The following is a 121896-nucleotide window of genomic DNA, read 5'->3' on the forward strand; positions in this document are numbered from 1 at the left end:
CCCGAGCTCCGAAGCCCACCCGGCGGAGGGGGGTCGGAGCTCACCCAGTCCCTGGACTTTGGTACTAACCTGCGCTCTGCGCCTCCCGGATTCAGCTCCCTGCCGGGCTCCCAACGGTCGCTGTGGGCTGCCCACGTGGGTGTGGCTTCCACTAGGGGCTGGCCGCCTTGGTGCAGCTTGGGGTTGGAAAGTGGGCCAAGACGGTGGAGCTGGGCTGGCTCAAGTCAGGCTTCCCTAGATGTGGACCGCCCCGGCAGCATCCCCCGCCCAGGACTGCTGGAGGTGGAGAATCCATCTGGTCGCTACGCTCCTGTGAGGCAATGCCTATTTAAACCCCCTCAGTTCGGGGAGCGCTGACCATACTCTCCGAGTTGTGTTCTGCTGATACTTGAGGAGCACCTTGGAGAGGACGCAGTGCCTCATCACAACCTTTAGGGATTTACTGGAATGCCATCAGGGAAATCATTCCCCTTCAATAAGAGGGGACTGGATTCTATGAATTTCAAAATCTATTCCCAAGATACCCATTAAAAAAATAAATAAATGGGCCAGGCCTTTAATCCCAGCACTTGGGAGGCAGAGGCAGGCGGATCTTTGTGAGTTCGAGGCCAGCCTGGTCTACAGAGCGAGATCCAGGAAGGGCACAAAGCTACACAGAGAAACCCTGTCACGACCCCCCCGCCCCCCCAAAAAAAGGGTCCTTTCCTGGTTGGTACAAATGTTTTAACTACCGGGTAGAGTTTTCTCAACATTTTTCTGCTGTATGATTCTTGTTGATGCTAGATTGAGATCCTGTGCAAGGTGCTATAGCATTAAAAAGTATTTAGCTCGTTTTAGTCTTAAATGGCAACCAGCCCAGAGTGAAATCAGCAGGACTGGATGCTTTCTCAACAGTTCTTTTTTTTTTTTTTCCCAGAGCTGGTTTTTCAAGACAGGGTTTCTCTGTATAGCTTGGAGCCTGTCCTGGAACTCACTCTGTAGCCCAGGCTGGCCTCAAACTCACAAAGATCCAACTGCCTCTGAGTGCTGGGATAAAGGCGCGCACCACCATCCAGCAGGAATATGTACTCTTGAGATAAAGCATAGAAACCCTCCTGTACGACTCCTTCAAAATTCTTTTCAAAGGTTTGAGGGGGTGGCAAAGACTTAGAGGACCACAAGTGTCTCAGGCTGGTGGGTTATTTTCTTCTTTGTCTATTCCGTCTCAAACTTGTGGGCTCAAGTGATCGTTCTGTCTCAGCCTCCTAAATAGCAGACTACAGATGTGAGCCCCCAAGTTAGGACCACCTCGTCTGTTTAGTGAAGAAGCACCAAATGCACTCGGTATGGGCAGAATATTAGAACTACATGTGCCAACTGAGCATCTGAGGTGTGAGTAATCTAAACTGAACTACGCTGTAATCATATACTGTGTTTCAGAGTCAGCATGAGAAAAACGTAAAAAATGCCTTTATTTTAAAACACTGATTAAAGTTGGAGCTGGAGAGATGTCCCAGCAGTTGTGAGCACTTGCTGCTCTCGCAGAGGACTGAGGTTTGGTTTCCAGCACCCCCATGGCAGCTCACAACCTTCTGTAACTCCAGCTGGAGGGATTGGTTCCTCTTTTCTGTTCTCCAGTGGCTGGTCGTGCTGTGGTGCACATTCATACATACTGGCAAAACACTCATACACATAAAATAAACATTTTAAATAATGATTAACATTTAAATATTTTGGATATATTGGATTAAAATAATTATTAAATTTTACTTTAAAAAAACTCAATATGGCTACTTGAAAATGTTTTGTTCTAGAATGCAGAATGTGGCAGCCATTAATGGAGTGTAACTGACCATAGACTGGAGGTTTAGTTTAAGGTCAAAAGAACAGCGATTGGGCGAAGCTCGTACAGGTGTAGCTTAGGGCTTGGAAGAAGTGTATCTGCCAAAAGTAAATGTAAATTTCAGCTAACTTTAACAGAAGTGGAAGGCCCGGCTCCCCTTGCTCTGTGCTGCTTATACATGTATGACTCTTTCATGTACGTCAGGGATCTTTAATGCCAGAAAGCCTTCCTTGAACGTGTACATATCTGATTTTGCAGATCTCTTTCCTAACTTACTTCATTATTGTAAAATTGTGTTTTCATATATGGCTTTGTGCTCCCACCCACTACCAAAATCTTGTGGGCCCTTTGAGCATAGGAACCTTTGTCTTAGTATCCTTGGATCTGGAGACTGAGATCTAAGCATTAATATGGGGACCAGGGGAAGAGAAAAGAGGAGGGAAGGGAATTCCTTTAGTTGTCACAGGGATAGCAGGTACTTCCTCGAGTCCTTGTTTGATTTCTTTCTGATGCTGAGAGATGAGTGAGGTGTCCAAAGTGCAAATGGCAAAACCTGGGGAACTGAGGTAGATGAGGAAAGACCTCGACCAGGATCACTTTAGAGCGTTCTGTTAATACTCATGTGAACACCCGTCCTCCTCCCTGCCCTCTGCCTGCATTTCCTGTAAGGAGGTTTTCCTACTTCCTTTGTTATTTCTTTTGTCATGCTAGGGATGGAGCCCAGAATCTCACACATGCTAGGCAAGTCCTTTCCTACTGAGCTGCATCCCAAGCCCCCACTCCATTCCCCTTGATTAAGAGGGCCAGGGTACTCTACAAGATCTGAGTTCTTACTTCTTAGTAAAGCCTAAAAAATTCTCTGTGGGCAATGATTAGGAAGGCTGGAGGAACCGGCTCCAGACTTAGAGTCAGAATTAAAAAGCCCAAGTGATGATTTTATCATGTGCCCCTGTCGGCTTGCCCTTATTAGTCTCCTGAAACACGTCAAGTGTGCCTTACCATACGTGTTACCACTGACTGGTGCCCTTCGGTACCAGTCATCATGGGGCCAGAACGTCACTTCTGGCCGTGGAGCTGCTGATGCCACGATGGCTGATGGCTGCTAAATTCTTGGATTCCTAAAATACCCCAACAGTTGTAACTGGTGCCAATGCTCTTAACCACTAAGCCATCTCTCTGGTCCCCCAGCCTTTGTCATCTTGAAATCAGAGCAGCTGTGACTATCTGTTCCCGACCTTCCCAAGAAAACCTCACAGAGTCTAGCCAGAGGCACAAATCCTGTCCCAGATGTGGTTTTGGGGGTGGAGTGCTTGGAGAATATAGGTAGTGGAAAGACGACCTGGGTTGGGACACCAGTGACAGCTTTTGTGAGTTGTCACTACCCTGGGACCGGGAACTTCAGATACAGCTGCCCAAAGACATCCATGCTTCTCTGGGTCCCCACCATAAGCTCACTGGTTGGCCAGCTGGACTTGAGTTTGTTTCTTTGTGCTGCTGGTGTCCTCTCTGGGGGTCAAGAGGGGTTTTTGAGAGTTTTCCAGGAGAAGTTGCACAACATTAATTTTTATTCATGTAGTGTCACAAGACTTATAATGAAGAGCAGCAGGGTCTGCTCTAGCCCTCTACACTCAATTTCTCATCTCCAAATCTCTTTATATTTTTGTCATCTCTGAGATTTAGCCCCATATTTCTGAACAGCATGGTTTTTGTTGTTTGTGATGCTGAGAGTTGGGTTGAACCTAGGGTCTTGTTCATATTAGTGCAGGGCTCTACCAACCCTCTCTTAGTAGATGAGTCCTACTAATAGTCTGGGTTAGCCTTAACTTACTCTGTAGCCCAGATATACCTTAAATTTGAAATCCTCCTGCCTCAGCCTCTCCTGAGTAGCTGGGATTACAGGCTAGTACTAGTACTTCGTACTTTGTTGGTTTGGGGGCATTATTTCATTATTTTACATTTTTATTATCTAGCTAGCTAGCTATCTGAGATAAGGTTTCTCTGTGTAGCCCTGGCTGTCCTGGAACTCTCTCTGTAGACCAGGCTGGCTTCAAACCCAGAGATCCACCTGCCTCTGCCTCCCAAGTGCTGGGATTACAGGCACTTCATACTATAGCAAGTAAGACACACTTATACTCTAAGTCTCAAACCTTTTTGAAAACATGACTTCTGCGTCTATATCATACTATTCAAGTAAGTATTTTATTATAAAGGCATATATACCACTCATCATTGATCTAATTAGCACGTGATTGCATTCTCTTGGGAATAAAGTTAGCTATAACCTCTTTCTCCATGAAAGCTGACATACCTGGCATTCAAGTATTGATAATTTATCCCCTAGGCTCAGAACATTCAAACACATGAGACAGTCTGCCCTTTTTCTTCCCAAGTGTTGCTCTCAGGGCTTCGTGTGTTCTATTTATGACTTTAACTAGGGGATCTTCCCAGAATCCCTCATTGACCTTCACACTGATGACATTTCTCCATGCCTACTGCACAACTTTTGTTCTGGGATAACTTTACCTTCCCTTCCCTGTGCCCCCTTTTTATTTCTCTGTAGCGCTGGTGATCAAACCCAGGGTTTTATCCATGCTAGTCACTCCACCATTGGTTACATCCCCAGCTCTAGTCTTCTCCCCATTAAAAAATTTCTCTCTCTCTCTCTCCCTCCCTCCATCTCTGTGTGTGTGTGTGTGTGTGTGTGTGTGTGTGTGTGTGTGTGTGTGTGTGCGCGCGCGCAGGTTTCCATAAAAACCAGAAAAGAGCATCAGATCTGGAATGGAGTTACGAGCTGTTGTAAACTGAGTGATGTGGGTGCTGGGAACCAAACTCTGGTTCTCTGCAGGAGCTCTTAACTGCTGAACCATCTCTCCAGCTTCTCCAGTCTCCCCTTTCTGAGACAGTCTTCCTATGATGCTCATGCTGGCTTTGAATTCACAATCCTCCTGCCTTGGCCTCCTAAACCCTGGAATTTGCAACACCACACCTGGCTTTCTAACCCTAGTGTTCTAGTCTTTTATAACACACCACACCCTAAATAAAAAGTCTCTGAGAAAACAGATAAGATTATTTAAATAATTGTGTAGGTTTCTGGAGGTTAATTGGTAGTTATGACTATTGGTTTTGTCATTCATTGTTAAAGAGCCTGGCCTGGTAAACTTTTGACATTTTTCATAATTAGGATAATTTTAAAAGCATAAGAAATTCTTTGAGGTGGAGTGGCAATGCCTCCTGAGCAGCAGAGCATAGTTCTAGAGTGTGAGAGCCACTGTCAGAGTTGAAACACCCTGCTTGCTGGCTTCTTAACCTTATGTTTAAGTGTTAAAGATACACACAAAATAAATAAATGCAGAAAAAAATGAAAAAGATATGTATCCTTAAAAGGTAAGTTTCTATCATCTGTAAAATGTATTTATTTGGAATACCAACTAATGACACAATTATATAGTAAGATTAATTCAACCCTTTCCCTTCCAAACCGCTCTCATTTGTTATCCAAATAAACACTTCCGTTTCTAGAAGTGACTGTTCTCTCATACACTGCCGATTGGTTCAACATAACAGATTGTTCTTGTACTTGACTTTGGATATTCTCACTTTGCACTATGAGTTCAGTCCTTTTTCTACTTGTTTTATAGACACAAAGCCAGGCTCAGTGAGATTCACTAGTCTGTCCACAGACTTTAAGAAGGAGCTGAAGGAGCAGCAGCAGTTGAGCTGGAACCCACAAAGCCTTGCGTTCAGAAGGCCCTAAAGCAGAAAGCCGATGCAGCCAGGCTGTGCCCTGGCTCCTCCACCTTCCAGGTCGGGACCCTGGCACAGAGACCATCAGACAAGCACACAGAGGGCAAGGTCCCAGTTTATTGATATATTAGTGTCACAAAGAAGCCCAGTACAGCCAGAAACACTGAGCAGATAAAGTGCTAATGCAGAGACCTGGCAACAGAAGGAGAAGGAATCCAGTTCATCTCCTCCATGTCCCCAGCCCGAAAAGGTATTTCTACTACACAAGAGTAAGGGTAGCTAGGTAATCCAATCTATAGATGCTGTGAGCTAAGGAACAGAAAATCCAACTAGTGGGCTGTGTGCAGAGCAAGGAAAAGGGAAAGTCAGAAAATAATCCTTCCTCAAATTAGATAAAGAAATGCCAAAAGTAATGTTTTTCAACTTCTTGGATGCATCATCTATTTAGAAATGAGACAGGTCTGCGACCACTTTCCAGGAACTCAGAACTATGATGTGGTAGGCACTTTCTTATACCCTTAGAAACACTAAATTTCTGACAGGAAAACTCATTTACCTCCTTGCTTTGCTAGCTCCCCAAAGCAGAGCCAGTATCCCCTTGTGAACATTGGGGAGACAGAAGCTATAAGAGTAATTCATTTGGCAGCATTTAAAAAGCATTAAACACAGGAGGCAGAGACAGGTGGATTTATGAGTTTTAGGCCAGCCTCATCTACATACTGAGTTCCAGGCCAGCCAAGGATACATAATGAGATCCTGTCTCAAAAAAACAAAACAAGTATTAATGAATCTCAAGACTTATAATTATCTTGAAGCATTTTAGGTATCTCTATTATGCCTGGGGATTAAAATAATTTGGTTAAAGAATTCAGACAATTTGAATGAGCTGAGTGAACTATGAGATGGAGTCCAGTTCACCCCTGCTGTTTCTATTTCCAAATTAAAGAATCAGACTGATTTTCAGAGACCAGAAGGAACACTGAAGGCCATCTAATCATCCTAGTGCCACACAGTGCTGAACTCAAAAGGGCCAGGATCAGTTGCATCTTTCAAGAACCTGAGAATTCCTGGCCTCACTGGGTCCTCAGGGAATCCAAAGAAGAAGACACTAGAAGGAGCCTGCAGTATGCTTCCCTTGCAGCCAAGCATCGAGGCCTGGGGTAGAACTCTCAAGTAGGTGCAAGGGGCGACATCTTCAGCTCTGTCCTGTGAGAAGCAGGCTGATCTGACACTGTGATAAACAGAAGTGCTGGGAGGCCTCAGTGAAGGGGCACATTCCTCCCACATAAGGAGAGCTGCTCATAGACAGGCTGACGGCTGGGACACTGGGCAAGACACAAAGTCTGAGAACTGCTATGAGCCAAGGGTAGACTTAGGAATGTCTTGAAGGGATACTCATGGTTGGTTAGTTTTCTGACTTAGTCAAATGCTTCTGTAACTGAACTGAAGATGCCTGAGATGACACACGAGCAAAAACAAAAAAAAAAAAAAAAAAAAAAAAAAAACAACCATCCCATGATTTCCCCAATCCACTGAGATGGGTCAGGAAATACTGGGCAGTTATAAAGGTTGTTCTGTTTTGTTTATTTGTCTTTTGAGACTGTTTATCTCTGACTGGTCTGGAACTCACTTTGTAGACCAGGCTGGTCTCATACTCAGAGATCTGCCTGCCTCTGCCTCTGCCTCTGCCTCTGCCTCCTTAGTGCTGGGATTAAAGGCATGCAATACACCCAGCTCTTAATGGTTCTTAACACCTTTCCTTGTACTGAGGGTTTCCCAGTCTTCAATTCCCTGCCTGGAGGTTTCACTCCCTATTTCAATGCCAGGCAAGTTTTCCAGGTAGGCTTTCCCACTGACTGAGTGTACTCAGTCTCCTCCCTGCTATTCTGGCCCCACTTTGGATCTTATTCTTCCTTTCTACCTCTCTTTCCAGATACTTGAATCATTGTGACATGTAACCAGACAGACAGAAATTCTTGCTGGTTCTTAGGGGTAATCAGTATCTGACAGTGACAATTAGATTATCTATGGTATGTCCAGAACTAATATTCCTTCCTCTCTGTGGTTTCTTTTTTCTCTTGTTAAGTTCCCTGTTTTTCTTTGCAGCCTGTTGTTTCTCCCCAACTCTCCTTTTCTTCTGTGCTGTGTCTATGAGAGGGTGTGTGCAGGAATTTGTACGAGTGTATGTGGAGCTGTGCACCTGTGCACACTCACATTGGGTATCCTCTATTCCTCTATCACTCTCTACCTTGTTCCTTTGAGACGGGTCTCTGGAGATAGAGCTCTACCTCTCTCTTCCTCGCTTTCTCTCCCTCTCTGGGTCGGACCGGCAGCTAGAAAGTCCCATCAGTCATCCTGTCATCAGCCCCCTCAGTTCTGGGGTCACAGGTGTGTGTAGGACTATGCCCAGCCTTTGGGTACTGGGGTCCAAACGGCAGTCTTCGTGCCTATGCAGCAAGCACTCCTAATCACCAAGCCATCTCTCTTTATCTCTAGTGCTGGGATTGAACCCAGGACCTCGTGCACATTAGGCAAGCACTCCACCACTAACCCACATCCAGGACCCTTCCTTTTTTTTGCACTCTAACCTTGCTGCCTTCCTCGTAAGGCTTGGGAAAAACGAAGCAGCACAAGAGCCTTGGTTTGGATGTCAGGCCGGATTCTGGCTGGCTTCTGCTACTGACTTAATATGTAAATTTAGACAATTCACTTGACTGTCTGTGTGTTTAAGTGAAATGTCTGGACCAGATGATCTCTCTGAGACATCTCTCAGATCAGTTCACATTGGAAAAATCAATTACTCCATTAGAAGAGGTTCTAACTTTAAGACATGTTTATGTAACTCCTTGAAACAGCTAAAAAGAGAATCCTATTTACTATATATTTTACTATTAAAAAAGCAAGTTTTATCTGTGGAGAAACATGGCAGCCCCTACACTGGACTAATAAAAGCAAATTCTTGGAATAAGCAGAGAAATAGGCCACAAATAAGACCTGGCAGTGTCCAAAGGGTCTATAAATTAAATATTCAAAGAAGTAAAAAACAATGGCTGTTTAACCTTTAAGCCATTAACTAGACAAGATCTCTAAGCACAGACTATAGTCTAGAAAGGTCTGAGTGGGAAGAAGCCCCTGCAGGATGTACTGGAGGGAAGGACTTGGTCCATAGCAAGTTGCTACTGCATTTCGTTCAAACCCAGTTTTCTCAGTCTGTCAGCCTGGTGTGTGCACATGCAGACACTCTCCAGGCTGCAATTATGCTTCTGAAGTGCTGAAATGAGAAAGAAACAAAGAACTGATAGCAAATTCAAAGAAGTTAGTCTGAAGGCAAATAAACTGGCTTAAAAACTTCTCATGCATACACTTATAATTCCAGCACTTAGGGGCTGAGGCAGGAAGCTCATGAATTCAAAGCCAGCCTGGGCTATACACAAAAACCCCATCTCAATGCCCCCACTTCCACTTCACACCCCATTCCATGCCTGGGCTACATACTGAAAGTTTGTTTCACATGCTCATACTCTACCTTTAAAAAGCTGTTGATTTCTTCCGCCATTCTGTGTGCTATCATTTTTTATTATAACATGTAAACTATAGAGTTTTGTGGGACAATGAACTCTGGTCTGGGGAAAGGCAGATTTGGGCTAGGAACCCATGCACTGTCTGAGAACCCCCCCACTCAAGACAGATGGATTTGACTTCCCTGACTAATTTCGGTACTCACTTGGCTTCATTTGAAGACACTGTCTCCACAAAAGGGATTTCTTCTTTGTCTGTCTTCCCAATGATCAGCCGGTGCTTGTCCAAATTTATGATACACTGAAACAAAGGAGGACCACTGGTCACTGTCAGTGATGCTACTCTCAGTTCCCTGCCTGTGAGAGGAAGCATCAAAGGAAAAGTATCAAAGGCCTACCTTCAGGGATCTAAGAGTCTGAAGCCCAAGTGACAAGTTTCTTTCATTATCATCTAATAAAAGCAAAACAGTAAGATTGAGACATTTCCATGCTGGCTTGGATGTCAGCCTAATCACCATTAGGTTCATTTGTCCCACCTATCCATCATCTATCCATCCATCCATCCATCCAACAAACCAGCCAGATAACTAGCCAATAAATATCGGTTGAACATCTTTTATTGAGTACTTTTTCAGATCATTATAGTTAAAAGAAGGTAAGAGCCAAAATTCAAACCAGTCTTTTTCACTCTAGAGGACAGAGGCCTTCAGCAAAAAATAGGCAGATAGTCTAACATAGAACATATGAGAAGCAGAGGGAGAGCAGGCAATTAATGGCAGAGGAGGAAGAGGATCAGTGCCCTCACCAAATGAAAAGTGCCCTTGGGGACATTTTAATATCTGTCTTCAGGCAGGTAAGATTGCTCGGTGGGCAAGGTGCTTACTGCCAAGTCTGAAGACCTGATTCAATCCTTGGAATCCACATGGTGGAGGGAAAGACCTGACCTCTGACCTCTATACAAGTGTCATGTCACATGAGCATACCCCCTCCCTAAATAAGTAAATGTAGATAAAAATCTGTTCCATTGTGGCCGATATGCACAATGGATTTTTTTTTATCCATAAAGAAGAATGAAGCTATATCATTGATAGGAAAATAATGCAACTGGAGATAATCACTGGAAGTAAATTAAGTCAGTCCCCAGAAGACAAATACTTCATGTTTTCTCTCATTTGCTTGTCTTAGATTTCATATGGACACATACAATCATATATAAACAGATAACATAAAATAGTGGTGAAGCTGTCTACGGAAACAATGGGGACTAACTAGATAGAGAAGAGTAAGAAAGGGAAATGGGATATGCTCAAAGTACATTTATATATTTGTGTGAAAATAGCCTTATATAATCAAGTATAATTTTATTATCAAAACATCTAGTTACATGTATTTATTTGGGTGGGAACACCTGTGCCATGGGTCACATGTAGAAGTCAAAGGATAATTTGCAAAAGTCAGTTTTCTCCTTCTACTTTGTAGGTTCTGGGGATCAAACTCAGGCTGTCAGCCTTCATGACAAGCATCTTAATCCACTGAGCAATTCCACTAGCTCCATTCTATTTCTAAAAATTTATTTACTTAGTGTTTATGTGTATGTATGTACACCACATATGTGTACAGGAGCCTGAGGATGTCAGAAGAAGGTGTCAGATCCCTTGGAACTGGAGTCACAAGTGGTTGTGAGCCATCCTATATAGGTACCCCAACCTGAGGCTTCTGCAAGAGCAGGAAATACTCTAAACCATTGAGTCATCTCTCCAGCCCCCAGTAAATACATATTTAAAAATTTTAAAAAGTAATGTGCTGGGCTGATCGTAGTGCTACATGCTTTTGATCTCAGCACTAGGGAGGAGGGACAGGAGAATCTCTGAGTTCAAGGCCAGCCTGGTTTGTATAGTGAGCTCTAGGATAGACAGCACTATATAGAGAGATCCTGTCTCAAAAAAAAAAAAAAAAAAAATGTGCCGGGTATGGTGGCACTGTAATTACAGCATTTGGAAGGGTAAAATTAGCACAAAGGTATACAGCACAAGGAAATATGAACCTTGGATTTTGAAGAAGTCAGTATTACAGGCATGAGACCTCAGGAAGGTTTATGTTAGGTCCATAGATCTAGTCCCCAATTTAACTCACCAACCACAGCTGCTGGGCAATCCAGACGGAGAGAGCCCACTGTAATCAGTAGGTGCTCAATCTGGCCTACTACTTTGAGATGCCGTGGCAGAGAAAGCTTTTCTCCTTCATGCTTGTGAGATTTAACATGGTCCTTTAGTCTGAAACACAGGAAGATATAATCTCATTGGCAAAGGTTTCTGATTGACAATAGGGATTCTCTCGGGACTTCCTGGGCTAGCCAGCCTGTACTTGCTTCAACCCTTTTTCCTAAACATGCCAGGGGAAGACAAAAGAAACCACGAGACTTGTTTCCTATTTTTAAGAGGCTTACATCACTACCCACATTTGTTAAGAGAGGAGTTGACACATCCAGAGAATTCTGCTTACATCCTAACATCCCCATATGTGTGTGAGATAGTTTAATTAATGTGTCTCTTACCCATCTGTGGATAACAGATATCAGAGGACAAATTAATCCTAATTTAGAAAAGGCTTTATTCAAGGTCCCATTTCCCCCTCCTTTCTATTTCAGTTTATTCCCATCAGATTGTCTTAGGCCATAAGGTTAATAGGAACAGGCATCTATTTGGTAAGTGCATAGACATTGCTATCAGCAGAGAATATTACGGAGGAAGTTCTCACTAATTTGACTTGCCTTTGCCGGGAAGGAAAGAAAGGAATAGCACCAAGTGCTCGCACAGTTACATAAGCTGGTTGGAATAGCTAGCACCCAAGCTATTATGGGTTGGTGGATAAATACTTAATTATGGACTTTCTATGCCAATACTTCGGCTCTCCTCCATTTCCTCTCTTTTGGTGTTACAGCCTATCCAAAAGAAAACTAATTGCAGTTTTACAGATGGTTATTAATTCCTCCAGAATCATGGCAGTCTGCTGCCTAATTATGCATCAGGACATTATTAGTCTTTCTGGAACAATCAAATTGTACATACCTCATCTCTTTACCACATTTTTAAAAAAATTTAAGATTCATCGCACTTGAATCCTGGAATCTACTTTACCCCAACCCTTAACTGTAATGTGCAAAATCCACAGCGCTAACTTCAGGGAGTCACAGCAGTGATGAGTGAGAACAAGGTAGATGTAGAAGATACACAATGCTGTCATTAAGAACCCAAATGAAGCCCTGGGTAAGCCCATTTGAGAATTTGCATGTCTTGGATGAAGTTCAAAACAGGCCACTTGGTCTGTCTCAATAACTGTTTAATTGCAGAGATTTGGTCTGAGGAATGATTTACTGTCTGCAGGGAAATATGGAAAACAATACTAGGTTGATTCTACTCATTTTAGGCTGGATACCTCAGGGGCCATCCGGCACTTTAGAAGAAAGAGTAGGAAGAAGGGAAGAAGAACAGGGAAGGCTGAGTGAAACAGCAGTAAGACAGAACGGCTTTCTCTGACCAGGAGAGGGAGGACCCTGGGTTCTCTCTCTCTCACCCCACAGTCTAGAAGTCTGCTCAAAATGTAGAAAGTGGGAGGGAGTTAGCAGAAGGCCCGAGGTGTCCTGGATCTCTTCCGCTGTCTGACAACTGCCACATGTTCCCTCTGTTAAGGAAATGGTTCTGGCCAAGATAAAACCTTTGCATGTTTCTCTGTGCTTCTGTGGGTACATTCAAGCATCTATAACCTTAAACCAGATTCAAACAAGGAGTACAATTACATCTGACACGCACCCGGCACAAGTGGCTGCTTACCCCAATCTGTCCACACAGACCGAAGAGATGAGATTGTACTGACAGCCGGTGTCAACCAGAGCTTTCACATCCTTTCCAGCACACTATGGGAAGGAAAGATTCTCTTTAGTAGGCTCTAGAGAAGCAAAGAGCAAGAAGCAGCAAAGGAAAGGCATGGTTGAGAGCAACCTTCCAGCTGGTCTGTCGGTCAGTCGGTGCTGTCCCATTGTCCTTCACTGCTAAATCTGTCTTTGGTTGGCTCTTTTCCTGCTAAGTCTAAGGCTGATAGAATACCCATAGGGAACTTTGGAGGTTTCATTCTATATACTAAATATTACATTCACAATATTCTAAAAAAAAAAAATCATCCTGGGGGTCAAATACAGGGCCTTGAGCATGCTAGATGAGCTTTCTACCACTGAACTACATCCCAGGTCTTTAAAAAGATCACATATTCTTTTGTAAATCTGACAAAAGCGTTAGTACTTATTGCCACTCAAATGTGCACACATATAAAATATTGTATGCTTTTCTAATATAGAGAACTTTAAAACCCATTTATTAATTCCATGTGAAGAACCATTGTCTATAAAGTTTTGAGGAGAGGGTCTACTATTGGGATTATAAAGGGCACCCAAATCCTACTTTCTAAAAACTTCTAGAAAAGCTGTTCCTTGAACATTACCTGGCAAGACACTAAAATCATGTCATCATCTTCACACTTTTTTAGCCCTTCAGACTTTGTCTGATTGAATTTGTTGGTCTTGGAGGCCCAAGGGACTCGACTGCTCCGGAGCTTGGACAGGTTGGTTTCCATGAGGCGCCTCTGCAGAATGTTATGAGGTTGCTTGAGGGATAGAAAGCAGAGGCTTCTTACTGTCAGGCCACTCCCTCCTCCCCCAACACCCCCATCCCGGCTCCACAAAAGTAATGAAGGAACCTCATGTAAGAGCTCCAACTTTGCCTCATATTCTTCCCCCAGTGAGGATGTCACTGGTACTGTCAGCACAGGTATTATAAATCAACATGTAATAGACTACTCTGGAGTGTGCTTCTTAGTTTTTTGTCAACCTGACACAAGCTCATATTATCTGAGAAGATGGCCTCTCAGTTGAGAAAATGCCCCCATCAAGTTGGCCATAGGAAAGCCTGTTGTGCGTTTTCTTGACTGACAGTTGATGTGGAAGGGCCCAGCCCACTGCAGGTAGTGCTGTGCCTGGGAAGGTGGTCCTGGAGTATATAAGAAAGCAGGCTGGGGGGGGGGTGCACACCTTTAATCCCAGCACTTGGGAGGCAGAGCCAGGCGGATCTCTGTGAGATCGAGCCCAGCTTGGTCTACAGAGCGAGTTCCAGGGCAGGCTCCAAAAGCTACACAGAAAAACTCTGTCTTGAAAAAAAGAAAGAAAGGAGAGAGAGAGAGAGAGAGAGAGAGAGAGAGAGAGAGAGAGGAAGGAAGGAAGGAAGGAAGGAAGGAAGGAAGGAAGGAAGGAAGAAAGAAAGAAAGAAAGAAAGAAAGAAAGAAAGAAAGAAAGAAAGAAAGAAAGAAAGAAAGAAAGAAAGAAAGAAAGAGAAAAAACAAGCAAGCAGGCTGAATAAGCCATCCAGAACAAGCTATGAGGAGTAAGCTGCTGTGGGATGGTCTGTATGTCAAATTGCTCTAATTGGTCAATAAATAAAACACTGATTGGCCAGTGGCCAGTCAGGAAGTAGGTGGGACAAGGAGAGAGGAGAATTCTGGGAAGCAGAAGGCTGAGGCAGAGAGACACTGCCAGCCACCGCCATGACGAGCAGCATGTGAAGACGCCGGTAAGCCACCAGCCACGTGGCAAGGTATAGATTTATGGGAATGGATTAATTTAAGCTATAAGAACAGTTAGCAAGAAGCCTGCCACGGCCATACAGTTTGTATGCAATATAAGTCCCTGTGTTTACTTGGTTGGGTCTGAGTGGCTGTGGAACTGGCGGGTGACAGAGATTTGTCCTGACTGTGGGCAAGGCAGGAAAACTCTAGCTACAGTAAGCCTTTAAGCAGAATTCACCCATAGCCTGTGCTTCAGTTCCTGCCTCCAGGGGTGTGTTCTTGTGGGAGGAAGTATATCACGAGGGGAGGCTTTGAGGATTTCAAAGCCCTGCTATATCCCCACTGTGTCCTCTCTGCTTCCTATTTGTGGGTCAAGATGTGAACTCTCAACTTCCATCTCCAATCACCATGCCTGCCTGTCACCACACTTGCCCATTGTGATGGTGATGGACTCTATCCCTCTGGAACCCTAAGTTCAAATAAACCCTTCCTTCAATAAATTGCCTTAGCCATGGTGATTTATCACAGTAATAGAGAAGTAACTAGTACATGGAGATAGGACCACTATGCTTAAGAGAACTGAAGTGCCCCGGTGATGTGGACTTGTGCCTTCCTCCCTTTACAAGGGCAGGTCAGGAGAAAGAAGCTTTATTTTACAATAAATGATCTCTGTTTTCCTGAACAACTGTAAGTCAGCTTACAGAAAGGGCAGCTCATTGTCATAGGTACTTAGAAGCTCTGCTAATTGCTATGTTAAATGTCACACCTATATAGTCTTACTTTTCAAATCTATTTTGCAGGTGCCTTGTGGACCTGGCTCTTCTGAAGGTGAAGTTACCAGTTTGGCTGATAGACTAGGAAGACAGTAATTCATGGCTGAGTAAACTTAACATGGACATTTTGGAACCAGGCAAACCCCACAGGAATCATCCTCACTGACAACTTGAAAATACTGGGCCTATCACGTTATTCACTTATCTACTTTTTTTCTCTTATTCCTCCTCCTCTTTCCTGTCTTCTGTCCCTCAACATCCTCTTTCCACAGTATTGAGGATTTAACTTAGGGTATGCTAGTATTTGCATACTAGTCAAACACTCTACAACTATGTGTAGTGAACAGGAAAGTGGGGACTTAAAACAGACACTGGCCAAGAAGAGAATTTAACAGACTTTATGTATGTGTCAGGAACCAAATGTTAGGAAACAGAATGGCAGGTCTGAGTTTTGCTAGAACTTGGTAGAGTTTCTAGATAATGTTCCTCTATTCCTGCTCAAAGTGGCTTCCAGACCATTTAGAACTAACTCACTCACTCACTCTCTCTCTCTCTCTCTCTCTCTCTCTCTCTCTCTCTCTCTCTCTCTCTCTCTCTCTCTCTCTCTCAAGTCATTTGACCTGAGAAATTTTCTATGCACATGTATCTTGTGCCCACTTTACAATAATGTTTCAAAACTCTCAAATGATGGCACTTAGTCCCAAGATTCTAACCTACCACATTCTTCCTCTGATTCAAAGAGTAAGAAGTTACTCTTAGAAGTCTAGAACCAGAAGTTCCTGGGGAAGGATAGCAGGGGAAAGTCTTTATTATAAGCTGTCTTACAGATTTCAAAGGAAGAAGGGAGTCAGAGCTGTGACTCGCTGTCACTCTAGTAAGGAGAAGAAATAGATTCCCAAATCCACTGGTCCTTGGCAAAACAGGATATAGATTAACATCCCTGAGGAAAGGAGAGGAAGAGCACTGGTGAAGGCAGTGCATGTTTCTTACTTAGTGAGGATGGCTAGGAAAGTGCTGGCTCCAGCGGATTTTGTGATGCAACACTGAGAGAACACTGTTCTCAGTAGAAAGCAATTCCTCACTTTAATCTCGGTCGGTAAGAAGATGGATCCCAGTTTGAGCCATACTAAAGCAGAGTGGTGGTTTCTGCCAAGTCCCACTTAGCAGGACCTACCCAGACAAACTGAATTTGCAGATGGGACTTTAAGGGCCACCTAATCAAAGCCTCATCAAAAGCTTCTTCCTTCTATACTGTCTTGCCGAACACAACAGTGTCTGCTTCTTCTTAATCTTGCAGAGAAACCTAATCATTAACATTCTGAATTCATTCTTAGTACAGCCATCCTTCTGTATTTTCCTCTTTCTCCTGGAGTCTTCTTCCTCTGTAAGCTAAAGAGCATCCTCAACATTCCTAGATCCTGGGAAGAAGACATCCTCACAAAACTCAAAAACATACAGTGAATACTTATTGTTTTTCTTTTGGTTTTCTGAGACAGTGTTTCTCTGTATAGTCTTAGCTGTCTTGGAATTCATTCTGTAGACCAAGCTAGCCTCGAATTCAGAGATCTGCCTTCCTCTGCCTGCCAAGTACTGGGATTAAAGGCAAGTGCCACCAACGCCTGGCTCTATCAGTTGTTTTTTTAAGTCAAATATAATATGGCTCATAAATCTGGTTTCAGTTCTTAATTTAATATAGAAATCCCAATACAATGAAATGATAAAATAAGGGAGCCAGACATAAGAAATATGATTAATTTCCACAGCAGATTTGTAGCAGCCAGCTAACCCATATTAAACTTAGATATTTGATCATTTTATTATGTCCACATAATTTTTTACAATTTATTTTTATTTCATGTGCATTTGTGTTTTGCCTACATGTATATCTGTATGAAGGTGTTAGATCCCCTGAAACTGAAGTCACAGGCAGTTATATAAGCTGCCATGTGGGTGCTGGGAATTGAACCCAGGTCCTCTGGAAGAGCAGTCAGTGCTCTTAACTACTGAGCCATCTCTCCAGCCCCATGTGTACATATTTTAAAATTTTATGTATTTATTCATTTTTATGTGTTTGAGTGTTTTGCTTGCATGTATGTATGTGTACCATGTGCATGCCTGGGACACTCAGAGGCCAGAAAAGGACATCAAATCCTCTGAAACTAGAGTTACAGATGGTTGTGAACCACCATGTGAGTGCTGAAAATTCAGCCTGGGTCCTCTGCAAGAACAGTCAATTCACTTCATCATTGAGCCATCATTTCAGCCTCATGCCTACATATTTTAGGAGGCTGCACAGCTGACATTTACCTTACTCTCAATCAAAAATTTCCTAACATTATAGTAAAGGAAAAAGAAAGGCCTAAATCCCACAAGAACAAAAAAAAAATAGTAAGAGAAAAAGAAAATAGATTTTGACAAAAATTTGACAACTGAACAGCATATGGCTAAACAACAACTGGCTTGGACTAGAGAAAATTTGAGTGCTTCACACTATTTTACGTCACAGACCACAGGAATGGCAGCGGCTGATAGATGCTCCTTAAAATCCTAGTTGCTTCCATCTCAGGCAGTTAAGTAGATTATGCTTTCTTCCCTCCTTTTGGCAAAGCCCTGTGACTGCGTTCTAGAGGATAGAGTGTGGGTAGAAGTGATATGCACACCTTTAAGACTGGCCCACAAAAAGCTCCTGAACATACTGCTTCAGGAATTCTTTTAATTCTGAATGACTAGCAGAGTTGACTGCCACAGCAACCTTTTCAGAGGTCACTGCCAACTTGGGTCTCTGGAAATACATGCAAAGTTATCTTGCTAACTTTTCCACTAGTACATTCACCCTCAGAATTTATCCCAGGACCCTCTGCAGATATCAAAATGCATGGATACTTGGCCCTTATATAAAATGATGGCATTATTTGCATATAACCTGCTCATATCCTCCCCTATATTTTAATTATCTCAGGATTGCTTACAATACATAAGACAATGTAAATAGTTGTTATACTATATTGTTTAGTGAATAAGGACCAAGGAAAAAGTCAGTCATGTTAGTACAAAAGCAGAGCTTTTTAAAATTTTATTTATTTATTTGGTTTTTCGAGACAGGGTTTCTCTGTGTACTTTTAGTGTATGTTCTGGATCTCGCTCTGTAGACCAGGCCGGCCTTGAGCTTAAAGAGATCCACCTGGCTCTGCCTCCCAAGTGCTAGGATTAAAGGCATGTGCTACCACCACCCAGCAGTTTTTTTACTTTTAAATAGAGATCATTATGTAGCTCTGGCTAGCCTGGAACTCACAGAGATCTGCCTGCCTATGGCTGAGATTACAGGTATGCAATACCACTTACAGCTTAGAGGTTTTGTTTTTGAAAATATTTATTTTATTTTATTTTTTAAATAATTATTTAATTTTAATTGTGTGTGTATGTACATGTGAGCATGTGTGTACATACACACACATGAGGTCAGAAAAAGGTGTCAAATCCCCTGAAGCTGAAGTTATTAGGCAGTTGTGGGCTGGCCAAAATAGGTACTGGGAACCTAACTTGTGCCCTCTGGAGAGCAAGTGCTCTTAACTGCTAAGCCATTTCTCCAGTCCCTATAAACAGTTTTGTTGTATTTTGTTTTTTACTCTTTTGGGGGGGCCCACCACCCAGCTCCCAAATAAATTCACACACGGAGGCTTATTCTTAATTATGAAAACCCAGGCTTAACTTGGCTTAGTTTCCAGACAGCTTTTCTCAACTTAAATTATCCTGTCTCCCTTTTACCTCTGGGCTTTTCCCATTCTCTTACTTCTGTAAATCTTACTCTTACTCCGTGGCTTGCTGTGTAGCTAGGTGGCTGGCCCCAGGAGTCCTCTTCCTTCTCTGGCTACTTCTTCCTTTTCTTCTACCTCTTCCCAGATTCCTCCCTCTATATACTCTCTCTGCCTGCCAGCCCTGCCTATCCTTTCTCCTGCCTTGCTATTGGCCAGTTCTTTATTAGATCATCAGGTGTTTTAGACAGGCACAGTAACACAGCTTCATAGTGTTAACAAAAGGAACACACCTTAAAATAATATTCCCCAACATTTTTTATATATATTTTCATCGTACAGTTGGGTGAATCTGTGGATACAAAACCCACAAATACCAAAGGCCATTGTACAATTACTTAAGAGAATTATGTTTGAGCTATTACATGTATAGTGGTGTCTAGCTGTAAAAGTAGTTTTCTCAATCCACCTAAAATCCTGGCAAAACTGAGAAGTTAGAGGTATTGTAACTTCTACCCTCAGAGGTGTGAGTAGGGATGGAAACACAATAGTTTAAAGCAGTGGTTCTCAACATGTGGGTCGTGACCACTTTAGGGGTCGAATGACCCTTTCACAGGGGGAGGATGCATATCAAATACTTACATTGCAGTTCATAACAGTAGCAAAATTACAGTTATGAAATAGCAATGAAATGATCTTATGGTCACCACAGCATGAGGAACTGTATTAAAGGGTTGGAGCATTAGGAAGGCTGAGAACCACTGGTTTAAAGTCTGCATTTGACTCCCACTTGACCCAAACAGTTGGGAAGAATGCTAAAAGTTTACTCTTTGTAAGAACAACTTAAAAGACTCTGACTGGTTAATAGTTTGGCTTTCCAGATGTATATAACAGCTTTAGAATAGTACTGAGTACCACACTAAGAAGAACTGAAGGCTGTGGAATTAAAGATTCAGAGGGCACACCCTAGCGTGATGAAGGAAAAAAAATCTACCTCAAGATATTACATCCTTAGAAAAGAAGAGGCAAAAAGATATCACATCACCGTGGAATATCATAAATGACACGAATTCCAAAAGCTTCCAAATGGCCCAAATACAAAGGATTGGGAGCCAGAATAATAAAGATTCTTCAACAATAAAAAACAGATGCTAAAAAACAATGGAATAATACCTTCAAAAATCTAACAGTGGGGCTGGAGAGATGGCTCAGTGGTTAAGAGCATGGGCTGCTCTTCCAGAAGACACAGGTTCATTTCCAATACCCACATGGAGGCTCACAATCTCCTATCAGTCCAGTTCCAGGGATACCTTCATCCAGGACTTTGATGCCTTTTTCTCTATTGGCACAGACACATGCAGATAAAACACCCATATACATAAAATAAAAACAAATATTTATTTATTTATTTATTTATTTATTTATTTATTTATTTATTTATTTATTATGTATACAGCATGTATAACTGCAGGCCAGACCAGATGTCATTACAGATGGTTGTGAGCCATGTGGTTGCTGGGAATTGAACTCATGACCTCTGGAAGAGCAGTCAGTGCTCTTAACCTCTGAGCCATCTCTCCAGCCCTAAAAAACAAATATTTAAAAAAAATCTAAAAGTAAACCATTTCATACCTAGCCATGCTATCAATTGGCTTTTAAGGAGTTATTTACCACATAACCATAAGAAGCTACTGGAAGATACTCAACCAAAAAGAGGAAGACAAAAGGCAAAAAGCATGGGATCCAAGAAATAAAGGATCCAGTAGAGGGGGTCTGGAGAGCTGGCTCAATGGAAAGAGCATTTGGCTGCTCTTTCAGAGGGCCTGGGATCAATTCCTAGCACCCATATGGTGGCTCACAACCTTCTGTAATTCAAGTCCAGGGGATCTAACGCCAGCTTCTGGCCTCAGCTGGAACCAGGCATGCACACAGTACACAGACATATATGCAGGCAAAACACTCACAGGCCAAAAAAAAAAAAAATACACATAAAATAAATAAAACTTTAAAAAGGATCCAGTTAAGAAGGACAGCAAAGGAAATTGAGAGCAGCATTAGAAAAAAAAACGTTTGCCTATAAAACGAACAGCAGCCAGCCCAAAATGAAATGAGAAGATGGGAAGAACGTCTTTAAGAGGGAAAAAAAGGACCAAGCATGGTGTCACATGCCTGTAGTCCCACACTTAAGAGGAGGAGACAGGAAGATCAAGTGTTCACGGTTAGCCTTAGCTACATAGTAGTTAGCACAGGCTAAGCCTGGGCTGCATGAGACTCTGCCTCAAAAATAAAAATGAGTACATCCTGTGCCAGAATCCAGCCACATATCTCACCCCTCATCACAGAACCTTCTTTTTGCAACAGACAGAGAGCATTACAGAAAACCACAACCCTTCAAAATGCAAAAAAACAAGTGATCATATGATGCTCAGCTCTAATTGATACATCTATAACACAACTTCTGCCCCTCAGGAGCAGGGAATCTGCTGTGAGATTGCATCTTCTAGGAGTGTCAGGGAAGCTATACCTGTGAAATCTCAACATAGCTGCCTAAACAAGACCTGAACAAGAACAACACCAACAGACATGCTAACATGGAAGGGGGAGATCTCATGGAGCCCCAACCTAAACAAAAATCTATATGCAAATAAGGAAAATTGTGAATGGGAGAAATAGTCTTCTCTGGAAAGAACTCCCCTCAAAACCAATACCAACTAGTGAATATAACATTATACAAACTGAGAAGGTTGTATTTATATATGTATTAAGGAAAAAGAAGACATGAATTTGAGAGAGAAAAAGGGAGTACATGGGAATGGTTAAAAGGAAGGAAGGGAAGGGAGAAATGAGAAATATATAATTATATTTTAGTTTCAAAAAATTTTAATGAACTTGTAATCATCTATAGTTTTAAAGCATTTTTACATTGAAAATTAAGTAAAGAAAAAACTTCAAGGAATTAATTTTGGAAAAATACATGATAAAGAAAAAAACATAGTACATTTGTCTCAGATATGAACAATATGAACATAGTCATAAGAGTAAATACTGATTTGTTCCAAAATGATAATTCAGCAGAATATTAATATAACAGGAGAGAGGATATGGTGTGAAGGTATAAGAGAATGGAACTCTTACCCATTGAAAGAGAACTTTTTATTTTTCTTTTTTGAGACAAGTTTTCTCTGTGTAGCCCTGGCTGTCCTGCAACTCACTCTGTAGATCAGGGTAACCTGGAATTCAGAAATCCACCTGACTCTGTCTCCTGAATGCTAGGATTAAAGGCATGCACAACCACTGCCCAGACGTTGTAACCATGTTTTGCACCATACATATTGGGGCCAGGGACAAATCTCAGGAGTGTGTTCTCTCCTTCCCCCATGTGGATTCCAAGAATAGAACTCAGGTCATCAGATTCAGTTGTAAGTGCTTTTACTTGCTGAACCATATTGCTGCTCCATCTTAATCCTTTCAACAAAACCAATTTAGTAGTATGTACTAGTAAAATCAAAAAATCAGGAAGCTGGGCAAGGTGGTATATGCCTATAATCCCAGCAAATCAGGAGGCTGGAGCAGAAGGATCACAAGTTCAAGGTCAGCCTAGACAATATAGTGAGAAAAAAGTTGGCACATTACCATTCATTTAGAAATATGGATGACAGGTAGAAGAGCTGGCCCTGTCCCTCACCAGCTGCTGTACTTGTAAGAGTACCTCACCTAGGCAGTACAGTAGAGCTGGCCCTGGTGGTTTAGGTGTGGGAGAGCCCACCCAGAGGGTAGAAAGGCAGAAGAACTGACTCTGACTCTCGCTCATTGTTGCAAAGAGTAAAATTAGCTGGGGCAGTGCTGGAGAGTTCACCCTGGTGGTGAGGACAGGGGAAAAGTGGTAGATTGACCAACCCTGCAGCTGCCCAGGCCCAAAACCAGGGTTATGACTTGGTCTGCCCTAGCATCCACCCCATCTATGATCTGCTAGAGCACATGAAGGGGCCTGACACTCAAACACAAAGCTGCAGGATCTTCACAACACAGGGCAACAACAGGATACCCAAGAGGAGTCCCAGTGAGCGCCCAGTAGTAGAAACCAGAGCCTCGAACCAGACCAATGATTCTTTGCAATGAACACTTGCAAGTAAAGATATATGGACAAAGGGGGTTAAAAAAACAAAGAAATCATAGGAAATAATGAAGCCACAAGAAAGGCCAGCTTACAGAGGTTTAAGTGGAGTGTTATTTTTCTAAAGCAACAAGAGATTTGAAGGTAGACATTGCCTACATTAACTCAGCAGATGAGCAATTTCATTTCTCTTGCACATGCCCACATGGTAATAAGCAAGGTGCCCTAGATCCAGGCATTACGTCCATATTCAGAAGAAGAGGGAAGAGGGTGGGAACCATGCTGATGCCATCCATCCCTTTTGTCATGAAAGCAAAGATTTTTCTAGAAGTTTCCTTAGCAGGTTTCTTTTCCTTATCTTATTGATGAAATTCAACAACCATCTTCACTGCAAGAAATCTTGGAACAGAATTTAGCTTTCTAATCTCTATAGAGTCAAATAGAAAAGGACTGAAAAATGGAAAACCAATTAGACAACTAAAGCATCTGCTAGAACATGCAAAAACTAAATATGTTTTGTATGCATATACAACACTATTTTTTCAAGATTTAATTTCTAAGAGTATGTATATGCATGCATCCGTGTGTGTGTGTGTGTGTGTGTGTGTGTGTGTGTGTGTGTGTCTGTCTGTTTCTTGACTGCAACACAATGGACCAAGGGCCTCAGGTTCTTACTGCCATACCTTACCTGCCATGAAGGACTGTCCCTTCAACCCATGAGCCAAAATAAATCATTATTTCCTAAAGTTCCTTTAGTCAGGCATTTTGTCACAGTAACAACAACAACAAATAACCAATACACTTGCTTAACATCTTTTCCCTCATAGTCGTCCTACTTGGTTTATTAAAAATTGCTTTATTTTCTTATTTATAAGTCTGTGTCAGGGCAGGGAATACGTGCACATGAGTGCGTGTTCCCTCAGAGAACAGAAGAGAGCACTGGATCCACTGGATCTGGAGTTACAGGAGGTTGTAACTTCCCAATGTAGTCACTGCTAAATAAATTCAGGTCTACTGGAAGAGCAGTGTGTGTTCATAAACTCTGAGCCTTCTCCCCAACCCATACTTGGAGATATCATCTACAGGTACTTGAGTTTATTATACAAATATATGTCTATTTAGCTACTTAGTAATGGATTTCTTCCATATATTTGTCATCAGAAATTCTGCAATAAGCTCAACATTTTTTTTTTCTTGAATGTCTCTTTCAACTAGCTTCTAAAGCCATCCTTCTGTTTACTTTTTGCCTTGTCTACTGGTTCCTTTACCTCTGTTCCATTTTAAAATGTCAGTGTTCTTCAGTGCTCTATATTTGGCCTTTTTCTCACTCTACATATTTGCTATTGGCAATTTTATCTGTTTTCATTGCATAAATCACTACCTTTATAAGGACTTTATCTCAAGCACAGCTCTCACTCGAGTTTCAGGCCTATAGCCCCAACTGTGCCCCCCTATTTGAAAATTCCACAGGCTTCAGACTGAACTTGTCCTACCCATATTTCCCATAAAGGATGTTTTTTTTCTTCTCTATCCCCTCCCTGTCTTGGTGAATGAAATTCTGCCTCCTCATATATTACTCTGTATTTCTACTGCTAAATCTAAGCATCTGTAATCCTAAAACATTACCTTCATGATCTCTTCCCCTTACAATGGTTCTCTTGACAGCTGGGTTAAACAAAAATTCTCGCTTTAGAATTCAAGATTTACTAACTGCCACTCATCCTCCTTCCCAGTCTCATCTAGTTAACTGTCCCTGCACCAAGGTTTCCTACCTTCAGCAAACTACCACCTGTTGCATATTACCTTGGGCAAATCACTAATCTCACTAAGCCTTGCTTTCTTTTTTCTTTTCCTTTTAAGATTTATTTATTTTTATTTTACATGCATTGGTGTTTTACCTGCATGAATGTCTGTGTGAGGGTGTCTGATTCCCTGGATACAGTTATGAGCTGCCATGTGGGTGCCGGGAATTGAACCTGGGTCCTCTGGAATAGTAGCCAGTGCTTTTAACTGATGAGCCATCTCTCCAGCCCCAAATTTTGCTTCCTTTAACAGTAATAAAGGATATTTGAGCTCCACATTCAGTTAGTTACTTCTTCCTGCCAACCTTAGCAAATGGCACTACCATCTACTTGTTTTGGTTTTGTTTGATTAAGTTTTGAGATAGGTCTCACTATGCTGCCCAGTCTAGTCTTAAGTAGCTTGGAACTATAGGCAGTATACCCAACTCATACACATTCTTTCCTTTTTCTATTTTATTTTATGTGCATAGGCGTTGTGCTTGCATGAATGTCTTCGCACCCAGGAAGGTCAAAAGATGTAAAGAGTTGGATCCCCTGGAAATGGAGTTACAGAAGGTTATGAGCCACCATGTGGGTGCTGGGAATTGAACCCCAGTCAGCTGCAAATGCTTTTAAGCACTGAGTCATCTCTCTGGCGTCATACACATTCTTGATTCTTTTCTTAGTCCCCCTTTCTAAGTGCTGTTGCTCCTGCCTCTAAACCACATCATTTTCTCATCTCTACTACCTCCAATCTAACCAAGCTACCATCTTTTCTATCTGTAATGCAACAGTTTCCTAACTTGTCTTCTGATTTTTATGCTTCCATTCATTCTCTGCATCGTGACCACAGTGAGGTTTTGTTTGTTTGTTTTAATGCATGCCAGTGGCTGGAGATGTAGCTGGAGTGGCAGGATCCTTACCTAACAACATGGAAAAAACAGATCTAGCTTCCATTGTTTGTCTGTTCCTATTCCCTATCACCACACTCCTTGCTCATTTTGCTCTGGCCATGCTGGCCCTCTCTCAATCCTCTAATTATATGAAGCATCCTGATGGCCAGACTATTGCACCTGCTGTATCTTTTGCTCAGAACATTCTTTCCTGACATTTTTTACTCCCTCATTTCCTTCACTATCTCCATAAAAGTAATTCCTTTAAAATGGCAATTTATTTATTGATAATTGCATACATGTATACAATGTCTCTTGACCATATCCACTCCCAACTTCCACTCCTTCTCTCCCCCATCCTTTCACAATCCCCTTCCAGAGGCTGGTATTATACTACATTTAACTCCTTTTCTAAGGCTACCAAGTTCTCTAGTCCTAGACCTTTGGCATTATAGGTAGCTAATCTATAGGGCAGCAGGCTGAGCTGCTCTAATTGACAGAGAACTGTTCTACTCAGGAATTTAATAGTCAGTTTCCTGCACTATGTTCTACTGTCTCTCCCCTGGCCTGAATTATAGCTAGTTTGGATGAAGTTTTTGGTTATATGCAGACTCAAACACAGAAAGAAAATTTCTCCCTCTGCTACTAGGCCAGGAAGGATATAGCCAAGCAGGTCAATAATAACATCATATAAGAAATTCAGCATATCATCACATGACATAACTGCTTTAAAAAAGTAAAGTCTGTAGTACAACAAGAAGAACTTTCCTGGTTGCCAAAACAAGAAAAATTACAATAGGCAAAACTCCAAGAATAAGGATGCTTTTGTCTAGCTCTGTCAGGTTTTTTTGTTTTTGTTTGTTTGGTTTGGCTTGGTTTGGTTTTTCCAAACAGGATTTCTCTGTATAGCCCTGGCTGTCCTGGAACTTGCTTTGTAGACCAGGCTGGCCTTGAACTCACAGAGATCCACCTGCTTCTGCCTCCCAAGTATTGGGATTAAAGGCATGCACCACCAACGCCTGGCTCTATCATTTTTTTAAGTCAAATATAATATGGCACATAACTCTGCCTTTAGTTCTTAATTTAATACAAAAATCTCAATACAATGAAATGATAAAAATAAGTGAGCCAGACATAAGAAATATGATTAATTTCCACAGCAGACTTTGTAGCAGCCAACTCCACACACAAAGCAATTGGGTAAAGGCACTATCCTGGGGCCAAGAGAACATGACCATATTTGATTGCCTTACAGGTGCCATCTGCCAAACCAAAAATGTTAATTTCAAACTGCAAACATTACAGAAAGAGCACAGTACAAGGTACTAGATAATTCAGGAAAGCTAGAAGTATCATTAGAACATGGGATACTTTGCTGTGGGATGGTCTATATGTCAAATTGCTCTGATTGGTCAATAAATAAGACACTGATTGGTCAGTGGCTAGGCAGGAAGTATAGGTAGGACTAAGAGAGAGGAGAAAAGGAAGAACAGGAAGGCGGAAGGAGTCACTTCCAGCCGCCACCATGACCAGCAGCATGTGAAGACACCAGTAAGCCACGCGCCATGTGGCAAGGTATAGATTTATGGTAATGGATTAATTTAAGCTGTAGGAACAGTTATCAAGAAGCCTGCCACGGCCATACAGTCTGTAAGCAATATAAGTCTCTGTGTTTACGTGGTTGGGTCTGAGCGGCTGTGGGACTGGCGGGTGACAGAGATTTGTCCTGACTGTGGGCAAGGCAGGAAAATCTAGCTACAATACTTGTGTGATGAAAAATAATCCACAGACTTAACATTGCTCAAGCTCCAGAGTCAATAAAAGCTGAATTTATATTCTCCTCTCACAGCCCTTTTTTGCCCCCTTTCTACTGGGGTTGTTGGTCAAAACTACTGTTCAATTTTAATGCCCTCCAAATTCCACGTCATGGAAGAAAATGGAGTCGGCATGGTCTATCTTGTCTGTAGAGTGAGTTGATAAGACTGTGTTTCTAAAGCCCTTTCTGAGATGGTACTGAGGCTGCCACATCAGTTCCAAGTGCTGCTTCACCCCAGCACTTGCGCTCTGCCTGCCCTCCTCAGTCAGCCTTGGTTTCTGTGATGCGCTCTGGTTCCTCCCTTCAATAACTTGCACATTAAAGGTGTGAGAACAGTGAGGGAGGGAAATTAACTCTCTGAAAATGGGGTACAGAAAGTGTGAAACATGGTTCAGGGTTTGTTTCACAGTCAACTGCCGCCTTGTGTCATACCCATGGCTGTCCCCTGGAAGCCCTCTCTGTGGCCCTCAGCTGTGCCCTGTGCTGTCCACTCCCTGTGGTTCAGCTGTGACAGAGGGAGTCAGAACAGAATTATCCTACATAGTTCATAGGAATCTTAGGAAGAAGGATGTGGTAATTCTCATCAGGGAACTCCATAGCCACCCACGGAAACCAAACATCTATGCCTTAAATCCAGCGTTTTAAAAGTCCACATTTTAATTCTTCCCATACTACCTCCCACCTTGTTGAATAGGATTATTTGGTCTGAAGGAGAGAGGATTTGGACTGAGTTTGCCAAATGAATCATGAATGTTTTAAAGTGAAAGAAGGCAAGAGAGAGTTGTCTCTTTGATAGGAATACATTTTAATCACTCATCACTCTGAGCTAGCATGACTAGATCAACTATACCCAGGCTCAAGCCGAAAAACAGCTTTTAAAAAACAGAGTAAGTTACCTGGGTAGCTCTTTCCTTTCATGAGAGTATCTAATGGCAGGAAGGGAAAATCTTTGGTATTGATGAATCACTAGAACCATTAAAAAAAAAAAAAAAAACAGAAGCACTAGCCTCTATTGCCATACTGGGGCCAGAAATAGCAATTCCAGTGAACCAGGGCCAACAACCACATTCAAAATTAAGTATCAGAAGCTCAAAATATAAAAATACTAGAAAGATTATCTAGAGCATTTATTTCTGTTGTAAAAGACATTTAATTAATGTTCCATAATTTTCTCCACAAATAATAAGCAAATTATAGATACAAGAAAACAATCAAGCTGGGAGTGGTGGTGCATGCCTACATAATCTTAACAATCATGAGACTGAGACAGGAGGATCCAGAATTAGAGGCCAACTTGTACTGTGTACTGAGGGCCAAGCCAGACTAGGTTATATAGCAAGACCCTGATATCTCATTAAGAACAAAAAAAAAAAAAATCAAAGTACAAGCAAACTCCAGATGAAACTACAAAGTTAGATATAAATTTGTGAGAAAGGGATGAGAATTAAATATAGGTCACATCCCTCAGCCATTCACCCTTATTCAATAGCTGGAGGACAATATGGTTTTGGATTCTGGCCCACGTCCTGGACTTCTACTTAATACCAAGAATAATCCTGCCAGAAATAAAGAAGACTGCACCAACCCCAGCTCCATCTATGTACATGCATTAGCTGATCTGTGAGATGGAGCAGTCAGGGCTTCCTCCCTCCACTCACTCTTTAGAGGGAGGACTGAAGAAGAGGAAGAGATAAGAGGGATGAGATGTTTAGGTTCTGGGAATATTCAAGCTAGACCCCCTTTTCCCTTGCTCGCCCCACCCCACCCCACCCCACCCCCACTCAGGGTAGAAAATCAAAGGTAGATTAAGGCCAGAACTAAACTAAATAGATTTGGGGCGGCAGGGAGCCGGGCGCAGTAGAAACAACCAAAGTCATCTAGATTCAGCAACTGTCACGAAACCTCGCTGTCCACTGTTTCTCAATCCCCCACTACGAGTCACCTCTGTCTGGGACACAGGACTGGCCACGCAGCCTGTGAGGAGGCAGTGGGAGCTGAGACTTCGCTGCGAGGTTCCAGCCCCGGGAGCCAAATTTGAGATTCCGAATAAGCGGGAGGAAAGGAGATCTGAGAGCAATAGAGCGGGGCAGGGTCTCTTCCTTCCTTGTACTGGGGAGGAGAAAGCCGGGCTCCCGGCAGAAGGGTACGCCGAGGGAGAACAGGCAGCTACAAGGTCCCCAGGGATGTGAGACAGGGGGGATCTCTGTCGAGCACCCGCCAGGGAGCGGGCAGTGACAGGCCTGGCCGGTGACTCAGTGAAAGCGGCCCCGAGGGCCTGGGCAACAGCGGCGGCCCGGAGGCCGGAGGCAGGCGTGGCCGGGGATGGGGAACTCACCGTGTCCTTGGACGAGCCCAGCTTTTTGAGGCCGTCCAGGGGTAGCAGGTCGGCGGAGTCCTTGTGGATGAATTGCACCGCCTGCTTCATCCGGCGCTGCTGCCGCAGGGACGCCGCTTCCCGCATGTCGGTCTCCTTGCGGCCGCCCTCGGTGAGGAGTCCTGAGTAAAACATTGCTGAGGAGCCCGCGGCCCGGCGGCCGGGTCTCCCGGTCCCGAGCACCCTCAGCCTCGAGCTCCTTGACAGCGCCACGGGAGCCTTGCTCCCGCGTCTTTTATAGCCGAGCGTGACGTCACGGGGAGCAGCCAGTGCGCGCGGGAAGGGCGTGGCCGACACAGCGCCCCGCCCTCTGGCGCCCCAGTAGGGGGGGGCAGGGGGCGGGGTGTCTAGCGTCAATCACCTACCTCCGCTCCATCATCCACCCTGAGGAAAAAGCCAGCCAGGAGCAAGCAGCCCGCGGTGGCCCGACTGCCCCTGGGGCGCTGAGTGTCCCGCGGGGTCGCTTCGCACAATTGTCCCCTCTCCCGAGTGGGTTGCCCTGCATGCCCTGCATGCCCTGCATGGGATGGGCTGGACGGCCCTGTGCTCCAGCAGCCTCTTCCACCCCAGCCGCCGCCCGCCCTCCGATGCCCAGCTCACCTGTCCACGCCGCGGCCGATCCGGGAATCACTGACAGCTGAGCCATGCTTGGCTTCTCAGAGTCGTGCCTCGGTGCTCGAAGTTGGGAGAGCTCCGGATTCCTCCAACTTCAGGTCGGTCCCCACCCACAGGCCACGTGACTGAGGAGGGGGGCAGGAGGGCGGGCTGGATGGAGCCTTTCGAGGACCCTCCTCCCCCTGGCATCAGCACCAGAGGTGGGGAGGCAGGTCTGGTCTGGAAACTCCACCTGGCCGGGTGTACACCTGCTCTTAAGAACACCAAGAAAGCGCCTGCTTTTCTCTGCAGACGCTCGATTTTACGTTTGGGGATGGAAGTGGAAGTATCCTTATGGGAAAATTGAGAGCTGTTTTTCTTTGAGACTCATTCATGCTTTCTAGCCATTCTCAAAGGAGTGTTCTGTTCCTTCTGGGTTGGAGTCTTGACATAGGACTTAATACAAATCACATTTCTATGTTTGGGAATCACCACACCTCTCTCCACCTCACAGGAGCAGGCATGAATCAGAAAGATCTGCACCCTGAGAGCACCGTAAGTCACAATAATGACACTTACTGAGCTCTGATGGTTGTGAGCTAGATATTAGGATGAACACTTACAAGGCAGCGTCTTAGTGAAGGACAGCAGCTATGAGATAGCATCACCATTCTCTTTATATAGGCAAATACCCAAACCACCCAATCTGCCTCCGGAATGTCCCTCACCCCTTCCTTTCCATTGCTCATGGTGCTGTTAAAGTATTCCCCAAGTACCATTAGCACTCCAAAAGGCGTCTGCTCTTGACGGAAAGACCCTCTTCTGTGGTTGCGTTCTGCACTTCACCCCGTGAGTTTTCTTCTAGTGCTGTGGAGAAGTCTCTCTCCCTGCTGCCAAGGGGCTTGCCTTCGGAGGGCCCTCTGAGTGGGATGGATTCCCCTCTCACCCTCTTCAGTGGTCTGTGCTTCTTCTAGACAGATTTTTGCTTCTTTAGAGGATGTCTCTGACTTTGGTCCTTTCTCCTAATTGCTTAGCATCAAATCCCCAGTACCTGGAAGGCTACCAATAAACACTAGTATAGGCATGGCAAAACGTTAAGGTTATGTCTAAGGAAAACAAGAAACAAGAGCTACGAGGTCTATCCTTAGAACCTGTGCTGGCCTCCCAGACCTGGAATGGCTGGCCTTGACCTCCTGGGGCTGTTTATTTACCTCTGCCCTCCCTTCAACACCTGCCCTAGTTTTGGGAGCACACAGACTGTTTGCAGGAAAGCAAATCCAGAAAGCTGCTCACCTAGCTTTGAGGAAGCCCCAGGGCAGGGGGCTTTTTCTCACACAGAGAGCAGGTGGGGTTGTTCATCTTCCACTCCTCTGGCACACTTCCACAGCGGTTGCCCTGGTTCCTTTGTCCTGTTGTTTGGGTCCCTGCCTGGTTGCTCCTCCAGTGGGTCAGCTAGGGCACGGTGACAGACAACCCTGCCTTGTCTCTCTAGGACAGGTGCCTCTGAGCTTGGCAGGGTGTCAGCACAGCCCAGCATAGAGGGTCCATGTGGTTTGGATTGGGACGTCTTTCCTCAGGAAAGAAACCAGGCAGGTAGATGCTCTGGGGAAGGAGTTGGAATTCTTGAGGCAGTTCAGCTCAGTCTTGCAGCCTTTTATTGCTGAGGATGTTCTGACCGAAGAAAAGAGCTCTTGTCATAGCTAGACTCCCCCGGGAACACCAGGAAGCAGATTCTGTCTGTTAAACTGGAATTTGGCCATATCAAGTGTTGCTGAAAAATCAGTGGGCCCTGGCTGGAGCTGGGAGCCTTTGTGTGAATTCAGAGCTCATTGCTGTAGCGGGGTTTGTGCTATGCAATTAGATCTGTGGTACCCATTGGTCCCTTACCTCTTAAAGACCCTCCTTGGCAGACTGAGTCCATCACTGTTCTCATGCATGGTTGATGTGATGAGACTTGCTTCCTCTATGTCAGCACACACAGAGTTTCTGCAGACCACAGCCTGGCCCCTCAGGTGGAGAAGGCTCACCTCTGGGGGGTATATTCAGTTCCCAAATGACTGAGCAAGTCATTTTTCTACTTCTGAGTCTGTCTCCATGTGCACAAAAATGGTTTAGTGATATTGCATATTCAGTTTTGCATTATAAACTCTGAGGACTGCACCAATAGGAAAGGTTGATATTAACTCTTCATCTAGCCAAAGCCCTCTGCAGCTCTAGACCATGGATAACACATAGTAGTTAAAAGCACAGGTTTGGGTGTATAATGCACTGAGCTTAAAGCATTGCTCTGTCACTAATAAGCTACGTGACTTCCTGACTATGAGAATTTGGTTTCTTCAATGTATTGGAAAATTGTCATGTGCTTGAGCTCACCAAGAAGCTGGCTCAGGAAGCAGGTTGCCCCCCACACACACACACACACATACCACTCCTTCAGAACAAGTATATTAGTCTCAAAGTGTCCTTCAAGGACTCTTATCTGGAGATGATCTGCCCACCCCCAACTCCGTGACAAAGGGTGAGGGAGAACAGCTCAAGAATAAAAACACTGTGTCCTTGAAACAAGCTGGAAGGTAAATGATTTCCTGAAGATGCTCCTGTTGTTTATCCCGTGGCATATAAGAGCCAACACTGAGAAAGAGAAGCCAGTTCATCCACGGAAGGCTTGTTCACTGGCAAAACTCAGCTGGGAACTCCAGATGACTGCCTCAACATCCGCAGTCAATTTCTGCTAGGTGTTTTGAGCCTCAAGTTGGTGCTTTTTGTTACTTTTCTTGGAAACCTCATCCAAAAGGACTCATCCTGGACTCTATCAGGATCTCCAGCCAACTACCTCAACAGGCTTCCTGAAGTCCATTTCTGCTGGATGTTCTGAGTACACAATTCGGTAATGTTTTTCTGTCTGTCTGTCTGTCTGTCTGTCTCTGCCTGTCTGCTATGTGTCCTTTTATTTGACTCGCTCTAAACTTAATAAACTCATTCATTGAAAATTAGATCATTCTCTGGACTATATGGAAGAATTCCTAGAAAATGGTGCTAGGACCATCTCTACCTATCAGGGCTGCTGTGAGGATCACATGAAATTATCCAAATAACATATTGGCTTGTACCAAGAGCCCAGAAGGGTGCTATTATCATTAATTGGGACAACCTCAAGAAAACCCATAGGCTGCTATGATATGAATGGGTATGACTAATGCTCCTTATAAAACTCCAGGCACACAAATCAGACCTGAAAAATCTCCCTTGATCTTTGGGTTTGAGACCTCCTGAGGCAGAGATTGGCCAGCTCTCTTCTTCTCCCAGTGTCTCCGGATTCCGGATTGCCCATGTGTGCAGGCCAGTTTATGTCAGCTTGACACAAGCTAGAGTCACTGGAAAGGAGGTAACTTCAACTGAGAAAATGCCTCCATATTTCAGCTGTAAGGCATTTTCTTAGTGATTGATGGGGGAGGGTGCAGCCCATTGTGGGTGATTTCATCCCTGGGCTGTTGGTGGTCCTGGGTTCTATAAGAAAGTAGGCCGAGGAAGCCATGGGGAATAAGCCAGTAAGCAGCACCCCTTCGTGGCCTCTGCATCAGCTCCTGTCTTCTGGTTCCTGCCCTGCTTGAGCGTCTGTCCTGTCCTGACTTCCTTCAGAGATGGACTGTGATGTGGAAGTGTAAGCCAGATAAACCCTTCCTCCTCAACTTGCTTTTGATCATGGTGTTTCATCATAGCAATAGTACCCCCAACTAAGGCACCACGTGAGGTAGCTCCCATCTAAAGTTCTCCCCACCCTGCCTTGGCTGTTGTGGAGAATCTGTACCTAAAACTCATAGCAAACAGGCCAGTACTGTTTTGTAAGATGTTTTTAATGATCTTTCTCTTTAAAAAATTATTTTTATTTTGTGTGTATGGATGTTATGCCTGCGTGTATGTCTATGTAACATGTGCATGAAATACCTGAGGAGGCCAGAAAATAGGGTCAGGTCTTCTGGAACTGGAATTATAGATGATTGAACTGTCATGTGGGTGCCAGAAATTGGACCCAGGTCCTCTAGAAGAGCAGCCAGTGCTCTTAACCACTGAGTCATCTCTTCAGCCCCCCTTTTATGTTATTTTTATAGTGAAAAAAATTGTAACTTTGTTAAAACAAAAACTCAGACTTTCCTTTCATAGAGATGCCAGGGCCTCAGGCATGGCTGGATCTACGGCCACAGGGTATTATTCATTTCAGCCCTGCTTTCTCCTGAGCTGTTCTCTGGCCATTCGGGTGGCTCCTGTCTTAGTTGTCAGCAGTTCCTGGCTTACAGTCTCTTCTTCCAGAAATCCTGTTTGACTCTCCAGTCAACAAAGAAGCCTTTGAGAATGGAATACCGGAGGAGAGCTCAGGCTGGGAAGCCGCTTTCTCACTCCCTGGAGCGCTCTTAGATCCCCAGACCTATCCTTAGAGCTGGGAACAGAGCAAGCTCCCTCCTGGGTGTCCTTAACACTCTTGTGGCAGGCAGAATCCTCAAACATTTGTCCTCTGTAGGAACCAGGTGTGTGCCAGGATGTCTTGGCTCTAGCCTTGGAGACCTTTTCTACTTTGGCAGGTTAAAGCAGAAACGGTTTTTTTTTTTTTTTTTTTTTTTTTTTTTTTTGCCCCTTCAGAGACATTCTGAGCATCACCACAGACTCAAAATACAGAGCTGATGGCCGCCTTGCGGCTGCTTTCCAAAGTCTGCTGAGCCTTTTTGTATCTGTTCCTGTCAGCAATGGTTTGGTTTCATTTCCTGGGATGGGGGCAGATTTTGACCTCACATCAGACAGACAGCAAGAGGGGGGCAGAGAGACAGACAGACAGACAGATACCTCCGCATCAAAGCAGTGGTCCATTTTGAAGGTCAGGAAGGCAGGCATCTGGGCTTGGCTTTGAGTTCAGCTCCGCCCCCTGCCTGCTGTGGAACACGGGACGTGCTGCAGAAGGGTTTGAGCCTCCGTCCACCCATCTCGTGAGTCTGTGTAGTTCGGTAGAGCACAGAGGCCTGACACAGAGTGGACCTCAATAAATATGAGCCCCATTCCTTTTCCTGCCCACCTTCAACACACAGGGTCCAGACACAAATGAGTGACCTTCCTGAGGCAGGGGAAATAGCACAGGATGGAAGAGCTAGAAAGCCACAGACCTCTCAGAATCCAGTGAATCCTCGGCACGACCTGCCTGCTCACTGGTGGACAGCCGGAGTGTGCGGCTCACCCCGTAACCAGTGAATCCTCGGCACGACCCGCCTGCTCCCTGGTGGACAGCCCGAGTGTGCGGCTCACCCCGTAACCAGTGAATCCTCGGCATGACCCACCTGCTCACTGGTGGACAGCCCGAGTGTGCGGTTCACCCTGTAACCAGTGAATCCTCAGCATGACCTGCCTGCTCACTGGTGGACAGCCCGAGTGTGCGGCTCACCCTGTAACCAGTGAATCCTCGGCACGACCTGCCTGCTCACTGGTGGACAGCCCGAGTGTGCGGCTCACCCTGTAACCATACCCACCTCAGGTTCCACCTCCCTCTCTTAAGCATGATGTCAGGGAAAGATGGTGATGGGCCACCGGGCCTGGGGGCAAACAGCAGAAAGATGAGGGACTCTGTGCATCACAAGTAGACTCCCAGAAATGTCGATATGTACAGAGAGAGAGAGAGAGAGAGAGAGAGAGAGAGAGAGAGAGAGAGAGAGAGAGAGAGAGAGAGAGAGAGAATTCACTCTGACCTACTTTCATGCTCAGTTCTGCACTGTCCAGAGAGAAAAAGTCATTCCTAGCTAATCTCCCCTGCCCCTGTCCCCCCATCTTATTTTAGGGTCTGATCCCAGGGCTTTGAGCATGCTAGGCAAGTGAGTGCTCTACTACATTTCTAGACCCGTTCCTGGCTATTCAAAAAAACTTGTTTTATGAACAATTCCAAATTTTCAAGTCACAAGCATAAAATGCTACAAAGAATACTTGAATGTCCTTCCCCCAGGTTACCTGTTACTAAATTTTTATTATACATGCACCTTTTTTCTTGAAACATTGAAGGACAGAATACATAAAGTATGACCTTTTACTACTAACTTGACATTGCATATTTACCAAAAATACAAGTGTGGTGGTGTCCACCTATAATCTACCTCCTACTTGGGAGGCTAAACAGGAGGATTGAGAATTAGAGGCCAGCCCTGGCATGGTGGTGCATGTCTTTAATGCCAGCACTCAAGAAGCAAAGGCAGGTGGATTTCTGCGAGTTCACGCCAGCCTGGTCTACAGAGTGAATTCCAGGACAGGTAGAGCTATATAGTGAGTGAGGCCCTGTACAGAGAGAGAGGGAGAGGGAGAGAAAAAGAGAGAGAGGAGAGAGAGAGGATGTGTTAGGGGTCAACCTGGGCTACACAGACAGTTCAAGAGTAGTGAGGCTACATTTCTAAAATTAGAAATGATGGAGGAGGGACTTTTCTCTCATGTAACCACACTACAGACATAAACTTCATAAATTTACATTGATATAATATTTTTATCTAAATTATTCATGTTCCATTTTTGTCAGTGGATGTAGTAAAGTTCTTTATAACATTTTCCTCTAGTACAGGAGGTACCCAGGGTCATGTCTCCTCAGCTTATTTAATCCAGGATGTTTGCACAGCTTTCTCTGTCCTAAAGAATACAATCCCTACAGGGCAGTGGTGTGGTGATATTGTGTTCCCCAAAATATCGTGTACCTTAATAAACTTATCTGGGGTCAGAGAACAGAAAAGTCACTAGTTAGGCAGTGATAGCACATGCCTTTAATCCTAGCATTCCAGAGGTAGAAATCCATCTGGGAATCCTCTGAGTTCAAGGCCACATTGGAAACAGCCAGGCATGGTGACTCACGCCTTTAATCCCAGGAAGCAAGCCTTTAATCCTAGGGAGTGATGGTAGAAAGCAGAAAGGTATATAAGGCATGAGGACCAGAAACTAGAAGCATTTTGGCTGGTTAAGCTTCAGGCTTTCGAGCAGCACAGTTCAGCTGAGATTCATTCTGGATGAGGACACAGAAGCTTCCAGTCTGAGGAAACAAGACCAGCTGAGGATCTGGCCAGGTGAGGTTAGCTGTGGCTTGTTCTGTCTCTCTGATCTACCAGCATTGATCCCAATAACTGGCCTCGGGTTTGATTTTATTAATAAGATTCCTGCTACACAGTGGTGACGCACACCTTTAATCCCAGCACTCAAGAGGCATAGCCCAGCAGATCTCTGTGAGTTCGAGGCCAGCCTGGTCTATAGAGGGAGATCCAGGACAGGTACCAGAACTACACAGAGAAACCCTGTCTCGAAAAGACAACAACAACAAAAATACAATCCCCTGTGTTCATTGCTGTTTTCTGTGCTGTGACTAAATTCCCGGTGAAAGCCATTTAAGGAAGAAAGGTTTATTCTGGCTCATAGTTTATGGGGGTAGAGTCTACCTCGGCAGGGGAAACATGGCAGTTTGCAGGTCAGGAGCAGGCAGCAGGGCTCCTCACATCCTGGAAGCCCAGGAAGCAGAGAGGTGAGTGCTGGTGCTCAGCTCACTTTCTCCTGTTTTCCTTTTTATTCAGGACCCCAATCTATGGGATGGTGCCACCCACAATCAGGATAGGTGAATGTTTAACTCCTTGGTTAAACCTGTCTGGAAACATCCTCACAGATGCACATAGAGGTGTGTCCAATATATTATCAGAGCTGTATCACCATCACTCCCAAAGATACCCATTTTTGATCATTCCACATTTTCTCCCAAATTACCTGCCCTAGAAAACCTGTAATCTACTTCTGTCTTCATGGATTTACCTATTCTGGACATTTCATATACCAGGAACTACACAATGATTGGTCTCTTGTGACTAGCCTCTCTTAATTAGTATGAGATTTCCATAGTTCATCTATTTTGTAACACACCAGTGCTTTTTTGTGTGGCCAAATTATAAGCCATTGTATAGACATGTCTTGTTTTGTTTTGCTCTTCATGACTGATGAACATTTGAGTTGTTCCTACCTTTTGTGTGTAGTCTGTGTGTGTGTGTCTGTCTGTCTGTCTCTTGCTCCCCCCCCTGTGTATGTGTGTGTAGTCTGTGTGTGTGTCTCTGTGTCTCTGTCTCTTGCTCCCCCCTCCCCCATGTGTGTGTCTGTGTGTGTGTGTCTCTGTCTCTGCGTCTTGACCCCCCAACCCTGTGTGTGTGTGTCTGTGCGCGAGCATGCACACACCTGAGTAGACATGTGTGGAGGCCGGAAATTGATACTGGCTATCTTCCTCTCTTGTTTTCTCACTGAACCTGGAGCACACTGATTGGCTAGCCTGGCTGGCTATCAAGCTCCTGGAATCCCCCTGTCTCTGCCTCCCAGCTGTGGGATTATAGGCATAGTCTCCCAGCTCCCATGCCTAGCTTTTTAGATGGGGCTGGAGATCCACACTCAGGTCCCCATCTTGCTGACCTAAGTTGTTATAACTTGCATAAGGCCACACAGCTGATGAGTATAAGTGGACTAGCAATCCAGGAACATCAGCAGACAGAAGGGGAATTGAGGATGAACATGATGGAAGTTAAGCCTTGGAGAAAGAACGTTTCTGTGTGACCAGCAGACAGGACAGATTCTCAGAAAAGCACGCTAGGAGCACCAGGAGGGCTGCTGCCGGGTGACTGGTGCTCACTCCTTGAGTCAGTCCTGACTGAAGGTTTATTGGCTTCTTACTCTCATACCCACATGTGTGACGCAGCTGCTCAAAGCTGCCTTCCTCAAGCTAAGTCCCCTGGAACTACCACTCTGGTTGGCTCTCTGCCACCATCAGCATCTCACTGCATTGTCCTCAGTTTTGTGCCCTGTTCGGGCATTGCACACACCAGCTGTATCAGCATCTGTGCCTGTGGTAATTGGTCATCATAGATGAGGCCACGGAGACAGCAGTCGTGGCCAGGATCACCAAAGCTCTTCTTGGTAGCACCATGCTCTTTTGCTGTGTGTGGTTTGTCACACGTGACTGCCCTTCCTGTGGCATCAGTCCCAGTTTCTGCTCAGGAACTATTCAATTTTTCCACCTCCAGTCAGGTTACAGGGCAAAGTCAGCATCAAAGCTCAGCTTTGAGGCAGGTTTGTGTTTCTGCCTCAGGAATTTTGTAGGGAGTGTTAGTCAGACTTTTAATTGCTGGAACCAACTTCCCAAGGAAGGCAACTGTGTTAGTCAGAGTTCTAGAGGAATAGAACTCGTGTGTGTGTGAGTGTGTGTGTGTGAGTGTGTGTGGAGAGAGACAGAGACACAGACAGGGATTTATTAGAGTGGCTCACCCGCTGTGGTTCAACAATTGTTGTCTACCAATACAGGGTCCAAGGATCCAGTAGTTGTTCAGGTGTCTCTGCTGGCCTTGAGTACACGCTGGAATCCTGAAGAAGTCGGCTCTAATGCCGGAGAAGGGATGGACTTGCCAGCAAGAACAAGGGCAAGCAGGCAGAGAGCAAGCTTCCTTCTGCCATGTCCTTTATACAGGCTGCCAGCTGAAGGTGTGGCCCAGATTAAAGGAGGATCTTCCCACCTCAAAAAATTCAGATTAAAAGTGGATCTTCCCACTTCAAATGATTTAATTAAGAAAAAGTCCCTGGAAGATGTGTCCAGCTGCTTGGGTGTGGGGTGTTCTGTGTTGTATGGTTTTGGTTGGAGAAAGAGGACACTCCAAGATGAAATTTTAGGGCCTGTGTGGCAGCAGGAAGGTCCAGAATCTGATGAACTGACCTGAACTCCGAACAGCCATAGAAAGGTGTATTTATTGATTGTTATACAAAGTTGTTTGTTGGTTAAAGTATTTCCTCACAGCAAGGTCCTATCTAATCTATATGTGTCTCTAAAGGAAAGCATCACATGCCCTCATGACTTTAGTCCTTTATTGTATATCGTTTATAATACACAATAATCCAAGAGCTAAAGTGTACCAGAGGCTGCGACACCCCTTCAGAAAAACAATTCTATAAATCACGGGGGGTGGGGGAGGATCACTATATTCCACAAAGATTCTTTACTGTTTACCACAATGATTCTCCAGGTCAAAGTACTTCTAGAAAACAACTACTCATTCTAATGTCTCTGCTAAATTCCTACAACACTGGGTTTTAGTTCATTCCAGATGTGGTCAAGTTGACAGCCAAGAACAGCCATCACAGCAGCTCAAAGGAGGGAGGCATTGCTCTGCTCCTGGCCTGCAGGGGTCACATCCATAGTTACTTGGCTCTGTGTCTCTGGACCCATTGTAAGGCAGAACATCGTGGTGAAGGGCGTGTGTGTGTGTGTGTGTGTGTGTGTGTGTGTGTGTGTGTGTGTAGCAAGGAGGCTGTTCACCCGGGGACAGACAGGAATCAACACAAGGAAAGGACTGGAGAGACCCTCAAGGGCACATTCCTTGGAGGACCCACTTCCTCCAAGACTGTACTTCCTAAAATAGTGCCACCAGTTGGAGACCAACACTCAACACCCGAACCTGGGAAGATGTTTCAAATGTGAACCATAACACAGGGAAGAAACAGAAAACACCAGACTGTAGCTCAGAATTACCCTTCAGTCTCGGAAAATATTGTGAGATAAGAGAACAATCCAAGTTGGGGATGTCGTAGCATCTGGAGCCACAGATGCTTCACATTAGGCAAGATTACAAATTACTCTTTGTGGTTGTTTGAAAGAAAATGCACCCCCCAAAGGGAGTGGCACCATTAGGAGGTGTGGCCTTGTTGGAGGAAGTGTGGCCTTGTTCAGGCAGGCTTTGAGGTCTCTCTTCTCAAGCTTCACTCAGTGTGAAAGTCAGTCGACTTCCTGTTGCCTTCTGGTCAAGATGTAGCCAGCACCACATCTGCCTGCAGGGTGTCATGCTCCCCGTCATGATAATACACTGAACCTCTAAAACTGTAAGCCACTGGCTCAATTAAATGTTTTCTTTGTAAGAGTTGCTGTGGTCATGGTGTCTTTTCACAGTAATAAAACTCAAACTAAGACACTCTTCAATTTTTAAAAATTATTTAAATTATGCATAGATGTGTCTGTGTGAGTACATGCACCTGTGTGTGAGTATTGTTGGAAACCGGAAGAGGATATCAGAACCCCTGGAGTGAGCAGCCAGACATGGGTGTTGAGAGTTGAATTCTGGCCCTATGCAAGAGCAAGTGTTCTTAACCATGGAGCCATCTCTGTAGCCTCCTCTTTCAATTCCTTTTCCTCACCAACTAAGCAATATATATTCAGCCTACCCTAATGCCAACACCATAAAAAAGAACGAGTAGCGATGGTGTGGGTGGGTGGGGGGTTGACAGTGTTGTTGATAGCTTGAAATCACCTAAACCAATGACTAATTATTAGGCCAGGCAGAGTGGGGTTCTAAACCAATACTCTCTGTGGCCTATATCAATTCAGCATGTGGTCAGTCATTTCTCAAAGATCAGCCCTGACCTTCAGAGCCCCATTTGGTAGCATTTTATTTTGAATTTTAGGCATTTAAGTTCTCAGGCAAATAGCATGAGCAACTGAAACACAGGTCAACTCTTTTTCAACCACTAGGTGGCACCAGATCCAGGACTTGCTGGTTCACTTGGTGCTATGGTTAGCCCGGTGTGTCCACACAATGCTAAGTTCTTGCTGGGTGAGTAAGGGAGCTTGCCAGGGCAGTGCTGCCAGGTTTCGTTTGAGGAGCCAGGGCCCTTGGTGGGCCTGGACTCATGACTCCAATGATTAGCTTATCCTAATGAAAATAGCCATTGCAAACTCATTGCCCATCTCCAACACTTCCACCACTTGCCTGTATGTTTGCTTGGTTTCCGCCTTTCTCCACTGGACTCTCAGTTCACCAAGGACAGAGATTTATTTTGTTCAGTGCTGTACCCCTAGCTCCTACAATGCCTAGGACTTACTAAGCCCTCAGTAAATATACATTGCATAAATTAATGAATAAGCAAATATGCAACAGAGTAGTACAGTAACTAAGGATTGTAGTTGCATTTCCCAGGGAAACTGAAAACCAAGTAATACTGTGCTGTTATCATTGTGGTAACTGGGCTTAATTTGTATTGCTTTAATTCAACTAGAACAACTTGCCTGTAAATTAAAGTGGTTTCATTTTCTAAATCTATTTTGTTCCTACTGTACTGTTTGAGGAGATCCTTGAGAGATAATTGTGTCTTATTTTTCAGAGTCCTGCTCTGTAGCCTTGGCCGGTCTGGTGGTTGCTATGTGCCCAGGCAGACCTCCAAACGACAGCCACACGGCTGTCTTCCCAAGTGCTGGGATTACATGTGTGAGCTTCCATGTCAGCTTACTTACTTCTTTGTGGCTATATCCTCTGCCTTTAATCGTTGGAATAGCCCTGCTGGGCCACCAGTCTGTTTCCAGCAGGCTGATATGAATACCTAGAGAAAGGAGATGGGGTACCAGGAGTTCACACACCCCTGTGTGACAGGTCACAGAAAGGAGCACTAGTGGTGGCCTCCAATTCCTATGGATGAGTCCCTCTGGCCTCTTCCAGGGTCGTAGCTGGCCTGTTAGCTAGCCATGGGTAAGAAGGCTCCCTCTACTTAACAAGGAACCATTTAGCCTCAGTTGATCCATTTGCCTCTCAGATGCTCCTGAGAAATGGTGTAGACCTGGGCAAAGCTCTCAGAACCCACCTCGGTGTGGAGCAGGAAACAGATGCATACAGTCCTGTACAATGACATCCCTTTCGGGTTGAGAAGATTGTAGCTGGGCCTGGAGGAGGATCGCTGGGTGCACAGGCTGACCAGTCTGAGGCAGCCTGCAGCAGGGGACAGCCCTGGTCCATCTTCCTGCAAAGTTCCACCCAAGGGCAAGTGAAACCTTACTTCTTGCATTCAGCCTTTGCCTTTCTCAGGTTCCCACATGCCACGTGAGAATCACCTGCAAACTTAAATCCAGCAAATGCCTGTAGGCATTGCACTTAACAGCTTAGAGGATGATTCAGAGGAAGCAATTTCCCCAGGGGAAGGGAATCATCTGCTGGTGTGAAAAGGCAGGCTCTCATTAGCATTGGAAATGGAGGCGAATGCCGCTGGATCCACAGAGGCAGGACTGCAGTGTGTGGCTGCATTACAACAGCCACAGCTGGAAGGTGGGACTCCCAGACTCCCACGCCTACTCAGACCTCACCCACAGAACCAGCTCGAATGGCAGGAAGGTGGACACTCAACTTTGGAGCCCTCCCCCCTCCCACCCAGATGAGAGCCTGCTCCGTGGCACCAGCCTCCTATTCAGTTCCTGGGCCTGCTTCCCCAAAGCCATCTGCCCAGGAGTCCGTGGTACCTTTTAAAAACATAAGCCTGGGGTGCTGAGGAGGTGGGTCAGAGGGTGAAACATACTTGCTGTGTGAGCATGAGGGCCTGAGTTCCATCCCCAGAACCCTTGTAAGAAAAGATAAGCTGGGTGTAGTGGCGTGTGCTTGTCATCCCATGCCTGGCAGGCAGACGCCCTAGGCTCATGGGCCACCCTAGCATACTTGGTGAGCTTTAGGCTGGTGAGAGTCCTGGTCATAACAAACAAGGTAGACAGCTCCTGAAATGACATCAAATTGCCCTCTGACCACCACATACACACGTGTGTAAAACTGTGTGCATGAAGGCACACACACACGCACACACACGCACACACACACAAGTATAAGCCACCCCATTTCTCTGCTTAACTCCACCACAGACTTCAAAGGGTATTTGGAATTAAACCCAAAGCTCTCCTTCTGATCCCACAGCTGATGGAATCTGGCCCATCTGTGGTTCTCTGGCCTGGTCAAATGCCACTTGCCTTCTGACTAGACTTCATGCACACAGACATGTCCCTGCCTATATACCTCTGCCCTAGGGTGCCTCTCTCTGGAATGCTCTTCTCCCTAGTTTCACACATAGCTCTGGTATGGGGTCGGCTCCTGGAGAATATCAGATAAGGCTGGCTCCTTATCATGTAGTTTTCAGTTGAGAGGTCACATCCCCATATAGGCTAGTTCCCAAACCTAAAGTAGCCACAGAGCCATTGTTACATCAGTTTTAGTTTATAACCTAGCACTTACCACTAGCCAATTCAAGTTCATTCTCTTCCTTCTAGAATACAAGCTTTATGAGGGCTAAGACCCTATCTACCTTATTACTGAGCTCTTTGATTAATCTCTAGGGCCCAAAATAGTACCTGGCACAGACTGGATATGCAATGTGGGTTGACTTAGTAGGTAGCCAACTGCCTGGCTAGCCAGGCAGCTTTCCAGCAGGGCCACAGAATCTCTCAGGGCGGCTGATATGTCTAGAGTAGAAACTTGAAGAGTTTCTACTGAGAGGCTCACACTTGTACCAGAAACAGCTCTGGTGGGGGGTCTGCTCCTGGAGGATACTTCAAAGCCACTGGTGCCATGCAGCCTCCAGCCAACCCTCCAGTTATGCCCACCCCAGCCTTCTGGAACGGCAACACAACACACTGTCCTGAACACCAAGTCAGTAGGCTCAGCCCTCCTATCCTCCTGACCAGCTGGGTCACTAACTCAGGTGAACTCTGAATTTCCACTTTATGGTCAAACTCAGAAATACAGGTCAAACTGTAGTGTATCAAATTCATTTTAATGATTTTTTAAAAAAATTATTTTATATCCAGGTATGGTGGTGCACACTTTCAGTCCCAGCACTCAGGAGGCAGGAGCAGGTAAGTGAGTTCAAGGCCAACCAAATCTACACAGACAGTTCCAGGCCAGCCAGAAATACATGAGACCCTGTCTCAAAAAAATAAAATAAAATAAAAATGATTAAAGGCTGGAGAGCTGACAAACAGTTAAAAGCACGGATTGCTTTTCCAGAGGACCAGGGTTTGATTCCCAGCACCTACATATTGGCTGAAAGTCAGTCATCTGTAACTCCAGTCCCAGTGAACCCAAAACCCTCTTTTGGCTTCTTTGGGGCAGGTATGCATGTGGTACACAGACACACATGCAAACAAAATAACCATACACATAAAATAATTTGTTTTTGTTTTTGTTTTTTTTGAGACAGGGTTTCCCTGTGTAGTTTTGGAGCCTGTCCTAGATCTCGCTCTGTAGATCAGGCTGGCCTTGAACTCACAGAGTTTGGCTCTACCTCCTGAGTGATGGGATTAAAGGCGTGCACCACCACCACCTGGCCTAAAATTTTTAAACATTTAAAAACAAAGATTTATTATTTTTAAATTGCATCTGTATGTGTATGGGTATACGTGCACCACATGCATGCAGTGCCCAAAGAGGCCAGAAGAGGGTGACAGATCACCTGGAAATGGAGTTATAGGCAGTTGTAAGTTGCCTAGAGTGGATGCTAAGAACTGAACCTGGGCCCTCTGCAAGAGCAGCAAGTGCTCTTAACTGATGAGCCATCTCTCTAACCCCTTAATAATTTTTTTAACTGAATATGTTTGAAAACTTTTTTTTTTTTTTGATAAAAGGTCTCTTGTAGCCCAGACTGGCGTCAAACTCCCTATGTAGCTGAGGGTGAGCTTGAACTCCGAACCCTCCTGCTTGTACTTCCTGAGCGCTGGGATTACAGGTGTCACTGTGCCTAGCAAGATGTACAAATTCTTGAAGAGAAATTTCATCCAAATAAAAATTAAAAGTTCATTAGAGCTTTAAAAATGTCAATGTCTCTGGATATGGTGGCACATACCTTCAATCCCAGTACTTGGGAGGAGGTAGAGGCAGGTGAAGCTCTGTGAGTTTGAGGCTAGCTTGGTTTACCTATAGATTCCAGGTTAACCAGGGCTACATAGTAAGACACTGTCTCCCCCACAAAAAAGTCAATGTTATTAATAGATTAAAAACAACATTGAGGTGGAAAAACAAGTCTACTAATAATGAAATATTCTGTTTTCTTTTTAAAATGCTTATTAAACATTTTTTAGTACTTTGGTATACAGAATGATGTGCTATAATTGCCACAGAAAGAATAAAACCCTATGGCTATGTGTAGTCAGTCCATCCATTAGGGAGACAGCTTGATTGACAGGATTCTTTTGGAGGAGAAAGTGATATTGAGAGCCAAGCCCAGGGCCTTGTACATCTTAGGCAAGTACTCTACCACTGAGCTACATCTCTAGTGCAATAGGATCTTTCCTTCATCTGCTGTAAAGAGGTTTTTGCCTACCAGGGGTGGGGGTAGAGATTAAAATGCTTAAAAGCTCAGTAATATTGAAAAGTCAAGTTCATGCGGGAGGGGATCACTATACGGTCCCACTATGCAAACCAAAGTGACTTAACTGTGTGGCCTGTGAAGAGGTGTGTGGCCCACCATCAGAGAATGACAGTGTCCTGCATGATGCCACTTCATCTCAGACTGTTTCACTCTGGGAGAATGAAAAAGGAAGGCACTTGTGCCAGTCACTACTGGCACTGGGGGGAGCCTGGCAGTGCTGGCCTTGGACTGATGAAGTCTCCCTTCCATGATGATGGATAACTGTCATCCATCAAAATCGCCTCCAGGAGTTCTCCAAGCCCTAGCACAGTGCTCAGTGTGCCGGAAGGCATGAGGGATGCTACTACAGCCAGCCCCTCTGCATTTGCTGTGTATGCATGCACTACTGATGTCTCCAGAGGGGCTACACTCGCCTTTTGATTTCTAATTCTTTCTAGTCTTTTTTTAAAAATCATCACTTCTTAGAATTCAACACATTTGGGATTAAACTGGCATCACAGAGGCTGAGAGGATCAGGATCCTCCCACGACTCAGAGGACCTGGGTGGCTCCTGGAGTGCTTGCCTTTGCCTCCTGCGTGTCTGTTCGGCCTCTGCATGAGTACAGATGCTCCCTGGGAGAGGACTGGCCTGGAGGACATGGAACTGCAGCCAGAGTGGTCCTTCTGTGGCCTCCTTTCCGCTACAGACCATCAGAGGAGTGAGAACCCAAAAGGAGGCCAGTTCAGCCAGCCCTGGACACACCCAGGACACATGCCCACACAGTGAGAAGCTGGTGCTGCTCAAAGCCATTTGAAGCTGGGAAAGAAAACCCAAGTTCAGTTTACCAAGATGTCTGTATTATCTATAAAAACTGAACTGTAAGGAGTCACTGATACTGGGCATGATGATAATCCGATGGCTTGCTGGCATGTGGAGGGTAGACAGCTTCAGCCCACTGAGGCCACAGGAAGACACTGTTCTGAGTGGCACGTGGGAAGAGTCATTTGTAAGGCCTCAGAAACCTTGCCACTTTGGAGCGCAGCAATCGTATGAAAGATCTTGGAAACATCTCTCGGGACTCCTGGGCTGTGTACTTGAAATAGTTCTGGGGGTGTGCCAGGACATCAAACAGAGCCTTGATCAGTTTCTTATCCTGAAGAGAACAGAATTTTTGTTACCAGGCCAAAACACTCAAACCTTCTGGCACTTTGCCAATGGAATCATAATGACTCACTATCAACGGGAGGTTCACTAGCTAGAAAACACTTTGTGAAATTGTTTCCCCTGATTTTTATCTTCTTTCCAGTTTTAATTTTTCTTAATTGTTAATAATAAGGATGCATCACTTTATGCAAGAAAACTTAACATATGAAAACTGTTTTTTCTCAACCATATGAGCTACAACATAGAAATTTGGAAAACAGTTTAGGGGTAGTGATAAGCAAGTCTTTGCTATTAATTACTCACAAGTATCTGAAATGTGGTGGGCTTTGAGTTTATAAACTAGGAGGCAAAGGTCTTTCACTATTCAAGTTGAACATAAAAACACTATATGCCCGTGACTTGGATTTGTAAGCAAGCACCCCCCACACCTGCCCCCCCACAAATGCCCAGTGTAAGTAGAACCACTGCATGCCTGAACTCCTACAGCTGTGTTTGCCGGCAGAAGACCAGTACGAGAGGAAGCCAAAACCCCAGAGTGGGTGGGTGAAGAGCTCACAAAGCCCGCCCTTAACTGAGGAGCTATTGGCAGTTGATGGCTGCTGGAGGAGAGAGACAGTTCTCTCTAGAGGTGTGCTCCTTCACAGCTTGCCCATACTCAAGTGGCTGGACCTGCAACCGTGTGCATACACTAATTGTAAGTGCTACAATTGGACTAATAGGACTCAGTGGGTTATTTTAAAAAAAGAGAGAGAAAACATGAAATTGGGAAGGGAATACCTTGAGCAGGGTCTGGCAAGAGTTAGGGGGAAAGTATAGATAAGATCAAAATACATTGTATATATATATATATGAAATTCTCAAATATATGATATATATATAAACACTAATGGTTATATATATTTTAAAAAAAGTAAAGAAGCCAGGCAGTGGTGGTGCATGCCTTTAATCCCAGTATTCAGGAGGCAGAGGTAAGGAGAATCTCTGTGAGTTCAAGGCCAGCCTGGTCTACAGAGCTAGTTCCAGGACAGCTAGGGCTGTTACACAGAGAAACCCTGTCTTGAAAAATGAAAAACAAAACAAAACACTAAAGACAGGAAGGATGGAGAGGACCTTGGTCCCCATAGGCTCAGTGTCTGGAAGGTAGAGCTGTATGTGGCGAGTTCATGGCTACCTTCCTGTCTGCTGAGGCCGGTACTCACCTTCAGTATTTCCTGGTGGTTCTCAGACGCATAGAGCCTGCCATCTCGAACTATGTCTTCTATGAGTTCCTGGTAGTCTTCTGTGGAAACAAAGGACACGTTTTGCTTCTCACTGTTTAATTATTTCCAAACCCACACTTTTGTCTTATGTAAGCCCTGAGAAGTCCCCTCAGTGGCTGCTCTCAGAGAACTTTCCATTCTCAGCTGGCATCTGCCCTGCCTCCCTCCCCTCCCCTCCCCTCAGAGGAGCCTTCTGTGCCTCCAGGCAAGACCCATCGTCTGCCTCCCCCACCAGCTGCACCTTCCCTCCCCAAGTCAAGGACACTTCAGCCAGCAAGTCTACACTTTCCCCTCCACAGAAATCTTTCTACTAACTCCCATCAGCATGAAAACTGATCTTAAGGATGCTTCATTTAACTTCATCTTTTCAGCCAGTTTCCATCTCACATCACTCTTCCCTGTTGTGCCCAGAGCAGGGTCGGCTCTCAGTTTACAATTGGACTTTTCTTCTCCTAAACCCACTGTGCTCAGTTTTGTCCCAAGCACCCCTCCAAAACTGCCTACTGAGCTCAGCAATGAGCTTCATGCTGTGTGTCCCAAAGTCAAATGCTGGTCCTCACTTCCCTTCATGATTAGTAGCATTGACCTGGCTGGTCACCCTCTTCCTTCATCCAGTTCCTCTTTCATCATCTAGAAAACTCCGCACTTTGGTTTTCCTGCTGTTTCACTGGCTGCTTCCTGGGGAGTCTCAGCTCTCCTCTGTCCATGGCCTTTTCCTGTAGGAGGGTCTTGGGACTGCTCCTACCCATGCCCGCCCCCCAGCTCTGAGCTCATCCGGGCTTTTCTTTCCCTCTCTACACCTGCCCACCTTCACTATCTTCCTGTCCTTGCAATGTATACGGTGACCAAGCTTCTAAGCACCAAGAAAGATTTCTTTTTAGGTGGAATAGGGTTGGGGATGGAGAACTTGACTATCTGAGAAAGATGAACGGCCTTTTTGCTTCCTCATTAATCACTTCTTTGGTCCTGGCCTACACATTAAGTGCAGTGCACATGGTATTCCTTCTCCAAATGCAATCTCATCCCACTTTGAAGTCTAGCCTGCTTCCCATAATCATAACTCAAATAAGCATATGCAGAGCATAGTCTTCTCCAAAGCCAAGACACATCAAAAATTGCCTTTTTGTATGCATACCATGTGCTAAGAAGCCACATGAATTGTAAGAGCATCCGTGGAGGGATACTGGAAGCACTCCCAAGAAGTTTCTGCAGTCCAGAGATGGGAATGGAACACCATCACTGCACAATTATATTTGATACATGCAGTATCATTGCTACCACTGATGCAGCACCTTTATCCTCACTCTTATTCTAATGAATATATGATGTAAGTACACAAGTTCAAGGCCAGCTTGGCCTACAAGGTGACTTTGTGAGCTATAGGACCATGTTTCAAAACAAACACATCAACAACAAAGCCCAAATCAATAAACAAAATCAAGGGAATAAGTTTTATTTGTTTCTCTTAAAAAAAAAGGGGGGGTGTCTAATGTAGTCCAGGCTGGCCTTAAAATTGCTATGTAACCAAAGCTGACCCTCCTGCCTCTACCCATCAAGTGCTGGACTACAGGCATGTGCCACCATGCCCTGCTTATTTTAGTTTTAGTTTTGCACCCTTGTTCAGTGTCTGGACCTCAAAGGACTGGCTTCTTTCCATAAAAGGAATCTACTGTTAGGAATGCAGGTTATTGTTCACTATGGTGTAACAGAAAACTAGACTGTGCTTTGCCATTATGCCAAATGCTTCCAAAATGTTGTCTTTAACACACACACACACACACACACACACACACACACACACACACACACACACACACACACACACTGTTTCTAAGAGCTCCTGTGTTTCCTGTCTTCCTTCTGCCTTTCAAAACACAGAGAAGCTCATAGGTAAGAACTCAGGTTCTGAAGTCCCTAGACCTGGGTCATCCTAGTTCTGCAACTTTGCCATGTCATAATCTCAGGTCAATTATTTAACTCTCCAAGCCTGAGTGGCCTCATCTATAACATCAAAAGTGACTGGGTCCAATTCATGAGGTGGCCATGAGGAATGTGCCCCATAAGAGGCACTGTGGTGCATACCTGGTGCTCAGGAATGCCCAGTGCCTGTCACCATGACTCTTGGTTCCCCTTCTCCAGAATGTCATCTGTAGTTGTCACTGGCACCCCACCCATCCCCGCCATCTTCTGCTAGGATCTCAAGTGCCACCATACCTGGCTTATACAGTGCTGGGCAACTGAGTGAGGGCTTCATACATGTCATGCAAACAATCTACCAGCTGGCTACATCACCAGCCCTTGTTTTCATATTTGTTCAATTAAAAAAAGGGGGTGTTTGGGGGACTGGAGAGATGGCTCAGTGGTTAACAGCATTGGCTGCTCTTCCAGAGGACTTGGGTTGAATTCCCAGCACCCACATGGCAACTCAAAAGTGTCTGTAACTCCAGTTCCATGGCATCTGACATCCTTACCCCAATGCACATAAAAATAAATTTTCTAAAAAGGGACATTTAGAGGGCTGAAGAGATTGTTCATAGGTTAAGAGTAATTGCTGCTCTTCCAAAGGATCCAGGTTTAAATCCTAGCTCATAGCTGTCTATAATTCCACTTCCAGAGGATCCGACACCCTCACACAGTCATACATGCAGGCAAAACACCAATGTATATAAAATAAAATAGTTAATTATTTTTTAAAGGGGGACATTTAATATGTCACAAAGGCAGAATAAACTGTGACATGTGAAAATGTCTCAACACCTTGATAACATTTGCCCAAGCCTTAGTTAGAGTCTGCTTGCTTTCCTCCCTGACTTCAGACAGGAGAGCTTGTTGGACATCTGCTTCCAGGCAGGCACTAGACTCAGTGTCTCCTTCAGCAGAGTCCCAGGAGTAAGATCCCAAGAGCCTGGTCCTGGCCATTGCACATTTTTGAGGCAACTGCAGGGTAGGATAAGTCTAGTCTAGTCACTTGTTAGAAATAAACTATGGAAAGTGAGTTTAGGAAAGCCAAGGATGTTGTCTCTTTGCCTAAAATTCTTTAATCGCTCCCTATAAAATTAAGCCTACTCTCCCGAGCTTGTCATTCAAGGCCACTCACTGCCTAGCCCCACCCTCATGGATCTTCCTGTGTGCCCTACCCACTGGCCAAATCAGACCCTGGTTTTGCCAAGTGCTCTATCTTTGGCTTCTTCCTCTCTATGTCCCAGCCCAATTTACATATTCTTTCAAGCCCCGAACCTCTTAAAAGTGATTCTTCTCTCCAAGCCTATCCAGAATAGTTGCTGCCTTTTCCCTGTGCATCCACAGAGCTCTGTTCCTATGCGCCCTGTGAAAGCACCTATGACGAGATGCACACCTTTGTGTTTTGGGCACTAGAAATATTTGTTGACCAAGTCACAGTCTAAGTAGGTCTCCAGGGATCAGAGGATCCTGAAACATCACCTGACTTGCCCAAGATCACAGAGTCAAAAGCAGACCCAAGACCTGGAGTTAAACCTCTTCCCTTTCTCAGGAGCTGTCTAATAAATGTCACAACCTTAAAAACATTAATATACTTTTGAGCAATTACTGTCTTGCAGGAACTTTCCATGTTAAACTCTTAATGTTCATTCGAAGGATTTTCTTCATCACTCATTAAAAAAAAAATAATGGCTTGCAGGAGTGGTGGTGCATGCCTTTGATCCAGCACTCAGGAGGCAGAGGCAGACGGATCTCTGTGAGTTCAAGGCCAGCCTGGTCTACAGAGTGAGTTCTAGGACAGCCAGTGCTACACTGAGAAACCCTGTCTCAGAGAGAGAGAGAGAGAGAGAGAGAGAGAGAGAGAGAGAGAGAGAGAGAGAGAGAGAGAGAGAGAGAGAATCCGGTTTGACTAGAGGTATATCTTAGAAGCCCAGGGTTTGATCGCCAATGGAACTGAAGAAAATAACTCTTAGAGATGGTAAATCACCAACATAAAGTCCTGAAAGAGACCATGTTCTCACACCTGACTCCATTCACTTTTCCTGTATTTTCTAGACCATTCTTTTTCATTCCTACAGTGAGTGTCCCCAAATGTCTGTTTAAAATGTGGCCCCGGTGAGTCAGCCATGTCCTTTTGCCTCACCCTGGCTGGCTGGTTGGTTGAGTGGGTGTGCTTGTCAGCATCTGCCGGCTAGCCCAGAAGCCAGTTCCTTCAGTTCAAAGCAGAGCCACACCATGCCTGCCATGGGCTGCACTTGCTTACCATCGTATGTCACATAGGGGATCTGGAATCCTCGGGCACTGTTCCCTTCGTTGGACTTGAACTGAATCCAGAGCTTCTTTGACCTGGAGGTGAAGGCGATGGGGCGTTCGTAGGTCTGGCAGGTTTCATATGTGGTCACAGAGTTGGATGAAGCTGCCGAGGGAAGTTGGAGGGGGTGGGGTTCAAGAGGTGTCATGGAGCCAGCAGTCAGGAAATGCTTGCCTTTGAAAACACTTAGCCCACACAGTAAGTTCAGCTCAAGAACTCTTGGTCGGGGAGATGACGGCTCCCTTGGTAAAGCGCTTGCCTTGCAAACACGAGGACCTGAGTTTGATATCCAGAATCCGGCTTTGTTTTTGTTTTGTTTGTTTGTTTGTTTGTTTGTTTGTTTGTTTGTTTTGAAGCCAGATAAAGTAGTCATGAGATAGCTGAGACATGTAGACCCCTGAAGTTTGCTGCCCAGCCACTCTAGACTACTTGATAAGTACCAGGCTAATCAGAGAACCTGTCTCAAAAACCAAAATGGATGGCATCTGAGGAATGACAGCTGAGGTTATCCTCGAGCCTCCACAAGTACCTACACATGCATACATGCATTCTCTCTCTCTCTCTCTCTCTCTCTCTCTCTCTCTCACACACACACACACACACACACACACATACACACACACACACACACACACACACACACACACACACACACACACACACTCAGGCTCATCCTAACAGTAGAAAGCCCTGGAAATAGAGAAGTTTCCACTGGGGATTATACTTTACCCCAAGGAAAGGCTAAGCCCCACCTGCCCTCAGCAGACAAACGGCCACAGTCCAGGCTATCCCATCCATGGTAGGAGTGGAGAGATGGCCCCAGAGTCCAGACCCAGTTGCTGATACCCAGCAAGAGTCAGCCCTACTTATTGTAGCTTTCTGAGGGTACACTAGGCATTTTAAGGGCTTGATCTCATTGATTCCTCTGAAAACCATAGACGCTGACCGATTACTACCTCTGTTACAATAAGGACTTGTGGCCCAGGGCCACAGCCAGTATGTGGTGAGGACAGGATTCAAACCCTCATCTGACTTCAGGCATTTTAACCACTAATAATGGTCATTGCACTCTTGAACTCACAGCATCTGTATAAGACTGAGCTTATCAATATTCCGTTTTGGAGTGGGGACGAGCTTATGATTGTACCACCCCCCCCCAGTGCCCCTGCTCCATGATCTGTACAGTTATTGGTGGCATGGGAAAGAGAAATTTGTTTTAGGGCGTAGTCATTGGAAAGGTGCCCATGTTCCTGTAAATAACATCTTGTGGCCGGGTGGTGGTGACGCACGCCTTTAATCCCAGCACTCTGGAGGCAGAGGCAGACAGATCTCTGTGAGTTCGAGGCCAGCCTAGTCTACAAAGTGAATTTCAGAACAGGCTCCAAAGCTACACAGAGAAACCCTGTCACAAAAAAAAAAAAAAAACAACAAACAACAACAACAACAAAAAAAAATAACAACAAACAACTTCCTCTCCAAAGACAAACACAGAAGAAAGACTAATTGGGAAGAGGAAGGGAATTAGTTGGAGGGAGACACAAGAGGGTAATGGAGGGAGAATATGATCGAAATATATCATATACATGTGTGAAAATGTCATAATAAAACCCATTATTTTATAAAAGTAGTATATACCAGTAAATTTCAAAGAAGGAAGGAAGGAAGGAGAAGAAAGCACATGGCTTTTCCAAGCACTCTGCAACTTGAACTCTTTTAGTCCTAACAACCCTACAAGGCAGTGGATGCCGTTTCTCCAACACCCCCTCTCTGAGAAGACTACAATGAGAAGCTCCCAATGTCCACCCAAGATCACAGACCGAGTAGGAGGTGAATCTGGGATTGAGCCTGCTCTCAACTCTGTCATCAAGCTGCATTGATGGTAGCATCCCTTTACAGACACCAGAGACTGAGTCAGGATAACAGGAGGGACCTTCCTTTCTGGCTGGACCATGCCTTTGGCCTTGGCCAGTCCCTAAACTATATGTTGCTACCTAGAGTGAACAATGTCAAGTCAGTCCCACTTGGCTATAAACTCATGTCCCATCTCTGTTCTACTATGAAGGAAAGAATCTACTAGACCTGCTCCTCACATTTAAATCTGGGGGTGGTAGGGGGAGGCAATCAGGTTTCCTAGGCTGCCTTGGGAGGGGAGGGAAGCCCAGGGAGAGACGCACAGGTTTTCCGCATCACCAGGTAGTCACCACAGTCATCTTCTATGGGCAGGAAGATCTCGGGGACCACAATCAGGATACGACGTTTAGGGGGTGGGTTGATGGTCCAGGTGCACTCCGAGTTGGCGGGATAGTTCCCAGGGTAGTTTGGGGATTCGATATATCCTGTGAAGTCCCCCAGCTCTCCTCCACACTTCCTGTCTGGAAAGGAAGTGCCATGAGTTAGAAGGGCAAAACACTGGCATTGCTATTATAGACACCCCAAGGGTAGCTGAGATCCGTAGACCCCCTGTTGAAAGGAAGTGACGCCACCTAGAGAATGTGCATCCTGCCCCCTAGAGAATGTGCATCCTGCCCCCTAGAGAATGTGCATCCCGTAGTGCAGGTCTCTGTGGGAGCCAAGCAGCACAGATTCCCCAAAGCAGCCCACCTTGCTAGCCTGAAGACACCAAGGTTGACACTTTTAATCTTTGCTGTTTTGTTTACAATTCTATTTATCAAGGGGACATAACACTGAACTCAGAACACAGCTCACAGCTCAGTAGAGAATATTTAACCAAGACCTTTGATGAAGATAAAACAAACTTTTTTTCACTCTTCCTTCTGTTTAAAGCCACATTTTATTTTTCAGTGGAGAAGGAAGTTTCAGCTAACTATTGGATGCACTTGGACATGCAGTATGTTTACCCATGGCATCAGAGGAAAAGAGACATGGGTACATGCTCACTACCTCAGCTCTGCTGTCAGACACTGAATCCCCCACACGTCGCCCAGAGATCTGGGGCTCAGTACAGACATAGTCAGGAGTTCCTCAGGGGACTCACTGTTTAATTCTGTTAGGTAAACCTGTACAAGAGACTTGGGGGGGCGGTGATTTTCTTCTCTAACTATAACTTGTTGTTAGCAGTAGTAAAAAATAATAACTAGGCTTTTCTTCTGAGAGAAAAAAGAGAAGGGAGAGTCATGGAATCCAGGGTTGCCCGAGAAACTGACTTGGGGCTCCTGATGGACAGCCAAGGCCCAGGGAGTGGGGAGACTAGGAATCGAGTCATCTTAGTATGAGGAAGACTTCCCTAACACTATGAGTCTTCCCAAAGTCTAGTCTACCAACAGATGAGGCTCTCATGGACGGTAGTGAGAGCGCTGTTGAAGCATGTATTCAATACCACTGTCTATGGCTACAGCTACATTGAGACAGAGAGGACATTTGGGGCCAGGGCTGTAGCTCAGTGGTAAAATTCTTACCTCACATGCACAAGGCCCTCGGTTCAATCTCCTCTTCCGAAATGAAAACAAAACACAACAAACAAACAAACAAACAAAAAACCACCTAGGAGAGAAAGCTAGATAACCTTTTAACCATAAAACTCCCCTGGTCAATGCTCCTCTCAACCCCAAGCTTCTCCAGTTTGGGGAGGCTTCCTCACTAGGCTGGATGGCAGTCACTGTTAGATGAGCTCTACTTTGGACCTTTACTATAGAATTTCATATAGCAGGTAATGCAGGAAAAACCCACATTAGCAAGCCCTTAAACGGTTCAGTTCCCCATCGGTGAAACTACAAATCACACTCCTTAGCAGGGCATCTAAGGCCTCCTTTTACTGACCTGCCAGCTCTTCTATACTCAGATTCAGAAGTCTGCTCCCAGAAGGCTTTTTTTTTTTTTTTTTTTTGGTTTTTCGAGACAGGGTTTCTCTGTGTAGCTTTGTGCCTTTCCTGGAGCTCACTTGGTAGCCCAGGCTGGCCTCGAACTCACAGAGATCCGCCTGTCTCTGCCTCCCAAGTGCTGGGCTTAAAGGTGTGCGCCACCACCGCCTGGCTCCAGAAGGCTTTTCACTTGCCTAAGCCTTGGCTTCCCTGAGGGCTGTCTGGAACGTGAAGCTCTCCTATGTGCCCCATCCTCCTTCCATGCTCTCCAAAGACCTTTCCTCCAGACCAATCGCTTGCTCCTTCTGCAGCCCTACAGCCTGGCTCCCGGCAGCTTGGCCAGGCTGACCTAGCAGGATGCTGGGAATAGGGCCGGCCCTCAGACAATGCATGCTGAGCTAGGCTGACTTAAATTATCCTCCAGGGACAAGGACAGTTGTAAGTGTAGAGAAGGAGCTGAAGTGGGGCTCAGGGGGACAGGGTGCAGTGTTTTAAGCACTTGGTTCGATCCTCCACCCCACACTTATAAAAAAGGTGAGTACTTCTGGCTCATAGCTAGAACTCCCGTTTTAACAGCCAAGACACTGTGGCGTCTCTCTCCCATGGCACTGGTCCACTTAGCTGTGAGTGGGCCTAACATCACGCACATGATCCTGAATGAACCTGGAACCCCGGCTGCTCCCCACACCCCCTACCCAAGTCTAGTCTTGCCCTCTAGTCCAGCCTGTGAAACACCTTCGAGAAAAGCCTACTTTTACACTGCGTTATGTTGGTAGAGCCATCAAAGTCAGTGGTAGTATTGCCCGGGCAGGAAAGACAGTTATTTTTTCCAAATGCAGGCTGGTATGTCCCCAGTGGGCAACGGATACATCGGTGTGTGGTGGTGTTGTAGACGTGCCCAGGCGAACATTGAACTGTGAAGAAAAAGAGTTTTTAATCAAATGCTTCAAGGTTTATGAAATAAATTATGCCTAAATGAAATACTGCTTTCCGGGCAAGCTGGGATTAATTAACACTTGATTCCCTCAATAGCCAGAGTAAGAGGGATTCATAACCTCCAAATGCACTCAAATGCACGTGGCCAGCAGCAGTAGTCACCTCTTAAATCTTCGGGGTGGGAACACTGAGGGAGGATGCTGGCCAAGGCTGACTTAGACTTCCCTTGGGAGAAGCAGGGAAGTGGGGATCTGGAGGGGGCTGGCAGGACTGAATGGAGGTGCTGTGGGAGCAGCTAGGCCCCGATGCTAAGATAAAGGGGGTCTAGAGGGGTGGAGCTCAGGAGATCTGTTTGTCAAACCTGCTCGTTGCTGCCCAATCATCAGACCTAAGTGAGCTGCCTAAGTGGCTGGAGACATCTAAAGCCCTGCCATACGGGCAGCCCGGACTGGGTCACATCTTCACTGGATCCTGCGGAACTCAAGGAGAGAAGTGGAGTTCCAGAAAGGGCCAAGCAAGTACTCACCTCTGGTTTCACAATCCTGGAAGGAAGTGGCTCCTAGATGTTTAGTGGGAAGGCCTCCTCCACATGGGAGGCATGATGTACGGCCCTCATCAGGCTGAAAGGTGCCCAAGGCACAGAGTTGGCAAGGGGCAAATCCATCTGCTGAATATTCACCCGGTTGACACAGGCCTGCAGGAAGTCATGGCCCTGGGTGAGTGAGGCTCCCCAGGAAGGCCATTCCCCACCTCTCTGCAGAAGTGACGGCCTTCGTGAGGCCTTATATCCCATGCTGACTTCAGCTCACACATCAGTGAGAAGCACCCAGCCAGTCTTGCCGGGACCTTTTGGAGGTGGGCAAAGATGTGCCTGAGGTTTGCACATAGACCTACAGAGCCCAGTACAAAGATGGACACCAAGAGGCCATGCTATCTGCTTCTAGTATGAGAAAGACCTAATGTGTGCAGAGCCTGGCCTGCACACTACCTGGGGACCCCTTTAATGGGGTAGCCTTGGGGTGGGAACCGAGTAAGGGGCATGAAACAGTCTCTGCTGTGGAGTCAATCTGGTGATTAGACACAGAAGCCCAAACTCACTTAGAAACTGCATGAACTGATCAAGAGTCTCCCATTTCACCATTTATTCAGCTGCAGCTTCTTCACTGAGGTATGTCCTGGCCTACTTCACCCAGTCTACTAAACCCAACTAATTCACTCCACACGGGCAGAGGGACCCAGTGACACTGATTTTAAGCATGGCTCCTTTCTTCCTCTCAAGATTAGGAAAGGAGGCAGCCATTAATGAAAGACACAGAAGCTCTGTTCTTTAGGAAGCAGTGTGTCATTAGCAAGATGCTCTATAGAGTCTATGTCTCTCACGACCCTACCCACATTCTATTTTCTGTTTATTTGTGGGATTTTTGGTTTATTTTTGGATTTGATTTATTTTTATTTATATTTATTTATTTCATCTCTCTTGGGATTTTTCAATTATTTTTTATTAATTTTGTATCAGCATGTATCCAATGTATTCTAATTACTCTCTTCTGATCCATGTTTCTCTCTGTCTCACCCCTATTAATGCCCCCTCATCACTACCTGTCCCTTTTCTAGATTCATGTGTTTTGGTTTTGTTTTGTGACCCATTTCATTTAACCAGAGCCCTTTGGACCAAGAGATGGCTGAGGTCTCCAGTGTGCATGTTTACAGAGTGAAGAAAGCATGTAAGTGTAACATTTATATTGTTCTGCCAACATCATCCCCATCTTTTTGTTTTTATCTTTGAGACAGGGTCTCATGTAGCCCAGGCTGGCCTCAAACTCACTCTGTAGTCAAAGATAACCTTGAACTCCTGATCTTCCTGCCTCCACCTCCCAAGTACTAGGATTACAAATGTCCACTGCTATGCCCAGTTAATGCAGTACTGGAACTCCAACTCTACCAACTGAGCTGGGTCCCCATCTTCATTCATTTGCTCGTGTGGGCATCAGCCTGGTGTGTCAGGTGCCAACCCAAGCACTAGAGAACTAATAATGAACCCAACATGCTCTCTGCTTGTGGAAAGACCAAGGTCTAGTGTCCATTGTCCAGAGTCTTTGGGGGGCTACCAGCCTTAATCTGAACAATGACTCTAGGGATTGGAGGAGTAAGAAGGGACAGCAGAATCCTTACCTCCACATTCAGATGCATTCCAGGCTTCTGAGACTTTCAAGGCCCCAAGATTTTCTGGTCTTGGGCATGGCTCACAAGTGACTTGTCCTTCCTCATTTTGGAAGGTTCCATTTGGACATAAAATGCAGCGTTCCTGTGATCCATCGTAATACGTCCCAGCCCTGCAACTGACTAGCCAAAGGGGGAACAATCTGGTCAGTGTGAGACAGAGGCTGAGGAAGCACAATGTGAGCGCTGGAGATGAAAGTGTCAAGATGAAGATGGACCACACTCCTCATGTAAATCCCTTAAAGATAGAGTGGGCATTGTCTCTGGAATCCCCACTCCTGAGCCCTGTCTAAAGGGTCTGTATCTCCCTAGACCAGATAGCCGGGACCATAGGAACCTTACTTATTTTGTAGCAGAAGCACTTAATGAGGAAATGTTGTTTTGTTTGTTTGTTTGTTTTGCTTCGCTTTGCTTTGTTGCTTGCTTGTTTGTTTAACTTCTGGGTTGTCCTAGTTTACAGGGCTATCAAAGGAGTATAAAGGTGAAAGTTAACCAAAAAAAAAAAAAAAAAAAAAAACCAGCCGGGCAGTGGTGGCGCACGCCTTTAATCCCAGCACTCGGGAGGCAGAGCCAGGCGGATATCTGTGAGTTCGAGGCCAGCCTGAGCTACCAAGTGAGTTCCAGGAAAGGCGCAAAGCTACACAGAGAAACCCTGTCTCGAAAAAAACCAAAAAAAAAAAAAAAGGTGAAAGTTACTCATTGTGTGTGTGTGTGTGTGTGTGTGTGTGTGTGTGTGTGTGTGTGTGCGTGTGTGTGTGTGTGTGTGTGTATTTCCCCTGAAAGAATTAGGGGCCTACAGCTTCACACATGCTAGTCAACACTCTACCACTGAGCTCCATACAGATCCAGTCCTGAGGAAGGTATTCTGAATGCTGCCTGGCAGGATCCTGCAAGGCTTCCTAGAGGAAGTCACATGAGTCAGGCCTTGAAGGATGAAGAGGATCTCCCAGTAGAAATAGACCCTCCGGGAGGTTCTTGCATGACATATTGGAAGAAAAGGAAGGAGAGCTGGGGTTAGGTTAAAGGAGTTCCTGAATTCCAGACCTTGGGATTTTATTCTTGGGTGGGTGCGGGAGGCACTGGAAGGAGGAATCCCATCAGAAGCTGTGTTTTCTAAAGCTCCTCCTTCAGTCACTGTGTGGGTAAGATCTTGAGGGTCTCATAAAACAGCATACTTCAGATGCACAATAAAATGCATTCCAAAGCATAAACCGTTGTAAATGTTCCAGAAAGAATAAGCAATAAGAAAATTCACGACTGTGCTTCTGATTGCGAGTTAATTCAAGATTCTGATGGTGCTAGTTAAATCAGGATTTATGCCCTCTTCTACTGCATGAAAGTGAAGTAAATATACCCAATTTGGCTTCCTATTTCAACAGTTAAACATCATCTGTATAGCTCCCTAAATAGCCTTTCTATGTAGCTGACATTAAGTACCTACTGTGTACCCGACACCACACCAGACACCTGTAATATGCCTAATGTATTCCTTAGCATAACCCTGGAGAGCAGATGACATCACTGGCTCGGATTAACAGAAACAGAGCCTAGGAATGACTTGGTCCAAAGTCTCACAGCTACTGTGTGGAATACATCTTTGGTAAGGTTTAGAGCCTTGGCTCTAAGAGAGGGTATTTCTCTGGTGTAATGATTAGCACCCTGAACCCTGACTTGGGAGAGGAAAAGGTTAATTCGCACAAGAGGAGACAGAAGAAGCTCAGGCTTTGTTAAGCAGCTGAAGGTCTGACTAGAACAAAAACGTTCTTTTTAAAACTTAAACTTTCCAGGAAATAGAAGGACCACAGGACAAAGTTGACCACCCCACACCTCAGCTGTCTGAGGGGGTGTTATCTCCATCCTATCCTAGAAGTGCAGTTTGTGTGTGCAATCTTAGGGTTAAAAAAATCTATCATCAGTAATCAAAATGTTCAGTGCTTGATGTCCCAACTCTTGGGAGGCAGAGACAGACCCATCTCTGTGAGTTCAAGGCCAACCTGGTCTACACAGCAAGTTCAAGGCCTACGTAGTAAAACCTAGTCTCAAAAACAAACTAACAAAAAACAACAAAAATCGTTTATTACCCACTTTTCATTATTCTCTCAAAAATATTGTTTAAAATAAGGTTTTATTTTTATCAGAATGAGGCTATGTGATATTCCAGTTATCATTTCTACAGTACTCAACCAATAGAATCTACACTCATATTTAAATGCTAACATCTTTTGGCATTGTTTGCGTTTTTTGTCTTAAAATATTTGTGGGCTACTTTTATGAGTTTGTGATTTTTTTTCAAAAAGATTTATTTTTATTTTATGTATATGGATGTTTTGCCTTTATGTATATTTGTGCACCATGTGTGTGCCTCATGCTTATAGAAGCCAAAAGGGGGTATCAGGTCCCCTGAAACTGGAGTTACAAATGGTTGTTACTGCCATGTGGGTGCTATGAATCAAACCTGGGTCTCTGGAAGAGCAGCTAGTGCTCTTAACCACTGAGCCCTCTCTCCAGCCCCCAAGGAGTCTGTGATCTTGTTATCACTGAAATCTTAAATGCGATCCTCCCATGCTTCCTTGGCACTCAGCATTATAATGCACAGACAGGACGCATCTATCTGTGGCGGAGTCCCTATTTCAGACTTACCCTCTACACACGGCCTCATTGCATGATGGTTTCTACAACCACACTGCTTCTCACCCACATCGCATGAAAAGCTAGGCTGAGTTACAGACAAGACATTCAGGTGTCATGCTGTATCTCACCTGTCCATTCCAGTGTCTATGGTGGGCCAGTAAATAAGAAAATAACTTTTTTATGGATTTATCCAGCCAAGCTGTCATGGAGGCTAGCAGATAGCAATTAATGCTAGCCTGACTAGAGTGCCTCTGGCCTGAGCCATTTCCATTGGAGGAAGAGCTGTTGGCAGACGCCCAGGTTATAACTGTGACCCCAGCAGCACAGTCAATCCTCGCATAGAGACAGATCAACATGACTGTCACCATTGGCTCCTCTGGAGGAAAACACATGCCCATGTTCAGGCCTAGACCTGTGTCTCACGGAACAGGGTACCAGGATGGACACAGGGCTGTCCACCTTGGAGCTATTTACCCAACTCCAATTCCTGTCAAGGTTCCACTTGAAGAGGCCTCACATCATCCCCTATCAGCTGAGATTTCTTAACTGATCAAAGGGTTGCCCTGTGGTCAAGACGGTCTTGTTTCTTTCTCCCCACAGTGAGTGGCCTGCTTCACATAAACAGCCTCATCTAGTCAGTCAGTTTCCATACAGAAAGACCTTAGGGAAAGAATTCGTGCCACATACATTTGCTTCTTCCACGGGGTAAACAGAGTGAACCCCTGACTGTCTGGCTGCCTGGGAACAGCGCTGTGCCTGCGTGCCGGATGGGACCTCAATCCCAGGTCCCGGTTGCTTCTCTTCCCCTTGAGTGGCCTGCTTGTGTGGCTGCCCTCAGACAAAGGAGGCCATTGCCCCCAGAACACTTCGCCATCACAGGAGAGCTTTTGTGCGCTGTCAGTGACCATTAAAATCCCATTCTCAAATCCCACACAGCTGTTTCTCCTCCTCTTAAAAAAAGAAAGAAAAATACCAGAAAGCCTTTCTGATGCAAAAGGGTGGAAACCAGCAGGGACCAGGATTAATGGTGACAAAGAGGCCTAAAGGCTTGCCCCTCTTTTCAGCTCCCTGGCCTTTGAGTATTTCAGGCTATGGGCAAACACTATGGTCCCTCGGCAGCTAAGAGGGTGAACCTAATAAAAGAGGCCACTCTCCAGCATCTCACCGTTGTCTGAAGGATTGAGTCTTGACTTCTGAAGGAGGGCCACAAGCAGCCCATGCGGATTCCCAAGGTATCCTGGGGCGGCTGCTTTGTCCCAGCTCAGAGGCAAGTCCCAAGAGTCCCAAGGCAGTGCAGTGGCCTCAGGATCCTGGTTAGAGCCTCCTTTAAAAGAGTACCCCAGGATAACAGGGCACAGCAACTCCTTGGACTGAAGAATTGCTTCTTCATTGTCTTTGTAGGATTTTGAGGTACGGTCAGTTGCTGCCTGAAAACATAGTCATGGGTGAGGCCCAGAAATGAGCCCAGCTGGGTGCCTTCCTTGCTGGGGACCCAAGTGTGTGTTATGTTCTCTTCACGCCTAGTTAAGTGAAGCCAAAATTTTGCTTCCTTCAAAGTGACTTTTTGGCCCTCAATCTAAATTCCCCCCCCCCCCCACACACACACCAGAAAGCTAGGCTTGGTATACTGTCTTTGCATACTGTCACCTGTCCTTAGGGGTTCTTTCTTTCTTCTTAACTCCTTTTACATTTTACTTATTTTGTGTGTGTTTTAGGGGGCGGAGGGGGGGGGGATACATGCCAGAAGACTACTAGTGGGAATTAGTTCTCACCTGTGGGTTCCAGGGAGCGAACTTTAGTCAACGGGCACCCTCACCCTGAGTCATCTTGCCAGCCCTGTCCCTTGGCGGTGCTCATGAAGAATCGCTCGTGTCTTCATTTAACAAGGATACCAAACAAGAACTGTGTGTCTAGTGTTATTCTAGGAGCTGGAGATACAGCAGAGAGGCTGACAGATATAGCCTTACCCTAATACAGCCCTTGTTCTCATGGAGAGTATTAACAATAGGCAGAGGAATGCACAGTAGCATGCCCGACAGTGGCGTGGTACAAAGTAAGCAGGGTGCCGGGCCCCAGTGTCTGTGTGTGTCTGTTTCAGTAAGGTGACGAGGAAAGACCGCTCTGGGAGGGAAACAGTCTTGCTATGAGACTGTCCAGTAGAGAAGACCAGTGTCACAGGAAGAGGAGGAAAGGGGCAAGGTGAGTGGAGGTGTGTTTTAAGAGGCTGGACCAGGAGAATTTACAGGTTTGAGGCCAGCCTGTACTACACAGTGGGACCCTATCTCAAAAATAAAGAGCATACCTATAATCCTAACACTTGGGAGGCTGAGTCAGGGAGATCACTGGGAGTTCAAGGCCAGCCTGGGCTATATAGTGCAACACTGAAAAACAAACAAACAGACAGACAGACAGACAAACAAAAACAACCAAACAATACAAAACAAGCAAGGCAGGTTGTATGGGGTCTTAAAGGCCGTGATAAGGAAAGCAGGCTGACAGTGTGTAGAGGTCCTGAACTGCCAGGCGGTGTGACAGAATTTCTGTCTCTAAGCCATCTTTTGGCTGCTGCATGAGAACAGATGGAGGGCAGGAAGGGGAGGAGAACACTCAGAGCCTGTGAGGACAGACAGGGGAAAGGAGGTGGTTTGGAAGCCAGCCAGCCGTGCCAATGGGGAGGGTCACTAACTGGGCGCAGGAGCCTGCCTGCAGGCAGGGCTGACAGGATTTACCAAGGAGGGGTGAGGGGTAGAGCAGGGGAGATGCCAGGCAGACTCCAGCTTTGGGGTAGAGCCACTGCGTAAAGAGAAGGGCCATTTCCTGAGGGGAGGAAAGGCAGGTCTGTCTGGGAAGGAGGAGGAAACAGTGAGTGTTGATCCTCAGGGGTACTAGCTAAGCTCTCTGTGTTCTCTGAGGCACATACTGCACTTTGAGGGCTTTCTGGATGACTCAGAGGGGTAAGGAAAACATTCTCAGATCTCTATATACTCATCTCTCCCTATTAAATAAGAACAAGCCTCCACCGGTTAGGTATATGGTATAAGACTGGTCCCTCAGTCAATCCACCTGTCCAAAAACCTTGAGACAGACAGTTGTGGGGTTGATCTTCCATGTCTCTAAGAAAAGAGAATTGTGGGTATTCCACAACCCTGGGTATGTAGAAGGACTGATAGACTCACTTCTTGCCATACATTTTGAGGAATTATGGCTTAACTGTGCCTAGTCAAATAGACTTAATTGATTATAATATGTAGTTTCAAACAGAGTGATTGGCCACCATAAAGTCGCAGAAAGCAGCCATGGATGACTCCTTCGAGGCCATCCGCACTGAAGGTTTACAAATGGCACTCAGACAAGATAGGAACATGCGGGGTAGACACATCTTCTACCAATATCACTAGCTCTTGATCAAGCCATATCACAAGACAAAGAGTCATGAATCAATCAGATCTGACAAGTGTTCGCACAAAGCATTAACAAATGAAAAGTCTGCTTTAGAAATGGATTCACACCAGTACAATCAACAGTGAACCTTGCCAAGTTGGAAAGAGTATACCTGAAGAGGAAAGCCAGCTAAAATTTTGTTTATTTAATCTTTGCCTTATTCTGTCTTTTATCATTTATTGTTTATATTAGCTAGTAGCTAGTATACCAGAAAACAGTCATAAATTCAAATATATATTAAAGAGACAGAGAAAGATACACACTTAAACCATAGAAAGAGAGGAAGGGGGAGTATGAGAGCGAGAAAGACAGAAAGATAGACAGACCTATAGCTGGATAGGGCAGTTAGGGGGTTGCCACTATATAGTGTGTTTTTTTTTGTTTGTTTGTTTGTTTTTGTTTTTTTGATTTTTCGAGGCAGGGTTTCTCTGTGTAGCTTTGCGCCTTTCCTGGAACTCACTTGGTAGCCCAGGCTGGCCTCAAACTCACAGAGATCCACCTGCCTCTGCCTCCCGAGTGCTGGGATTAAAGGCATGCGCCACCACCGGCCCGGCATATAGTGGTATTTATTTATGTATCTATTTATTTATTGAGAGCATGATTGCACATTCATGTATGTGTACACACACATCTGTGCCCATACATGTGGAGGTCCGAGATGGATATCAGGTGTCTTCCTCTGGCATTCTCACCCTGTTTTTTGAGGCAGGGTCTCTCACTGAACCTGAAGCTTACTGCTTTGGCCACCCTGGCTGTCCAGTGAGCTCCTGCGCTCTGCATGGCTCTGCTTTCCAACACTAGGGCTACGTCATATGTAGCCATGCCCAGCTTCTACGTGGGTGCTAGGGATTTGAACTCAAGTCCTCTTGCTTTCAAAGCAAGTGCTCTTACCCATTGAGCCATCTGCCCAGTCTCTACAGTGGTATTTAAAGCAGAGGTCAGCTAAGAAAGCTTGACAGAATTTGGAATCACCTAGAGACAGACACACCTTTGAATATGTCATTGAGGTTGTTTCCTGGGATGTTAAGCCAAGAGGGAAGGCCCATCTTAGCTGTGGGTGGCACCATCCTCTGCACTGGGGTCCCAGAATAAGTAGAAGAAAGTGAGCTGAGTATCAGTGTTGATCCCTTTCTGCTCCCAACTGTAGACACGATACAACAGCTGCCTTACGTCCCTGCCACCATGATGGACTGCGTCCTCAGACTGAGCCAAAAGCAACTCTTCCTTTTGACAATTGTTTTCTGTCAAGTATTTTGTCACAACAGCAAGAAGAATTAATAATACAATACCTCTGCCTGGAAATTACACTGGTCCAGGGGCACGGGCTTTCTCTCTGAGGCCTCTGGCTTTCCTCTTTCAATAAGTGGCCTCTCCTCTCCCTGCTGTTAATACTCTAAACCACAGCTGTCCCTCACTCTACTGTCCACTCCACCACTCAGCAAGCCTTCTACTCCTCTCTAAAAGGACAGAATATGGACTTGTAGGGATTGTAGGCAAAGCACTTAGCATAATACTGAACACATTGTAAGTAATTGATAAATGCCAATAATTTACTAAATTCTGTTCTTGCTATTGTTGAGACAAAGTCTCTCTATATAGATCTAGCTGGCCTCAAACTTCTTAATCTTCCTGCCTCAGCCTCCTGAATTCTGGGGTTACAAGCATGTACCGCCATGTCTGTTTTATCAAACACATTTCTTTTTTTGAATATTACTTATTTATTTAATGTGTATGGGTATTTTGACTGCATGCGTGTCTGTGAACCATGTGCCCACCCTGGGACTGGAGTTGCAGACAGTCATGAGCCACTATGTGGTACTGGAATCAAATCCAGGTCCTCTGATAGATCAGGCAGTGCTCTTAACTGCTGAGCCACCTCTCCAGCCCCCCAAGATCCACCCCAGGGCCTCACACATGCTCAGCAAAAGACTCCGCCATGAGCTATAGCCTCCACCCAGGAATCTGTAGTTTGTAAAATAGAACTGCTTTCCTACTTATTTGTACTTATTTCTGTATGCTCGTCTGTGCACATGTTCATTGTGTACATGTATGTTGGGTGTTGTGTGTATCTTTGTCGATTGCTCTACACCTTAGTTTTTGGGAAGGGATTTCCCACTGAGATCCGGAGCTCACTCATTAAGCTAGACTGGCAGGCCAGTGCGCTCCGGTGACTCTCCTGATTCTGCTTTCCCAGCACAGGGATTACGGGCACAGACCACGCTTTCCACAGGGGTGCAGGGGATACAAACACATGTTCTCATTGTTGCACAGCACGCACTTCACTGACTCAGTCATGTCTCCAGCCCCAGAACTGCTTTTCTTTTCTGACATCTTGCTAAATTGATCACAGATGGTATAAAGGTTACTTAAAGAACAGGCTGTCCCCAAATGCCAAATTCACAAATTCATCACTATGTACAAATGACAATAAAAAAAGTTTTCCTATTTGATCAGAAGTGAATCTTTTCTTTGGTGTAACTTGTGACTTTAAATTTTATTTTTAAAAAAGTTTAAATTATTTTGTGTAAGTGTGTGCGCATGCACGAGCCCCAGCCTGTGTGGAAGACAGAGGACAACTTGTGGGAGCTGGTTCTATCCTTCCACCACATGGAACTTGGGGATTGAACTCAGGTCATGTTTAGTGGCAAATACCTTTACCCATTATGGTGGGGTGAACAGGAATGGCCCCCATAGACTCATGTGTTTGAATGCTTGGCCATAAGAAGTGACACTATTAGAAGATGTGGGCTTTGTTGGAGTAGGTGTGGCCTTGTTGAAGGAAGTGTGTCACTGGGGAGGCAGGATTTGAGGTCTCATGTATGCTCAAGCTACACCCAGCGTAAGACCTACTTCATTTTCTGTTGCCTGCAGATCAAGATGTAGAACTCTCAGCTCCCTCTCCAACACCATGTTTGCCTGCATGCTGCCATGAAAATAATGGACTAAACCTCTGAAACTGTAAGCCAGCCCCAATTAAATGTTTTTCTTTATAAGAGTTGCCATGGTCATGGTGTCTCTTCACTGACTTGGTCCCATGTTGAGTACAGGATTCATTTTCAGTGTTAGAGAAAGCTTTTGGGAAAACACACTGCCTCTTTAAGAAACAAACCCAAGTCGGGCAATGGCGGTGCACACCTTTAATCCCAGCACTCAGGAGGCAGAGGCAGGTGGATCTCTGAGTTCAAGGCCAGCCTGGTCTACAGAGACAGCCAGGAAAACAAACAAAAAAACCCAACCAAATTTAGCTCATAGACATGTCAGGGACACATTGCATAGCATAACAATTTAACTCTATTGGTGTCCACCATAGGCCTGTGTTAGGAAAGCTGTTCCTCTTCTCCGGTTTGCACAGCCAGCACTGCTCACATGATCCCTGAGGGTCTGCAGGCCTTGACACTAGTGTTTCTGAGACTTTTCACAAAGTCTCCTTGATGAACCCACAGTCCTTACCTCAACAGGCCTGGGAAGGGAGGGGCTGCAGTTCAGCTCCAAGAGACCAGAAAGAGGACCTGCCTGGCTGCTTGCCTGAGAGCTCATTCCACTCACCCTAGAAAGCAGGGCCACCACAGCCAGCTCTTGTCACTAATTTGGTATGGAGACTGGAACTCTGAGGAGTCCAAGTGAGAAGCCAGCCAGCTGGGTTTATTGCCCTCTTTTCTTTTTAAGAAAATCAGCTGGAGTAAGAGTCAAGACCATCTGGGAACTGGCCCCTTGTGAGCAATTACATTCAGTGTTCTCTAAGCTTTGGCAAAGCAGCAGTTTGGAGCTGTGATTCTCGGTGAAAGTTCTCCAGAACGCAGCTAGCTTCAGCCATGCCCATACAGAAACACCAACATCCTACCCCTATATCTAAGCTCCATTGCCTGGGCCTAAGAGTCTCCAGACCCTTTAGAATAGACACCTGCTTCTTCTTCTTGGGGGAATCTAGTCACTGAACTTCACCTTACACAAGAGTGAAAACAAGCTTTGCAATTAGACTGAAAATTCAATCTTCAGGAAAAAAACTATTATCATTATTATTTGGGGCATGCACAGGGTATATGTGGGGTGTATATGTGCATGTGTGCTTGTACATGCATGTGCATACATGTGGAGGTCAGAAGACAACCTAGAGCTTTCAAATTAGGCAAGGCTGGCTGGCCAGCAAGCTCCAGTGATTTCTGTCTCTGCCTCTCCAGCACTGGGATTACAAATATGCACCACCAAGCCTGGCTTTTAACATGAGTGCCAGGGATCAAATTCCGGTCCTTGTGTGCACATGGTAAGTGCTTTATTGGCCCGAGGTATCTCCCACCAATAAAATTTCCAGCAAGAGAACATAGACCTCATTTTATGACCTGTAGGAGATGCTGGTCCCTGCCCGGTAAGATTATCGATAGATCAAGGGAGCTGGGGCAAGGTTTCGTTCCTAGCAGATAAGAACCAAATCAATTACACTTATCACTATAAAGGGAGACCCCAACTTCCTTCTGTGAGGCTTCTCAGACAGTCTCTCTTGTAACTGCACAGAACAGATCTCACATCTGACCACCCTGGAGTCTCTTGCTGGATTTAGAACTGATATTTGCTCTGAAACACACACACACACACACACACACACACACACACACACACACACACACACACACACACACGCACAGACTTAAACCAACAACATGGCATGGACCTGACACTGCTTGAAGCCCCAGCACGAAGCCCAGGTGTCTCGAAGGCACCTACATGGCCTCTACTTTGTCTTCGCACAAAACCATGGACAGAAATGAGTCCATTCATTACCACCAGGGGCCAAGCCAAAGAGTAGTAACTACAGAGACTGTGACAACAGAGTTTGTGGAGGCTCACACTAGCCAGGCAGCAAGGCCAAACCTACATTTGCTTTTCTGTCCTTGAGTTCCACAAACACCGCCAGATATGAGGAAAAGACAGGTAAGTTACACCTCAGCTCCTGGGGAGCTCCAGGGCTGGTAAATACACAGCAGCTAACAGATGAGGGAAAAAAACCTCCCTGGTGTTCTCTGGAGTGAGCCCAGAGAGGAAGGACGGCCCAGGTCTCACTGGCTCCCTTGTTCACATGTCTAACCCTCCAGGCAGAGCTGTCAGTCATCACACTTTGGGCTACTCACCACACTGGTTTTCTTCCTGGCCCTGACCCACTCCACAGGTTTCCTCCTGCTGTTCGGATGCTCGGAGGGGCTTTTTAGCTATCTTGAGGTCCATGCCCGAGAGCTGCAAGTGAAACCGTTCCCTGTGGGCAGCCTTCTTGAGCGTGCGGATGGCTTTCCGGAGCCTCTTCTCCGTCCGCTTTACTATGCAGCTCAGATTGCAGGAAGCTGTGGGAACAGGGGTGACAGCTGCATGGGGACAGGTCCTCCTCAGGCTGCAGGAAGGATGTCCAGGCTAGACCCACCAACACCCCAAGTCCCCTGGAGCTGGGAACCCAGCAGGCTGGGCAGCATTTAATTCAAACACAAATTTTGGGGACCCAAATGGTAGCTTTGGGTTTTATGAAGTGGAGGGGGAAAAAAGACTCTCCATCGGGTTCTAAACCAATTTAGTGTAATTTGTGAGGGTGACATCAAACAGGAGATACTTGAGGGCTTACACTAATTTCTGCCCCCCAAGAATGATGGGAAATGACAGGCAAAGAGAGAAGGAATGGGTCCTGAGAAGTCCGGCCCTGCGGCTAGCTTTCAGACCAACCTGTCACCTCCTTTTTGTAAGTTTCCAGTCCAAACTCAACCGTGATAAATACTTCCTTAGGGGCGTTCAGTCGGCCAGGGGCTGCCGGGACTTGCTTGCCAGAGCTGCATGTAAGGTTTGCGTACTGGAAGCTCTCTTTTACTGAGCTGTGCCTCTCTGTATGAAGAAACAAAACGATCGGAAGCCAAGTCCTGGCAGAGCACTGAGCTGAGCATTCGCTAGGGCTCAGTAAACATTTCATTACAACCCTCTAGGGACCGTGTGATTCACTCCACATGCAGAGCCTTTGCCAGCCCCTAGCCTGGAGCCCCGGGACATTTTCATTACTATGTAACTTTACAGTCTAATTCTTGAACATTCTCTTCACGGGTACAGGCTGGGGGTCTCCCACTGGCCAGCCACATAAATGCAGAGAACAAGAACCAGGGGCCTTGGGGGGTGTTTTGTATTTTTGATGGTTAGCTAAGGTGGTGGGCATTCTCAAAGCTAGACTGGGATGGCCTGATGCTGAAGCTTCAAACAGGGAACGAAAGGAAACCAGCCCCTGCTTCCTGTCCATCTGACCTTCGTGCAGCTCTATCCCAAAGGGAGAGACAGAACGGACATCAACGATGATGTCTCGGTTTAAACAACCGCAAACAGTAAACGGCACAAAGACTCAACAGAACCAAACAGTGCCGTGAAACCACGTGGGGTGACAGTGGAAATGCTTACAGTGGACAGGCTTTGCAGCCAGGCAATGCTGCCCATGCCAGCAAAACCAGCACTCGGGAGGCAGAGGCAGGTGGATCTCTAGAGTTAGAGGCCAGCCTGGGCTACAGAGTGAGTTCTAGGACAGCCAGGGCTACCCAGAGAAACCCTGCCTTAAAAAACAAAACAAAACAAACAAACAAACAAACAAACAAAAAGAAGACAGGCTTTGTATATCCCTATTCTTGATTTTCGTGGTGTCCCCTCTGCCCAGAGCTTCTGATGAATCTGCACAATGACTCAATAGACAAAACTAAACCAAATCAAACTACAGAGCAGAACCACATAGCCACAAAATCTATTTGCATCTCTTTTAAAACTGACTGTATTGAACTAAAGGTTATCTGTGCTATATATAGTCTTTAATTACAAAGCAATAGAGACCATCAGGGCCAGAGGAGGAGACAAATTCATTTTCTACCTCTATTTTCCCCCAAACATATTTTTTATAGTTTTAAAAAATGTTTTTATTTTTATTTATGTGTGTCTATATGCCACATATGTGCAGGTGCCTAAGAAGAGGGCATCAGATGCCTTGGAGCTCAAGTTACAGGCAGTTGTGAGTTGCCCATCATGGGTGCTGGGAACTGAACCTGGGTCCTCTAGAAGCGCTGCCAGTGAGCATTCTGAATCTGAGCCATCTCTTCAGTCCTGTTCTACATTTTTAAAGAGCTAACCTCCAAGCTTAAATAGATGTTTAATTTGAACTTGTTTTCCTTTCAATTTGTGTGTGTGTGTGTGTGTGTGTGTGTGTTTTCATGACAGAGTTTCTCTGTGTAGCCCTCGCTGTCCTGGAACTTGCTTTGTAGACCAGGCTGGCCTCCAACTCAGAGATTTGCCTGCCTCTGTCTCCTGAGTGCTGGGATTAAAGGTGTGAGCCACCACCGCCCAGCTTCCCATATCTATATTAAAACTACTTTTACATTATTTATTTATGTTGTGGTTACATGTATGTGTAGTTGCACACGTCACAGCTCACATGTGCCATGGGGGAGGGGTGCGTGTGGAATTCAGAGGACAACTTGCAGGAGTCAGTTCTCTCCTTTTCCTGTATGTGTGGGTCCTGGGGATCGAACTCAGGCTGTGAGGCCTGGCAGCAGGCTCCTTCACTGCTGAGCCGTCTCACTGGCCCTAACACTATTTTTATCTATTTATTTTGTTTTTATACAAATTTTACTCTGTGTGTCAGGCTGACCTAGAATTTACTATGTACTGAGAGCTAACTTTGAACTCACAACAGTCTCCTGCCCCAGCCTCCCAAGTGCTGGGATTACAGGTATGAGTCACCATGTTTAGCTTAACACTTTGTATTTTGAAGTAAGTTTAGATTTACAGAAAAATTGATGAAAAGTAGACTTCTTGCACACCCTCCTCTCGGTTCCTCCTAGTAACATCTTACTTCACACTGGTCCAATCTATTAAGTAAACTCCAGACCAAATCTAGTTTTTTAACTAATACTTTTCTGGGCTGGAGAGATGGCTCCTACCACAGTATGGTTAAGAGCTCATGCTGTTCCTGCAGAGGCCCAGAGTTTGATTCTCAGCACCCACATTGGGTGGCTTTACAACATCTACAACTCCAGCTCCAGAGAGAGCTGGCCCATCTGGGCTTGGCAGGCACCATACTCACACACATGGACACATAATTAAAAATTAAAATAAATCTTTAAAGACAAGTAATACCACACTCCCTGGGTGGTGATGGCACACGCCTTTTAATCCCAGCACTCGGGAGGCAGAGGCAGGCGAATCTCTGTGAGTTTGAGGCCAGCCTGGGCTACAAAGTGAGTTCTAGGAAAGGCGCAAAGCTACACAGAGAAACCCTGTCTCGAAAAACCAAATAATAATAATAATAATAATAATAATAATAATAATAATAGTAATAGTAATAATAATAATAATAATAATAATAATAATAATAACAAAAACAAGTAATACCGGGGCTGGAGAGATGGCTTAGTGACTAAGAGCACTGGCTATTCTTTTAGAGGACCCAGGTTTGATTCCCAACACCCACAGGGTGGCTCAGAACTACTTGTAATTCCAGTTCCAAGAGATCAGACACCCTCTTCTGGCCTCCTTGGGCACTAGGCACACATGTGGCACAAAGATACACATGAAGCCAAAACACCTATACACATAAAATAAAATTTTAAAAAATAAAAAATAAATACTTTAAAAGTACAAAAAATTTGACTCAGCCCTAAATAGAACCACCCTTGTTAAGGCCCAAGGAACAGCTCAGAAAAGGGATAGAGTGAATGTAAGAACCGGAAGGCAGGGAGAAGGGCTGTGGAGGACTGTCTTCCGGCCATGACACAGCCATCACGATCTCACAGCAGCTGCAGCTACTCACAGTGAGCCCGCCAACAGCCAATCACGGATCTCAAAGGGTCTCATGGGGCCCTATCCCTCCCTCCCAAACTGTGTCCTGACAGATTCCGAGAGGGCAACAGCCATTCTCTGAGTGCCTGCTGATGGGCCCAACAGCTTCCAATGGTTAGCTCCAAACCCACTGGCAAACAAATGGCCCTGGTTAGACTCAGTTGGTCACAAAGCAAAACAGAAAGGCATGGATGTGGGAAACCGACTCACAGTGAAGGGGAATAAGGATAGGGTGGGAGGGAGGTGAAGGATGACGGAGGGGTATCAGTCATCAGGATGCACTATGTACATGTATGAGATTTTACAAGAACAAATTTAATAAAAGTTAGAAAAGTGTAACTATGAAAGGAGAATATGAAAAATACAGAAGAAAAAATCAAAATCACCATTCTCCTACTCAGACATAATGACTTATGATACAGTCAACTTTCTAGAGCTTTTTTTTTTCTTCAACTTTATTTATATACAATTTCAATTAGTTAGACATATAGAATTCTACTGTCCACCTTTCCATCTCTTTTTTTGTTGTTTGTTTGTTTGTTTTCGTTTTGGGAGACAGGATCTCTCTGTGTAGCCTTGGCTGTCCTGAAACTTGCTCTGTAGACCAGGCTAGCCTCAAACTCAGCGATCTGCCTGCCTCTGCCTCCTAACCCTGAGTGCTGGGGCTAAAGGTGTGCGCCACCACCCCTGACTACGATCTCAGCCACATAACAAGACACCTTCCTACTTCATTAACATTCTTTGAATACACATAGTTAATAGGTGTACACATTCCATTAATGGAGGCACCAAAATGTATCTCGACTATTCACCGTAGGCAGTCAGAATAGCCAGCATGAGCTTTAGGTTTATCTGTTTCAGGGTAGATGGGGGAGAGAAAACCTTCCTAATCTGTCTTGATTTATCTTAAACTCCAGAAGCATTCTCTGAGGTTCTGATGGAAAGGAAAGCTAGGGAAGAAATCAGCACAGTCAGTTTGCTTGTTTGAATAAACCCGGTCCTCCCCGGATGGCACGTGCTCTACTACCGCCCCGGGGGGCCACAGTTTTCAAACACCAGAGCAGCAAGCACTCTGGATAGTCTCTCTTTGTTCCCCGGTGTTATCATTTCCAAATCAGCCCCCTTTTTTCAGAACTCATGCTGCAACCAAACTCTAAGATTAGAAACTTGAACCCAGTGCAGGCACAAGTGGCTGATTCATCTCAAGCCCACGACTCTAGGAACTCCAGGTTTCCCTAGAGCATCAACGGTGACCTCACAAAGGACCTCCTGAGGCATAACCCCAGAACTGCACAGGTGGGGGTCACGGCAGGCTCTCCTCCTCCTGGAGAAGCAAGTCCCACAGATTCTGAACGGCTCAGTGCCATCTGCCACGTGCTTGCATCATCGGGACGGCCATTTCCAGCTCAGCTGGTCCCTCACCCAACATGCAGGCAAGCTCCCTGCACCAGCCTTCTGATTCCATACCTGGTAGTGCTGCTCGCAGGCCCTCGGGAGACAGCTTGACCTTTTGCAAACTACACTTGCTTTCATTTAGCTTAAAGGTTACACTTGTCCTGACGGTGACGACATCTTCAGAAAGAAATAAGTAAAAGAAATTACCTTCATAGGCAAAGGAAGAGAACACCCAGCGGGTGGTGGCAAGCTCCTGCTGGCCGGGTCTCGCCCCATGCTATAGTCGATGAAGCCCTCTAACCCTTGAGATGAACCAATAAAGGTTTGGATCACGAAGTGTCCGTTAGCATGCACGGGTTCTCCTGAAGCCTCCTCAGAGTTAAACTTATCTCAAGGGAAAGATGGATCCAATGTTCAAATGTAACAGAGGAAGGGCCCCCAACAGTCTCCACAGTCAGGTGAAAGATGAGGTCATTTTTGTGTCTTCCTGAGAAGGAGGGCAAGTATCCTCCCGCTCAAATCTGGATAAGATTGTTGAGGGAAGTCTCTTGTATGTGTGGCTTCCTGGAGAGGACAGGGCTGAGGGGGCTGCCATTAGATGTGGCTACCACTTCTGGAGTCTGGGATGGAGTGAGTGCAGATTTCTGTTCTCCCAAAACTGATCTTAACTATATGTTGGGCTGGAGTCCATGCCTCTAACCGAAAGCCCTCTGATCTGTAAAAACTTCATCATGATCCTTAATCTTCCCCATCTCAGATTCCTCAGGTGTTAAATGCACACAGTTAAGCACCTGTTTTACGAGGATATTGCTAAGGATTAAATGAGATAATGGCAAAAATAAATGTTTAGCTGATTGCCTGGTAAGGATGGTTAGCTATTTGCTTGCCAATGCTTAGAGCATCCCAGATGACCAAGGAATTACCACTGAGGGATTTGGTGAACAAGACCATGTTGTCTCCTCTGGCTTGGTCCTAACATCCATCAGAACGGGCAGCAAAGAGCAGCACTGCTTGAGTTCAAATCCCGGCTCCGCTAGTTATCTGAGTCACTTTAAGTTCTTCCACCCCTCTGTGCCTTGGTTTCTTTGGTTAATAAGGATAATATAAAATCGATGCAGCCAAGTGTGGTAAACTCACTCCTATAATTCCAACACTTGGGCAGCTGAGGCAGGACTGTCATGAATTCAAGGTCATCCTGAACTACGTAATATGTTCCAGGGTAGCCTGGGTTACAAAGTGAGACCTGCCTCCAATATTTAATGCAGAGAGTTTCAAGTGGATTAAATAGCCTAGTCTATGGACTATAGCATATAGTAGCTGGAGTATTTTAACTTCTAAACTACCATCTTGCTTGAGATATCAAACTTTGGACATCTTTATAATATAGACAATATAGTCAAGATATAATGTGGTTCTCAATTTGGACAGTTTTGTAACAAAATGACAAATGTGTCCTTATCTGGGAAGATGAGACCTCCAGAAAACATTGGACTTTTATTCTTAGTACTGTGACAAACTGAAATAGGTTCAGGTCTCTTTCTTGAGACAGAGTCCCACTTCCCCTATTCTGTCCATGCCACGTCCACCAACATCATATGTCCCAGGCATGGTGTCTACTGGGCCTTTAAAGTGCTCTGGGATAGAAAGAATTTGGGATCCATGAAACCATTCTCTCCAGAGCTCTTGCCAATATGGTGACCCACCCAGGTGGAGCAGGACTTCCAAACACACAAGGAACACTCAGTAAGTATGGTTTCCACAGGTAAGTCAGAGATCAGACCCCAGAGCTGTGGGCAAGAACACCCAGTAACATGCTCACAGCATCCAGTAAGAAAAGAGCAGACAAAGCCACCCCCATGAGCAGCACCCCATGGAAGGAGCCATTGAATGCAATGAGCCCCTACAAGAACACAGTTTGGTAATTACCCCCAAAATCAGAGTCATTTGGTTTTTGCTGTCTGCTTCTGAGAGAAGAGGAAGAGCCGCAGGTGACAGAGTAGGCCTCTTGCAGTCCTGACGGATAGAATGTGGAATTGTCAAAACGCATAAGCAAGATGACAGGCTATCCTGGGAGCAGCTAAGTCACCCCACCCCGCTCCACACAGGCCACTAGAAAAATACCAGGACATGGGCTGTCAAAGCAAGGGCCTCTGGTGGTCAAGAAGTATCTGGTCCAGAACCACATCTAAACCTACAGGCCCTGCCATGAGACCCTCCCCAGGGATTTATGCCACTCACCTGAAGAGAGGTGAATGCCAGAGTGACATCTGAGGAAGCACCTGTCTCCTCCGCCACTCTTACCACAGTGCAGGGACACACGGGGGGTCATGCTAGTGGGCAGGAAGCCCTTCACTTCTAGACAGGACAAAACACAGATACTTGAGGTAAAAGACGCATGTACGTAAGTACGTAAGTGTGATGAAGAGTCAGTGCGCCAAAGCCCCAAGAACGGAAGGCAGAGATGACCGACCTCCCCTTCCTCACCCGGCTGACTCAAGCCTCGCCTCGCACTGAGGTCAAGGAAGCCTTTGTCTGCTCTTCATGCAGAGGAGCACCCACGAAACAGAAGGAAGCTCCAATCTATGCAAAGCACAGAGCTAAATGTCAAGGAGCCTGCAAAGTATCTCCTGTTTTTTGGACTTGTTAAAGACCGGCTGCTGCCGCTTCAGGGACGAAGAGCCAATGGGAAAGGTTTACTTTGGGCCCAGTGGGGAATGGGAGCGTACAGAGTCTCAAACCCCTGGCTCAGGGTGAGCCTGTAGCCACATGTGAACTATGGAAGGGTGGAGCCTCTTACCCACACAGTCTTTTTTATTCCAGTGGAGCTTGAACCCTGGATGACACTGGCACTCGTAGCCACCCACTGTGTTGACACAAACGTGCTGGCAGCCTCCATTGTTGACACTGCACTCATTGGTGTCTGTGGAACAAAAAAACGGTCCCCTGTCATAACAGTACATCAAGAGCTGACTGCCTCTCCCTTGAGGAAGAAGCCGTAGGTGAGTCACATGGTTGACAGACAGTCGTTTACAGGGACATGCACTTGGCACCTGCTGACTGCACTCTGCACTCGACTGCATGAGCCTTGGTTGGCAGGTTTAGCCATTGACAGGAACACTCCGAAGGGAACACACCACTGTCGGGTGTCCAGACTCGGACCCTGCCTAGGCTTTGAACTTGAAACTCCACCATCCTCTGGGCTATATACCAAGGGAGACAGACAGAATTAAGACTCCCTACTTGACTGTTTCCACAGTTGAGAGAAGAAAAACTGTGTGCACCTACCTGTCTCCGATAACTTAGGACTGAACCCAAGCTAGAAGGTAGCGCCTAACTAGGCTGACATCTGTGTTCAAGGGGTATCTCACTGGGTCTCATGATGGATGGGGTAAGGTGGGGATATGCTTTCAGGTGTGCCAAGAATGTGTTGGGGGAGAGAAGGGAGACACTCTCACCTCTACTAAAACATCATTATCTGTTCTTTTCAAACACAGGGCACCCTCACAGGATAGGCAGGAAGTGTTCCAGCCCGTGGTCCCCAGTCCCACCTAGAATCACCATGGTGACCTTAGACAAGTTGTTCTGGAGTCTAGATCTATTCTCAATGACTTCTGACTGCCAGGAAAGTAGTATACCACAGTCTACTTGACCATAAGGGTATGAGACATGAGCATAGACTGTTAACTGGGCACAGGATAAAGAGAGAGAGTCAATGTCACTAGAATTGACTAGTTCTAGACCTAAGCCTTAACCGTAGGGCTTGAACCAAGGCTTTGCAGCTAGTGCTCAGGCAGAGCAGAACTAGGGGTCCCCTGCCAAGCCTCTCTGAAGACAGCACATTATCTTCTGCTGGGAAGAATGGGATGTTGTCTCAGCTCCTGCAAGACTTCCATTCTCCACATATGAGCACAAGTCAGTTCACTGGTGAGTCGATGGCTGACAGAGCTCAGGGCCCCGTTCCACACCTGATGTGCTCACATGGTAATATTAGCATATCCCTTTTAACGGATTCTTTTCTTGTTGCCACTCCCAAGAATGTACCCTTTGCCGGGCTGTGGTGGCGCACGCCTTTAATCCCAGCACTCGGGAGGCAGAGGCAGGTGGATCTCTGTGAGTTCGAGGCCAGCCTGGTCTACCAAGTGAGTTCCAGGAAAGGCGCAAAGCTACACAAAGAAACCCTGTCTCGGAAAAAAAAAAAAAAAAAAAAGAAAGAAAAGAAAAAAAAAAAAAGAAGAATGTACCCTTTGTCCCAGTTGAGGAAGACAAGCCTCAACTGTGGCCCTGCTCCCAGGCTCAGGCTCCCCATAGAGAGCCAGTCCACTCACCTCCACAGTGGGTGAAGCCATAGAGTGTGTACCCTCTTTTGCAGGCACAAACAAATGTACCAGGGTAGTTGATGCAACTGTGGTCACAGGTCCTTTCCAATGAGCACTCGTCCACATCTGTAATTATCAAAGAGAGGGGAGCTGATGCCCGCTCTGCCGTGTGAGGAGAGGTATTTATAGCAATCACAACTTGATGACTAACTTCAAAACAACACCGGTAAGGAAAACTGATCAACCCATCACTTTGCTCGTTTGTATCAAAGAATGTGTTGAAGGGCCCATCTTAACTATAGTCATTCCCAGGTTCCTTGGTTGTAAATTTTTTTAAGATTTATTTATTTTTATGTGCATTAGCATTTTGCCTGCATCTATGTCTGTGTGAGGGTGTCAGGTTCTCTGAAATTGGAGTTATAGACAGTTGTGAGCTGCCATGTGGGTACTGGGAACTGAACCAGGTTATCTCTCCAGCCCCTTGGTTGTAAATTCTATTGTAAAATATACTTGCTTTGAAGTTCATGTGATCCCTCTCGTTCATACTTATTTGCAGGGCTGAGAAATTTAAGTTATATAAATTGTGGGGTTTTTTTAGTTTTTGACAACTTGACACAAGCTGGGGTCATGAGAAGAGGGACTCCATTTGAAAAAAAAAATGTCTCTATAAGACTGGCTGGTAGACAAGTCTGTGGAGCATTTTCTTGATTAATAACTAAGGTAGGAGGATCCAGCACACTGTGGGCAGTGTCATCCCTGGGCAGGTGATCCAGAGTGGTATCAGAAAGCTAGCTGAGGGGCTGGAGAGAGATGGCTCAATGGTTAAGAGAACTGGCTACTCTTCCAGAGAACCCTGGTTCAGTTCCCAATACCCACATAGCAGCTCACAACTGTCTGTAACTCCAGTTCCAGGGGATCTGGCATCCTTACACATACATACAGACAAAACACCAGTGCTCATAAAATAAAAATAAATAAATAAAGTTTAAAAAAAAAAAAAAGCTAGCTAAGCAAGCCATGGAGAGAGCAAGCGAGTAAGTAGTGTCTCTCCACGGCCTCTGCTTCAGTTCCTGCCTCCAGGTTCCTGCCTTGCTTGAGTTCCTGCCCTGACTCCTTCCTTATCACTCCCTTACATGATAAGACATGTAAGCCAAATAACCCCGTTCCTCCCCATGTTGCTTTTGATCACAGCGTTTTGTCACAGCAATAGAAAGCAAACTAACACAGATGAAGGCAAATAAGATACCTAAAAATAGATTCATAACCTATTCTATAAATAATAAATGCTAGCTGTTCATTATTACTTTTCTATTTTTGTTTGTAAATGGTGAAACAAAATGAGAAAATGCTTTAACTGGAGACAGTTCTGGTTTCTACCTCTTCCTCATCTTTGCAGAATTACTCTTCTGCCCCCAATTGATCTGTGTCTCAATGCCCTCTGCATCCACACTCATACCCTCAGGGATTTTTCTATGAAAGATGCTGAAATCAGGTTGGTTAAGGCATAGATTGGATCTACTTGGAAAATCTCTTGGTTTTGTTACTCTTCTATGGTAGAGAATTAACATGTTACTCTTCCCAGTGCCCTCTGTCTATGTCCCTGGCTCAGTGGGGATATATCCCTAGAAGCAAGCGGGGCCATGCAAACCGGCCTCTGGAAGCTGCATCTATAGACCTGATCATGTTTTTTCCATCTCACTCCCAGAACTCTTGGAATGGTTTTAACTGGTGCCTCCAAATAGATAAACCTGGGTCATACTTAGTAGATGACAACCACATCATTGGAGTGGGCCATTTTTTCTATATCCAACATGCCATGAAGAGTTATAGTAATAAAAGAAAAAAAATAATAATAATAATTACTGGGCAGTGGTGCACGCCTTTAATCCCAGCACTCGGGAGGCAGAGGCAGGCGGATCTCTGAGAGTTCGAGGCCAGCCTGGACTACAGAGTGAGTTCCAGGAAAGAAGCAAAGCTACACAGAGAAACCCTGTCTCGAAAAACCAAATAAATAAATAAATAAATTAATTAATTAATTAATTAATTAAAATTAAAATTAAAATTAAATAAAAGGCAAACATGTTAGCCAAATGTGGTAGTGTGTGCCTGCACTTGGGAGGCTGAGGCAGTAGGATCACCATGAGTTCAAGGTCAGCCTAAGCTTAGGCAGTTTCCAGGCCAATCAGGACCCGATTCAACTCAAAATAATAACAGTAAATGAGGCAGGGGGTTCATGGATCAAGAAAAATGAAAAGGCAAAACACAGAAGGGCAAATTCTTGTAAAGCCCTTCTTCCCTGGGTTTTCCCAGCAATCCCAACAGTTTCTTCAGCAAATTCACTCTGTGAAAATATTTGTTCTACCAAGAGCAAAGATGGAAAATGAGAAAAAGTCAGTTTCTTCCCGAGGACTTGATGCCCATTCCGTGAGATCTGTTCCCAACTTCAGCCAGTTGCTGACAAAGTGCCCTCGTTCAGTAGCTGACTTTGGCTGCTCGATGTGGATGTCTGCTCTGCCAAAAATAATGAGATCACTTTCCTAATTCCTTTTTAATGTGTTTACACAACTTAAACATATTTCTTGCCCTATACATTAGGAAACATTATATGGAACAGCAAATTTGCTTTCCAAGTCAAACCAAAGAAAAACCACAAAATAATTACCTAGAATTAACTCACTGAATTTAAAGGAGAATGTATTTGAACTGCCAGGCAAATTTTATATTGAGAACAAAGGGAAGAAAAGCCTAGTTTACTCTGTAAAGTGTCTTTTTTTTCTCAATTGTTACATCTTTTGTCTTGTGTGTGTCTGTGTGTGTGTGTGTGTTCATGTGTGTGTTTGCACATTCGTATAAAGGCCAGAGGTCAACATCAGGGGCTTCTTCAATTGCTTCCCACCTTATTTTTTGAGGCAAGGTTTCTTTTTTTTTTTTTTTTAAAGATTTATTTATTTATTATGTATACAGAAGAGGGCGCCAGATCTCATTACAGATGGTTGTGAGCCACCATGTGGGTGCTGGGAATTGAACTCAGAACCTCTGGAAGAGCAGTCGGTGCTCTTAACCACTGAGCCATCTCTCCAGCCCCGAGGCAAGGTTTCTTACTGAACCTGAAACTTGCTGATTCCACTAAACTGGCTGGCCATTGAGCTGTAGGTGTTTTCCTGTCTCTGCCTCCCAGGACTGGAATTAGAGGCACACACCGCCACACTCAGCTGTGTAGGTGGGTGGTGGGGACCAAACCCAGGTCCTCATACTTACACGGCAAGCACTTTGCCCTCTGAACCATCTCCCAGCTCCCAGTGTTACATCGTATATTCTGATTTTTATACAGTGCTGGGCTTTGTTTTGTTCTTTGGTTTGAGGTTTTTGTGGTTTTGTTTGTTTGTTTGTCTGTTTTGCCTGGGTCTCTAGCCAGGCTAGTCTCAAACTTGACATGTAGCCAAGGATAGCTTTGAAGCTCTGGTCCTCCTGCTTCTACCTCCCTAGTGCAAGTGATCACGGGTGTGACACCCTGTGTAGGGTTTATGCAGTGCTGGAAGTCCAACGCAGGTCTTTGTGCATGCTAGGCAAGCATCTACCAACTGAGTTATACCTCCACCCCTCGATGAGCCCCAGATGCTGAGATGCCTAATAAGATAAGTAAGGCGGTCCTTATTCCCAGAAATGGAACAAGACAGTATATCTTTCCTGAGACTTTCTTCTTATATAGAAATAAGGCATGAAAGCTGTTCATTTACAATAGGAATGATGCTTGTCCTAAATCAATTGTTAACATTGACAACTGCTGTTCACCTTATGTGGGAAGGATACAGTCAAAAGGGAGTCTCTAGGGGCTAAAGAGATGGATCAGCATGAAGAGCATATACCACTCTTACAGAAGACTGGGTGGAGTTCAGCTCCCAGCACCTATACCAGGTGGCTCATAACTACCTGTAACTCCAGCTCCAGGGGATCTGATGCCTCTGTGGGCACCGTACATGTACCCACCCACACACAGACACACATACACATATTTAAAAATTAAAAAAAAATAAGTCTTTAAGTAAAAGAACGAAAATAAAAGGGGTCGTCAGGTCTATAATCTTCCCATGAGCCAAGCAGTATTTCTTCCACTCACTCCCTTTCCGCTCACCTCCAAGAGTAGTCATCCATGGTAAGAGCTAGAAGAGACCAGCTGCTTCTGGATTAACTGACCTCAACTTTTTGCTAGGAAGAAGTATTATCCCAATCTACAGATTTTTGCCACCAACTTTTGTCCAATATTCAATTGCAGTACAATAAATTTTAGAAAAGGAAAATGACCTCTAATCTCAAGCCCCAGCTGTGACTCGGCTTGTATCGTGTGTTCTGTTCCCTTTCTAGCAGCGCGCTCTGCTGTAGTCAGACCTGATGGACTTTCTAGGGTATTCTCGGATGCTGAAAGCTTAGCTTCCAAAACACATGTGAGCTACACCCATGTTTTCACTCAACGAAAGATGAAGCAGGTGCCATCCAGGTTGGAGACTGGAATCCATGACTCCATCAGGAGCAGGGTGAACTGGTCTCTACAAAACCCGGGCTCCCTCACACCTTCTCAGTCTCACCCAGGGGCTCCCTACACACCTCAGCTACCGTTTCAGCACATACCTTGGCAAGACTTCTCATCTGTTAATAATTTAAATCCTTTTCTGCAGCTGCAGTCAAAACTGCCCACGGTGTTTTTGCAGAAATGATTGCAGCCTCCATTCCGGGTCTGGCACTCATCGATATCTGGAACAGGCAAGCACTAGGGAACCAGGGAGCAATGGCTGCCTGGCTTTCCCCTGGTCCCCAAACTGCTGTTGTGTGTGTTGCTTATCCTCAGAAAGAAACAGACCCACAAGAGCACGTAAGCATGTTCACTGATGGTTTCAATCTTACAAGCATTTTCCTTTCTGGCTGAAAGACAAGTCCCTCTTCCAGTTACAATTTTGACTTTCCATGCCATTGAAAGCATTAAGGAAAGAACCCCTGGAAAGGAGTGGTGACATCATGTCTTATTTTATTCTCATCCTCTAATGTTCTCCAAAGATGAGACAACCTCCATTAGCATACTTTCTATTCTAGCCTAATGACTAAATCTGTAAGGGACAAGAGCTTTTGTTTTGGCAGATTACACAATGACCAAATGGTCTCAACGTTTTTAATGATTCCTGATACTTCATCTTATCTCTCCCCAGTTTCATCTCATAACCAGTTTATCTATCTTTTTATCATGCTAAAGAACTAACAAACCCTTTGTACTCTTGCCCATGAAAGACCAGCAGGTCATTAGGGTCTGTCTTCATTACTAAAAGTTAATGGTACAGTTATTCGTTAAGTGCCCTGGATAATAATCTCGGCCGTTATTTACATAGTAATCTTGAGGCTATTATTTATGATAGGTCGATCTTATCTGCTGCCAATGAATGTTCCATGAACTGCCTTTTGCTAATAAGGCCACTTGTCTGAAATGGATTATCTGATGCCTGCAGAGGCTGACCTTCTCAACAGTTAGTGTAATTAAGTCATTTCTAATTAAGCTTACTCAATTATAACCGTCCACTAGGCCAGGGAAGAAAAGCTCCCATCAATATGAATCATAAGCAAATCTGGAAGCACTCAAATGGTATGGAAGGACAGAACTACCTCTATCCACACATCAGCAGTGCAGGGCTCCCTCCACCCAGGCCCCCAGCCCCACAATCCCCCGGCTCCAGGACAAGGGAAGGCTACCTTTACATGTCTTCCCATCCAACTGGAGAGTGAATCCAACGGGACAACTGCAGTGAACACCTGTTGACGTGTCCTTACAGGTGCGATCACAGCCTCCATTGTTGACAGCACACGTTTCTGACGAGAGGTGGGAAGGACGGTTAGCTTCCTAAAGGAGTGCTGTTACAGATACTACTGTTTGACAACCCTAAAAGCAGAGAGGGTGCTCACGGGCACACCCCCAGGCCTCTGCCACCTGCAGCTGAGACAGAGAGAGATGGCTGCTGCTGCTTCTCCTGTTCTTCAAGAAGGGCTGCTCTAAAAACTGGTGACCAGAGGAATGAGGATACCTCCCAACCTGTAGAAACATTCTCCACCCACCACGGCTTCCTGCTGACCTACAGCCAACAGCCTGCCAAGTATGACCACTCAACCTGGCAGGCTAGATTGAGTGCTGAACATGGCAAAAGAGGATGTTCCTTTCTTATTCCAGAAGCTTCTCTTTCATCTGCGTGATGTGCCTATCCCCCATCCTGACCATTCTCTAGCTACCCACTAATGATTTTGTCCTTGCAAATGCCAATGTACTCACAAGTCTCTCTCTGAAAAGGCCTGTCATAACTACTGAAAATGAACTCCAGAAGTTCTTCATTTCTCATGGTCATTCTCAGTGACAGGCAAGTACTAGTCAACATGCAATGTTAGCACCCAGATGTCCAGAAACTTCCATAGCTACCTCATTTGAAAGCCTAGGGGAACAAACTTAGTACTAATTAAACGTGATAGCTGTACTCTCCTAACTTCACTCCACTGAGATTAAGTGTTTAACCGTGTAGCTCCTCAAGGAAAAGGAAAATGGAAGAGAAGGCAAAAAAGATGTCAACTATTAGGAAGGGGCATGTCAGTGGAGTAGGAAGTGAATCCCTCAGGTCTGCAGAGGGGCTACTGACAGGCAAAGCCATATGAACCCCAGAATCCAGGAAAGCCAGGAGTTAGAGATGGGACACTCTTCTAGAAGCAGAGGTGAAGATGGAGATTTTTTAAAAAAAACAAACAAACAAAAAAAAGTTTGCCTGAGAAACAGTACCCCCACACCCACCCCATGCCCCACATCTCACATCCCCAAGCTTTTATTTCCAGAGAGCCAGGTGATGACCGGGTCCCAGCTGCGGTGCGGTTCACACTGCAGTTCCCACTCTGAGAAGTCAGACCAGTGAGTGCATCAGGGATCACAGAGGGGGAAAGGCAGGCACAGCTGATGAGATGAAAGTCTGAGCCTGCAAAGACGACTGTTAAACCCACCCACCCAGACTCAGGCAGGAATGCTGGGGGCCAAGCTTCTATCCCAAGCAAGAGACTCAAGGATTCCTCAGATGCTAAACCAACTCGCCCAAATGGAAAGACGTCAGATGCGAAGTCACACAAACACAAAGCCCATCGATCAACATAAGATCCAACTGGCTTTTTAGGTTTTCTCTATCAAATATGAAAAACCAGTCAAGGATCACCAAATATTTAGGATATTTAGGATTTTAGATATATACCAAATCAAACAACAACAACAACAAAGAAACTTAGAGAAAACAAAGGTAACAGAGGAAGGAACTTGGAGAGATGGCTTGGTGGTTAAAAGTGCATCAAACTCTTGCAGAGGACCTGAGTGCAATTCCCAGTACCCACATTGAGTGGCTGACAACTGCCTGTAACCCCAACCCCTGGGGGAATGGATGCCTCTGGCTCCAGCCTCCGCAGGCATCTGTACTCACATGCATATACACACAATGAAAATAATAGCCATTTTAAAGAAGATAATATGGGGGAAAAGAGAGAGTAAAATACAGTTTCTTCAGGGGGGCAAGAAAAGCATTCATGAAATACGAGCAGGCCCCTTTAACAAAGACCAAAGTAAATGCTGGAAAAAAACAAGAAAGTGGAAATTTTAAAAAAGAATCTTGCAGGAAGATTAGAAGGTGGAAAAATGAGAAATCTAGAAAGTGAAACAAAAGATATAGAGAAGAGAGAAGAAAACTGGAGGATCCCGGGAGTTACTACTGTCAGCAGGCAAAGAACAAGGGGCAAGAGGCAGCCAGAGCGGCACCAAAGCGGACATGGTCTGAAATCTCAGACACCGAGGACAAAGAAAAGTCCCTGAAAATGTCCGGAGTGAAGCTCTTACAGGTCTCACACACTGGGGATGCGGCTCAGCTGGGTGAGGGTTTGCTCAGCATGCATGAAGTCGATGCATTGCTCCACCCCCAGCAATGCCTCGACTGTGGCACTGTAATCCCAGCGCCTGGGGCGGAAGCAGAAGTTCAAGGTCACCCTTAGCTCTGGTGAGTTCGAGGCCAGCCTGGGCTACATGAGATGGGGGGGGGGGAATGAAAGGAGGATGGGACAGGACAAGATGAAAATAATGAGCCCTGGTGTCAAAATTCTGAAGACAGAATGTTCTTTCCAACTCTGAATTCCATAATGAGCCAAATTCTCCATGAAGGCTGAAGGGAGAATGCATATGAAGGCACTTTGAGGGACATGAGGCTTTTAGAAACCTTTATCTCATCCACAATATGAAGTGCCAAACCAGGAGATCAGCAAAGGGGGTTCCTAGGCCCCTGGGAAAGGCGCAGCTGACCGAGCTGCAGGCCAGGAGTCGGCTCCGCAGCAGGCAGCGGCGGGAAGCCTCAGAGGAGACTGACGGCCAGAGAAGAGAATGGAGCTGAGACGTGCCGCTGCCTCTGAACACATTGGGAAGGGCTTTCTAAAGCCCTGCCAAAGACTCCCAAAGGAAAAGGAACCGGTGGGTGGTTCTTAGAAAACAGCTCTCCTACTTGCGACCAAAGAAAGCATAAAATGACAGTGCATTACAGGACTTGGGCAAATTGTGTGTAGATGCTCACAGTAACGTAAATACTTAACATTGACTTAAATTTCGATAAGCTATATTAAGGGCATGGGAGGAATGTGTGTATGTGTGTGTGGGGGGGTGCCTGAGTTTGAATCCCTAGCACCCTTTATTTGGGAGGGGAGAGGGAACAGGTGGCTCTGAGGAATTCAGTGGCCAGCCAGTCTAGTCAAATCTTGGTGAGCTCTGCATCAGTTCGAGAACCATGTCTCAAAACATAAAGTGGACTGTGCTAGAGGAAGATACCCAACATATAGATAGCTCTGGCCTCCGAGCTTGTGTTCAAGGGTGAGTGTTGTGTATGCACACACATGCACAAAGGAAGAAAGAAAAGAAAATTCAGCAGTAAGAGATCAGAACAGTCCCCTGCTTGGTAACCAATGGTTGGTCAATATCTTACCTGACTAGTCAACCCAGGAGCTATTAGATGGACAGTTTTAGTTCAGCCAAACCAAACTCTCCATTATAACGTGTCAAAAGATCTGTCTGGCCCCATCCCCACAGCTACTGCCTCTTCTCTCTCATCTCTAGCTTGGCTGGTGGGCTGAGGGCCAGCTGGCTCATGTCCCCCAGCCAAGTGCCGCTCTTCTCCATTCAGCTCCGCTAGCGCTGACATTGGCTGAGTCAGAGATGGAAGGCTGGTGGGCACAAAGACAGATAAACGGCCATGCTAAGCTGGAGGCTGCCCAGAACGCTCTGTCATTCCAGCTAATCAGAAAGAGGGGAGTCAGCCTTCCACGGCCACCCACTGCATCCCACAGCCTGGATGGACTCTGGGCACTTCTGCATATTATTATCTTTTGAAAAAAAATCTATTATGTTTATTTATTATGTATGTGTGTAATGTGCATGTGCCACAGCACATGTGTGGAGGCCAGAGGACAGCTTGTGGGAATCCATTCTCTCCTTCCGCCGTGGAGGTCCCAGGATCAAACTCGGGTCATCAGGCTTGGCTGCAAGCATCCGTTCCTACTGAGCCATGTTGAAGACCTCACATTATTATCTTAATTGAATTCCCTGATAACCCTAAAAGATTTTATTACATCCTATTTATTTTTATTTATTTATTGCTCAGGTGGGGGGGGGCGTCTCACTATGTAGCCCTGACTACTGGAACTCATTATGTAGACCAGGATAGCCTCCATCTCACAAAAATTTGCCTGCCTCTGCCTCCCAAGTGCTGGGAATAAAGGTGTGCGCCACTATGCCTACCTTACATTTATTACCACTATGTAAGCAAGGTGACCTTGAACTTCTTATCCTCCTGCCTCCACTTCCTGAGTACTAGGATTATAGTCATGGGACATCAAGCTCAGTTTATGCTGTGGTGAGGGTCAAACCTAGGACTTTGGACTTGCTGGGTAAGCACTCTGACTGAACCCACCCTTACATCCATTTTAAAGAGAGACCGACAGACAGGGAGAGTCTCGGAGAGGCTTGCCACGTCTCACAGCTAGCTGGGCAGTGCTAGGACATTAACCTGATTATTCCAATGACTTGGCGCAGACCCAGGGGTCCTGGACTATGACTAAGGGACAGTTTGGGGACAAGAAAAAACATATCCTGGCTTCAGAGAAGCTGCGCATCCCAGTCCAGTTGGCCTTGGGACAGGTGGGCTCTGAGCGCAGGCCTGATGCAGTGAGCCAGAGAGGGAGGGGACAATGACAGGCCGAGGGGCAGAGAGGGTGGCATACCCATGAGCAGCCGCCGTTTCACCCGTTTATCTCCGTCTGCCGCTGACGTGCCATTGCTCTCTGGCCCCTCCAGGATGGTGCCCTCTTGCTCTACAGGAGAAGCAAAGTCACAGTTGTCAGCCTGCATGATCCGGTTTGGGGTAGGGGAGGGCAGGCTGAGGCAAAGCCTCCCCCGGAATGAGGGAAAACCACTCACCAAGGCAGCTCCTCCCATCAGCCTGCAACCTGTACCGTGGGTGGCAGCTACACTCGGGGCCTTCAGCTGTATCTTCACAGGAGTGCTGACACCCACCGTTTCCATGGTTACAAGTCACTGAGATCAAAATGAGTCAATACGTAAAGCACAGGTTTCCACAACCAGGCCTGGGTTTGTTTCCAAAGAACTTCTTACTTTTCCAGACAGGGTCTCACTATGGAGTAGCAACTCCGTGCGTAACTCACTATGTAGCCCTCGCTGCCCTTGAACTCACAAAGATCCACCTGCTTCTACTTCCCAAGTGCTGAGATTAGAGGTGTGTACCAACAGTGCTTCCCCCCAAAACTGATTTATACTCTGCAGGAATCTGAGCACCTAGTGCACATCTGACACTCAACATAGAGACGGACCTTCCACTCCGACACTGTCCGCGTCTGTGTATGCAGTGGCACCGTGTCACAGGAGTACCAAAAGCAAGGCCTGAGCCAAGTGACACAGAGAGGGAGATGGGAAGGCTGGGGTGGGGAAGCAATTCACTACCTGGGGGAATTATGCCAAGTGGCTGATGCTAGACTACTGCTTCCCTCTCTGGTGAAGTGTGCCTGTCACCCCTGCTGCACTCAGGGCTTCTGGGAAATTCTCTAGCACTATGTCTGGGACAAACTGACAGTATTTAATTTGCGTGTCTATGTAAGGGCAGCTGTCGTCAAAGTTCACCTGGTTTCCTTACAAAGGAAGGTAATCATAGGAAATGGCAGCTCTTTGCACACAGTGAATGCAACATCAGCCAAGCATTAGGAAGACGGTGTATGAAAGCGCTGAGGGCCGGCCAAAAAACCAACTTAGAAAAGCCAACTATAAAACTGTGTGACTGCACCAGGGAGGTGGCACACACCTTTAATCCCAGCACTCAGGAAGCGGAGACAGGGGGATTTCTGTGAGTTCCAGGCCAGCTACACAGTGAAAACCTGTCAAAAAACAAGCACCAAAAAAAAAAAAAAAAAAAAAAACCTAACTATCAGGCAACTGACTGAATTAACTCTGGCAAAGGAAATAGGAGAGAGGATACAGATTTTTCACTATATGCCTCTGAGTGTTTAAATTTTTGCATATGTAATTTTTCTAATTTTATATTTGTGCTATAATCACACCTATGTAAGAACTGGGCATGCATATGAATGATAACTAAATAGGAATGCGGGGGGGGGGGGGTACAAACTATGTTATGTGATTCTGAGTTATGTTCCCCCTCTTTTTTTTTTTTTTTTTTCCCGAGACAGGTTTTCTCTGTGTAGCTTTACACCTTTTCTGGAACTCGTTTTGAAGACCAGGCTGGCCTCGAACTCACAGAGATCCTCCTGCCTCTGCCTCCCAAGTGCTGGGATTAAAGGTGTGCACCACCACCACCACCACCACCACCACCACCACCACCACCACCACCACCACCACCCAGCTTCCCCCTCTTTTTGTGGTCTTTTGAGATAGGATCTCATGTAGCCTAGGATGCGATCCAACTCATTCTATAGCCAAGTATCCAAGAATGACTTTAAACTCCTGATCCTCCTGCCTCCACCTTCAAAGTGCTGGGATCACAGGAATGTGGCTTTTAAAAAAATTCCTCAAATGTTATGACAAACAGTATTTAAGCGAAATCTAAGTGAAATTTAGATTAAATCTAGATTTAAGTGAAATCTAAAAGACGTTTAATTTAAAAAGAGGGGAAAAAAAAGAGCTGGGTGGTGGTGGCACACACCTTTCATCCCAGCACTTGGGAGGCAGAGGCAGATGGATCTCTGTGAGTTTGAAGCCAGCCTGGTCTACAGAGCGAGTTCCAGGACAGCCAAGACTACACAAAGAAACCCTGTCTCAAAAGTAGGTGGGGGAAGAAAGAAAGAGAGAGAGAGAGAGAGAGAGAGAGAGAGAGAGAGAGAGAGAGAGAGAAAGAAAGAAAGAAAAAGAGAAAGAAAGGAAAAGAGAAAGAAAGAAAGAAAGGAAGGAAGGAAGGAGTTTTTTGGTCTGGTGTGAGCCCAACGGGCACAGGCACCTGTTACTGAGTCTGGTGACCTAAGTTCAATCCCTAGAACCTGGTGGAAGGAAAGAAAGACTCCTACAAGTTGCCCTTGTGTCCCTGAGTTGTGGCTGTGCCTGATGGTTGTTCTGACCCCAGGGTAGGCTGTCCCCACCTCAGCTGAGTGACAGGTCATACTTACAGATACAGTCTCTCTGGTTCTTAGCCAGCTCAAAACCAGGCCTGCATTCACAGGCAATGCTGCCCCTCGGGGCCTCTTTGCAGAGGTGACTACAGCCATGATCCTTGTTCATGCAGCTCAGGCCCTCTGTAAAACAACAGCATGTAGCAGGTGACACTGGGAAGAGCTGCCAGGGAGGGCAGGGGGAAGGCCAGAGGCTTGCCCTCCTGGGTCTCTACTGCTCCCATGTTTTATTGATTTTTATTTTTTGAGACAGAGTCTTTCCTGCTTTGTAGCCCAGGCCAGTCTTGAACTCCCTATGTAGTTCAGACTTGCCTAAAACTCATTTTGCTCTTGCCTCTACCTCCCAAGTACTGGGTTTGTAGGCCTGTGCCACCCTACATAGCCCCAGCCACACTGTTTTAAAGACTGTCTGGCTGGTGAGATGGCTTGGTGGACAAAAGACACCACCAAGCCTGGCCAACTGGGTTTTATCCCTGAAAGCTACACAGTAGGAGAGAACCAATCCCCACAAGTCGTCCTCTGACCTTCCTTCACACATGTGCAATGGCCTGTGGGTATACACAGGAGTGCACACACACACACACACACACACACACACACACACTAAACAAATAAAAAGAATATGTATTAAAATCAGGTAGGACAATTAACAGAGACATGAAAGATTTCTTTTGTCACCTAAGAGATAGAATGCCTCAATTTTCCTAAAGAAGAGAAGCTGAGGCTGGAGAGATGGCTCTGCTGTTAAGAGCACTGGCTGCTCTTCCAGAGGACCTGGGTTCAATTCCCAGCTTCCACATGATGACCCATAGCCATCTCTAACTCCAGTTCCAGAGGATCCAGCTTCATTTTCTGGCCTCTGTGGGCACCAGGCATGCCCGTGGTCACTGACATACATGCAGGCCAAACACTCATACACATAAAATAATCCTTTAAAAATAAAGAAAAGGAGCCCTCCCAACAAGCTGGTGCCTTCATCCCAGAAAGCAGTATCCAAATTTTTATGTCTGCTATATATTTACATTCCTTCATCAGGAGTACACAGACAGCTGCCTAGAGGCCTCTCTTAAGTGACCCTCAGTTTTTCTCTTGGCCCCTCCCTCCACATGCTCAGAGCATCACGCCTCTCACAGACAGCATGATACAACAACCACAAGAATTAAAGGAGAGAGGGGAGGATTTCATGCACGTGGGCTCCTTTAGCTGCCACATAATGAAGTTAGCTGTTCTGTAAGAGTCCCTCAGACCCAATCTGTGCTAATGGTGGTGGGAAAGAGGATACATCAGGGAGCTGCGATCCTTGGTGGTTTAACAAACATCTAAAGCAGCAGTTCTTTCTCAACCTTTCTAATGCTGTGACCCTTTAATACGCTTCCTCATGTTGTGGTGACCCCCCCCCACCATAGAATTATTTTCATTGCTACTTCATAACTATAACTTTGCTACTGTTGTGAATCGTAAATATTTTTGGAGGTAGAGGTTTGTCAAGGGGGTTGCGACCCATGGGTTGAGAATACAACAGCAGAAGAAGCGTGTATGTGCATTATCAGCGGCCTGCCTCGTTAGGAAACCAGTTCGCCGAGACCTTGCTGCCTAGGTACCCAAGCCAAGCATATGCTCAAGATGTCTTCTGGGTCAGGACTGTATTAGCAAGGATGTGCACACATGTTGTTTCTTGGCATTTGTGTGGTACAACTCAGAAACACCCCTGAGAGAGGGGTTTTGGTTCTCAGTGCTTAGAGAGCCCACGAGACTTTCTAATTCTAGACTTGGAGGACTGTTTTAAACTTGCGTTCTGGAAGGTTTTATTCAGCTTCACTAGGACTGAACACTATTCTGTATTCTGCCCCTAAAGCCATAGCCAATAGACTCTGGTGAAGCGAGTGAGTCTCCTCTCTATGCCTGTGTGTCTGGGGAAGAGCTACTTCCAAAGACATTTCTATTTCAAAAGACAGCGCAGCAGTTAGGGCATCCTCTGCTCTCTTGGGTCTGTCCAAGACCACCTTGGTTTTCGTCTGACAGTTCTGAGCTGCATGCCCCCGCACACAATCTGCTGCATGCTGCTGGGATTCACCGCCCCTGCCAAGGGCTGCTGTGGAGTACACAGAAAGAGGTCTGCACTGGGCTGCTGCGAAGCTCTCTCCGCTCCGGCTGCTCCTTTATGAAGATGTCATTCACAGGAGGTGAGCGCTGCCCATGGAGGGAGTGGCCTTCCCTCCCCCAAAAGACCCAGCAAGTCCTGCGTTTGTCTTTGGGTCAGTGGAGCATTTGAAGTCATTGAGTCGGGGTGATACTTGCAGGTAATTGTTAACAGTGCTCAAAATACGGTGGTAGGAACCCATAGAAACTCTATCCGCAAACAACTTCCCTTCACCTTCGGGATATTTTACTCTGTTTATGTGCCTAAGTCATTTGCAAAGTGACCTTTGCTGCCCCAGAGCCATTCATTTATCCAAGAAATATTTTTTTCATAAGAAAGACCAGAAGCCATCAGGATATACAGAGAAGCTGTCTCTGGTGTCCCCTCATAGCAAACTGGACCTAAAGTCACCAGGAGGTGAGAACTGTGTAGGTGGCTGTTCAAGAGGTGACCCCCAAAGCATTTCCCAGCACCTCAAAACACGGCCATGGTTAGGAGGCAGATGGATCTGGTTCAAACCAGGAAGCCCAGCCAGGGCACTAACTCTCTTAAGACCTGGTCTGGTAGTCATGTCTAAAGCTAAGGATTCACCAAAAGGGAAGATGCTCAGAAACCCTGGAGATACCCCAAATTTTGCTCCCTGGCCAGGCTTCCACTTTAGGATATTTCTGGAAACTTAGAATAAGGAGCCAGCCTAGTCTACAGAGTGAGCTCTAGGACAGCCAGGGCAACACAGAGAAACCTTGTCTTGAAAAAAAAATTATTAGTATTATTAAAATAAGGATATTATTTGGGAATGTGACAGAAAATATTATACAAAATGAGAAATATGCATAGTCTTCCTTATGGCCCGATGTCTCCCAGCAGCTTGGCCAGGACATCAGTACACTGTCCAAATACGCTCAGAGCAGACAAGACAAAAGAGAAATGCTCATTTTGAGAGCCTGAGCACCCCTGAATAGGAACAAAGGCGGGCTGAGGGTGATGTTTCTCTCCAGCCTACCCTTCATTACATGGGTGAAAACACACGTTCTCTTTATCACAGCTTTGGGCTTTCTAAAGATTTCCAACAAAAAATGCAGTAGCTTGAGTTTCCATCAAAGTCAGCTACTAGTTCTCCTTATTGAAAAATACTTAGTAAATTATTATTTTAAAAAAAAACAGTATCAATAGAAAATACTTGCCTGTGATGTTAACTTTCTTTTACCCACTTTCCATGGTGAATTTTAGAGTCTGTTTGAATACAGTCTCCAAGAGGAGACTGTATACATGAAGGAGGGAGTCCTAAGATTTTTTAGAAGTCGTTTAGTTGAAGAATGAAGTCCTCAGGAGGAAGGGGGTCACCACTGCAAACCGCTGTAACCTGCTGGCTCACACTGGCAGGAATCTGCCCAGCAGTCAGGTTGAAACACAACAGAGAACCAGAGCGCTTCCAGACCACAAAGGCAATTCTTGGATTTGGGTTTTAGTTCCAGACATCTATGTTCATGTTAAGTACTCATCAGGGGATCCAAGAATGTCTGAATTGTGGAAGGGTTAGAATTCTAATACAGCTCGCAGAACAAACTGCCTTGGTGTTTACCTCTGCTCTGAGAAACCTGGTTCTCAAATCAGTCTAGGGGCTGGTAGGAGGGGAGAGGAGGCTCAGCCAGGGGTCTGGAACACAGTGTAAGCAGGAGACCAGAAGCCCTGCGAGCTGCTGTGGGTGGGCGGAGTCTATCCTGGGGGTGGAGGCAATGGCTTTTCCAGCAGCGGGTCATTGCCTGCCTCCCCAGCCACCAGAGGGGAAAGTCAGAGCAACTTCCCTGGAAGCAGCTTTGAGCAACTGAAAGGCGAGGTGCTCTGAGATTCCCATCACTCTCTGCCTGACTCCTTAAATGAGTCCCATCTTGTTCTGACTTCCTGTGAAATGTCATTCAATGCCACCAGAATCCAGAGACCCCCGCAGGAAGAAAGAAGCCATGGCCACCCTTCAAGGGCCACGCCTAACATGAGAAGAAATCAGAACAGTGTCTCTGACTCTCCCCACATGAGCACTGAGAACGAGGAGATGAGGGTGACAACGACCATCAACTTCCCCAGCGCTCCTATCGGGTGTAACCTAATGCACCATTCTTGGAAAATGGGGCAAAATCATCTTCCATGAAGAAACCCGTGAAAAGTCCACTAAAGCCACGATAAACAATAAATGTATGAGTTTGTAATTAAATAATGGAAAGAACTTTTAAAGAGATTCCACTCTTAAGATGTGGGAATCCATAAGCATCTTATGCTAAAATGAATTGTCTAATATTTGGGCTCCTAAATCTAAAAACAGTCAGATGCAACAGCAGAGAAATGCAGCCACTAAGATGTGCCGTTGGCTTAAGAAGAAGCAGAGAATAAACAGATGACATCCAGTTAAAAATAACTGATTGGCCACTTGCTCTTAATGCTCTCCCTCCCAAGACTCCGTCAAAGTCATAGGAATTTAAAAACAGTACTAATAGAAGACACAAGCTCCAAGCAGCGAGTGGGGGGGGGGTGTCAGAGAGTGGTAATAGCTGAATGGGTGAGAGGAAGAGAACATAGGGTCCTCCAGTCAAGAGGGAGTCTCACCCCTCTTCCACCCCTCACACCCCCACAGAGCCCTAGAAGCGTAGAATACAAGAAACTCAAAACTCAGGGAAGGGCCAGATGTGGCTGGAGGCTGCAAGAGGCTGGTCCCGGGGGAGGATGCAGCTCCCACTCCTGCCCTGACTCCCAAGAGCAAGGGGCAGGCTTGCACTGGTACTGTGGTTTGCAGCATCCTTTTGAAAAACTTGGCAAATAATACACCTTATTTCTCCAGAACCATGTACTGATGTTTGAAATGCACTCTATTTAGAGATTAGGATCAGAGGCTGTGAAAGATTGCAGGGACCTCAGAGACCCCACAGACTGCCACGTTGCTAGGTGATGAAGATGAAGGTAACAGAACTTGCCATGTCTCTCTAGCAGTGCATTCTGGACTTGTCCCCAGCCTCCAAAACTCCCTAGCACTCTACTTCCCTGATTGTGTATGACTGGGAGTGGGGACTCGGATAAGACCCTGCCTCCCACCCTCAGCCAGGCTAAGGTACCTTCTGAGCGGTGAATGCAAGTGTGCTGATTGTCACTCAAAAAGAAACCTTCTTTGCAGCGACACTCATAGCTCCCCACGACGTTGATGCAGGTGTGTTGGCAGCCACCATTGTTCTCCAGGCATTCGTCCACATCTGGAGGGAGAGATGGATCAAGAGTCACTTTCACTGCTGTTTCAAACACCCCAGCCAGCCAGGGGACTCAGGGACTACTGCTAAGGGACTCCCTCTTGTCCCTGATTTGCAGAAACTCTCAGAAAGCTACAGCCCAAGGAGGCTATGATTGATTCACCCAGCCCCAGTGGGTCCATGGGTCTGAGGCTCACCTAGACAAGCCCCTGAGACAATAAAAGCCATGGAACATCTTCACTTTCTAAAGCACAGGGCTAGATGGGCAAGATAATGCTTTGCTTCCCCCAGAATGCCTTCAGGAGAGAAAAGGACAATGTACAATGGGTCCTAAGATAAGAGGAAGGGTGGGACAGGAGAGAGCAGGTAGGTGGCATGTGATTGCGTGCTATCAGCATGGCCTTTATGGGAAGAGCTGATAAGGGATGGCCCTTAGGATTCCTTCAGTTATAAACCTGGAGGAAAGAGATTTCAGGCTGGAGTGCCAGAGCCCTCCCCTTGCACAGAGGCTGGGAAGCTCTGAGTATATTGGATAGCAGTGAGTCATTCCATTTGGCCGGAGCCTGGGAGACGTGGAGGGAAGTCACAGGAGATACATTCAGGAGGATAGATCAAGGTCACAGTGCTGCTGGGTCTTAAATATCTAGAAACTTCTGTTTTACTTGGGAGGCAGTTGGGAAGCTCTGGAGTGGGGTGACACAGTCAGGCCCCCTCACAGGGAAATCTAAGGCAGCAGTAGGGTAGAGGGGAAATGGAAAGCCTAGGGTCTGGCACACGTGTGTACCCAAGACCACCCAAGCCAGTGCTGTGGGAGGAAACAGAGCAGAGCAGCTGCCCTTGGAAGCTGGAGAGGCAGACATAGAAAACTGCTGGGTAGACAAGACGCCCCCAGGAGGGTGTCACTTTTTCAATGCTCCCTAGAGGACAGAAGGAGGTTTCTAGAAAGACCGACACTGGTCTCAAAGACAGGGTTGTTCCCTTCCCCCAAGGTAGAAAGAGACATCGTAACACGCTGAAGTGCGAGCACCCAGCAGCATGAGGGAGCAGAGGGAGAGCGGGCAGAGAACACTGTGGGGTGGTGTGAACACAGCTTCGAGCACCATTCCCTAAGCCAGAAATGTGGGAAAGCAGAATGCACAAGGCATGTGGAGAATTCTGGACAGTGCCAGGGGCCGGGAAGATGCAGAGGAGTCACCAGGAGTCCCCAGAACCTGGGAAGGCCTTGACAGAAAGGAAGTAAGGCTCTCTTGACCTTTACTGCAACTCACCCCTTAGGGAACCCTCCTTCCGCTATGGTTGAGACCCTGGCACAGCTGCACTGAGCCACTGGACAGCCTCCTCGGTACTCTCTGTGGGTCCCCACTAAGCATACACTCCTGGCAGATACAGATTTTTGTGATACAATATAATATAATATGATATAATATAATATAAAATAGCATTCATTTGTAGAGACTGGACATAATGTCATGTCAATGGATCAGCAACAAACAGCAGAGTGTAGATGACCAGAGCCAAGAAGAAAACTTTCAAAAGTACCTCAGATATCACAAAGGCTCAAGACAAAAAGCTGATTTAAAAAAAACAAAAAACAAAAACCTTCTCCAGTTTAATACGTCATGTGCCTATCACTGAGTCCTGGGTGTATCTGTAACCAGAACACTCACATTTAAATGTCTGTTATCTGGTTTCAAGCTTCAGATCTCACAGGCACGGGTCCTCCTACACTACCGAGCAACGCTCTCCTAAACTGATGGGACTGCAGCCATCCCCTGAAGCCTAACAAACTTGCCCTGTCTATGCCAAAGGGTGAAGGGAGCACATTCCAGAGCAGAAGCCCGTGCCGGGACACCTGGCCTAGGCATTCTGCAGCGAGGGCTCATGGTGAACCGGAGAGGCCTAGCTCCCTGGCATGCCTGAAGGTAAGCTCTCCTGAGCCACAACAGGCCCCGCCCCCCATTCCACGTGTCGCTTACTACGTGTTCTCTCCAAACAACCAACAATGTGGTGTGCAGCTGGGTGACACTCTGATATGGAATAAAATACAGTGTGTGTTCAGATAACAAGTCTGGGTCAGGAGCTAGTGGGTATCTTCAGGCTGCCTTGTAGCAGCCCCCAGATGCCTGGCTACATCCTCCGGTGACATCAATGAAGCTGAACTTGGTGAGGCCCGGGCAGTGGTGCCTGTTAAACCTCTCAGAAGAACCGCTGCTACAAAGCCAAATAGCCATGACATAATTTGCCATACCCAGAAGTGAATCAGGTGGGTGGCTGCAGGGGAGAGTTGTATCGTTTCCCGTGTCTTTGCTTCCCAGACTACGGTGCTGAGGGCCTCGGAGCTGGAGGGTGTGTCAGAGCTGAGAGGTGTTTGTGCTCTGCACACTGCCTGGTATATTTGTAGCTAATGTGTTTAGGGGGCTGGCCATGGGGAAGGAATCACCCCAGAGAACACAGGAACCTGCCACTCCAGACATATCTGGGCTTTGAGCTCTTTCTTGCCACAAATGGACAGCATTCACTCGCGTCTTTCTTCCTCCTCCCTCTCTTCTTGCTTCTCCTTCTTCTCTTCTTCAAGATAGGGTCTCATGTAGCCCAGGCTGGCCTCAGACTCACTATGTAGCTAAGGATAATCTTGAACTCCTGATCTTCCTGCCTCTGCCTCCAGAATCCTGAGATTACAGATGGGCACCACTCTATCTGTTTTATGGGGTGCTGGAAATTGAGCCCAGGGATTTGTGCAGGCTAATCAAACATTGTACCAAAGGGTAGAGAGATGGCTCAGAGGTTGAGAGCACTGGCTGCTCTTCCAGAGGACCATGGTTCAATTCCCAGCACCCACATGGCAGCTGTCTATAACTCCTGTTCGGACACCCTCACATAGACATACATACAGGCAAAATACCAATGCACATAAAATTTTAAAAAGTAAAAAGAAAGTTCTCCAAACTGAGCTATATCCCCAATCCTCTACTACCTTCCCTTGAGGGATCTTTAGCCTTTGCATACAGGCTCAGTGGACACCTGGGGTCTCTACAAAGTAGATGTTTGTCAGAACCCATGAAGAGACCCCAGGTAGGTGACAAGGACATTCCGCTGAGCCATCTGTTATTGGCTAAGGCAAGACTCTAGGCCTGGAAATCTGTGGGCTTGTGTTCAGAAAGCCCCAGTCAGCCTTGGCTGACATTGTTAGGCCTTGGATTGTTCAGCCTGTTGCTCCAGGGAGCTCCCACCCCACAGTGATGACCAGGTCAGCCATCAGATACCAACCCTCAAAATGACCCTTTTGGCAAACCAAAAGGGAAATCTTCCTCCGAAGATGGAAGACAAACCAACAATAACAACAGAACCCTAGCGTGTATGTTGTCCCACAAGTTGAATTGTCTGAATTTTAAACGCATTGTGACTTATTTCCGTTCTATCTCGATGTATTCTTTTGAGGTGCTGCCTGCTCAGGAGGAGTTTTTACTCCCCTAACCACCCACGATGTCTGACTGACAGCTGCAGGCCCGGAAGCCCACTGGCCCATACACTCAAAGCCTGGCCTCTCTCATGGGCACAGACAAGAAAGGCCCACACCAGGTAACACTGGAATCTCATATCAGGGCTGAATCCCAAATAGAACGTTCTTCTTCTCTCCCACACTCCAGAGCCCAGCCTTTCAAACACAGCTCAGCCTGGACTTAGAGAGAGAGGAAGGGATGTTCGTGTGGGTGTCTGCATGTGTGTATGTGTGTGAGGTCAGAGCTCAACGTCAAGTGTCTTCCTCAGGTGCTCTCCAACTTATATTTTTGAGTCAAGGTCTCTCACTGGACATGGAGCTCATTAACTGGGCTGGGCCATCCAGTCAATGAGCTCCAGGGACCTGCCCCACTCTGCCTTCCCAGTGCCAGGATTGCAAGTATGCCCAGCTTTTATATGGATGCCGGGGATCTGAACTCAAGTCCTCAAACTCCCACAGCAGGAACTTTGCCAATTGTGCCAACTCCCTGGAACTTCTAGGGCTCTTTAAGCTAAACTCAAGACATTTGATTAAGTGGCCATTCCTACCACATCATAAAAGAAGATCGGAATATCTGTCCCCCAGAGACAGAGCCTGGGTCACGTTGCACCTTAGTTGGTTGGCGTGCAGGTCAGCCCCAGGAAGGGTCATCAGCATAATGCCCGCCTACAGAGCTGATCATGTGAGCCTAGCAAAGCAAAACGCCCACCCGGTGTGCCGCATCATCCCAGACACGCAACCTCAGCCCCATCCACTGGGACCTCTAGGTTCTGACCTGGTGCTCACACGCAGAACTGGTGGGAGCACTCGGCCTTCTTCACTTCAGGGGGAAGAGCCAAGGAGTTATTTCTGCTTTGTGCAAGTCATGGAGGATGCTCACAGAAAGCTTTTGTCTTTCTTTTTTTTTTTTTTTTTTGGTTTTTCGAGACAGGGTTTCTCTGTGTAGCTTTGCGCCTTTCCTGGAACTCACTTGGTAGCCCAGGCTGGCCTCGAACTCACAGAGATCCGCCTGCCTCTGCCTCCCGAGTGCTGGGACTAAAGGCGTGCGCCACCACCGCCCGGCTGCTTTTGTCTTTCAAGAAGGAAAAAAAAGCACGGGGATCTTCCTGGCTGTGACTCAAAACATATCTGAGGCAAGAATAAAGACACAGTACTTAAGTTGGGATAGTTAGGATCCTTTCAATGGAACACCTAAGGTGTAAACAGCAGGAAGTCAATGTCAGAAAATCAATAAACAGTAATGGCAATGTCCACCCATCTTCTTGGACTGAAGCAATTTACCTACCCAGTTTTCTGTCACATAGACTAATGTCTAGGGGACCAAAACCCACATGTCCCTGATCCTTTGATCCCTTTTCATCTTTTTAAAATATGTATTCACCGGGCGGTGGTGGTGCACACCTTTAATCCCAGCGCTCGGGAGGCAGAGGCAGGTGGATCTCTGTGAGTTCCAGGCAGCCTGGACTACAGAGTGAGTTCCATGAAAGGCACAAAGCTACACAGAGAAACCCTGTCTCGAAAAACCAAAAAAAAAAAAAAAAAAGTTTAAAATATGTATTCAGGGTCTCATGTAGCCCAGGCTGGCCTCAAGCTTGCTATGTAGCTAAGGACGATCTTGAATTATTGATCTTCCTGCCTCTATCTCCTGAGTACTAGGATCACAGACATGCACCACCATGCCTGGTTTTGCAGCACTGGAAATGGAACGCAGGGCTTTGTGCACGCTGGGCCTTGTGTTCACTCTGCTGACTGAAATGCATCCCAGGTAAGTTTTCAGAAAGAAAGGGGATGGGGAGAGGAAAACCGCCATGGTCAAATGTTTTCCTTACCAAGACAATTATGACCGTCGTGAGCCAACATGAAGCCATCGAAACAGGTGCAGCGATAGTTGCCTGGAATGTTTAAACAGTCGTGGACACAGCCCCCATTGAGCTCATTGTCACATTCATCCACGTCTGGAAAATAAAACAGAAGTGAGCCAGGGTCGCTGTTTCTTTGGGAGACTTATGTATGCATTTACCTACTAGTCAGCCATTTCACTTCTTAGAATCCACCCAAACAGAGAAATAAACAAGCACTAATCATTCATCGTTTACTGTCTGAAGCTACAAAATACTAGAAGCAACCCAGAAGTTCATATTAGGAGAGCAGTTTAATGGATGTGGTATGTGCTGGCTGACACACAACTAGAGTTATCTGGAAGGAGGGAATCTTAATTGAGAAAAATTGAGATCATCTGTAAGGAATTTTCTTAATTAGTGATTGATAGGGGAGGGTCCAGCCCATTGTGGGTAGTGCTATCCCTGGGCTGGTGGTCCTGGGTTCCGTAAGAAAGCAGGCTGAGCAAGCCATGGGGAACAAGCCAGTAAGCAGCACCCCTCCATGGCCTCTGCATCAGCTCCGGCCTCCAGGTTCCTGACCTGACCAGAGTTCCTCCTCTGACTTCCTTCAGTGATGGACTATGATACGGAAGTGTAAGCAAACAAACCCTTTCCTCCCCAAATGCTTGTGGTCAATGTGTGTCATCACAGCAATAGAAACCCTAAGTCATGGTCCATCCACTTGATATAGTACTATGTCGCTCTTAAAGAGAATGAAGATGGTCTCTATGAAATGACTTGAAATAATTAATAGAATATACTATTAAATGAAAAAACAAAATGCAAAAGAATGCCTAGAATATGTTAAATTCAAGACAACATCAAAACACACATGCATACAAAAATTCAGTACGCATAAAGCTTCTGTGGGAATGAAAATAAATGTTATAAAGCCAATATGAAAAAATATACATACAGTGAAATAGATGAAGGAATGGATAAGTGAGCAAGAAGGGCAGATCTTCCTTAAAGAACCCCAGGTTACAGACGCATAAAGGGGTTCAGGGCGAAGTTTCAAGGAGGTGCACACCACAGTGATAAGTGCTACAGACAGGATCCACAGTCAGATGCTAACTAACATCAGTGAACAAAGACTTGAGGGGCAAGTAGGATACTGGCTCCCCCAAATATGCTTCCGCTATAAATGGGGGAGGGTGTAGTAAATTTGCAGCAAGCACCATTTTTTTGTTTTGTTTTTTTGTGACAGGGTTTTTTTGTGTAGCCCTGGCTGTCCCAGAACTCACTCTGTAGACCAGGTTGGCCTTGAACTCAGAGATCCACCCACTCTTGCCTCCTGCATGTTGTGATTAAAGGGATGCACCACCATGCCCAGCTCACCAGACACCATCTTAAACCAGGGGATCATGATTAGCATCACCCGAATGGGACACAGTGAAAACATGTATTGATGATGTGGTTCACTGGAAAGGTAACTGTGGTATTTCTGTGGCAGCCTTACTGAAATGCCACCAGATCATATTATGAGAAGACAGACATTTCCTTCTGGCTTATCTTAAATTCAGTGTATAGCCAAGGCAATCCTCCTGTCTCAGCCACCATGCCAAGCTCTATCAATCCTTTGCCTCTAAATAAAAGGCAAATGAACATAACAGTGTTCATCAGAATGTCGGTGTTGGTCCTGGAGAGATGGCTCAGCAGTTAAGAGCACTTGCTGCTCTTGCAGAGGACCCAGGTTCAGTTCCCAGCACCCACATCAGGCAGCTCACAATCACCTGTCACTCCAGGGGATCAGACACCCCTTTCAAGCCTCCATGGGCTCTTGCATATGTGTGGTGCACATACATATAAAATAAACAAATCTTTTTTAAAGTATTGATGTCAGGGCTAGAGATACAGCTCAGTTGGAAGAGTGCTGGCCTAGCATGAATGAGACTCTGGGTTCAACCTCCAATATTACATAAGCTAGGGGTGGTGTCCAATGCCTGTAATCCCAGAACTTAGGAGGTGGACGCAGGCTCATCAGGAATTTGAGGCATCATCTCTTCAGCTACACAGAAAGCTTGAGGCCAGCCTGAGCTACGTGAGACCCTGTCTCAAAAAAGGTTGATGTGCGAGACAAAGAAAGACTAAGAGCTGGGGAAACAAGAGACACAGATGCTGGCTCTGTGGGTCGGGACCTGGAATTGGATTCTGGAACAGAACCAGAGCATCAGGGGAATCTGATGAACTCTGAATGGTGTTTACAGTTTGTTTGTTTGTCTTAATGACACTGTGCCATTGTTGATTTCCTGGTTTGGGTGACTACACTGTGCTTTTGTAAGCTGATAGCATCTGGCTAAGATGAGCGAAAGTACCCAGGAGCCTTGCATGGTTTGTCAACCTTTCTGGTCTAAAAGTATTTCTAAGTGAAAAGTTCTCTTAAAAAGAAAAAAAAAATTTAGAAAAGGAATAGAAAAATAGGGGCTGGAGAGGTGGCTCAGCAGTTCAAATGTGTGCTGCTCTTAAAGGATGAGAGTTCAGTTTCCAGCACTGGGTTTAACAACTGCCTGTAACTCCAGCTCCAGAGGATCTGACGCCTCCAGTCTCCAAGAACACCTGCCCTCAAATAAGCATATCTATATACAGACACATGCAAACACATGATTCAAAATGTAAATAAGTAGGGGGCTGGAGAGATGGTTCAGTGGTCAAGAGCACTGGCTGCTTTCCCAGAGGTCCTGGGTTCAATTCCCAGCTCCCATATGGTGGCTCATACCTGTCTATAACTGTAGTCATGTAGGACCCCATATCTTCATCTGGATAGACACACACATACATAAAATAAGATGCAGATATACATGTAGACAAAGCACATGCACACATGTATATATAAAATAAAATAAATAAGTAAATCTTTTTAAATATAAATAAATAAATAGAAAAATACAGCTGGGTGTGATGGTACACACCTATAATCCCAGCACTTGGAAGGTAGAGCCAGGAGGATGAGCCTTGGTTGTATATCTGAGGACATGCTGGGCTACCTGAGACTATATCTCAAAAAAAAAATTTTAAATCAAAACAAGAACAGCAAAATCCAAGAATGAGTGTATATCACACACATCAGGTACCTCTGGATGTTATACACTGTTTTAACATCAAGAACTGGACTTCTCAGAGGCCACAGGACGAGATAGGGTCATTTGAAACTTCAAAAGCAAATCCTACCCAAATAGATATGCATTAAGTTTTCTCCTGCCTGAAGAAGTTAATGCGGTCTTCCAAGTGCTTAGAGCAGACTTTCTAACTCCTTATGTAGGTTTTGTTCCTGCCGCCGCTCAGAACACCTCCCACGAGGAGTTAAGCACAGTTGTAGAGTTTCAAACCTCTCAGTGAAAGAGGCCTCCAGGATGCTCATCAAGGTTGGGTCCAGGGGCAGGAAGAAGCATCAGAGCTGAACTCAGATACCTTTCATTAGTTTTACAGGGATGTCTTGTCCAACCAGAGGCAGCTGCAGACTGAGTGAGTATGAAAGGCCAGGGACAGAGAGGGGATGAGGGTGTGACTTTTGCCCACAGGCTAATCATGTGTTTATGGTCCCAAGTCCCTGTCTTCAGTGTTTCCATCCATAAAATGAGCAATGGAAATGGCCCAAGGTTCCCTCAAGAGCCCTGTTCCAGGTTAACATTCTGCTTCCCCTTATGAGAATAGTTTCCACCCAGTTGTGAGCTCGGGGTCAGACATTGAACTAATCCCTAGTGGGCAGAGTCCAGACTTCAGGACTTCAGGTCTGGAGCATTGAAGAGCTAAAATCTCCCTCTGCACATATCTTTCCAGAGTGAATTTGCCATTGAAATAAGGGCAGTGCCTGGGTATAATTCTAAAGTCTAGTAGGTCCCAATCAGTCAGCCCAAACCCACAGACAGGATGGATCCTCCCAAGACAGCAGAAAGCAGGACTCCTGTCTAGTCTCCGGGGAAGCAGGATCCTCAAAGCTCTGAGAGTCTGGCTCTCCTGGTAGGTAGAACCAAAAGATAGCAAAGCACCGCACGTCCTTTTCCAGAGGCTACACAAAAGGACCTTTTGGAGCCAGATAAAACTGAAATCAACTCTGGGGAGGAACTAATGTCCCAGCTCTTTGGGGATTTGAAAATCGTTTCCAAGAGCAGGTGCCAGTACTCTAGGTAGAACTGCTCATTTAGCCAACATGAACTCCGAGCTAAGGAGGGGGCAGCTTCCCCGATACCCCCTTCCCCAGGTCCCGAGTCACTTACCATCACACTGCCTGCCCTCCCCTTTGTAGCCAGGCTTGCAAGAGCACTTGTAGGAGGTGGGTGTGTTCTGACACAGCGCATCAGCATGGCAGTCATCTAGCCCTTGGGCACACTCATCCACATCTGCAAATAACACAGCAAGCACCTGGTACCGTTTCCAAGTTGTGAGTGATCTTGGCTCTCTCTAGTGTTATCTCCCACCAGCCCACCCGGCTCTACTCCTCCAAAGCCCATACTGCCAGGACACCCCGGGATAAACCACACCACATCCAGGCCCATTTCCAGACGCACTGTTCTAAGAGGAATCACCCAAGCATCCCTTACTGGCCTCCAAGATTCGGTTCAGATCTGCCTCCTCTTGGAAGTGACCCATGATCCTCTAAGGTCGGGTAGACATCCCCACCACATGCTCCCACATATTTAGCTCATTCCTAGCACTCCGTGTGCAGGGTTGTCGCTGTCCACTCTCTCCACAGTGCCCTAACAACTGAGCCAGGTCCTTGATGATAAGCCAGCACCGTGCCTGGCACATGAGTACTGCCTGCTAGAGGAGAGGAGCAACCAGCAGGGCTGCCTGGAAAGTTCCGGAAAACGGCCAAGAAAGCTGTCTCTCAGCTTTCTCAGAGTTTGGGATGTGGGGCTAAAAGTTTCCCTGGTCTCTGAGCAAACAGTATCCTGAGCTCTCAGACCACCATGCAATGCAGGAATGATGTCCCGGAGGCTCCAGCCCCAACCCTGCCAGTTCTCTCAACCCACTAGAGCCAAAGCATTTCCGGGGTCGACACCACTCTGGGATATGAAGATAAAAACGAAAGAGTTTTGGAAGAATTTTAAGACCGATCAGAGCAGATTGCCCAGAGTCCTAATCTATGGCTGCTCCGAACCGGGAGGTTTAGGGACATTCCTGGTCTTGGCACAGTAGCTGTTCCGTGCTCACAGAACTGTAGCTCATCCTGGAGTCGGCAGGACTTAATCAGCCGCAAAGGAGAAAAGGGGGCCAAACTGCCACGAACCCGACCCTCAGTTTCCCTATCTACACAAGGGGGAGCTGGACCCCAGATTCAGCCAGCGACAATCTGGTCAGCAGTCAGGAGACCCCGGTCAGCAGTCAGGAGACCCCGAAAACGACAGGTACGGGAGAAGGGCGGGAGAAGTCAACAGCCCAGAGCAGGAGCCTCTGGCTTCCTCGACGGTGGGGACGACCGGTGAGGGCTCCCGCGGGCAGGGGACCACGCAAGGGGACCCGGGAGACCCTGCCCTGCGACCTGCCAGGTGCGCCCCGCGGCTGCACACTCACCCTCCAGCGGCCGGTTGGCGGGGCCCGGGCCGGAAGGGACGGCGGTGGCCAGCAGCGGCGGCAGCAGTAGCAGCAACAGCAGCAGCAGCGGCAGCGCTCGGGGCGCCCCAGGCCGACCGCGGCCCGCGACCCCCATGGCAGCCGCAGCGCGCGGAGCGGCTGCGAGCGGGCGGCGGCGGCACGGGGAGGCGTGTGCGGGCTCCCCGCCTCCGCGCCCGCCGACACCCCCAGCCCCGCCCGCCCCCGAGCCCCGGCCTCATTTTCACACGGTCCTCGGTGCCGCCCCGCCCGCCTGGCCCCTCCCCGGCCCGGGGCGGAGGGGGCGCGGCCGCCGTGGCCCGAGCTGCTGTCAGCAGCGCCCCGCGCTCCCTGAGCCTCCGCTCCTCTGTATGGAGCGCCCTCCAACTTGACCGGGTCCTTCCAGCCTGAAATAGTCACGGGACACCCACAGAGTGTCCCCGCTGAGTCCCCACACGGTGGGACAGTGAATCCCAGGCCCAGCACCCCCCCCCCAACAACACCTTCTCGGGGTTCCACACACCCTGTCGGGAGAATTCAGGACAAGGGTATGAGTGGGGCGAGTGAACCCAGCTGCTTTGCCCAGTCCAACACACTCAGCCTCTCTGACACTCCAGCCAGCGGCACTATGAGAACCCTGTCTGTCTGTCTCTCTTTCTGTCTCTCTCTTTTCTTCTCTTCTCTTCTCTTCTCTTCTCTTCTCTTCTCTTCTCTTCTCTTCTCTTCTCTTCTCTTCTCTTCTCTTCTCTTCTCTTCTCTTCTCTTCTCTTCTCTTCTCTCCTCTCCTCTCCTCTCCTCTCCTCTCCTCTCCTCTCCTCTCCTCTCCTCCTCTCTCTTTCTTCTTCTTCTTCTTCTTCTTCTTCTTCTTCTTCTTCTTCTTCTTTTTCTTTCTCTCTCTCTCTTTCTCTCTCTCTGACACACGGCTGGGCTCAACGTCACTTCAGAGAACGGTTCCTCACTTCAATCTAGTTAAGTGTATCTTAACAGCAAGGAAGTGATAGAAAAAGGGGTCCAGAGGTCAAGGGTGGGCCACCACAGGCAGCAGAGCTCCCAGCTTTGTCTAGGGCATAGGTGGCATCCATGAGCACAGGAACTCAAAAACGTCAGACTTGGGGAGCTGCAGATAGAAGCAATGCCTGCCACCTGTTCCTCCCAGCCAGGCCTTCCCATCTTTTTCCAGGCACAGGTTGCTGAGGCTGCTACAATCAGCATCATTCCAGAAACAGATGTTAAATCAGTAGTTCTCAACATGTGGGTCGAGACCCCCTAGGGAGTCAAATGACCTTTCACAGGGATTGCCTATGACCATCGGAAATACAGGTGTTTGTATTACGATTCATAACAGTAGCAAAATTACAATTATGAAATAGCAACGAAGATAATTTTATGGTTGGGGATCACCTCAACATGAGGAACTGTATTAAAGGATGGCAGCATTAGGAACCACTAATGCTCTCGAGGAAACAGATGGCCATATGCGGAGATATGAATGTTCTTATCTGGGTTTCTCCGAATGGTTCTTATTCCACTTTCTCCTGTGAATATTTACATACATCCTCATGTGTATGTGGACACATGTCTAAATATACTCACTGCACACTAACTCCTTGATAGAACAACTCATCAAAACCCCCACCTAGCTCAAGCACAGGAGACACAGCTCTCCTTGGGGCTCTGGCTACCACCTATAGCTTCCCACCTGAGCTCTCTGGGGTCAGCCCAGGGCCCAGGCTGAGCCTGTCTCTTTGCGGGTGTTATGCATTCTGCTGCAGGATGGAGACTGAGAAAAGAGCGTCTCTGTGCTTTCTCTTGAACCTCCCCAGCGCAGGCTGTCAGGTCCCACCCTTTCTCTGGCTCTGGCCCCTCCCTCCCACTCCTTTTGTGCTTGGTGCTGAGATAGACACTGGGCTCTTTCTGGTTTGAAGGGTGGTGTTTTGTTTTGTTTTTAACACATTTGTAAATCTTCACTTAGTGAAACGTTCTCCCAGCCTTTGTCTTTGTGTCTTTAATGGTGGCCATAAATTACCGCCTTCCCCCCCCCCCATGCATCAGGCTTCACTGCTTTTGAAACGATCAAAGTTATTTCTTCTGAAAATCCAACTCAAAACTTCCCATTGTGTGGCCCAGCACTCTTTAGCTCCAGTAAAGCACATAAATACATAAAGCTGCCCATTAAAGTCTAAGGAGCCTCCTCCAGCCCCTGGGCCTGGTAAAGAAGACAGCTGCGGTTTGTTTCCCTCCCGGGTACTCCAAGTTTGTGTATCAACAGGAATACAGATTCATAATGATCAGGCCTGGCGCTTTTTGCCTAAGACAGTCTTTTTTGTTTGTTTGTTATGGTTTCTGGAAAAACACACTCCTGGCTCAGATGTCAAAAATTGCTCTGAATCCGGTTTTGTTTGCTCTGGCTTCCACACTAACCTGTTTTTAGTTGGTCAGCTCCCAGACTCCTGGGCAACCTTTCTGACACTTGAGATTAAAGTCAATATGGTTTATGACTGCGGATTTCCATAGGGGAAAAGGTCGGGGGTGGGGGGGGGCTGTGTTTAAATGTCACCACTGTCCTGTCTCCAGAGACCTGATTGGTCCTGCAGTAGCTGCTTTCTGCTCTGTTGTCCAGCTGAGGTCCCCATGGCACTGTGTCTGAACTGAGACTTCTCCCTGGTCACCTCCCCTCCTGCAGGCTGCAGGCCATGAACAAGGCCTGAAGGGACAGGTGGCCCAGCCAGTATGTAGCACTCTGGCTTTTCTGGAGAGAGCGGAAGTGTCCTATAACTGGGTTAAATGTGGCATCATGGGCAGCTTTGCCCATCTTTCTCTGTTACAGAGTGGCTTCTGAGGGGATGAGCCCTCCCAGGGCTTTCACAACCCCAGACTCCCAAACTTCCTCTCACCTAGCTGAGACGTCCTTCTCTACTGTCTTCTTGGAATGCTCTTCCGAAGTTCACTCATTCCCTCAATTCCACAACATAAACCTCCAGACTGAAGTGTCCCTTAGCTGCAGGCCCAAATAGCATCCTATCACCTGCCTCAACTGCCTGTAATTCCCTCTGGTCCAAAATCTTCAAAAGAGAACTCACTGCTCTCTTCGATATATTTTTCATGTTCAGTGGCCTTAGTGTTTCATCTCTTTAGAACTGTCTGTCCATTCTTTGATCAAGTTGTTCGATGTCTTGTTTCACTTTTTTTTTTTTTTAGTTCTTTGGCCGCTCTGTATGTTGAGCTCCTGATGTACAGCTAGCAAAGATTTTCTCCCGTTCTATAGGCTGTGTCTTCACTCCGTTAACTGTCTCCTTTGCTTTTTAATCTCGAGTCCCATGTGCTAAATGTTAGTAGTAACACTCTCCGGCCTTGGATTCCAAGTGTACACACATTTGCTTTGCAGGGCTGTGGGAGTTGTAGACATCACTGATCCTAAACTTGGTCCATGAATTTGCTTTGTTTTGTAATGAGTTTTTAGTTCTTTCTTGTCAGAGTACCCACAGCACCCGTCTCGAGGCTCAGACCAGAGAGTTCACATTGGTGCAGACATCCAAGGGAAGGCTCCATACTGCCCCCATTCAGATTCCCTTTCTTCTGTGGCCCTGCTGCTATTTCCACAGCCTCTGGTTGGGACAGCATGGGCCCAAGAGCCCCACAATGCTGTGCATTCAGCCCAAGGCATGCACAAGTGCCAGACAACCCTGAGCCCACAAGTGACGACTCTTATCCAGGTGTCTCAGCCACCCATATCTGTGCACTGTCATTCCACCAGACTTCACTTACAAAGCACCAATGTGGCCAAATGTCATGGTGTCCACCTGTAATCCCAGCACTCAGGGAGATGAGGCCACAGGACTGTGGTTTTGAAAACCAGCCTGGGTTTAATAATGATACCCTATTTTAAACAAAACAAAACCTCAGTTGTTGAAGATGAAATTATTAGCAGTTTTAAGGTGGCCAGAACGAAGTGTAACACCAAATGTGGGACCTTTCTGTCTGATTCCCCAGGATGCACTCTTAAACCAGCCCATCATGAGTACAGCACTCGGGAGGTTTTATAACTGACTGTGTGTGTGTATATATATATAGTTTTAGGTAGCCCAGACTGGCCTCAGACTCCCTATGTAGCTTAGAATGAACTTGAACACCGGGTCCTCTTGCTTCTAACTCCCAAGCACTGAGGTTTGCAGGGATGAACCACCACACCCCGCTCTAGAGTCAGCTTTAACAAACCCCCTTCCTGGCTGACTTAGGCACCTCGGCCTCCCCACAGCCACTGCAGCCACCACACTGCCATAAGTGTAAGAGTCCCTGGCTGCCCTCCCAGCTGGACTTGGAGCTCCTTAAGAGCTGGTGTTAACTGATTTATTCTGTATTTCTCAAGCTCCGCTAGGTCAGAAACACGACAGGCATTCAGTAAAGGTTTATTGAAAGTAAACACAGTTTCCTAAGGGGAAAGGGTAGTTAAGTACAAGCTGCCTTTATTCCCCTCGTGTAAAAACAGCATCGATCCTGTGCAATCAAACGAGGCGTGAAGAAATTCACAGGCTATCATGAGACAACACAGAAGAAAAGGCCAAGATTTCTAAACAGCAAAAGGGCCACATGCACAAAACTCTTCTCAGGGGAGACGTGATGACAGCCTGTCTGTATGGAAGAAACAGAGCAGGCCCGGGAGTTCCCATTCCCCCTGGAAAGGCAGCCCCCCGGAGCTCCAGTGGAGAAGTTAAGGAACCTGTGTGTGCGATACAGCACAGCAGAGCAGGGCAGATACCTTCAAGTCCTTCCTATTTCATACCAAAACTCAGTGATGCTAAACACAGAAAAGCAAGTCATATCAATGCCACCGGTGGCCATTAATTAAAAATCCTTAATAAAAAATTCACAAACAGTGGCAAGAGAGATGGCTCAGAGGTTAAGAGCACTTCCTGTTCCTGCAGAGGACCCAGATTCAGTTACAAGCACCCACACAAGGCAGCTCACAACCATCTGTAACTCCAGTTCCAGAGAATCTGGCCACCTTCTCCTGACTTCTTCTGGCACCTGCAAGCATACATACGTAAGTTCAGGCATACATACATACACATAAAATAAAAATAATAAATTTTAAAAAGAGAAAGAAAGCATCCAGTCATGGTGGCACTTGCTTTTAATCCCAGGTAAGCAGATCTCTGTGAGTTAAAGGCCAGCCTGGTCTGCACAGCAAGTTCTGGGCTAGGCCAGAAGTAAGTAAGACCCTATGAAAAGAAAAAAGCAACCAGAAGCCAGCATCCATCCAGGTATGTTGCTATACTCCAGTAATCACAGCCCTTGGGAGGAAGAGGCAAGAAGATCAGGGGTTCAAGGACATCTCTGACTCTCTGGCTACATAGTTTGAGGCCAGCCTATACTACATGAAACCCTACCTCAAAAAACAAAGGGAATCCAGCATCATGATAAGTGGAGTATTATTTCGGGGTGCAAGGATGGTTCAATATTATGAAATGTGCCTTTGTAAATAATCATGATGCATAGATTTCAGTGGGAAAACTACAGAATCCTCTCCATAGATTTTTTTTAAGCATAATAGTAAGAAATAATATTCACTACCTGGAAATAAACCTAGCAGATAATATTCAAGACCTGTGTGAAGAAACTTTCTAAAGCATAACCCAAATAGAACATGTTCTTAGATACAAATACTATCACAAAGATGACAGGCCTCTGTAACATATCATTTGTTTGTTTAGTTATCCTAGAGATGGAACCCAGGGGCCTTGTGTGCGCAGGTAGGTCCTCAGTCCTAGTTAGCTTTAACGGTTAACTTGACACTTGTACAGAACACTGGCAAATTGTCGTGTACTGTCTGAGCACTGGGAAGCTGGCTCTGGGGGTGAGGTTGTGCCCCCCCATTTCAGATCTACACATGTTTGTCTCATGGTGTCCTCTAGGGTCCCTCTAGGATGAGGAGGGGAAGAGGCAAACAGCCCAAGAGTAAAAACACTGTGCCCTTGAGAACAGCTAGAAGGTGACCATCTTCAACGGAGGTTACAGTTGTTTGTCCCATGATACAAAGGCCCCTGCGGCGGCGGCGGGGAAGCACAGCTGAAAGCTCAGTCAGAAACTCCAGCTGACTGCCTCAACTTCCCCAGATTTCACTGGATGTCTTGAGCACCCAATTTGATGATGCCATTGTTTCCCAATTGATTTCTGCTGGATGTTTCGATTACCAATTTGATGGTATCTATCTATCTATCTATCTATCTATCTATCTATCTATCTATCAGCTATCTATCATCTGCTATTTATTCTTTGACTTTGGCTTGCTGTATGCTTAATAAATTCACTCATTCAAAACCAAAACTATGGCTATCATAGATCATTTTCTGGACCACATATAACAAAACATAAATGATGTGACACCCATAAAACAGAGCATTAGGGGCCAACGAGAAGGTTTAGGTGCTGAGGGCACTTGCAACCAAGTCTGATGGCCTGAGTTCCACCCCCCCGAGATACACATCATAGTGGAACAAGAGACCCACCTCCCACAAGTGGTCCTCTGGCCTCCACATGTGCACCACAGCATGCATCCTGCAGCACACATGCCCTCCCAATAAATAAACCATTAAACATAATAAACATGAAGAACATAGAGCATTATACAGCCGTACAAATGGAAAGAGAAACTTTCTGTGTTTCAATATGGAGAGCTCTCATGCCCATAAATGGAAAAGATACAGAACATTATGTGCAGTTTGTGACCTTTTGCAAGTAGAAGGAGGTAGAACAAAAGCCCATATTTGTACTTGCTTGCAAATATAGGCATGAAGACTCTAGGAAGACAGGTGAGATATGAAGAAAGCAATTGGCAGAGGTGCGGGGGAGGGGCGCTGGGAAACCAACTGTCAATGATAGGAGGAGACTGGGTGATTATCTCTCTATACTTCTCAGCTGTTGACAATGAGACTATCAGCATAAAAGCAGGAGGGAGGTTAACTGGCAGTGGGGCTCTGGGACGTAGCTCCCACAAGGTCACTATCTGGGGCAGTGCAGGACTGTATGGCAATGCAGCAGTTTGGGGGTCACCCACCTTTTGTAAGTCATCTCTTATCCATGTTCCTGAAGTAAGCCCAGTAAACTCACTGGTTCACCAGAAGGTAAAAGAAAGAGGAGGAGGAGGAGGAGAAAGGGCAGGGAGGCCAGAATGGTGGTGTTTTCTATTCCATAAGGCAGCCCCTGGTGAGAACCACAGTGCTCTTCACAGGGGACTTTTCTCTTGAAAAAGTGTGTATTTTGTGTGGGGGTTGGTGCCAACATGTGGAAGTCAGAGGACTGCTCTCAGGAGTCTGCTCGCCTTCCACCATGCAAGTCCCGGGAATTGAACTCGGGTCAGCCCACTTGGTGCCAATCATCTTACCCAATGAGCCGAGATTCACTTGAAGCCATAGAGTGTCACGTTGACTTTCACCTGCAGTCTTAGAATTATTGACGAAGTCATGGTGAATTATCTTCCTGGACCAATTAAGGCTGAATAGACAATATTGCCTGCAGCTTGTGGGAAAATACTAAGCATCAAAACTCTCTCTCCTGGTCAGTGTGATTTTGTGAGATAAAAATCATCACATAAGAAATGGTGCAATCTTTTTTTAATTACCTCCCAGAGCCAATTAATAAGATAACAAGGAAAGGTGTGAGCTGCTATTCCTTGCAATTATCTGTCGGTCTGTTTTGCAATTTCATTACAGGTCGCTGTCAGTGCCTTTCATTTATTAATAGGTGAATGCAAAGGCAGTTTGTCAATTATTTATCTCGGTGCTCAAGGGAAAAGAAAATGGAATTCACATTTCTTCTTTCAGAAACTGAGCGTGTGTGACAGAGCAGTGAGGTCTCCACAATTACATACAGATATTTATTAGGAAAGTTGCTCCTGTATCTGAGGATGTGACTCATTTGGTAGAGTGCTTGTCTAGCAGCCAAGAAGCCCTGGATTTGATCCCCAGAAGTGCATACCCCAAGTGTGGTAAAGCTTGCCCATAGTCCCACCACTTGGTAGACAGGAAGTTCAAGATCATCCTTAACAACATGGTCAGTTTGAAGCTGTTAAAGAAAAGGTGGAGATGGGGGTGGGGGAGAATTTATTTGCAGGGTTGGAGAGATGACTAGAGGGTTAATTAAGAATGATTAGTGCTCTTTGTAGACCAGAGTTTGGTACCCAACACATGTTGGATGGCTTACAACCACCTTTAACTCCAGCTCTACGTGATCAGACAGCCTCTTCTGGCGAGCACACACACACACACACACACACACACACACACACACACACACACACACACACACACACACACACACAGCGCATGCGCACTCACATATGCACCCACACACATAATTTAAAATAAATCTTTTTTTTTTTTTTTTAAGTTGCCAACAGACTTCTAGAGGTCCCTTATAGTGCCGATTCCACAGGATTCAGAGACTTCCAGAAACCCCCTCCACATTCCAGGCTCTGCTGGACCCATCAGGACTAAGGCTGGTTCCTGAGAAATAGGAGGCTGCTCAAGAGTCAAAATGGAGGCAGCAGCACATCTGATTGGAAGCTTGAGACACACGAGGGCACTACGCGCAGGGACAGGAAATGGGAGCCTGAAAAGCCCCCCAGCCCCCCACTCAGACCTGACTGGGAAACAAACTTCCTTAGGAGGAGAAAGTGGTTGAACACGAAGTCAGCCTCAGAGGGGGAAAGAACCACGAGTGGTCTAGAGCTATTTCTGGGCATGTCTATCAGAGGGGCAAGAAAAAGAGCTGGAGGGGTTTCTATGTGCTGAAGAGCGGCAGGGTTGATACCAGACTGTTCTGTGAGGCCAAGAGGAAATCAAGGGGTGAGCCCTTGTTCTGTCCTTTGGAGAGGCCCTGCACAGGATCCTGGGACGGCGACCCCGGGGCACGGACTTCACTCTTCCCTGATGGCAAAGCTGACCTCCAACCTCCCACCTCCGGCCTCCCCTCAGCCCCCAGTGTTCCTGCTGCCTCTGATGTACCAGCTCCTGGACTGTGGCATCCCTGTCCCTCTGGGGATGAAAGGGGAATGAAGGGGGGGGGGCGGGGAGATGGGGGAGGGGTATGGGGCGATGGGGGTGGGGGGGTGGGGGGGGCTGCAGTGGGTCCTCCTAATGGTGATCGTCAAAGAGGCTCCTTTGGTACCCTGGGTGGGAGGCCTTGGACATGAGCCCTCCATGGCAGTTCCTCATGGCTTCCTTCCATCATCCCAGGAGATCCCAGCCTCCACAGTGGTGGTCAGCCTCTAGTGACTACCCAGATCCTCAATAAAGATGAACGGAAACGGTTTCTTCCCTCTAAAGATCCACAGACCAGTGCAGTTTTGTAAAGGGTGGCTTCCTTCTCCACTTCATGTGAGAGTAAAATGAGAAATGAAAAGAAAAAAAAAGGAGTTGCTTCTGCTTCCAATTTGCAGCCATGACAGCAAAGGCAGGTTATCAACACTTCCCTAATGAATATGCATCACCTTCACAATGAAAGTGAGAAGACATTTTTAATGCAAATGAGCTTAGGTGGAGGATGTAAACAGACCTGGATGTTAACTCTAATCCTGTCATTTATTATCTGGGACATCTTGAGTAGGTTACTTTAACCTCTCTGAGACTCAGTTTCCCCAGATGTAGACTGAGGATAAGCATCCTTGGTTTTTGAGGTTTGCAGTGAGCTGGGCTGAGGTGGATGCAGGCTTTGACCCTGTTGAGGTTTGCAGTGAGCTGGGCTGAGGTGGATGCAGGCTTTGGCACCAAGAAGGCATCAGTCAAAGGAATTTCCACCTCAGCAGAGCCAGGACCCGCAGAAGTCAGCCAGCCTGTACCACATCGCAGTCCCTCCATTACACTGTGCCAGGATCTGCAGAAGCCCAGCCTGCACCACACTGCAATCCCTCCATCACATTGTGCCAGAGAACAGACATTTACCCCAGCTTGTTGGAAAGAAATGATTATTGATCTACCTATGGCACAGAGTAATTAGGAAACATGGGGCTTGGGGAGATAACCAGCTCTGACCAGATCCCAGAAGGCATCTGCCTGTGAGGTCTCAGCACAGGAAACCAAAAGGCTCTTGATATTTAAAGCAGACAGGCAGTGGTAGAGAGGACTGAATACTGATGGGCAGAGCTGAAGGATGGAGCTCTAGGCTGAACCTTCTGGAAGAATTCCTAAAGATACAGAATTGGACCCACCATGGAAGGTACTACCACATCAACAGCCAGTGGACAAACTTCAAGAGCTCACCCAGTAGCCAGGCATCATAACAGTAACTTTGAACTTGTACTTGCTAGCCATGTCACCTCAGTCATATCAGGCCAGGTGTGCTGGTGCATGCCCTTCAATCCAAGCAGAGAGGCAGAAGCAAGTGGATCTTCAAGTTAGAGACTAGCCTGATCTACACAGCAAGTTCCATGCCAGCCAGGGCTACATAGACCCTTTCCCAAAACAAAATAAAAATTGGGGAAAAAAATGAAACAAAATCTGAACCTCTGAAGACTCACAACTCATCCCAGCACTACTTTTCTGCACCCCACAGTGGAGGGAACAAACAAAACCAAAACAGTTTGGAAAACAACACATGCCTCACCTTTCACATCACGTCACCAGTAGAAAGGGAGTCACATCCCAAAACCAAGGTGCAAGGGAACCTGGAAACACTGTGGTTTTGCCTCTCAAGCTGTGCAGGACAGAAAGGCATCCCTGTACCAAGCTCTCATGGAAGCCTCGGACAATCCTGACCAGTCGCTGTTTGTCCTGGAAAGGCTCCAAGACCAGTGGAGCCCTTGGCCAGCTGTGCTCTGTGGAGATGTGGTGAGTGCTGGGTTGCTTTGCAGGGATACACGCCCCCTCTGTCTTCCTAACAACGTATAGATTCTCCTTTACCCCGTCTTCTCACCGTCGTCGTTTCTCTTCTAGCAACACACTGGCTTTAGAAAACCACTCCAAGCCTGGACACTAGACAAACCGGCGTGTTCTGTCCTACCAGCCACAGAAGTGACCCAAGAACAGACATGCTAACAAAACCAGAAGAATAACAACGATCCTCGAGAATCTTGCTGGGACTTCCCTCTCATTCCTGCTCTGTGAGCCCTGACTTCATCTTGCCACCCTGAGTGAAGTTAACCTGAGGACAAAGTCTCCACCGCCAGGAAGGCCTCCAGCATCTCAGAGAATAGAATCAGGCTAGATCAGACCATAGCTGAACTCCTGCATACCACGGAAAATACAACAGATAGAAACCCACACACAGACAGCCAGGCCCAGTAGCTCGAGCCTGTAATGGAAGATTTCTGTGACTTCAGTGCCAGCCTGGGTTATAGGGTGAGACTGTGTTAGGTACTGTTCTGTTGCTGTGATAAAACCCCATGACCAAGGTGACGTATAGAAGAGTCTGTTTGGGCTTACAGCTCCAGAGGGGTAAGAATCCATGCTGGCAGTGACGTGTGACAGTGAGTGGCAGGCATAAAAGCCAAGACAGAGAGCTGAAAGCTCACTCCTCAACCACAGACAGGAAGCAGAGACAGCAAACCCCACCCCCAGTGATGTCCTTCCTCCAGCAAGGCTGACCCTCCCTCTCAGACCTCCGCAGTCAGCACCCACAACTGGGGAGCAGCTGTCGAATCCAGGAACCTATGGAGGACGACGGTTCAT

The 121896-nt window shown here is 46.1% G+C and overlaps 3 protein-coding genes across 6 annotated transcripts in view; all 3 read right to left on the minus strand.

Annotated features, from left to right (window-relative positions):
* Tmem9b (TMEM9 domain family member B) overlaps positions 1–319 on the minus strand; it is a 25337-nt gene extending 25018 nt beyond the window's left edge. Inside the window, exon 1 of the mRNA XM_006978575.4 lies at positions 70–319. The gene's annotated coding sequence lies outside the window, so the exon portion shown is untranslated. The remainder of the gene's footprint in view (positions 1–69) is intronic.
* Positions 320–5663: 5344 nt separating this feature from the next.
* On the minus strand, positions 5664–30915 carry Nrip3 (nuclear receptor interacting protein 3). Of its 2 annotated transcripts, XM_042281762.2 has the most exons (8): positions 30798–30915; positions 30159–30319; positions 13579–13740; positions 12915–12997; positions 11218–11357; positions 9483–9535; positions 9291–9385; positions 5664–8837 (listed from the first exon to the last, which is right to left on the minus strand). In XM_042281762.2, the coding sequence occupies exons 1-8, from the start codon at positions 30841–30843 to the stop codon at positions 8822–8824; spliced, it is 756 nt and encodes a 251-aa protein (XP_042137696.1). In that variant the 5' UTR covers positions 30844–30915; the 3' UTR covers positions 5664–8821. The 2 variants fall into 2 exon arrangements, with proteins under 2 accessions (XP_042137696.1, XP_006978638.1); XM_006978576.4 differs by lacking the exon at positions 30798–30915 and having other exon boundaries at positions 30159–30471.
* Positions 30916–47788: 16873 nt separating this feature from the next.
* Scube2 (signal peptide, CUB domain and EGF like domain containing 2) lies at positions 47789–110374 on the minus strand. Of its 3 annotated transcripts, XM_015997278.3 has the most exons (23): positions 110216–110374; positions 108919–109041; positions 104654–104779; positions 99197–99331; positions 93953–94078; positions 91743–91859; positions 91547–91636; positions 86972–87088; positions 85865–85987; positions 81248–81364; positions 79720–79842; positions 79161–79277; positions 78849–78935; positions 76995–77099; positions 72393–72548; positions 71816–72022; positions 60573–60743; positions 58927–59094; positions 58217–58378; positions 55821–56018; positions 53599–53751; positions 49317–49396; positions 47789–48106 (listed from the first exon to the last, which is right to left on the minus strand). In XM_015997278.3, the coding sequence occupies exons 1-23, from the start codon at positions 110349–110351 to the stop codon at positions 47954–47956; spliced, it is 3090 nt and encodes a 1029-aa protein (XP_015852764.3). In that variant the 5' UTR covers positions 110352–110374; the 3' UTR covers positions 47789–47953. The 3 variants fall into 3 exon arrangements, with proteins under 3 accessions (XP_015852764.3, XP_076419562.1, XP_076419563.1); XM_076563447.1 differs by lacking the exon at positions 76995–77099; XM_076563448.1 differs by lacking the exons at positions 72393–72548; positions 76995–77099; positions 78849–78935; positions 79161–79277.
* Between the last annotated feature and the right edge of the window lie 11522 nt (positions 110375–121896).

This window comes from Peromyscus maniculatus, chromosome 1 (assembly GCF_049852395.1).
Source record: "Peromyscus maniculatus bairdii isolate BWxNUB_F1_BW_parent chromosome 1, HU_Pman_BW_mat_3.1, whole genome shotgun sequence".
In the NCBI taxonomy this organism is placed as follows: domain Eukaryota; kingdom Metazoa; phylum Chordata; class Mammalia; order Rodentia; family Cricetidae; genus Peromyscus; species Peromyscus maniculatus.

Excerpts from the sequence above, each read along its gene's own strand:
- Nrip3 (XM_042281762.2), bottom strand. The coding sequence starts at position 30,843 with ATGGCTCAGCTGTCAGTGATTCCCGGATCGGCCGCGGCGTGGACAG. Across the intron at positions 12,998-13,578 it reads TGATTTTAGTGTCTTGCCAG|TGTGCTGGAAAGGATGTGAA; the intron begins GTAATGTTCAAG and ends TCCTTCCCATAG. Across the intron at positions 9,536-11,217 it reads TTGCCCAGCAGCTGTGGTTG|ATGATAATGAAAGAAACTTG; the intron begins GTGAGTTAAATT and ends TGCTTTTATTAG.
- Scube2 (XM_015997278.3), bottom strand. The coding sequence starts at position 110,351 with ATGGGGGTCGCGGGCCGCGGTCGGCCTGGGGCGCCCCGAGCGCTGCCG. Across the intron at positions 87,089-91,546 it reads GAAACGGCGGCTGCTCATGG|AAACGTGTGCTGTCAACAAT; the intron begins GTATGCCACCCT and ends ACCTCTCGTCAG. Across the intron at positions 48,107-49,316 it reads ACCACCAGGAAATACTGAAG|GATAAGAAACTGATCAAGGC; the intron begins GTGAGTACCGGC and ends TGTTCTCTTCAG.